Source organism: Natator depressus, chromosome 5, assembly GCF_965152275.1.
Source record: "Natator depressus isolate rNatDep1 chromosome 5, rNatDep2.hap1, whole genome shotgun sequence".
NCBI lineage: Eukaryota > Metazoa > Chordata > Testudines > Cheloniidae > Natator > Natator depressus.
The window spans coordinates 130,866,045-131,010,223 of NC_134238.1; the positions used below are offsets into that span (position 1 = coordinate 130,866,045).

Consider the following 144,179-nt stretch of genomic DNA (forward strand, 5'->3'; position numbering starts at 1 on the left):
TTTGATGGTAGTCACAGCAGAAGAGGTCTTAAAACAAAGGCCCATGTACGTTTTTACCAAGAGAAAGTCACAGTAACAGGTTTCAGTGTAAATGAGAGTTGTATTGCCTTCCATCAGAGATGACTTGAAAATAAAGTGCTTTGATGGTAATACTGCAGATGTCTGCAGGAAACCCAGCATAGCCTTGAACGCTGTAGTTAGATAGCTGTGCAAAAAAGTACCTGAAGAGAAGAGCTAATGTGCAATACTTCTATTTAAGATAGAGGGAGGAAATAGAAATTGTGATAGCCTGCTATTTCAAGTAATAATAGAAAGTACTTGATGTTTACATGGTGAATGGATCAATACTAATTCTGTAGTCAGAGCACATACAGTAGTTTGGATTATACAAGTGATAGATGCACTCGGTATAGCTGAAATTTCTACCCTGCAACATTTATTTCTCACTGCGTGTTAGATGGAATTTTCCACCCAACTATCTGGAAGGATTTGCATAAGAATGGTGATAGAGCAGTATTCTTTAATGATGTGATTTTCTTTGTTAAACTTCAAAAATGTCTACAGTGCATGATGAGGTTTGGATGAATTGCCAAGCTAATGCTTTTATATTTTCTTTAAAGAGCTTATCTTTGCTGTGTTGTGGGAGTTACTTTATATTGTTGTCATAAAGGCAGTGGCAGTAAAGCCGACTTTATAGCAACCCTAAGAGGTGCCCCTTCCCCCAGCCTTGGGTCTTCACTACCACTGACGGCAACAGATTGAGACACCCCTTAGCTGGCACCTGTTTTGTGCTGCTATTTGGTCATTTGTACTCCTCTTTTATGGGACTATACATGGCATTACTCACTGCTGTGCTGTGCCATTTTACGTTCAAAACAATGACCTCTTGTGTTTAACCTAAATCAGCACAGGTTGCTGTAATGTTTGCTGAAACTGGGTCAAAACTGGGTTCTTTGCAGAATAACATTCTTGAATTAATAGAAGCGAAATATTAAACCACATTTGGAAAGCCTCTGCTGGTTACAGCTATTGCAGAGATTGTTATAAAATGGTACAGCAGACTGTTTCCTGCCCCCCTTCTTACAAAAGGCTAATTTCTAAAACAGGAGGGGGGAAGTGCTTGAAATGTGGTGAATCTTAGGAATGTGACTGTAACCTGATGTGAAGCAATATTTCCTTCCTGGGGTGCTGGCCCTATGAGTCACCTGCCAGCCTATGCTGAGGTTATCTGGAAATCTCAGGACAGCATGAAAAATTACCAGGACCAGTATCTGCAACATTTGTCATCAAATCTGGTTGCATATATGGGACAATGATTTCCCTTATACTTCTGCATTAGATAGAGAAGGCCTAATTCTGCCCACAGTCACACTAGTGGGATTCCATGGATCCCAGCAGTACAGCATGAGTGTAAATGAGAAAAGAATTTGGCCCAGGTTTTTTCTTTTTGTTGCCAGTTAGCAGCAGTAAGTGTATAAATGTATTTTTAATGGGCATAATTCTTCTCTAATAACCATATGCCAGGGCCCAGCTCCAATATTCTGCTTCGCTAGCACGGGCAGAACCAGTGCACTCCATGTATTTATTTATTTGGATTTAGGGAATAATAATAGTAGGTGGGCATCCCATACTCTGGGCACCCTTACAGTGCATTACAACATACAGGATCACATACCATCTCTTGATACATTCAGAGAGATAATCAGTCGTACTCACAGGACTTCCATTGTCCTCTTGTTCCCCCAATTTTCCCAACCAGTCCAGGTCAGCCTCCAAAGCCCTGGAAAACAGATGTTCTTTGGAGCAAGAGGAGAGCATTAATATCTGAGTTGATATGTACCATCCTCTCTCAGATCCCTTTTCAAGGCCAACTTTTGCTGCTCTGCCTACAAAATAAATAAATCAACACACATACCATGACTAGGATTAGGGGCAGTTAGGGAAGTCTGTACTTATGTAATTACAAAACAAATTTGGATGTATATAAAATGGATTGTGCCTCTCTCTCCAACCCTTACTATATAATTGTCTTAAGCCCTCTTTCAGAAAAACACTTAAGTGTGTGCTTAATTTTAAGTCAATGGAATTTAAGTGCATGCTTAAAGTTAAGCAGAGGCTTAAGTGCTTTGCTAACTTGTGTGGGTGGGGGCATAGATTGTAAATGCACTGGATTAGGGACTATGCCTACTTCCAGTCTGTACAGTCCCAAGGACAACGGGGCCCTGATCCTGGCTCAGTAAACATTAAATAATGATGTAGATAGAATACACACTAGACCTCAGAATTACAAATACCTTAGGAATGGAGGTTGTTCATAACTCTGAAATGTTCATAATTCTGAACAAAACGTTCTCGTTGTTCTTGCAAAAGTTTACAACTGAACATGGACTTAATACAGCTTTGAAACTTTACTGTGCAGAAGAAAAATGCTGGTTTTAACCATGTTAATTTAAATGAAGCAAGCACAGAAACAGGATCCTGACCTTATCAAACCTTTTTTAAACTTTCCCTTTTTGTTAGTAGTTTATGTTTAACACAGCACTGCACTGTATTTTCTTTTTTTTTTTTTGGCTCTGCTGCGGCCTGAACTTCTGGTTCCAAATGAGGTGTGTGGTTGACTGGTCAGTTCGTAACTCTGAGGTTCTACTGTAATATTAGAGTTAATATTCACTGTGTGGATTTGAGAGGGGAAGGTATCCCTTATGTATGGACCTTCTCAGTCACCAAACTTGAATTAAGAGAAAAAATATTAGGGAAATATTAGAATCCCTGGAATAATGGAATTAGAGAAACACTTAAGTTCTCACGGACCATTTTAGAACATAGACAAAAAGTGTCTCTTGCTAATTTATTTGATTTAAACATCCTATGTGAACCCTCCCACCATTCACATGACAAAAGAATTCCTCTACAGGGTGCTTATTCCATAATTGTCCATTATAGGAATTTTTTTCACCTTCCTTGGAAGCATCTGGTCAGACACAGGGATAATGGACTAGATGCACAGTTGATCTGTTCTGGTATGGAACTTCCTATGGCCTTATGACTAAGAAGACCCCACAGCTAATTGAGGTTGCCAATTCTATAGTTATAATGGTGGTGAATTCTTTTACAAATTATTAACCTGGCTTCAAATAGCAGCTAACGCGATGATGGAAGATAGAATGGTGTCTGTGCATTTCCTGCTATGTTTTACACCCCCCTTGCTAGTTGCTTTTCTTGCTACACCCGTCTGACCTCTCAGCATTCCATTCTACTTATTTTACACACCCACTGAATCCCCAAGTAGTACAAAGAACATCACTTTACCATTTACACCTGTTTTTGACCAATTTCTGCCCAGTGTGGAACTAGGCATCCCCACTTACGCTACCAGTGAATTTGGCCCAATATAATCTGTGGTGCTACAAGATCCAGCCACTTAGATTTTACACCAGTCCTAATGCTGTTAACTTCAGTGGAGTTAATACTGATTTACAGTAATGTACGTGAGTGGAAAATCAGGCCTGGAATAAAGGGTGTTACTCCAAATCTAACTGATATAAGTGAGGGCAGTGTTTGGCTGTGTGAGTACAGACTGTGATGGGCACGGCAACCTACATTCAGCATTTCCTTGCTCTTTGGAGTTGGTGTCTCTACTACAATGTTATGTTAACACATATTTGGTGTTTAATTAACTTGAGTGGTGGAACTGAGAAATAAATGCTGTCTCTACATAGGTAGGAGATGTGGTATTTGTCAAGCTGTTGATCCCACTTTATAACAATGCAGGCAATAGAGCCCACAAAATGATCTGAGAAGCCCCACCGTCCAGGATATATGTTACAGGAAGCATTAACCATCCATAAAAATTCCTTTGCTACTCAGGAATTTAAACCACAGCTACTGATATTAAACCACAATTGCATTCTGTAACGCTTTCTTTAAGAATTAGACATTCGGAAACCCTTGGCTGACTGTGGTTTCTGATATTTGTGTTATGACATTTATGTTACTTATTTTTTTCCTTTGCATAATAATTATTTACTTACATATTTAAATACAAATAATGTAAAATTAAAATGTGATACTTATAAAATCTGATTTGGTATGTCTTTGTGAATGTGTAAATATATCAAAATCGCCTGTGTATTTTTTCACTTAATAAGCACTTGGAAAAGGATAAATTGAACAAGCCTGCTTGTAGCGACAGTAATTTGGAACCACAATTTAGCCTGACAGCATTGGAGACTGAAGTTCTCTGTTTATCTGCAGAACACGCACAAGTAATGATAACTTCCTCCCTGCACCCACAATATGCTGCTACCATAACTGGAGGTGAAGAAAGCTAAGCCAATCAGTGCCCAAACCTGCAAGGTACTGTGAGGCCTGAACTCCTATTGGTTTCTGTTGGAGTGGATGGTGCTCTTTACAGTACCTGGCAGGATCATGGAAGATCAGGGTTGGAAGGGACCTCAGGAGGTCATCTAGTGCAACCCCTGCTCAAAGCAGGACCAACCCCAAAGGTCATCCAGTGCAACCCCTGCTGAGGCTGCGGGGGAGGGGGAACAGTAGGCGAGGGGCTGGGGACTAGATTCCCGGGCCAGGAGCTCAGGGGCCGGGTGGGAGGGTCCCGTGGGCCAGATGTGGCCCGCGGGCCATAGTTTGCCCACCTCTGCTCTTGACCCTATCCCTGCTCTCCAGCGTATCTACCTCTCCCCCCAACTTAGTGTCATCTGCGAACTTGCTGAGGGTGCAATCCATCCCATCATCCAGATAATTAATAAAGGTGTTGAACAAAACCGGACCCAGGACTGACCCTTGGGGCACTCCACTTGATCCCAGCTGTCAAGTAGACATCGAGCCATTCAGCCCGACAATCTACCCAGTTTTCTATCTACCTTATAGTCCATTCATCTAATCCATACTTTTTTAACTTGCTGGCAAGAATACTGTGGGAGACCATATCAAAAGCTCTGCTAAAGTCAAGCTATATCATGTCCACTGTTTTCCCCATATCCACGGAGCCAGTTATCTCATCATAGAAGGCAATCAGTTGGTCAGGCATGACTTGCCCTTGGTGAATCCATGTTGACTATTCCTGATCACTTTCCTCTCCTCCAAGTGCTTCAAAATGGTTTCCTTGAGAACCTGCTCCATGATTTTTCCAGGGAAGTGGTGAGGCTAGAGTTCCCTGGGTTCTCCTTCTTCCCTTTTTTAAAGATGAGAACTATATTTGCCTTTTTCCAATCTTCCGGGACCTCCCACGATCCCCACGAGTTTTCAAAGATAATGGCCAATGGCTTTGGAATCACATTGGCCAACTCCCTCAGCACCCTTGGATGCATTAGATCTGGACCTGTGGACTTGTGCATGTCCAGCTTTTCTAAATAGTCCTTAACCTGTTCTTTCACCACTGAGGGCTGGTCACCTCCTCCCCATGCTGTGCTGCCCAGTGCAGCAGTCTGGGAGCTGACCTGGTCTGTGAAGACCAAGGCAAAAAAAGCTGTGAGTACTTCAGCTTTTTCCACATCCTCTGTCACTAGGTTGCCTCCTCCATTCAGTAAGGGGCCCACACTTTCCCTGACTTTCTTCTTGTTGCTAACATACCTGTAGAAACCCTTCTTGTTACCCTTCACATCCCTTGCCAGCTGCAACTCCAGTTCTGTTTTGGCTTTCCTGATTGCATCCCCACATGCTCAAGTAATATTTTTATACTCCTCCCTAGTCATCTGTCCAAGTTTTCACTTCTAGTAAGCTTCCTTTTTGTGTTTAAGCTCACTGGAGATTTCACTGTTAAGCCAAGCTGGTCGCTTGCCATATTTTCTCTTCTTTCTGAACATCAGGATGGTTTGTTCCTGCACCCTCAATAGGGCTTCTTTAAAATACAGCCAGCTCTCCTGGACTCCTTTCCCCCTCACATTAGCCTCCCAGGGGATCCTGCCCATCAGTTCCCTGAGGGAGTCAAAGTCTGCTTTTCTGAAATCCAGGGTCCATATTTTGCTACTCTCCTTTCTTCCTTTTGTGAGGACCCTGAACTCAACCATCTCATGGTCACTGCTGCCCAAGTTGCCACCCACTTCTACTTCCCCTACCAAATGGCCCCTGGTTGGTTCCTCCAGTAATTGCACCAGGAAGTTGTCCCCAACACTCTCCAAAAACTGGATTGTCTGTGCACTGCTGTATTGCTCTCCCAGCACATGTCGGGGTGATTGAAGTCCCCCATGAGAACCAGGGCCTGTTTTCTGGAAACTTCAGTTAATTGTCCAAAGAGAGCCTCGTCTACCTCATCCTCCTGGTTCAGTAGTCCACCACGACAGCACCCTTGCTGCTCTCGCTTCTAAACTTAACCCAAAGACTCTCAGCCTCTCCTCGTAAGTCATGTGCCCCAGGCCCCTGATCATTTTCCTTGCCCTCCGCTGGCCTCTTTCCAATTTGTCCACATCCCTTCTGTAGTGGGGGGCCCAAAACTGGATGCAATACTCCAGATGTGGCCTCAGCAGTGCCGAATAGAGGGGAATAATCACTTTCCTCGATCTGCTGGCAATGCTCCTACTAATGCAGCCCAATATGCTGTAAGCCTTCTTGGCAACAAGGGCACACTGCTGACTCAGATCCAGCTTCTCATCCACTGCAATCCCCAGGTCATTTCCTGCAGAACTGCTGCTTAGCCAGTCGGTCCCCAGCCTGTAGCGGTGCCTGGGATTCTTCTCTCCTAAGTGCAGGACTCTGCACTTGTCCTTGTTGAACCTCATCAGATTTCTTTTGACCCAACCCTCCAATTTGCCTAGATCACTCTGGACGCTATCCCTACCCACCAGCGTCTCTACTTCTCCCCCTAGCTTAGTGTCATCTGCAAACTTGCTGAGGGTGCAATCCACATCATCCTCCAGGCAGGGCAGTGTCTGTGGCAGGGGAGTGAGGAGGCGAGCGGTGGGTGGGGAAGTGAGGAGGAACACAGGAGGCAAGCGGCTGGCGCATGGGCAGTGGGTGGAGCCCCCCTTTAGGGAGGCTAGCTCCCGACTGCATCCCTTCTGCCTACGCTCCCGGACCCCAGCAGCTGGAGCCCCGAGACCCTCCCGGCCCCTGGAGCCACAAGCCTCCCACCTGGAGAAGCCCCGAGCATCCCCTCCATGGCCGGAGGAGCCCTGGGCTGGCCAAAGCCCTGAGACCCACCCCCCACATCTGCCTGAAGCCCGGAGTGGCCCCCACCCCTTGTCCAGAGGAGCTCCGAGCTGGCCGAAGCCCCGAGCCCACACAGCTGCCCGGAGGAGCCCCGCGTCAGCTGCAGGCGTGCCTCCCTTCCCCAGACCCAAGCCACCCAGATATGTTTTTCATTATTATTGGGACTTCTATTATGTAAAAGCATTTTTAAATGTACTTCAGAATTGTTATACAGACAACCACTTTTACCAAAAAAGCAAAAGAAACCATCAGAAAACAAGAATGTGCAAAGCACCTTATTTGTGTTTCTATTCTGCTAGGTCCATTAAAGAATAGAGATAACTGTGCATGACTTTTATTATTGAGTCTGCAAAAAAAAAAACACCCCCCCAAACCTTACATAAATAAATTACAATGATTTGGATGTATATATGTCCATATTACTTTATTAACTTTAGGAAAAATAAATAATTTTAGGAAAAAGTGTGAGTTCAGCCACCATCAAGAGTTACCTGACCAGAGAGCTGTCACCAAGGAAGAAGACTACCCAGAGTCCTGGAGGGTGCGATTGAGATGACAGGCTGAGTGACCGCAGGAAGGGGTGTCTGACCAGTGGTGAGTTAATCCACAGATGAGGCACAAGCAGTGAGTAGTGAAACCCGTTACGCTCCCCATTTATTCTGGATCACCTTTTACTCCTATGATTCATACTTTGCAAGTATTTAATAGATGTTCCAGGCCAGAAGGGACCATTTTGCTCCTGTAGTCTGGCCTCCTGCATGACACAGGCCACAGTGTTTCACTTGGTGATTCATGCATCTAGCCCAACTGTTAGTGGTTGAACTAGAGTATCTGTTAGAAAGACACCCAATTTTAATGGGAAAGCTCCGGGTGATGGAGAATTTAGCATGTTCCTTTGCTCCTAGTCCACTTCTCCCATATCAGAGTTGCTCATATGCTGTCTCCAAATCCCATATCTACCCTGTTGTTTAGAGGGCAAATAAAGCGAAGAATGTCCCCTCTATTTCACCACGTGGCTGAAGATTGAGCCATCAGCCAATCCATCTGGCCGGTTTTAAAACTGGATGGCTCTTCACGGCAAGGGATTTTTCTGGACAAAATGACTGACTACAAGGAAATACCAATTTTTGAGTAGTCTAACCCCCAGAGAACTGTATATTTAAAAAAAGCAATTATCCCTCTCTAAAGTTTCATGAAGCCTTCCAGAATAATAGTTTGTTTTAAAAATAAACATCTGTAGTTATTTACTTGTGTGTAAATGGGTTTAAACCTTTGTCTACTCTTCCAATTTTATTGGTTAAAAGAACAGAAAACAGTGCCCAAGACTTTCAAATGTCGGTGATTTTGGGGACCTCAGTTTGGAATGTCCAATGTCAGACAGCCCAAAGGGGCCTGATTTTCTAAAACTGCTGAGCACCTGACCTCTGAAAATCAGACCCTTTTAAGGTCTATCAAGTAGGGCTGGTTGGGAAACAAGAACTTCATTTTGTGAATAATACTGAGGTTTTGGAATTTGGTTTTGTTCCCCATCAAAGTGAAAACAAGACCATTAGAAATTTTTAGTGAGGAAAAGGAGTCCCCAGAATAGTCTGGTTGTTTAGGCACTCCCCGAGGCTGTGGGAGGCAGATGTTGAAGTCCCTGCTCCACGTGAGTCAGGCTATTGGCTGTGTTGAGTCTGTGTGCACACCCCCACATCTTTTTGACCAGAAATCCATCCTGGACTGAAAAACCCTTTTTGATGAAAATTTCATCATCACGGATAAACTTCTGCGGAAAGATTCCGTTTAGTCTAATCAGCATTTTCTGATGAAAAAGCATTTTGTCAGGAATTTTCCTGACCGGTTCTACTTTCAATTTGGGAACCCCAAATCAGTAGTCACTTTTGAAAATCTTTGCAGTCCTCTTAGCACTACATGATTGTTCATTACCTCACAGTTGCTGCACCAAAGCATGGTGCAAACGGTTGGTTTGTTCCATTTCACTTTAATTGTTTTAAAAGGAATGCCAATATAATTTTGCGGTGAGGAAGGCTCAACACATATTGGCATTTCAAAATAAAAATAAAACGGACTGAGATTGTCTGTGAAGAAGAATGATGAAGAAAATTATCCCAGTATGCTGTTTCACATATCTAGCTCCTGGTATAAATTGTTGTTAATGGTATTGTGGTAGTGCCAGGTGGCTCTGACTGAGATATGGGTTCTACTGCGCTGGGTGCTGTACAACATGCAGACAGAGGTGTTTCCTGTCCCTGAGATCTTACAGTCTAAATAGACACAGCAGGCAAAGGGTGGGAGTGGAAACAAACACAGAGGTTGTTCATTCTGTTCAGTTTTTTATGCTGCCCTCATGCATTGTGGTATCCTCCAGAAATCCATTGGGACATGACTCATTTTTTGTGCGCGATTCTCTTTCTTTCTCTTTCTCTCTGCCTTCGTTTTCTTTCCAAAGAGAAAATTATGTGATGTTTGGTTTAACTTTTAAATTTATTTATGTATTTGGTTATTGCTGTGGAGGGTGTGTGTGTGTGTGTGTGTGTGTGTGTTGAAGTCAAGGCCAGAAAAGTGTGCCCTGCAATTGGCATGGAGAGTGATGAGGTTGGAGGCAGTCTTTACTCCCTGTAGGAGTTTGTTCTACCACCTTTGGCTGGCCCAGAGAGCTCTGTCTCCTGCAAAGAGGAGGAGTGAAGCTGGCCACGGTCCTCAGCCTGGAGCGTCAGGCAATCTGTTAGGGACCCTGGCCCCAGACCACTGGGTGCCTTGAAGATAAGGACAGAGACCTTGAATCTGACTCAGTAGTCTATGAGAAGACAAGCCACTGTAGAGAGCAGAGGACAAGTCTGAGATATTCATGGTAGCTTGTGTTGCTGAGGAGATGTGCGCCTGTGTTCTGCATTAGATGGTGTATCCTATATGCTGATGGCTTTGTCCCGGGTATGCTCCATTGCTGAGAGGTGAGGAAGGTCTGCATTACTAACGCCAGGTCATTGCCTGCCAGGATGTCTTGTGACAGAGACTTGCTCCACATCACAAAGCAGGGCAGTGGCAGAGCAAAGATTAGTACCCAGGTCTGCTGAGTCCCTGTCCAGTGCCCTGTTCACTACGCAACACTCCCTCTCATTCGCGAAGTAGAAGGAATCCATGCTGTTGGTCAGTGTACTGACAGCAAACTTCCGTCTCCTGGGAGGTTCTAAATTGGGCAGTTTATATTCTTATATAAGATGACAATAAAGCCTTATAGAGACCATAATTGGGCTTAAACTTTTTAAGAAACAAAATTGAAACAGCAAGGTATCCAAATATGCATGTAACCATCACTGTGTTCATCTGGCTAGGAGCTGCTCCTTCAGATCACCTTCTAGTGCTTTTGATATGGAATCTAGTGAATCATTTTCCTTCCCAATAATTTCTCAGATTGGTACTCCTCCTGAGGGATCTTCACTGTATTACTTCAAGTTTGCTGTGTCTTTATCTATTTATAGCGCTTGCAAATTCATTTAGGCAAAGCTGGAGTTTCAATCTATTTTTCAGAGGCTCTTCAAAGGTGCTGAAATAGTATCTGAAGGAGGTGTCACCCGACTAGAAGAGACACCACCAGACAATATTATAAATGAGAGACAGATGGGTTGCTGCTCACAGACAAGATTATGGCGAGAAACCTGTTTACCTTTTGCAATACACCCGTCAAGCTGAACAAGTATTTGGAACAGAATTGAGCTGAATAATGCATATCTCTACTAGTCTCTAATTCTCATAGCTCCTTACCCTGAATCCTATAATTCCCCCTCTCCATGTTTGCAGAATCATCTAGCTCATTTGTTTCAGGTTTTGTTTTGACCTTTTGTAAATGCAACACATTGGTTGCTAAGAAATGTATTTATTTCACTTTAACAATGTACCCATCTTGTTACCCACACCTGTATTTTTCTAATTATTTATGTAGAGTGGATGGACGCCCCCTTTGCTGTCAAAATGGTTCCTTCCAACAGTCACTGTGTGTCATAGATAGGCACAATGAGGCCCTACAAACCACAAAGAGGAAGCTAACTAGCCCGAAGTTTGATATCCGGATGTGATACAGCCATTTGGTTGCATCAGGCTACCAAAACTAGATAACAACGCTAGCAACCCCCAATAGTGCTGAACTGCCGTGCTATCTTTCTCAGGAGTTAATGCGGGGGCTTTAGAATACTTGCTCTGGACAGATAAGGTGTTTAGGTGAAAGAGAAACCTCACTGGTTCCTTGTACTATCTGAGGGGCTAGATTCTGCCATCCTTACAGTGAGTGAACCTTACTCCATGAACAGTCTTAGTGGGCTAGACTGTGCCCTTGTCTTACTCATCTGAGCAGAAGAGTAAAGTGGGGCAAGCTTCCCCCCCCATCCCTCACCCTACTATGGCCTTCCCAGAGGTTGCAGGTCTGGTGCAATGTGCAGCTCCTGCTCTCTGATTGCTCCTCTCTCTGAGCAACTGGGTGGAGGAAGGCAAGGGGTAGCTGGAGCGCCCTCTCTACCTCCCTGCTTGCTAGCCAGGTGCAACGAGGAAAGTGAGCTACGCCCTTTAAAAAGGCTGCAGGGAGTTATTAGCTCCCTGGAGCAAGAGGGAAGCAGGGGAAATGTCATGACGCTCTGAATTTCAGTTGTTTCCCAGGGCTGTTCTTTTGGGGGTGCGGGTAGGGGGTGGGGGGGGTGGGGGGGAGGAAGGGAACAATTATGTGCCACTGCCTACATGCAGTAGGGCCTGAAGTCTTCATCTAGTCAGTTAGTCTCAGTGGGCCTAGTCATGGAATAAAGTACTACTCAGCATGAGCAAGGATGAGGGGAGCTAGCACTTAGGGAGCTAAACTAAACTGCCAGATACCTGTCTGTGTGCAAAGTGAATGTTGAAAACAGTTTGTAGAAAACCTGCCACTGTCTCAACTTTTCCCGTCAGTGTTAATGATGGTAGGAGTGTGTGCATGACAGTCTTAGTAGGAGCTGGCGTTCTGTACTTCCCAGCAGGAAGTCCAATCTGATTATGTAGAGTAGGTGTTGGAGAATCAGCACATTAATTGAGAATGGCAAATCAGTAAGAGACTCAAAGCTCTCCTAAGGTAAATTCTGCTCTTTATTTTCTGTGGTTAAATGACAGATTAGGGTCTTACAACAGTTTTACGGGTGGGATTTTCAGATGTTGGACTTCAGCTGGTGAAAGGTTAGGTCAATGCTGAGGGCTGACAATTGCACCAGGAGAGTCTGAGTTCTCCTGGGTTCACAGAGCAAGCCAGTTCCCTGAGTCTGGCTCTACGTAGTCAACCTGTTAAAATGGCTGTTTGCTAATGGAATGCTAATTACCCTTCCCCAATCCTGTTTAAAACACTTACAAAACACTTCTGAGATCTGCTCTTTGTTGTCGCTAAGGGCTCAGTTGTGCCTGGCTCTGTGTGCATGGCCCAAGCGAGGAGAAGCAGGAAGTGCCTCCTTTCCCCTTGTGTCTTGGCACAGGGGTTGGACACAATAACTCTTAGAGCTCATATCTACAATACAACCGCATTTGCTCCAACCCCTCAGACAGAGACAAACCACCTACAAGATCTCTATCAAGCGTTCTTACAACTACAATACCCACCTGCTGAAGTGAAGAAACAGATTGACAGAGCCAGAAGAGTACCCAGAAGTCACCTACTACAGGACAGGCCCAACAAAGAAAGTAACAGAACGCCACTAGCCGTCACCTTCAGCCCCCAACTAAAATCTCTCCAGCGCATCATGAAGGATCTACAACCTATCCTGAAGGACGACCCATCACTCTCACAGATCTTGGGAGACAGGCCAGTCCTTGCCTACAGACAGCCCCCCAACCTGAAGCAAATACTCACCAGCAACCACACACCACACAACAAAAACACTAATCCAGGAACCTATCCTTGCAACAAAGCCCGTTGCCAACTGTGTCCACATATCTATTCAGGGGACACCATCATAGGGCCTAATCACATCAGCCACACTATCAGAGGCTCGTTCACCTGCACATCTACCAATGTGATATATGCCGTCATGTGCCAGCAATGCCCCTCTGCCATGTACATTGGTCAAACTGGACAGTCTCTACGTAAAAGAATAAATGGACACAAATCAGACGTCAAGAATTATAACATTCAAAAACCAGTCGGAGAACACTTCAGTCTCCCTGGTCACTCGATTACAGACCTAAAAGTCGCAATACTACAACAAAAAACCTTCAAAAACAGACTCCAGTGAGAAACTGCTGAATTGGAATTAGTTTGCAAACTGGACACCATTAACTTAGGCTTGAATAAAGACTGGGAGTGGATGGGTCATTACACAAAGTAAAACTATTTCTCCATGTTTATTTTTCCCCGCTACTGTTACTCACACCTTCTTGTCAACTGCTGGAAATGGCCCACCCTGATTATCACTACAAAAGGTTTTTTTTCTCCTGCTGATAATAGCTCACCTTAACTGATCACTCTCGTTATAGCGGGTATGGCAACACCCATTGTTTCATGTTCTCTGTGTATATATGTATCTTCCTACTGTATTTTCCACTGCATGCATCCGATGAAGTGGGTTTTAGCCCATGAAAGCTTATGCTCAAATAAATTTGTTAGTCTCTAAGGTGCCACAGGTAGTCCTCGTTCTTTTTCCTGCTTCTGAGGTACTTAATTTTTTTGCTGTTAGTTTCTTTTGCTATTTGCCCTTCAAATTCTTTTGGGGCTGCCTAATTATATTTTACACTTGACTTGCCAGAGTTTATGCTCCCTTCTATTTTCCTCAGTCGGATTTGACTTCCAATTTTTAACGGATGCCTTTTACCTCTAATGGCCTCTTTTACTCTGGCTTTGTAGTAGCATTTTTTGTCCTTTTACTGTTTTTTTCTTTCTTTAGGGGTATACATTTAGCTTGAACCTCTATTATGGGTTTTTTTTAAATAGTTTCCAAGCATTTCACTGTTGTGACTGTTCTTTTTAATTTTTGTTTACCTGGCTTCCTTATTTTTGTGTAGTTCACCTTTTTGAAGTTAAATGCTACTGGGATGAGTATTTTGGTATTTCCCCCGGGATGTTATCTGATTAGAGTATTACCATGAAAATCATTGTCGCTACCACCTGGGATTGGTACAACTTTCTTATATGATGAATAAGATTTTCAGTAATCCTCATCATATTTGACTTGGGTGTCTGGGTGGAGGCCTAAGGCTGGGTTGCTTTAAGGGAGCTGTGTTGTTGGCTTCTGGGTAATCAGTAAGGTATAGCTGTTTTGTGCTGGTTTGGTAAATTTAAGTATTGCAATATCCACCAGCTTTGGGGGTTTGTCTGCCCCATTCTTTGCAGTTCACCCTAATTGAGTAACTCCAGTGTGGCCCCCTAAAACTCTGGTCACACCCCCCATAAAAGGATGTTACATTAATTACATTATGGTCATTATTATGGAGTGGTTCAGTTATATTCACCTTCTGTGCTCCACTTAGGACTAAATCAGGAATTGCCTCTCCCCTTGTGGGTTCCAGAACTAGCTGCTCCAAGAAGCAGTGATTAATGGTATATAGAAATTTTATCTTTGCATCCCATCTTGAGGTGACATATATCCAGTCAATATTGGGTAGTTGAAATCCTCAGTTATTACTGGGTTTTCTGTTTTTTGTAGCCTCTCTAATCTCCCTGAGTATATCAGTCACCATCACAAACCTGACCACATGGTTAGTAATTAGGGCTGTCAAGTGATTAAAAAAATTAATTGCTCGATGAATTGCACAATTAAACAATAATAGAATACCATTTATTTAAATATTTTTGGATGTTTTCTACATTTTCAAATATATTGATTTCAGTTACAACACAGAATACAAAGTGTACAGTGCTCACTTTATATTTTTTATTACAAGTATTTTCATGGTAAAAAACAAAAGAAATAGTATTTTTCAATTTTCACCTAATACAAGTACTGTAGTGCAATCCCTTTATCATGAAAGCTGAACTTACAAATGTAGAATTATGTACAATAATAACTGCACTCAAAAATAAAACAATGTGTACAATTTTAGAATCTGCAAGTCCACTCAGTCCTACTTCTTGTTCAGCCAATCGCTCAGACAAACACGTTTGTTTACATTTGCAGGCGATAATGCTGCCTGCTTCTTGTTTACAGTGTCACCTGAAAGTGAGAACAGGTGTTCGCATGGCACTGTTGTAGCTGGTGTCGCAAGATATTTATGTGCCAGATGTGCTAAAGATTCATGTGTCCCTTTCTGCTTCAGCCACCGTTCCAGGGGACATGCGTCCATGCTGATGACGGGTTCTGCTTGATAACAATCCAAAGCTGTGTGGGCCGAGGCATGTTCATTTTTATTATCTGAGGCAGATGCCACCAGCAGGAGCTTGATTTTCTTTTTTGGTGGTTCAGGTTCTGTAGTTTCTGCATCGGAGTGTTGCTCTTTGAAGACTTCTGAAAGTATGCTCCACACCTCGTCCCTCTCAGATTTTGGAAGGCACTTCAGATTCTTAAACCTTGGGTTGAATGCTGTAGCTGTCTATAGAAATCTCACATTGATACCTTCTTTGTGTTTTGTCAAATCTGCAGTGAAAGTATTCTTAAAATGAACAACACGTGCTGTACTGTAGATGCAAACATCCAAAATATTTAATAAATTTCAATTGGTATTTTATTGTTTAACAGTGCGACTAAAACTGTGATTAATTGTGATTCATTTTTTAAAATTGCAATTAACTAAAAAATATTAATCGTGTGAGTTAACTGCGATTAATTGACAGCCCTATTAGTAATATATTCTGACTGCTATACTCTTATTGTTTCTATCCATAGAGATTCCATGGTAAAGTTTTGATTCATTTAAGATTTCTAGTTATGTTATTTTTCTCAAAGGTCCAGATTCTAAGCTCATTACAGTAATGCAAACCTATAGTAACTCTGTTGACTTCAGTAGAGTTGTACTGATGTAAGTGAGAGGAGAACTTGGCCCCTAGATTTCACCATGGAAGCATTTGTGGAAAACAATGGGATTTAAAAACTCATGGAAGAAGTTGGCCTGCTGACTTAGGGCTAATACAAATTACTTTCATATGTAAGTACTCCAGGTGAATGAGTGGAAGAATCAGGTTGTAAATGGGGTAGTTTGAGCATCATCTCTGTGAGGTTGCTATTACTCCTAATCATCACATCGTTAGTTAAGGACACCTATTTTACTTCTGACATGAGGAAGCATGACTTAACGGAGGGGAGGATGACAACCAAAAGGCACTGAGAGTGACATATATGCATCCTTGTGCCATTGGAAGTGATGAATCAAGGTGCTGTTGGATATTATCCTGGTCCCTCTCATCTTCCCTTTTTTCTACAGTGAGTGCTGTAGGTGAAAATCGATCACCTGGCATCTGTTTGAACAGGAATGGAATCCAACTGTAGGTGTAATACTGTAATGTGCAGAATAAGGCTTCCCAGCACATTGCTAAAGGAATTACTGAGGAAAAACTCTGGAAACCTTTAGAAATGTGACACATTATCTCTTTCTGGATGCCTTTGGACCTGGAATACTGATCTTACCATTCACTGGCTATCCAGTACAAATACCAAATAATTCTGTGTGCAGGAGGTGTATATAATGAATGGAAATGCAACACAACATTTGTCATAGGGCGGCAGGATTCTTTACTGAGATCCAGCGATCTAACAATAGAGGTAACTACTGGGCCTTCTGAATAAAACTCCTTCAGTTGGAACCTGTGCTGGAGCATGGGATCCCATCTGCTTCTTTCCGACAGACAAGGGGAAGTGTGGATTTGGATTCAAATCCAGATTCTAACTCCATGGTTTGGGTATATTTGTATTTATTACATTTAGTGCTTGCTTGATGTTGTTCCTGGCCAGCTTTTGTTGTGGAGCAAACTTGCCACTTGACAGATATCAACTTGGTATTTGTCTCAAAGTAGATGTTAGACAGCTATCAAAGAGCTAGATACATGGACCAAGTGACTAATTAGTTCATGAATCAGTAAAGCTAGAAGTAATTCAGCAGAATTCATACAGTCAGCAAGGATGAGGGCAGTCCTTTCTGTGACAGCTTTCCCTGCATTTTGATCATTAAGCAATTCACAGTTTAGCCCATCCATCTTGTTTATGTACCCTCGGGGGAAAGTAGTCCCTGCATCCCAGCATCTCGACAAGTTTGAAATTCAAACATATTTTTGGGACTGTCAATAAAATATCAAATAGGCACATTTTGATGTGAGCACTGACATATATAACACTACTGGCGACTTTTGTAATGAATGATATAAGGAAAACAAATCTTTATTCCCTCTGCCTGCTAGACCGATCGTAACATCTTAACATCAGCTTGATTGCCCTGCCCCCTCCTTGGAGGAAAGCTAAGGGGCTGCAATGAATATAGAGGTCATTTTTTTAAAAAATGGTTAGAATAAAACATACTAATCATTCCCAGCAGCAGTCCCAAGGCAAGCCAAAGCCATCTCCAGTGCAACTCCACCTTTCTGTGTCTTGGCAGATTTATTTACGCTCACTTGGGTAAGAGATACAGCTTAAAATAATCAAGTCACTATTTATTTTGGCTTTCCTTGGATCTCTTTCCCACAAAAGAAATCCGTCCAGTATGTATGCAGGGAAAGATAGCTTTACCAGATGGCTGCTCCAGTGTCCGTGTAAAGGGGTAGGTAGCTTGGTCACTTCAGAAAGCATATTCTACTAGTGTAATGCCAGGGCAGATGGTTTCAGAGCTTGGTGGGCAGCCTTTCTTACAGTATTAATTACTCGACATGTTGATCCTAGCATCCCACTTCTCAGCCTGCCAAGGCCCAAACGTGGGATACAGTGTGCGACTCAGAACATATTTACACTGCAGTCAAAAGTGTGACTGCAGCAGGTTTCCTGACTAGCTTTTCATCTCGGTAGTTTGAGTAACAAGAGCAGCGAAGCTGCGGCAACATGGGCTGTACAAACCCACCCTGGTATGTACTCAAGAGGTTAGCCCATGCTGCTAACTGCGCTGCTGGAGTTTCATGGCTATTGTTACTCAAGCTACCTAGATTCATGCTAGCTTGGCTGTGTCTGCATGTGATGCAGTCACACCTCTGACTGCAGCGTAGAGCTACCCTAAGATCAAAAAATTATATATGCAGAAAAATTTAAAATATACTGTTGGATTCCTTCCTGTAGGGTAAATGGTTCCCTGAATAACCTCAGTTTCAGAATTCTTTATTTCTGATGTAAATAACATTCAACAACAAGAGGAAGCATTCACCACATGTGTGGAACCTAAGTAACTTTAGGGCCTAAATGAATGATGTCCTTCAAAGTAAGGTACACACGAGAGGTATAGGGTTAGCACCTGACCCACCAGACATTGACGTCAGTGGGAAGAATCCCAGTGACTTCCATGGGATGTGTACATGTTTGCATATAAGTATATGCCCTTAGTGTTTTTGTTTACTCTGTGTAAAGAAATTTTTCAAATAGTTATAAATACTATTACTAATGAAAAAGGAATCTGTATAATTGCCATTGTAGCCCATCTGCCACTACATTTGTGGGGTAGATGTCTTTCTCAGTGTCATATTTGCTCATGTTGGTGCTCTTCAGGTGGCCTGTTTTTTCTTGCCTGTCACAAGTCACTCATTCTTATTTTTGTGTCGGTGTTTTAGAAGATGGCCCTCTCCAGTCTGAGTCAGTGGTGAATTCTGGCCCCGCTATAGTGCTAAGAGGGCATAGTGTTGCCAATGTGCCACCTGTTTGTAACAGATCAGTGGCCATCTAGGACTTGAGGGTTGTCATTATGCTTCCCCCATGCCTTCATGGTACAGCTGGGATAGAACTCAGAATCTTCCAACCTCCCTTCCTAGGCTTCAGAGCCCAAGGTCAGCCTGATCCACAACATCAAAGCACTGTCTACATAGCAATTTTTAGCCCCAGTCTACCAGCCCTGGTTGGGAGGCTCATTCCCGCTCACTCCAAAATTCTGTGTAGACATACTCTGATCATTCAAAGCAACATTCTGATTGACTGGTTGGGCCTTTTGGATGATGCCATAAGTATGGATCTGTTCCCAGTGGTGCACAGCTGGGCCCTCTCCACTGAAAGAGACACAAATCCCCAAACCTCTTATGTGAAATAAATGGGAGGAGGGAAAAGGGCGAGGTGGAGGACAAAACAAAGGCACCCTATGAAGATATGGATGAAGACAAACTGTTGGGATTGGGAGAGAGTGAGAAACTGAAGGAGAAACAGGGACATTTGTAAGCTGTCCTCTTCCTCCAAAGTGTAGGGCTGGTATTGCAGCAGAGGCTTCTGGCTCTCTTCATTAACTTTCTGAATAGTCCAGGAAACTTTAAGGAAAAAAAGGATTAAGGGGGAAAATATTCTGCGAGGAAAAGAAATGGTATTCATTACCTCTTCTCTTCTATTGTCTCTTGCCTTTCTACCAGGAACTGTTTTTCCACAGTGTGGCATAAATCACTGCAGGACTGATTATTAAAGATTTGTTTATAAAATGAAATAAAATAAATGAGACCTATTCTGATAACAGTAAGCCACTTCAGCTGTGTGCATTAGCAGGTTATTACTGCACATTTTGGGTGGTTGAAGACGGGTGGCTTTCAGCCTTGTCCTTCTCAGTGCACAAGAGGCTTGCACCAATGACTGACTAATACCCATTCTGTTGGGGCTTACCGCACCGTTCTCTAATCTTTCTTTCTTTCTGGCTAATGGGCGAAATTCACGCATGTGCATTCACATTGGATGTGGAAGCAACTTCACCGAAGCCAATGGAAACAGAAGACTGGGACATGGGTAATCTGCGTTCAATACCCACCTCTGCCACTGACTTCCTGTGTGGCCACGGGCAAGTCACTGTCTTTCAGTGCCTCAGGGATGACAATAATTATTTTCTATCTTGTCTACTTACACTGTAAGCTATTCAGTTCAGGGACTATGTATCGGTGCAGTACCTTGCACAATGGGGTCCTGAACTTCATTGGGATTCTAAAAGCTATTGTAGTGCAAAGAAAGAATAATAAACTATGACCTTCATCTTACCCGCACAAACTTTCAGGGCAGTTCTGGTGCTTTTCATGTTACAAAACATGCTACATGTGATACTGTCTTACAGAAATCAGAAGGATTTAGTGGGACGCTGCAAGTAACAGCTCCAGAACTACAGGCAGGATGTAACTTCCTACCCAGCCCTCCCACCCCCATTGGATACAACCACATCTGATCAAAATAAGACAACAATTTAACCCAGTGGTGCAGCACCACCTGTTGGAGGAGATGCTTTGAGCACTGATCAGTGTTTAAAATAGTTAAGGAAGGCATGCAGTACAGCGGGAGCATCTTGCTCTCATATCATCTGGCATATTGTTTTTTGCCATTTAAGATTAAAATACACATGGAACTTGCTTTAATATGTCACTTTTATTTTCTGCGTTGCTGAGTCCCAGCCTCAGCTGGGGTGTCACATTAATTCTGTGTAACACTTGGGAAGCAGGCAGATTGGTTTGAATTAACTATGTACTGTAACTATGTTCTGAGCTTAAGCAATATTATCTCCAGCAAATGTCTTTGCTACACTAGTCATCTGTGTGGAGCCCTGGAGCAATTCTTGGCTTTTTTACTTGTATCATTTCACTATCAAAGCTGAAATGATTAATATTCACAGAAAAAAAAATAGATTCTCCCACAGCAATTCGTCCTTTCTGTTTCTATTTCTGCATACGTTATATGGTCCTGCTAGAACTAGTTCTGGAAAGTGAGGAAGTGTATCTGTGACAGTGCTACAAATACATCGGTGCTTAGGCATGGACACTGGAATGGAACTGTAAACATGTCTAGATTCCTGCCTCATACCTTTTCTGGTACAAAAATACTGACCTACCCCTCTTGGTCCTGAATCTCCTCTTACTTATACCCTTGATGGAGTGACATCATGAGAGAGCAGAGTCAGGCCCTTTGTAGGTGTGCAAACTGATGGCTGTGATGCTTTGTGTTACTAACTGGCTACGATGAGCACAAAACAGACCAGCTGACTGGTGAGAAGAGGGTCAACCATGTGATCACCCTGATCTTCACCCAGTTACACTGGGAACGAATCAAGGTTTAAGGTATTTGCAAAGACTGAGATTTTAGGTCCATATTTAGGCACCTAAATAAATTGCCTGACTCTCAAAAGTACAGAGGACCCAGCAGTTCGCATTGACCTGAAAGTGCTCACCACTTTTACAATGAGAACACTTAATTTGGCGCCTGAATATGGATTTAGGAGCCCAATTTAACATACCCATTTTTATTACCTTAGCCAAGGTATTTATGCTGAGTTTACAGCCCTTTATAAGAAGGGACCACAAGTTTGAGTCCGAGTCCACTGAAATAAATGGGAGTTTTTCCATTGCCTTCAATGGGCTTTGGATCAAGCCCTAAGAGACCTCAGATAAGGTTCAGGTATAGACCGCCTTGATTCTTCACTCCTGAAATATGTGGGTGGTCATTCCTTTAACCATTAATCATTTGCTTGCAGAAACCAATGCTCCTTGATGGCTATGGCTTCTCCATTTTCCACCAGTTTCAATCTAAACTTAAATATATTTACTTTCACTGACTTATAACAGATTTCAATTAACTCATTCATATGGAAATAATGGAATAAAATCAAGCCCACGATGAATAAGGGCCTAGTCCTGAGGCTGAGCTGACCAAGAGAAAGGAGAATACAAGTGCCTTATTGTTGCCTATGAGAGGTCTGTGCAAGTCTGAACAATCATGAGCACAGACAGGCTGAGCATGGGGTCAATCCTATGTGTAGGTGCAGCATGTGGCCAGCCAGTCAGATCCTGGAGAGTTGCAGGAGGAGGGGATGAGGAGCTTCTGCTACCCTGAACTGGCCCTTTATGGATGCTGGCTTTTGGTGTCCCACAGAGTAGTTAACTGCAGGAGAGAGGGACAAACGGACATAGGTGAGCACATTCAAAGCCTCCCAGCACAGGTCATTGCTTGTGTGTGGGCACAGGTGGGGCAGTATCATTCCCCCATCCTATGCCCGTCCCAGGGAAGGAGTAATCCACCACTCCAGCAGGCCATTCGTGTACAAGTGCCCATTCCGTTTTAGAGCTGTCACTTGGCTCTGCAGGCTGGGGGTGCTCTTCTCTGCCCTTTACCGCCTCTTCAGCGGATGGAAACGCTCCCTCACCAAATGCTAGAGCGCTGGAGGAGGTCTCCTCTCACCCTGAAATCACTCCTCACTATGCGTCTGGGGCTGGGCTAGGGATTCACATTTGTGTTTTGGATTCAGTCACAGCTCTGTTGGGACAGAGTCAGCCAGGGCTGCAGACATCTGGCTGGCTCTACACCCACTCTGTAAGCAGGTCTGGATTTGACCTTAATTGATTTCATTAAGTCTAGTAATAAGGTACCAACGTTTATTGATGCTACTAACATTGTACAGCAGCAACCTAAGGTGGTACAGGAAGATTTTGACCCTTGTCACTTAGCCAGCCAATAACCCAGGCAGATAATACAGGGAAATGTAAAACCACAAACCTGGGATCAATACCTGGCTAAGGAAAGCACACTGTGTGGGATGGAACATGCCGGAAGGGATCAAGAAAGGACTTGAAAGACTTGCTTGGAAGTACATCATCAAGTCCAGCAGAAAAGTCAAACTGGATTTTGGGATGTATCGCAGCAGGGACATAATTCAGTCAGAAAGAAGGGTTGTTGATCTAGTATAAGGCAATGCAGAACTTAATATTAAGAGTTTAGGTCATTTATTTAGCAGCAAGAATATTATTGCCTTGGAGAGAGTGCAATAAGACGGATGATTTCAGATATCAAGAATGTTCTAGAAGAGAAGGCTAATGTGGCTGAGATGCTCTTGCAGATGAGAAGCAATAGAAGTGAGCTGGTATCGGAAAAGGTTTAATAAATGTGAGCAAGGTGAACTGGAAAGGAGTTCTTAAACAGTCTAAAAATTAGGACTAAATAGGGAATTCAGACAAAAGACTTTAATTTCCTAGGGCTGGATTGGGGTACTTCTTCTCCCAATGAATAGCATCCTACATCCTGTGTAGTCCCACTGAAGTCAATAGAATCATAGAAGATTAGGATTGGGAGAGACCTAAGGAGGTCATCTAGTCCAACCTCTTGCTCAAAGCAGGACCAACCCCAACTAAATAGGTCTGTATGTGGGGTAAGGATATTTAGAGTTTGGCCTCTAATTATATGAAATGCTGATGTCTTCTCCATTGACTGCAGTGGAGTTACACCAAGGATCTGTTTGCCTCAAAAGCTCTATAGTAAGTTGCAATGTAAAGTATTCAGAACTAGTTTGGGAAACCATCAGACACTTTGTGGAAAGAGTTTCTAGAATGGTTACAGTGACAAAGGGGAGAGGCAGTTGTGATGAACTGATGGGAAATAGACCTATAAGGTTATGTGGCCTTTTCCTGTCTAGCAAATCCTTCTGGTATGGTGGTAGGAGAATGCTGAGCTGGAAACACTAAGGACCTGATCCTCATTTACACTGAGGCCCCTTTACATCACTTTGGCAATGTAAATGTGATTTATGATCACTTAAAGGCCCACTTTACACTGTCAGAACAGGGTAAAGATACCTGTAAGTAAATGAAAATGAGACCCTATAACCTACCTTGGATGTTTGTTCCATGGCATGTAAACACTGGACCTCTGATGGATTTTCCATGGAAATAATTACCTGCCATACCTACTTTAAAGTTGCTTTCATTGATATTTGGAGACACCTCTAAAGAAAATATAGTGACATATAAACATTAATCTGTTACTCTTTTGCATAAGTAGAAAGGAGCAGTCTCTCAGGGCATGTCTACACTTACCGCAGATCCACTGGGGGTCTATTTAGCGGGTCTAGCGAAGACCCGCTAAATCGATTGCCGATCGCTCTCCCATCGATTCCGGTACTCCATCAGAATGAGAAGCATAAGGTAAGTCGATGGGAGAGTTTCTACCGTCAGCCCAGCACGGGTAGGCACCGCAATAAATCAACCTAAGCTACATCGACTCGAGCTACGTTATTCATATAGCTGGAGTTGCGTAACTTAGGTTGACTTAACCCTGTAGTGTAAGACCTGCCCTCAGAAAGAGCGCATAACCATTACTAGTCAATGTAAATAGAGATAAATTTAGAGAGGGCATCTGACCCAATACAACCAAGGCTGTTGTCTTACCCATCTACCCCCTATATTTCCATTCATTGTAAGACTCACTCACTCCCACCACTTTTAATTTAACAGTTTGAGTTTTTAAGTACAGGAAATAATAACAAGCTATGTTCAGACAGTATAGCACTTGCATAATGAGTATACAGAAATAACAGCTAGAAGGCTGATGCTATTATAAAATAGCGTGTGCTTGGAGCTCTATGCAGAGTACTATGATAAACCTGTCATTACTACAGGACTGATTCTGATGCAATTCCATGTGTGGAATTCTCTTGGAAGGCAATGGATTTTAGCACTTGTTGCAGCTGCAGCCTCAGGCCAGACAAAGAATACAGTTAAGGAGCATTTGTAGGCAGATGCAGTCAACATGTTTCAGATTATGAAACCAAAACCAAAATTAAAGTCCTTCGTTGTTCCTCTGTCTGAACCTAAATGGTTCATATAGGTGTGTGCAGTACATAAGCAGTGAGTGGTTCACCCTTAATGCATTTCCTCTTGTTAAAGTAGATCCAGGAGTAACTTCCATAAACGACCATTTAATTATTACAGGTGAAGGGAAATCACTCAAGTGTAGTTGTATCAAGAGGGTCAGATCGATGAATCTGTGTCTGACATCCATCTGCTTATCCAGTTCACCTGCCCAATGTGTTTGGCTGCCAGTACAGTCCATAGGACCCATCGCTCTTCAATTTATAAAAGTTATAGGAAGTGAGTTGTTGTTGTTTGTTCCCAGACACCCAAACTGATGGGCTCTTAGCAAGGTGGTTTGGGGGGGAGGGAGGTTAACAGGCACTCCCAAAGCATATGCTAAGCATGGCTTTCTCCATATCATATCTCCATCACTTGGAGACCACAGGACGGTAACTCCTGCCTGCTATGGGGATCCTTGGGTGTCACAGAGCTGCCATAGCTAAGGACCAGATTAATTATCTGCAGGCAGTAGTGGACTCTTAAAACTCATGTAATCTAGCCATTAGAGGACAATGAAGATACTTGTCTAAGTGTTACACGAATATTACAGACCAAACGGTGCCTGTTCAGTGCTGGCCTATGATTTGGTACAGGGTTTTGTAGCTGGAGAACTGACTGGGTGCTGGCGACGGCTGTTCCCTTCCCAGTGCTCACCTCAAGGCCTTCCTGACTCTGCCTGGCCCCAGATGACTCTGACACTCTGCTGTTTCCTCCACACTCAGTTCTTGGACTCGTCCCAGGCCACAGTATAGACTGAAAGCTGGAGCGATTCTACCTAATGCAGAAAGAGAACAAACCTGCCCTGGGAACGGCTTCCTAAGGGCTGTCAAGACTTACCAGTGTCCCAAATTACTGACATCTCCTCCCATGGCATACCTCCCTTCAGGCAACATGGGGAGGGAACCTGATAGTACAGATTTCAGAGTAGTGGGGAGCAGGATCAGAGGAGTGGGAAGAAGGGCAGTTTGGATGAAGAGATGGAGGTATGGGGGGGACCACCTGCTGGCTGTATTAAGCAGTAGAGAGCTGGACAGAGAGCTGCCTGAGGAGCCCAGAGGGCTGGTGGGAGACGTGGGTGCATCAGGCAAAGTTACTGTGTGAATCAACCATGCTGGCATAAGTAGAGAGTCCTCCTCCCCTCTGGGCTCTCTGCAGTGTCACCGGGGCCCGTGAAGAAGGGTGCTGACCAAAGGACTGTGGAGAGGGAGAAGTAGCATTTATAAGAGGGAGCCAGGGCTGGGAAGAAACAGCCTTGACATGGTGGGGGGGGGGGGAGAGCAGTTCAAGGGGTCCCGAGGGAGCAACTGCAGCATAGCAACTGCACACGGCATCCGAGCAGGGGGAGAGACTGCAGCGGGCTGAGGAGCTGGGTGAGTGACTGTGGGCCTGAGAGAGGAGCCAGGCATTGGAAAAGTAAGCTACGGGGCCTGGTGCTAAAAAAGCAGTATCCAAAGTAAGCCTCAGATGACTAGTCCCCCCCAGGGTTCTCTCTTGAAGGGGCAGCAACACCCCACAGTGTACCCTGGATGAGGGAGGAAGAAGATGCTTGTTTTCCATTGGTTACCACCTGGCTAAGGTAATGAGGCCAGACTACCCCATCAGGGGGCACTGGTTTAATAGGGCCACTGGGCAGAATGGTCAGGTAATACATGGCCTTTTCTGAAGACCCGCTCTCACACACAGCAAGTCTTGTTAGCCTGAGTCTGACTGGGGGAAGGTCTCAGCGTAAGCCTAAGTAGGAAGAATTCCTTCCTCCTGGCTTGCCCAGCTTGGCTCTGGTCCAGGAGGGGGAGACTCCTGGATGCTTTATATTTAATTGCATTTTTGGACCTGTGTGACAATCCTCTTGCAGTCATAGGAATCCAATAATGGTATTACACTTGCCTTACCCAACCTGGGTAGCCTCATGGTCTCTTTCCACATTAGCTAGACTCCTCTTAACATCAAGTGGGTTGACAGTTTCCATAAAAGATGCCATATCTGTATTCTCCTTAGCTTTAGATCATGTTCCCAACACTCCTGCATTGCACTGGGGTTATTTGCTGTATTCATTAGGTTCTCAAGCCTAAAATCACCCAGTGCACTCCCTTTTTTACTCTTATGCATACAGACACCTGAGACTGCTTCCCGCCTCCCGCCCCGATCATAAATCCTGGCCTCAACTTCATCCTCCTTTTATCATCGCTCACCTCTCTGTTCGATAGCACCCCGTTTGGGACTTCTCCAGCCTTTGTCTATGAGGAGGTCCATGTTGTTTTTGAGTACATTGGGAACCTAGGAATTTCCAGAATAGATCAGAGCTGTGGTCCAAATAGTCCAGAATTCTACTACTGACAGTGGCCAGTTCCAGATGTGTCAGAGGCAGCTGGAAGACACCCTGCAGTAGAAGCTATGGGGTGGTATGTTCACTTGGAAAGTTTTCTCCTAAACTTCAACAGATAGAGGTTTGCTTATCTCCTAAATCATGAGGGTTTATATCCCTTCCCAAACCTTGTTTGTTTTTAATATACAGTTATACCTGTGGATATTCAAGGGTATCCTTGTTTTGAACCCTGAAAAGTACTTGGCTTCAATAACCTCTTGTGGCAATGAGTTCCACAGACTAATTATGTTGTGTAAAAAGCATTATCTTCTCTCAGGCTTGAATTTGCCATCTATTTCAATGATGGTCCTTCTGTTCATGTATTATGAAACAGGGTGACTAGAAGCTCCTGACCTATCTTCTCTGTGCCATTCATTATTTTGTAACCTTTTATAAACCTCTGTTAGTTGCCACCTCCTCTAAGGTAAACAGGCCCATTCTTTTCAGTCTCTCCATCTGAAGGCTTTTCTGCACCCCTAATTGTGCTCATCTGTAATTAGGATGCCGAGAGGTGCCTTGTGGGATTTTCAGAAGTGCCTAAGCACCTAACTCCTGGCCAGAGAAGTGAAGAATGAAATTTTCCAAAGCTCTCAGCAGTGATCCTACTCTGCTTCCAGTACTTCAGTGGGAAAAGAGTTAGGCCAGCACTGAGCCGTTTTGAAAATTCTGTCTTAAGTGACTTGCCCAAGGCCATAGATGAAGCCAGTGGCACAGCTAGGAATCGAACCTAAACTCATTGTTGCAAGCCCAGCACCTTAGCCACAGGCCTATCTTTTCTCTCAATCTTTTTAAAAAAATCATTTTTTTCATATTTAGTGTTTCTTCTTTCTACGGTAGGCAATCAGAGCTATTTGAAGATCAACAGCAATGGTAAGAAATCTGCAACTGAATGAAAATATGCCTAAATATGCTATACTTACCACAGCAATTCAGGAGCTACTGGAGGGCATGATGGCTATCCTGAGCTGTGACTTGTCTCCATCGCCAGTGACTTATCTCCATTTGAGTGCTTTTGAAAGAAACTCAGTCTGCCTGAAGCCTGAAGAGGGGCATCTTATGGCATTATCACATCTTGGGAACATGGCCTTGCTTTGCATCATTTATAGAGTATGCATTATTCTGGGCTAATGCGAAACTAAGCCTTTGACTTTACTCCACTGAGCCAAACGAAAGAGCTGTAACTGTTAAACTCCGTCCTCTTTTATCATGCCACAGTCAATAATATTGCAGCCTTCTGTTCCTCCAAACCCCTCCTCATCTGTAGTTTCTGGGACAGCTTCGCCGTCCTTCCGGTATTCAATTCTGCTGCATTCCACAAGCTTTCAAGAAAGGCTTTCGACACAAAAAGGAGAAAATACATTTCATAATGCAAACATGCACCGCTCAGCACTTTGTTATCTTATTTATACACTGCAGCACAGCTTTCTATGACCCAATGATTATCATTTCCCAGAGCTATCATCATTTTAAAGCTACCTCTGAATTGTGCTCCAGCAGATGGTACAACTCTAGGAGTACCATGTGAGAGCTGTAAAGGGGGAGAGGGGAAGAGAACCGATACACACCGTGCTGTTGCCCCAACAAGAGACAGAGCTCCGACTTGCATTGTTCCATTTACTGTTCAGTTTCAGCATGCGTTGTTGAGTATTGTCAGACTGTTAACCACAAGGGAAATCAAGGTGATTGTTTTTTCTTCTTTTCTCTCCTGTCTGCCCACCTGAGTTTTGCTGCATAACCACCGGGCTGATTAATTCTAAGATAGAATACCAAATACGTAAGTAAAGACATTCACTATTTGCAGTGTTCTAATAGATTTCAGGATGATCTAAACTTGGACTGAATACTAACCCATTGATTTGCTGCTATTCAGTTGTCTAAGCAGCTGGGCTACTAAGCTGAGTGATTGACTATGCTTTCTTTCTTCCTTCAATGCTCCCTTTCTCCCACCCCTGAAATTGCTAGCCCCTCATTTTACATATCCTTCAGTGGACTATGGCCTTTTGGACACTTGCTAGTCAGTCACCAGCCAGAGAGTTAAAGCAGTGGAAGAGATCAGTATCCTCATGTGATTGGGTGGTGTTCCTGGGGCACTGCACTGTGTAGGGAAGGATGTTATCATTCTGGTTGAGATAATAATGAAGGGCATTATTTGCTGCTTACATTGTTTTAGAGCAGCAGTTCTCAAATTTCATTGCTCCACGACCCCCTTCTGACAAAAAAAATTATTACACCCTCCCCAGCGAGGGGGGAACGAAGCTTGAGCCCAAGTCCCGCTACCCTGGGCAAGGGAGCCAAAGTTGGAGCCCACTTGCCCCAGGCTGGTGTGTGTGTGTGTGTGTGTGTGTGTGTGGGGGGGGGGGTTCTAACCTGAGCTGCGCAGAGCTGAAGCCCTCTGGCTTTGGCTTCCACCCCAGGTGGTGGGGCTCAGGATTCGGCTACAGTCCTGGGCCCCAGCAAGTCTAACACTATGCCTGGGGACCCCATTAAAATGGGGTCGTGACCCACTTTGGAGTCCCGACCCATGTTTGAGAACCGCTGTTTTAGAAGCATTATTTGAACCTGGTGGTATGTTGTTGTTGTTTTTTCTCTCCTTAATGGGAAAATAGGTGTAGGTACTGAAAGGAGTTACACAAAGAACTTTGTTAAAGAAGTGTGGGACATTTAAATAGACTTTCTAGACAAAAACTAAAAAACCCCAGCAACCCATGTGCCTAAAGTGAGTTCCCATAGACGCAAAATGAAGTTGTTGGTGTTTAGCCCCTGTGAAAATCAGGCTGCCTTTAGGCCTTGGTTCAGCAACGCACTTAAGCATGGGCCTAACTTCAAGCCCTTTAACTTCAGTGGGACTACTCATATGCTTAAAGTTAAGCACATTGCTCAAGTGCCTTGCTGAGTCTGGGACTTTTATTTAGGATCTAACTTCACAAATGCCTGGCTTTGTCGACAGCGGTCGTTCTTCCTGAGTTTGAGGGGTCAGGACCTAATATTTTTGCGTGTTTTTGTACTATGAAACCAGTGAGCTAAAACACTGCAACATTCACATGTTGCTACTTACGCTGCAGCCTTTTAATAATTCCAGAGGCCACCTACTCATATTTTACATCATTGAAAGGGTTATTAGCACAGATGGTCTCCTACGGTTGGGACCATGATGTGTCAAAATAATATAAGGGAGGAATCCTTGTTTAAAAAACACCAACAAAAGAATCTTTATAGTGGGATTCTATTACACTTTTTGTAACTTAGCTCTGGTTGAATTCCTTATGAATTCTGCTGACACTCCTCCAAGGAGTCAAAGTAGAACTGTACTGTGATAGAAAAAATTCAGATCTTTCATGTTCACCTAGTTGGGTGCCAAAAATGGTTAGTGCCAATGGCCATTCTTGCTATAACATGTAATGGAGAGGAAATAGCTGCAAGGAGAATCAGGGGATGGGGGCCGGGGGGACAAGACAGCTGGCTTATGGGTTAACTGTGAGATTCCTGCTAGCAAAGAATTTCTTTCTTCTTTCTGTAACGAAGCCCATGGATGATAAAGCTGAAGTTCTACATCATAAATTCCCATTTGGACATCCAGTTTTGAGAACCTACATCCAGCATCCTTATCACTTTGAAGCGAAGTCACAATCAGTAATGAAATCTGCTTGCTTTTCACACACTGAAATTAGCTTTGATTCTTCGCCTGAAACGTATGTTTAAAAGGCAACTTGCACATACTGTACACTGACAAAGCAATAAATACCCTTGAAGCCACTTTCTGGAGATGCCTGGAACATTAGTTTATTTTTAATAAGGTCCCTCTGAAGGAGGAGCAGAGGAGTACTTAGGGGAGCTATTTCACTCACTTGACTGGGGTGAAGTCCCCACTTTGCCCTCTTCAGGAAGAAGGTGAGAGCAGACACTAATTTCTGATGCCTACTGTGAAAGATAATGTTTGGTTTCCTTCTTTACTAAAAAAACAATATCCTGTTTGGATGAGAAAAATATTTCTTTGATGCTTAACATGACTAAGCCCTGTAGTCAGGGATAAGGGTGCAGCAGTGTAGCTGAGAGCAGAATACAGCCCATTATATTGTGATTCTTTGCTGTAACTGATCAATAACTTTTATTTTTCAATATTTGTATTATAAGCTCACCTTGAGGCCTCCCTCAGGACTGGAGCCCTATTGTGCTAAGCAACACTGCCAGCACCACATGGGGAGACAGTCCTTGTCCCAAATCTAGCTAAACAAAGAAAGCCCTCCCCATTTTGCAGAGGGGGAACTGAGGTACAGAGATATTAAGTGGCTTGCCCCAGGTCACACATGCAGTCAGTAGCAGAGCTGGGAATTGAATCAGTCCTAATTCAGTGTCTTCTCCCCAAGACCAGCCTTTCTCTCTTTCCAACCCCTAACTGTTATGGCATGCTGGAACTACTCTCCTCCCCATATAGTGCACGTGTGTAAGGACACGTTTTTCTCTCTTTACATTGGAATTTCAAGTGACAGGAACACAGTTTAGATATTTCAAATCTGAAAGATCAGTTTGCCGGAAAGGGGAACACATTTTTCGTCACTCATGGTGACAATTAGAATGACAACAAGGCTAGACTCTTCCATCACTGTTCTTTAACGCTGTCAGCACCAGCTTTGCCAGAATTATCCTGTCTGATGCATGAATGGACATACTCATTTCTCACATTGTTTGAGCCAGGAACCCAAGATCTTTCAGATGGCAAATAGGTTGCTCTGTCCTGTGAGGGAGTGATGTTAAACTAAATTCAAATGTGTTCGCCTACCCGTGAAAGGTTAATTTTATATGTGTTGGAGATATTTGTAGAGTAGCTCTGCTGTGTTTTTTGCTTCTAAATATCTCTTCATGTCATATAATATGGCTTAAAATCTGTCATCTGCTAGGTTTTGTGTTTGCAGAGGAGAGAGAAGGCCATGCAGGAAAGAGAATATAGTTTTAGGAAAACACTTTGATTAAATTTTTTGCATTTTATCATTGGCAAGACTTGTATACTCAAGTCTTATGCTGAAGACACATTTTTCAGAAGACCGTGGTTTTATCATAAATGGGTCGCTGGAGAAAATGGTCGCAGGCAGGGAAATGCGTGAGATGCTTCCAAAGAGATATGAATAATCATTGTTTCTGCAGCACATTTCTATCGTGTGCTAATTATTTTATGGACTGCAAAATGTAGCTCATGTTCATACACTGCCAGGTAGAAGTACAGCCACATCTGGGGTGAAACACATCATCAGCCATTTGATACTTGAGTTTGATTATATCTTATCTCTAAAACTCTAGTGTCTTTTCTTGACTGCCTCCCAAATTATCTCATGTGTATTCACAGCCTTGTAAGGCTGAAGCAAATCTTACATTGCTGGTAGTTTTCGGGAGAGTGGAAGGGAGGAATAAAATCCATCCTCAAGGAGAGATGCTGAGACCACAAAAACTCATTGCATGGGTCAGTGTCAAACCCAGATTCCAAAACTGAAAGGCAGGCTTTTTAACAGATACATCTTAGGTGTATAATCCCGAAGTGCCTCAGTATAAATAGATTATGATACCCTTACTCACACTGAGAAGTATTTAACTCTGCAAATAGCCCTCGTGAAACCAGTGGGCCCACATGTGTAGTAAGGTGGTATTCACTATGAGTAATGGCATCACAGTCCAGCTCTTGAATAATTTTGATTCAATGCTAAGGGTTAGATCATGAACCCCTTTCTTAAATCGAATAGTATATTACACCATGAGTTCTCATCAACACTGATGGGACTATCTGCGCAGTAAGGTACTACCCAGTAGAAATGAAGTTATCACGTCTGGCCCTCAGTCATGGCCCATATGTAATTGCTCTCTTCAATGAATGACTTTGCAGAGCTGCTCTAGGTGTTATCTTACTATGAAATACAACTACAACATGTATTTAGCGATGATATTTTCTGAGCCAACGGTACTTTCTCCCTGAGATATTCCAATGCTGAGGTTCAGGTGAGTGTTTGTGGAAATTTCAGAAATTGCGGGATGAGCTGTACTCATAAATCATTCAGGTAGAGTCAAGGGAAGTTTTAGGCATCACTAGGCAACCATCAATCACAACATTACGCAAGTCAGTGATAGTTTCACATTTCATTGTATAGCTTGTTGAATGATTATGTGGTTTTTGAGGATTTTAGGGAATTGCATAGTGACAAACTCTTCACACCCAGCTATTTGATTTCCATGAGCGGCTGCCATATTGTTCATGTGTGATGTTAGGAGGGGTTGAACACCTTGGTAGATCATGAACAGCCTGGACGTAGCTGTAATGCTGCCAAAGAAACGAGTTGTTGCTCTGGCATGAGAAATACTTTTGTGTGGTGTAGAAAAGTGAGTTCCCTGTGTAAGGAGTAGAAATATTTTTTTTGAATAAATATTATTTTTTAAAAAGAATTAACATTGAACTTTTCCATGATATTTTTTACTAACATTTTTACTGAAATCATAGAAAATTTTTATTTACTGAAAACTGTTTTCCTACTGAAAACTGGGGTTTTGGTAAGTTGGAGATTTTGAAATGATTTCAATAAAAATGTTGATAAACATTTTGATTACAAATATTGTGGATAATGCAGCAAAAACATCAAAATGGGTTCATTTCAAACCTGGTGAAATGGAAACAACTTCAAAACTTTGAAATTTTTCATGAAATCTTGGCCCCATTTTTCAACCAGTTCTAGATCCCTCTGTGATTGGCTTACAAAATATGGGAGATCTTTCTTGATGGACTTGCTTGTGGAGAAGCTCTTTAGCAATAAGGTTTCCTGTTATGTATGGTGGTGATTAACCTTATGATATGTCAAAAAGATTAGCATTACATTGCGTAGTTTCTCAGCTGTGACGTTGTTTGATACGTTACTAGGTAACGCAGGAGTTAATGCATGGTATTATCAATTTTTTGTCCCTTCCTACAGGGTATACTTCTGGTTACTCTACATTCTGACACTTTGATTTGTGATGAGTATCACTCTACTCCACGAGTGGGCCCACAGTAGGATAAGGTGCCACTTAATGTATGTAAGGGTATGAGAATCTGGCTCTCAAGGGCAAGGATGTCAGAACTAACTCATGTGAAGTTTATTTAAACCCAACAAGACTTCCAGCCGTTTCCAAATATAAGGAATTGCTGTCCCCACACTGAAATCCCTGGAGTCCCCCCATGACCATATCTAGGTGTCAGCTACATATATAGTCTGTCAAAGCTCAGGAAGCAGTTGCCATTTGTGCACTGGCTCCTGCTGAAATTCATGGCAAAGATGCCATTGACTTCTCAGGATACTGGAGTTAGACTCTGGCTCCTCACATTCATACAAAGCTCAGGCTCTGTAGGGTTACTGCAGTCCAAAGGCAAAGTTCTTGAACATAGAATTGTAGCTGTGTTAATCACAACACTGACTGAATATCAGAAATTTTATAACCAAAGAATAACACTCCCGTCTTCCCCATTAAAATAAAGGATTTGGAGCCTATCAATGAAAGAGGAAAGGAAGAAAATCCAAATGAATCATGCCTAAACTGCCTAGTTTCTCCTTTATCAGGATGAAAAGAATGCTATCTCTACGAACACACTCACGGGTAATGAAGATTCGTCACTTAGCAGCCAAAATAAAATCAGATTTCCATTTTGACAGATGCATTCTTGTCGAGTGGCTGAGGCTTGGAAAAGGAACATTGCAGATATTTTGCTCCCCACTCATATCAAGCATCTAAATGTTGATCTTAAAAGCAAAACAAAAAAGAATCTGTTGTCACTTTGAACCACCACATTATTTTTTGCATTATTGATATATCTATAATTTTCTTCTGCCCTTCCTTCAGCATGTATATTTATGTGTATTTTTTTGCGAACCTGCAATGCAGTGCAAAGCTAGATTTAAATATTTTCAGACTGACGGTACCCATCATTTGCATTCCACTGACTCATTCAGAGCAAAGACATCTGAGCAGAAATACAGCAGATAAAAGAGAAACTATTAATCCAAGGAAGATTACTGGCACAGAATCTTTATCCTGTATCCTCCCTGAAATGAGACAAAGATCTTACTATGTACATCCCTCTGGCTTAGCTTCAGAAAGTAAGCAATGCAGTAGTGTAGACATGGTACTTTTTAAAGGCACATTACATTGGACTGGAACTTTAACCTTCTGACAGACCTTATTTCAGCTATGTTGTTTGTCCCAATAGTTGCTTTCTCAGTAGAGTTTTTTCCCCTCTCCACCAAAAAACTGCTTTCCAATACTGACTCTGAATTTAGTGGAAAAGACAACACATCTCTTAATCTGATGTAAATCGTATGCTGCTCCTGAAGATTGGAGATTGTTCTTTAGCGCTTTAGTCATATGTATATTTTGCAGGGTTCTCTCGTTTGCTGGCCATCCATCCCTGCATTAGCTGTGCATGTCAGTTAGATCTTAATGAGTCTAATAACCCTAAGGCTTTCCAGGTATTGAAGCAGGGGTTTTGGAAAGGAGTGGGCTGAGGGTGTTGAACAGGGTTACTCTTTTAAGGAGGCATTCATTCTAGGTGACTTGCCATATTAGGTTTCAAACTGCAGCATGCTTTCATCTCCCTTTGCTGTGAATGTGGCAAGCTGCCGGAGCTTTTTCCTCTCTGTCTCTGTCTTATTGATCCTCAGTAAAAACAGCTAAAATGGTTCGAGTTTGTGAAACATTCCTTTCTTCTGTGGTAATAGGTGGAAAACCTACTTGGTATATGATCACTGTACTGGCTCAGCTGGTATTGGTCATTGTCCATCTCCTGCGGTACTTATTTCCATGTCATAACAATAACAAAACGGACTGCATTCAATTAGGTTTCAGCTTAAAGCAGCCCAGAGAGTTTGATAGCATTCTGAAGATAGCTCCATGTGTTTTTGACCTTATCTCACTATAGTTTGCATTGAGCTATGAAATTAAATTGCAGGAAATGATTCAGTTTTGAATCATTCTATTTAAGCTGGCAGAGGCCAAAAGCCCTCCTGTGAGCTACAACAATGTGGACTGCTATTTAGATGGGAAAGGTAAATACTTAAGCATGGCTGATAAATTGGACCAGAACAATTCTGGGCTTTGGATTTTTGAGCTTTGCTCCAGACACTTTTGTTTGCTTCAAAGCCTCTTGATCAGGTGAAAATTATTTTTCCCTTTGTTGTCTAGATCTAGGATGCATGAATAGTTAACCACCCCAACAAAACAACACACAACAGCAACCAAGAAGTGGAGGAAGCTTCTTTCTAAACAATCCAGCATCCCCTTCCAGTTCACAGCAGAAGAACACTTAGGTACATGGGGAAAAAACGTAATGGAAAGTTATGCTTACCCAGAACTAAAACATGATCACTTTGTTTTAAACTGACAAAAGGTGAGGTCAGAAGTAAAGCTTGTTGTTCCATAATCCAGAGGCCGAGAACTGTGACTTCCCCACCAGTAATGGTCATATTATCCATTCAGAGTGATTTGATTTCAGTTTTAAAGCCCAGAGGTCTCAGTAATAATCTTTCTCAGTATGAAGCACTTATTTATGGAGCGGTTTTTGCCATGTTTAATTGCACTCTTCCCCTCCTCCACTTAATAACTACCACTCCACCTCCTTTTAGACCCTGTCACCCTGCCAGATATCGAAATAGGAAGGTTTATTTATCACAAAGGATATGCAAAAAAAAAAAAAAAAAAAGATGTCTTTCAACATGCTATCTTGCTCTTTATTGTTCCACAGATTTGAAAGGCAAAACGGCAACTCCGGTAAATGTGGGAGCTCTTTGGATTTCCTGTTGGAAGTGGTTCTTTGTGCCCGGCCACATTGTCTTGTGGTTGTCTTTGTGAGTAAGTGTGCGCTTCTCAGAGTCCCTCTGAGCCAAAGCTGGCTGTTTTAATTGTGCCACAGTTGTTCAGACTTCGAAGGACATTGCAGATGAGCAATGGGATAAACAAGATACAAAGAAACTTCAAATCTTAGCTCAGTCAATCATCAGCCACAGCATGTTACAATGCAGTGTCTGTTCCTGGTCTGGACGTCAGTACATGAGCCTTTGAACTTTGTTTTTATATATTCTACAGTGTTACCTAGAGGCCCTAACCGAGTTCAGGGCCGCATTGTGCTGGATGTTGCACATACACCTATGAAGAGAAAGTTCTTGTCCCAAAAAGCTTAGATTCTAAATGTTTGATTAGACAAAATATTGGAGGGGAAACCGACCTCCAAGGTCAGAAAGCCACAAATAGAACCCGTGTCCCCCGACTCCCAGATGCCAGTCCACCGCCACCTCCTTAAGGCAGCCTTGGGACTGTAATGATAGAGTGAAATTCTGTGAGCCCCCAGAAACAACTCCTACCTATTTGCCAGACTCGCAGGGAGCGTGGTGTCAATTAAGAAAGCGGATGTGAGGTTTTGCCGAGAGCGTGAGAGCGTCACAGGCTGGCCGGCTGTTTAAGAGGTGTCAGGCTTGGCCTTGCCTGTGAGGCAGCCGCTCTCCCTCAGCTGACCCCGATCCGGTGGCTTAATTACCATTAGTGATCCCTGCTGTGAAAGGGGCAGGGAGCAATTAAAGAGGAGACCTCAATCCGAAAGGAGAGACCTAGCAGGGAGGAGCAAGGGAAATGTCCTCTCTCTGAGGAGAGGCTGGTGGGGGCAGGCTGGAGAACCCCAGGGAGTGAGCCAGGCTGCTGTGAGAGGTCTGGCGATAACAATAACATCAGTACACTTGCATGGTGGAGGTCCATAGCACTGAGTGTCCATGCCCACATGACACAGCTTCATTCAGGTGTCGAAGGGTATGTCTACACCGCAATTAAACACCTGCAGCTGGCCCAATGCCAGCTGACTTGGGCTCCTGGGGTCCAGGCTAAGGAGCTATTTCACTGCAGCATAAACATTCAGGCTTGGGCTGGGGCATGGGCTTTAGAACCTGCACAGTGGGAGGGTACCAGAGCTCGGACTGCAGCCCAAGCCTGAATGTCTACACTGCAATTAAACAGCCCCTTAGCCCTGAGCGAGCTGTCCTGGGTCAGCTCTGGGTATCTAATTTCAGTGTAGACATACTCTAAGAGCTCTAGAGCAGTGGTTCTCAAAGTTTTGTCCTTGTGACCCCTTTCCCATAGCAACCCTCTGAGTGCGACCCCCCCTTATACATTAAAAACATTTTAAAATATATTTAACACCATTATAAATGCTGGAGGTGAAGCAGGGTTGGGGTGGAGGCTGACAGCTCGCGACCCCCCATGTAATAACCTCCCAACCCCCGGTTTGAGAACCCCTGCTCTACAGGGTGGTTGTTATTGATCTGGTGCAGCTAGATTGTGGGTGATCTGGACAGTGACTGGGCAGAGGCCCAGGACAAAGCCTATGCACCTGTTGTCCCATGTAAGCCCATAGAGTTTAAATGGGACTTGCATGGTAGATAGATCTTGTACTAACTCATTACACAAGGGTGAGTTTCACCCAAATAAAGAGGCATCTTCTAAAATAACCCATGCCCAAGCCAAAAAGGACTTTATATCTGTAACCAATGTTGAAAAAGTATGGGGCTTTGTCACTCTCTGGTGACTGGACCATATGAGAAATTTGAGTCTGTAACGCCCTTCAGGTAGTGGAGCTTGTCCTTTTTAACCAAGCACTAGAGACTCATGCGTTTATGCCAAGGGGTTCTGGGTTCAATACCCAGCGATGACCCAATCTGTGGGGGTGTTGCATGTAGAACAAAAGCAATGCCACGAATTGCACCCAGGAATAAAATGAAAGATAGCGCTGTCAATGAAGCATTGACATTAACTTAACATTTCTGAACCTTCTTAATATGCTCCCAGGTGTTATGCAGTTTCTCAGTACACTGCTAGTATGTACCATAAGGTATAATTAAGGCTACTTTTTAGTGACGGGTATTTTTAGTAAAAGACATGGACGGGTCACTGGCAGTAAACAAGAAGTCACGGCCCGTGACCTGTCCATGACTTGTACTATATACTCCTGACAGGTTTCAGAGTAGCAGCCGTGTTAGTCTGTATTTGCAAAAAGAAAAGGAGGACTTGTGGCACCTTAGCGACTAACACATTTATTTGAGCATAAGCTTTCGTGAGCTACAGAAAGTGAGCTGTAGCTCACGAAAGCTTATGCTCAAATAAATTTGTTAGTCTCTAAGATGCCACAAGTCCTCCTTTTCTTTTTGTATATACTCCTGACTAACTCTTGCAGGAGGGGCGGCCCGGGGGGCAGCCAGGTGCTCGTAGGGGTGCCGCGGGTGCTCGGGGGGGGCGGCGTGGGTGGCAGCGGCCCCGGGGGCGCCGCGGGTTCAGCAGGCAGTGGCGCACGGCCCAGGACCCTCACTGGTGCTGGGTGGGGGAGGTTGGTGGTGCTGGCAGGCTCCCTATCCGGCTCCTTGCAGCTCCCCGGAAGTGGTGACATGTCCCTACCTCACCTCCTAGCTCTGGGTGCTACCCCTGCCCCAAGTGCCAGCTCCGCAGCTCCCATTGGCTGGGAACTGGGGCCAATGGGAGCTGCGGGGGTGGTGCCTGCCTCCGGGGCAGACTCTGAAGATAAGCACCATCCAGAGCCCTCACCCCCTCCCGCACTCCAACCCCCATCCCCTGCCACACACTCCCAAACTCCTGCTGCTGCTGTGGGGCGGAAGGGGGGATGGATGGCCTGAAACTGCCCCAGCAGTGGCCAGTGTGGCTGGGTCAGGGGCTGCCCGAGCTCCTCAGGCATCCCCCAGGCCAGTCGCAGTGGCCACTGCAGATGTCCCGGAGCTCCCAGAAAGTCACAGAATCCGTGACCTCCATGACAAAATTGCAGCCTTAGGTATAATCATTTTTGTTTTAAAATGCTTGCTCTGGTTTTAGGTAATCACAGTAAGAACATAAGAACATAAAAACGGCCATACTAGGTCAGACCTAAGGTCCATCTAGCCCAGTATCCTGTCTTCCAACAGTGGCCAGTGCCAGGAGCCCCAGAGGGAATAAGCAGAACAGGTAATCAGCAAGTGATCCATCCCCTGTAGCCCATTCCCACCTTCTGACAGACAGAGGCTAGGGACATTATCCCTACCCATCCTGGCTAATAGCCATTGATGGACCTATCCTCCATGAATTTATCTAGTTCTTTTTTGAACTCTGTTATAGTCTTGGCCTTCGCAACATCCCCTGGCACAGAGTTCCATAGGTTGACTGTGTGTTGTGGGAAAAAATACTTCCTTTTGTTTGTTTTAAACCTGATGCCTATTAATTTCATTTGGTGGCCCCTAGTTCTTGTGTTATGAGAAGGAGTAAATAACATTTCCTTATGTACTTTTTCCATACCAGTCATGATTTTATAGACCTCTATCATATCCCGCCTTTGTCGTCTCTTTTCCAACCTGAAAAGTCCCAGTCTTATTAATCTCTCCTCATATGGAAGCCGTTCCATCCTCCTAATCATTTTTGTTACCCTTTTCTGAACCTTTTCCAATTCCAATATATCTTTTTTGAGATGAGTATTTAGTATTCAAGATGTGGGCGTACATGAATGTATATAGAGGCAATATAATATTTTCTGTCTTATTATCTATCCCTTTCTTAATGATTCCCAAAATCCTGTTCACCTTTCTGACTGCTGCTACACATTGAGTGGATGTTTTCAGAGAACTATCCACAATGATTCCAAGATCTCTTTCTTGAGTGGTAACAGCTAATTTATACCCCATCATTTTATATGTATAGTTGGATTATGTTTTCCAATGTGCATTACTTTGCATTTATCAACATTGAATTTCATCTGCCATTTTGTTGCCCAGTCACCCAGTTTTGAGAGATTCTTTTGTAGCTCTTCGCAGTCTGCCTGGAACTTAACTATCTTGAATAGTTTGCTATCATCTGCAAAATTTGCCACCTCACTGTTTACCCCTTTTTCAAGACCATTAATTAATATGTTAAATAGGACTGGGCCCAGACCCCTTGGGGACACCACTATTTACCTCTCTCCATTCTGAAAACTGACCATTGATTCCTACCCTTTGTTTCCTATCTTTTAACTGGTTACCAGTCCATGAGAGAACCTTCCCTCCTATCCCATGACTGCATACTTTGCTTAAGAGCCTTTGGTGAGGCTCAAAGGCTTTCTGAAAATCTAAATACACTATATCCACTCGATCCCCTTTGTACACATGCTTGTTGACCCCCTCAAAGAATTCTAATAGATTGGTGAGGCATGATTTCCCTTTACAAAAACCATGTTGACTCTTCCCCAACAAATTATGTTCATCTATGTGTCTGACAATTTTGTTCTTTACTATAGTTTCAACCAGTTTGCCCAGTACTGAAGTCAGGCTTACAGGCCTGTAATTGCCGGGGTCTCCTCTAGAGCCCTTTTAAAAAAATGGCGTCACATTAGCTATCCTCCAGTCATTTGGTACAGAAGCTGATTTAAATGATAGGTTACAGACGACAGTTAGTAGTTCTGCAATTTCACGTGAGTTCCTTCAGAACTCTTGGGTGAATGCCATCTGGTCCTGGTGACTTCTTACTGTTTAGTTTATCAATTTGTTCCAAAGCCTCCTCTAATGACACCTCAATCTGGGACAGTTCCTCAGATTTGTCACCTAAAAAGAATGGCTCCAGTGTGGGAATCTCCCTCACGCCCTCAACTGTGAAGACTGATACAAAGAATTCATGTAGTTTCTCTGGAATGGCCTTATCGTCCTCGAGTGCTTCTTTATCATCTCGATTGTCCAGGGGCCCCACTGGTTGTTTAGCAGGCTTCCTGCTTCTGATGTACTTAAAATTTTTTTTGCTATTACTTTTTGAGTCCACTTCATCCATAGATGTCACAATGCTTTACCAAAGTCAGTGAGCAATATTATCCCTCTTCTACCGCTGAGGAAACTAAGACACAGAAGGGTGATTTGGCTTCTCACAGGAAGCCATTGGTAGAGCTGGGACATGAACTCATGTCATGTGGGTCCTATGCCAGTGCACAGCCCACTGGACTATAAATTGGGAGCCATCTGTGGGCTGAAAACTCAAGCTATGGAAATAGTTTTCTTCCTCAGATATGCCTCCAATTTTTGATTTCTGTTTATTTGCCAATTAAGTTGGTATCTGTAACTTGACATTTCTGAACCTTCTTATTAAATCAACTGCTTCCTGAACATTAGCTGGTCAAGTTGAGGGAGAACCAAACATATTTTCAAGGGACGCTAATACTGTTAAGGTGTTGGCTGCTGGCTGCCCAGTTATTGACAAAATTCACCCTATGTCCCTTGAGTATAAATCACCTTTTGATGGAAAGCATCTTATACTGAATACTGCCAACCATTTAGAACTGCATGTCACTTAATTGCCGAAACATTGATTGCACCACGCATACAGCCAGTCTGTGAAAATGCAATATATTTGTAGGAGCATACTTTCAATAGGACACCACTGTCTATGCAGTATTTATGAAGGACAAGGCAGTACTACCTGTGAATGGGTGGTCTAGTTCTTCTGATGTCCCACCCTGTTAGCAGGTGTTGGAAACTTACAGGGAGATGCTGAATGATTCAAGCAGATTCACGGTGGCATGTGAAGCGTGTGAACTCCATCCTGGATACGCAGGGCATGGGGAAGCACCTTTGGTTGCAAGCTTAGGCTGCGGCTGCATGTTTGTTTATTTGTTAGAGTTATTAGCAAAGCCAGGCCCCAGCAAGGGGATAAGAATGTCTTAAAGGCAGTGAGTGAGATCTCCAATGCATGAACGCTGGCACAGCTCTGACTGCAAATTGCGGATTTACACCAGGTGGGAATCCAGCCCCCTGGGTGAGGGAAGGTTTCTGTTGGAGCAGCGTGGTAACTGCCGGGCTGCTTGGGCACTAGACATGGGATTCCTCAGCACCTTGCGCGTAAAGTGAGGAAACGGAAGACAGAGCCGCAGAGGCAGCAGAGGCAAATCTTGCTGCAGTTTTTGCCCTATCTGATCACTGCTGAGCTGGCTGGGGCTGAGTGTCAAAGGGAGGGCTGTCTGGAGCTCAGCCTCCAAGAGGAACCATCACAGCCACACCTTAGAATGGAATGGCAGTCAGTTGGGCAGATGCCAGGTCTGCCCTAGAGATGAATCAGTCCTCTGGGGGAGTGCGACTAGGGCGGGTGTGTGAGGTTTTATAGAGTGTACAGCCATTTTAGGGTAAGGTGGTTCAGTCAAGACTGAGCTACTGCAGGCAACAGAATTTGTATGAGTAGCTGTGTCCCTGGGGCCTCTGGGACATCCCCCTAGGAGGTGAGGGTCAGAAGCATCTCCTGTGTGTGTGCGTGCACGCACATGGGGAGTAATCCTCTTGGCCTATTGTCTTGGAAAGAGACTATGAACGCTTTCTTGCTCTCCAAGAGTCCTAGAGGTAACAGACACCACTCAGACCTTGGGAACTGCTACAAGGAACAAGGAGACCAGATCTTCTGACAACAACATAGGACTCTGGGAGTAAAGATGCACGGGGCTAAGCAAAAGTAGCCACACCCAGGGCATTGCTGTGTGAGGGAAGGGGTGTATCGATTAGGCCCCTGCCATCAGTGGTTCTCCTGTTGAGCAGCCCTATAGGGAGACCCTAACTGATTCCTTCTCTCTCGCTGTGGCAAATGTGGCTCATTAATCTCATCCTGGATATTAGGGAGATTGGCTCTGAGCAGAAGGAAGTGGAGTCTAGGGAAGAGAGGTCTCTGCAGGTAACCTTAGACTGAGCTTCATGGTCATGTTTGAGTAACTAATAAATCCTAGGAAGGTGTACGTTTGAACAAAATACAGTGTGTGTTGCTTTGTTCAGAACAGGGTCGGCGCTCCACCTGCTTACACCATCTCGGGCAGCAGTCCTCCCAGCTGTTACACACTAAAATTGTTTGGGTTAGGTCAGTACTTGGATGGGAGACTGCAGCTGATTGCTGGAGGAAGCTGTTCGGTAGCACTCTTCACAATCAGTCTTGGCCTTGGCAAGGTATTCAGTGACACTTTCTGGAGGCATTGCTTTTTTTCAGATGAGATGAACAAACTGGTTTCTGATCCCTCATGTCATTAAAGAACCGGGGGTGCTTTCTGTTTGAGTTGGGTTGTTAGCCATGGGGTCCTGGACACCTTCCAATCTGGGTAGCTAATTGCATTCTACCAACTTTATTTTTGTTCTGAGTTGCTGAGTGCTCTGTGTGTGCTTGGCGCTGCATGAAGGAGGCTCTCTGTCCTGCTGGTATTAACAATCTAAATTAGACCAACAGGACAATATAGATAGAGAATACACCGGATGGACACATTTCAATGCAGTGTGGAGATTCGTTGCTTTGCTGTATTAAAGGATGGATTGTACACTACTTTCCTTGGCAGGTTACCATTGATAGGCTTCCTAGAAGAAGTTGCATTTTAAGGATTTGAATTCTCTTGCTGTTTCCATTGACTAGGGTGTTCTTCTTTGCTTCTTTCTCTAAACGGTTGTGTAACATAGCTGAGACTTGTCAAACAGCAACCTTGTTTCTCTCCAGAAGTGGCTGTATTTCGTCAGGCGAAGGAGTCAGTGGCCAGATTCTGCCATCTTCACTTGTGTTGATTAGTAACTTACTCCAGGAGAAGATCTGCTGAGATCAGGGTAACTACCTGTGGTGTAAGGTGCTATTCAACAGGCATAAGGATGGCAGACCCTAGATCTGGATATAGTTAACCGGATTCTGCCAGTCTTCCTCATGAGTAGCCCCACTGAATTGAAATGAACTGCTTGAGGAGTAAGGCACTACTCAGTGTGAGTAAGCATGGCAGAATCTGTCACTTAATTTGCAGAGTGTTTGGGGATCTTTTGGGTTGAACAGTTCAATGTAAATTTCAAAGTGTTACTGTTATGGCTAGTGCATGCATCTTTGCTTTGCATCCGTAGAACTTTCTAACTAGTCAGTGTGTGCAGAGGTCTCTGAAAGTGCCACGCATCCTCACTTATTGCTGTAGTAAACACACTTCATACATTTATTTGAAACTAACCAACCTAATTTAAGAATTACATTTGCTGTCCAGAAGGCATTGCTATCATTTTTCCAAGGAATAAGAATTGCAGTACAAGCTTTAGAAAAATATCATATATGTTCCTCAGTGCTGCATAATGAGTAGACAATACCTTCTTACAGAACCTGTTCTTGAGGGTACTTCAGAGGCTTACATTGCCCCGCTTCTACATCATGAAAAAGGAGATCCAATCCCTGAAAAGCATTCTCCGCATCGCTTTATCTATCATGTGTATTTAGCAGTAGTCCCCGCAAGGACAATAGTGGTGGATCAGCATGCTAGGGGGCTACAGTCTATAGCCTGTAGTTTTTCATTTCACGTTGCTAAGAATGGTCCTCTTTGTTTCCATTTTGAGCCATGGCTGAATTCTTATGTTCTCTGATCTTCAGGCTGAAATACCCAAGAGAATAGGCAGCTGTGAATCAACCCTCTGTGTGCTTTCTTGCAGGTACTATAAGAAGGAAGGCAGTCTACTTCTCCTTATTTCTTTACGTTGATAGGGATTTGAAGGAAAATACTTTAATAAAACAGACTCATGAATATTTTTCCCTGCCATAAAATAAGACAGTTATGAATAGCATGTAGAAATAGAAGCTCCCATTAACAGAGTCCTATGGGTTTAAACCCAGTCCTTAGATGTATAATTAAAGCACAGTGTCTATATGCTTATATGCTCTACACCTTATGAGAAAGATCACATTGCTGATACACAGTGTAAGGAAGTCTGTTACGTGCTTTCACTTAGTATTAATTTATATGGTTGCTTATCTGTTTTATTTTGGTTTCCCCCCCATAGATTCTATATTATGTTTTGGAAATTTGACATGATCTATATATATTTTTCAGACCAGATGTTTCATCCTGCTATGTTAAGTAATCTTCACATGCTGCCATGAAATGGAAACAACTGCTAGTTTTAATATTGCTCTGTTATCTTTATTAAAAGCTATATCCCATGCATCTTAATTCCTCATATACATGTGCTCTCTTTCACCCTTGAAGAAGGCATATTATCATTTTCTTGCTGTTCTCATTAGCTGTTCCGGCAGGTTCTAGATAGCATAATGAATATGCAGTGCTATTGATTCTGTATGTGTGTGCGCACGTGTGTGTCTTTAATCACAGCTGGAATGCAAAATCAGGCTCCACCTTTCAACTCTATCTCCATCATGCTGAGAGAGCGAGAGAGAGTGAGACTGAGACTGCTAGACAGCTCGAAAGAGATTGCAGTTCAGATGTCCTGGAAAACAGCAAATCCCACAGACCTGGCAGATTCCGTTACCATGAGAACTGCAGATATTTCCATTGTGATGGCTTGCTCTAGCAGCCATCTGTTACACCCATTTGATTAGGAAGTACAGTTCAGCTTGTATGGGATTTTCACTGCACCTTATCCCATGGCTGTATACAGAAACGCTTGCTTTTTATATGCTAAACTCAGTGGTTTTAAAGAGCTGTAATTTACGGAGTCTGAAGGCATTTAATGAAATGCTCTGAGGAGGTCACTGAGGGACAGTATCTCTGAGAAGAAAGAAGCACATGAGATATATGAAGGGATTAGTGTCCAGTGTATAAATAAGATCATTCCAAAATTAACTGTATTTAGCAATTCCTCATACTTGCCATGGAGAGGATCTTGATATATAAACCTCATGAAGCCATAGTAAAATTAATAATAGCCTTCTGGTAGTTAATCCTGACTTCCATATGTATTTATCATGTGCATGCAATAAATGCATGCAGCAAATATATTTCAGGGCCTGTTGGAAATGGGAAAGGTGAAACATTTAATGTGATGTAATGAATGTGTTGTATAACAATTAGATTAGCTCTAAATTTTTAATGGTCCTATCTGACTCTTTCCTAGAAACATGGAACAACCTTAAAAGTTCCTTGAAGCCTTGTTGTAATTTACTGATTAAACCAGTTGTTTGGCCTAGTTGCATCTTTTGGTGTATATTTGTGGTGCAGGAAATGGTTGGCACAACAAACAGATATTAAAACAGAGGAATCCCCTTCAATTACTCACCAAACATTCCTCCTAAGTGGTAGGCATTCCAGACTCGGAATAATCTAATGCGTGGGGGAGTTGCCTGGAGTGTCTTAAAATGACTGAAGTTCTTGTAAATGCAGTGAAGCTAATTAAATGCCTCACACTGAAATGAATTTTTGATTGCCACTAAGGAGGTATTAAGGTCAACTCCTCTTTCATTGCCCACACTTTATGGGCAATGCCAAATAATAAATAAATCAGATTCCCAGGATTGGGGGCTGTGTGTTTTTTGTTCCCCTTATATATTCTGCCACCTGGCCGAACATAATTCCTTATCCGTCTTCATCTCAGCATAAAAAGTTTTTCCTTCCATTGTTTTTCTTCACATAGCACGAGATTGCCATGGAGAAGACTATGATATCATAAGAAATGAATGAGCATGTTCCTCACTAGGAGTGGAAAGACACATTCCAGGAAGCAGAGGACCTGCAAGCTTGCTTAGTAATTGTAAATATAGTTACTCTTTAAGGCCCTGATTCAACAAAGCAACTAAGCATGAGCTTAAAGTTAAGCAAGTGCTTAAATGCTCTGCTGATTAGGGATGGATTTAAACATGTGTTTAAGTGCTTTGCTGATTCGGTGCCTAAAAAAAATTCCATTCTTTCTTAACTAAAAAAAAACCCTGTATGATATCTTCTGTATAGTTAATAAGAACATTTACTTCCTGTAACTTAACATCATACATAATACTGGAGGCTGAATCACAGAGGAGAGACTTCTTTTCAGACAGGGGACTTGTTTTATGAATGTGGTATCTGCCTTCGACAGGCAGCAGATGTATGGAAGCCCTGAAATCTGAAACAATAAATACCATTCAGACTCTCACCGCTGAACCTTATAGTAGTGCCTTTGTTAAATGAAACATTTACAAGAATACTGGTTCTCTCTCCCCGCCCCCCCAGTGCCCAGGCTAGGATCTGAACTGTGTTTTTAAAGTAAAGGTTAAGTACCTGAGGCATGAACAGTTGACATACAAAAGAAGCTAAAGTAAATTTATCATTCATTTGCCAGCAATGAGGTGTGGGCAAGGGTTTTTCTCTCTGCAATGCATGAAAAAACAAACCTGGAAAGTGTATACAAAGAATATTTTTCTTCTAAGCTTGAATGTTAGCATTTGCACCTTCTGACTTAATACTGTATATTTCTTTAGAGTTATCAGTCTTATGAGAGTTGTCTTGCCATCTGTACCAGCACTGCTCCAGGCTACCATATGAAAGTCCAATCTGGCAGCTGAAATATTGGCTAATGAAGAATAGGTGTTAGTTTCTGACTAGTTGAGAGATGAGTCCGTGTATATGAAAGAGCTAAATTCATGTGTTAAACAAAATCTACATTAACATGGAACCAGAAGCAACATGCATGTTCTTCCTCACTCACTCTCAATTTCTCCCTTTCTCTCTCTGTATTTAATGGAGTTCATTCAAGATTTAAGAGGAAAACTTGTCCTTGACTAGCGAGTTATATTTTGGAGATTACAACTAGGGCCAACATGTTGACTTGCTATAATTTAGGTTCCTCCCCTTCCTTTTTGCTCTAGGAAAGCTTATAACTACATAGATTAACAAAACTTTCGCAAGAATGGATGTAAAACAGATTTATTTCAGTGTCAGCTTTATCTGATCCATTCGGTCTTGCAGAGTTTGGATGGCTTCCTTTGTTACAATAACCAGCTTTCAAATATCTATATCCTTAGAGTATTAAATGTCAGCCTCTAGTGTACCATTCATGGGTAAAGGATTGACAATTCTGAGGTACTCTCTCTGTTTTTTTTCCCCCTTGTGCACTGAGAGTGTCTTTATTGTGCACCATTACTGACCCCAGAGATGACCTACAGCAGCTACTTGTGAAAAGAGTGAAAAGGTATTTCAGCTTACAGGCGTTAGAAACTCTCTTCATTAGTAGTCTTTTTGCAGACTTCTCAGATTTCCTGTCATTGCTATGAGGATATATTTGTAACTAGGTCCCCTAAGTAAATGGCCAGTGGATAATTAATAGAGCTAACTAGGACTTCCCGTATTGTATTTCCTTTTTTATTCTCCCTGATGGTCCCATGTCCTCTGACACTTCTATAAAATACTGTGCAATGCTCACACATGCTGTTGGCCAAACACTGCAGTCCTTACTCTGACAAAATCCCCATTTATTTCACTGGGATTTTTTTTTTGAATGAAGAAAGAATGTGCTCAAAGAAACACACTCAAAAGGCAGGAGGCGGAGGGATGGAATCCTTAGCCCCACACTACAGCAGCTGGTGTGCAGCAGCAGCCACTCAGACAAGCTATGGGGAAGTAGTGGGTGTGTCTTGCTTCGCCCCCTCTTACAAACCCATTGGACAGGACCGTGCTACTCCTCCAGCTGGCCCTTCCCTCCCCCCGTCCACTTCTATGCAGACAGCTGCCCCTGAGCGTGGCTCCACAGAGCTCAGGAGGATGTGGGCAGTTGTTGGCTCTTCTTCCGACACATCAGAAGAGCTACATTTCTGATGCATTGTTGACTCCTGCTGGTGGACTCGGAAAAGGGGGCAAAGGGACCGGATTTGTTCCTGAGTAAGGACTGCACCATTGGCAATGAAAAAGCGCCAGATAAAGATGTTGCTTATAATGTGCTGGTATATAAATGATCCATATCTATAGATAAATGTGAACAATGTAACGTCTGTAATACAGTTTGCACAAGGGGAATAAATATTTGGACTAGATTTACCACTGACTATTTGAGCTTTACACATTTTGCTATATTGAAATCAATGGAGCCACACCCATGGAAAACTAGTAATGTTGAAGCAAACCCATTCTATTTTTCAGTCCTAGATGATCATTTTAGCCCTATAAACGAGGTTAGGTCAGGGGACTCTCAGACCCTCTTAATTAAAAGCTTGCAACCACACACACCTATAAATACTGGTTGACCTTCACAGCTGGTTTTGAATCAGCTACACAAAGAAAGATGGAAGTAGAGCTGTTTGAACTTGTTTGAACAAAGATTTTGGGGGTTTTAATTGAAAAATGGCCATTTTTTCTTTTTTTGTGCAAAAGTGTCATTTTTCCATGAATTTTTTGACATTTTTTACTGAAATATTTTTAAAAAGTTTTATCAAAAATGTTCTCAATTTTTCATTTATGGAAAGCTAAAACATTTTCATTGACCAAAAACACTGTTTTCAATAAACAAAACAAACACAAACAAAAGCATTTTGATGATTTTAATGAAAACGTTGACAAAAGCAATTTCCCCCCAAAATCTTGGAAAAATGAACAACGGTTCCATTTTGAACCCTGTAAAATGGAAAAACTTCATTTTTTTTCACACACTGTAAACAGGCGGTACACCCAGTTGCCTTAGGTAGCAAACTATTGTGGACTACAGAACATTCCCGAACTCCTTATGTGGTGCCTTTTGGGATGCTACAAGGAGGCTTCTACAGTCACAGGTCTTGGCAGGTACTGTTAAAGTCCCTTGGGTACTGTGATGGGGTGTACAAATCCCACACTAGGCAGCAAGGGGTGGAGGGATTATTTTGGGCGCAGCCAGCCGCACCCTGCCACGCTTGCAGCAAATGCTCCATCTGCTGGAGCAATTAAAAGGCCGGGAATTAGCTCATTTGGGTGGCAGAGTTAGAGGTGAGCAGACTTGCAGCCAACAGCTCCAGTAGAGCAGGGGGAAGCCTAAGACTCTGATACAGCTGCCCAAAGGGGCCCTCCCTGAGGGAAGGGGGGACTCACCCTCGAGACAACCAGAGAGGGAAGTACCCTGTGGACATTGCTAACCCCCTCTTACCTATTGTGGTTTAGGGTTCCCCGCCAGGGGAAAACCTTGGACTAAGCTGATCCAGGGGAGTGGACAGCCTTAAGCAGGCTCCTTGGTTGCCAGACGACTGGTAGCCCAAATGGCCCTGGGTCGGAGCCCAGTGGAGTCAGAGGGCCTGGGCTCCCCTCCCCACAACCCCCTTGGCAGTTAGGAGTTATAGCCATGACCATTAGGCCATGCTCCCCAAGTGGGAACTGTTACTGGTACCCAAGTACCTGATTATGTGCTCACATCAGGCATTCTGATGGCTAAATGTCCTTAACTGCACCCTGTTTGCCACCACAAACTATAGGTGCAAAAACAAAGGTCTAATTGTCGGCAGTGTGAAAGCCTGGCCTGCTATAGGTCATTGTGTGTCTGCCTGTCTCTCTTGATGTTTGCAGTGGTGGTGTAGCCATGTCGGTCCCAGGATATTAGAGAGACTAGGTGGGTGAGGTCATATCTTTTATTGGACCAACTTCTGTTGGTGAGAGAGACATGCTTTTGAGCTACACAGAGCTCTTGATGACAGATATAAAACACATGTGGCATGATTTTTGTATCACATACACCACTGTAAATCAGGATTAACACTGTTGATGTCCGTGGAGTTACACCAGTGTTTGATGCTAGTGTGAGAAGAATCAGCCTTATTAGTCCTGAATCAGGCTTACAGGTTTTGTGTGGGCAAATGAGTAGGGAGGGCAAAAAGTAACTTAGATGCCTAAATACTTGGGGCCTGATTCTCAGTTACACAAAGCTCTTTACACTCCTGAAGTTACGGTCCCAATCAAGTACTTGAACATCCAAATGACTTTACCTGCACCCTCTAATAATTGTGGGTGCAAAATAGCATATGTCTCTCCTTACCAGCCCCCTTCACTCACACAAGTAGTTATTAAACACGTTGGTGCCCCTAATATTTTCCAGTCCATTCCGCTTGTCGATAGCTGGTGCATTCCATACCTGCATACCAATCCCTGGTTACTTCTCAGCCACAGTTACTAATATTTTAGAGCATTTTCTTTAAGGTAAACTGTTAATGCAAGAGAGATTTTGGATTGTTATATGTGATTAAGCATTTCTCTCTGTATGGCTTGAAATCAGTTATTTTTTGGAATCAGACATCTAGGCAATCTCACTCTTTTCTTCCACGCATAAGTAGTGAAAGTTGCAATATTAATTGCTGCATCAGCCACTTTAAGATTTAATATTTTTTTGCCCATTCTATAGGCAATGTACCTCTTGCATGATTCCCCATCCAGCCTTCACTTTCACAGGTGTCTGAATGATAAGCACCAATAATGCCTTTGGAAGTGATCCATAAATCATATTCAGATCCACACATCCTATTTTTAATCTCTAAGCTACTGCACTCTGTGCTTGCTGGTGAAGTTTAATTGGAAACATGTTTCCCACCTACATGTTTGTGGAGCACCCAAAAAAAACCCCTTGTGTAGTACACCCAAACAACCCACAATCAAGGAACTCCTCAAATGAAATAAGAAACGAAGCTATACCGCAGATAATACAAATGTTTTTTCAGAGTACTTAGAAGTAGGATAGTCTTGTGGTTGAGACGCTAGATTGGAACTGAGGAGCTCTGGATTTTCCTCCTGGTTTTGCCACAGACTTTCTGAATAACCTTGGGCAAGCTGTTCATGTGTTAGGCTTCTCCAGGCAAACCTCTTGTTAATGGTTTCTATCTAGATGGTCCCTCTGTAGGTTTGTCTTCGCTTCATAAGGTACGTCTACACAAAAGTACTGGCAGCTAGTCTGAGCCTGAGTCTACAGACTCAGGCTTGTGGGACTCATGCTATGGCACTCAAAGTAGCTGTATAGATGTTCACACTTGAAGCCGGGACTCTGAGAGTCACTGCTGCAGGTTTCAGCTTTCTGTGTAGACTTACCCATGGTGGCTCCATTGCTGGAACTGTTCTTTATTCCAGGTGAGAAATATGAGAGTCTTCCTTGGTCCCATCTATGGGTTTCACAGAGCTGATTCTTCCAGAGAGTCACATGGAAGTGCTGTCAAGGTATCATCCGCTTAGAGATGATGTTATCAAAGGGGACTGGTCCTGTCTCACGGACCAGAACAACTTTCACAAAAACTGATGGATATTTTAGAATGACCTCCATTTTATAACACTTTAAGAATCAGGTTATGTCTGGCATTTTCCCAGCAGCTGTGTAGTGAGGGAGGAGAGAACAAGGAGCTGCCTTCTACCCACTTGTAAGGCCTATGTCCTGGTCTACACTAGGAGTTGAGGTCGAATTTAGCAGCGTTAAATCGATTTAACCCTGCACCCATCCACACGAGGAAGCCCTTTTTTTCAACTTAAAGAGCTCTTAACATCGATTTCCTTACTCCACCCCCGACAAGGGGATTAGTGCTGAAATCGGCCTTGCCGGGTCAAATTTGGGGTACTGTGGATGCAATTAGATGGTATTGGCCTCCAGGAGCTATTCCAGAGTACTCCATTGTGACTGCTCTGGACAGCATTCTCAACTCAGATGCACTGGCCAGGTAGACAGGAAAAGGCCCGCGAACTTTTGAATTTCATTTCCTGTTTGGCCAGCGTGGCAAGCTGCAGGTGAGTGCAGAGCTCATCAGCAGAGGTGACCATGCAGAGCTCATCAGCAGAGGTGACCATGATGGAGTCCCAGAATCGCAAAAGAGCTCCAGCATGGACCGAACAGGAGGTAAGGGATCTGATCGCTGTGTGGGGAGAGGAATCCGTGCTATCAGAACTCTGTTCCAGTTTTCGAAATGCCAAAACATTTGTCAAAATCTCCCAGGGCATGAAGGACAGAGGCCATAACAGAGACCCGAAGCAGTGCAGCATGAAACTTAAGGAGCTGAGGCAAGCCTACCAAAAAACCAGAGAGGCAAACGGCTGCTCTGGGTCAGAGCCCAAAACATACCACTTCTATGATGAGCTACATGCCGTTTTAGGGGGTTCAGCAACCACTACCCCAACTGTGTTGTTTGACTCCTTCAATGGAGATGGAGGCAACATGGAAGCAGGTTTTGGGGATGAGGAAGATGTTGATGATGAGGTTGTAGATAACTCACAGCAAGCAAGCGGAGAAACCGGTTTTCCCAACAGCCAGGAACTGTTTCTCATCCTGGACCTGGAGCCAGTACCCCCCGAACCCACCCAAGGCTGCCTCCCGGACCCGCCAGGCGGAGAAGGGACCTCTGGTGAGTGTACATTTTTAAATAGTATACATGGTTTAAAAGCAGGCGTGTTTAATGATTAATTTGCCCTGTCATTCGCGGCCAGTACAGCTACTGGAAAAGTCTGTTAACGTGTCTGGGGATGGACCGGAAATCTTCCAGGGACATCTCCATAAAGCTCTCCTGGATGTACTCCCAAAGCCTTTGCAAAAGGTTTCTGGGGAGGACAGCCTTATTCCACCCACCATGATAGGACACTTTACCACGCCAGGCCAGTAGCATGTAGTCGGGAATCATTGCAGAACAAAGCATTGCAGTGTATGTTTGCTGGCGTTCAAACAACATCCGTTCTTTATCTCTCTGTGTTATCCTCAGGAGAGTGATATCATTCATGGTCACCTGGTTGAAATAGGGTGCTTTTCTTAAGGGGACATTCAGAGGTGGCCATTCCTGCTGGGCTGTTTGCCTGTGGCTGAACAGAAATGTTTCCCGCTGTTAGCCACGGGGAGCGGGGAGGGGTGAGGGGCTAGCCACGTGGTGGGGGGAGGCAAAATGCGACCTTGGAACGAAAGCACATGTGCTATGTATGTAATGTTAACAGCAAGGTTTACCGTGAAAGAGTGTAGCCACTGTTCTATAAAATGTGTCTTTTTAAATACCACTGTCCCTTTTTTTTTCTCCACCAGCTGCATGTGTTTCAAAAATCACAGGATCTTCTCCTTCCCAGAGGCTAGCGAAGATTAGAAGGCGAAAAAAATGTACTCGCAATGAAATGTTCTCTGAGCTTATGCTGTGCTCCCACACTGACAGAGCACAGACGAATGCGTGGAGGCAGACAATGTCAGAGTGCAGGAAAGCACAAAATGACCAGGAGGAGAGTTGGCGGGCTGAAGAGAGTAAGTGGCGGGCTGAAGAGAGTAAGTGGCAGGCTGAAGAGAGGGCTGAAGCTGAAAGGTGGCGGCAGCGTGTTGAGAGGAGGCAGGATTCAATGCTGAGGCTGCTGGAGGATCAAAGTAATATGCTCCAGCGTATGGTTGAGCTGCAGGAAAGGCAGCAGGAGCACAGACCGCCGCTACAGCCCTTGTGTAACCAACCACCCTCCTCCCCAAGTTCCATAGCCTCCTCACCCAGACGCCCAAGAATGCGGTGGGGGGCCTCCGGCCACCCAGCACTCCACCCCAGAGGATTTCCCAAGTAACAGAAGGCTGGCATTCAATAAGTTTTAAAGTTTTAAACTTTTAAAGTGCTGTGTGGCCTTGTCCTTCCCTCCTCCACCACCCTTCCCGGGCTACCTTGGCAGTCATCCCCCTATTTGTGTGATGAATTAATAAAGAATGCATGAATGTGAAGCAACAATGACTTTATTGCCTCTGCAAGCGGTGATCGAAGGGAGGAGGGGAGGGTGGTTAGTTTATAGGGAAGTAGAGTGAACCAAGGGGCGGGGGGTTTCATCAAGGAGAAACAAACAGAACTTTCACACCGTAGCCTGGCCAGTCATGAAACTGGTTTTCAAAGCTTCTGTGATGCGCACCGCGCCCTCCTGTGCTCTTCTAACAGCCCTGGTGTCTGGCTGCGCGTAACCAGTGGTCTAGCGATTTGCCTCAACCTCCCACCCCGCCATAATCGTCTCCCCCTTACTCTCACAGATATTGTGGAGCGCACAGCAAGCAGTAATAACAGTGGGAATATTGGTTTCGCTGAGGTTTAACCGAGTCAGTAAACTGCACCAGCGCGCTTTTAAATGTCCAAATGCACATTCTACCACCATTCTGCACTTGCTCAGCCTGTAGTTGAACAGCTCCTGACTACTGTCCAGGCTGCCTGTGTACGGCTTCATGAGCCATGGCATTAAGGGGTAGTCTGGGTCCCCAAGGATAACTATAGGCATTTCAACATCCCCAATGGTTATTTTCTGTTCTGGAAAGTAAATCCCTTGCTGCAGCCATTCCCACAGACCAGAGGTCCTGAAGATGCGAGCGTCATGAACCTTTCCCGGCCATCCCACGTTGATGTTGGTGAAACATCCCTTGTGATCCATCAGTGCTTGCAGAACTATTGAAAAGTACCCCTTGCAGTTTATGTACTCGCCGGCTTGGTGCCCCGGTGCCAAGATAGGGATATGGGTTCCGTCTATGACCCCACAACAGTTAGGGAATCCCATTGCAGCAAAGCCATCCACTATGACCTGCACATTTCCCAGGGTCACTACCCTTGATATCAGCAGATCTTTGATTGCGTTGGCTACTTGGATCACAGCAGCCCTCACAGTAGATTTGCCCACTCCAAATTGATTCCCAACTGACTGGTAGCTGTCTGGCGTTGCAAGCTTCCACAGGGCTATTGCCACTCGCTTCTCAGCTGTGAGGGCTGCTCTCATCTTGGTATTCTTGCACTTCAGGGCAGGGGAAAGCAAGTCACGAAGTTCCATGAAAGTGCCCTTACGCATGCGAAAGTTTCGCAGCCACTGGGAATCGTCCCAGACCTGCAACACTATGCGGTCCCACCAGTCTGTGCTTGTTTCCCGGGCTCAGAATCGGCATTCCACCGCATGAACCTGCCCCATTAGCACTATGATGCCCACATTGCCAGGGCCTGTGCTTTGAGAGAAGTCTGTGTCCATGTCCTCATCACTCTCATCACCGTGCTGACGTCGCCTACTCGCCCGGTTTCGCTTTGCCAGGTTCTGGTGCTGCATATACTACTGAATAATGTGCATGGTGTTTAATGTGCTCCTAATTGCCAAAGTGATCTGAGCGGGCTCCATGCTTGCCATGGTATGGCATCTGCACAAAAAAAAGGCGTGGAACGATTGTCTGCCGTTGCTCTGATGGAGGGAGGGGTGACTGACGACGTGCTTACAGGGCTGGCTTACAGGGAATTAAAATCAACAAAGGGGGTGGCTTTACATCAAGGAGAAACAAAAACAACTGTCACACAGAATGATCCCCTCAAGGAATGAACTCAAAACCCTGGGTTTAGCAGGTCAATGCTCAACCCACTGAGCTATCCCTTCCCCCAGTATTTCAGGCAGGACTGACTCTCCATTAAACTTTTCAAGGTGCCCCGACAGACCTCACAGAAATGATTGTCGGCCGTTGATTTCATGGAGGGAGGGAGCGGGGGAGCAAATGAATACAAAACAAATCTGGTGTATTTCTCGTTTTGATCCACTCCATCTATCTTTTACATCTTTGGCTGGCAGCAGACAGTGCAGTAGGACTGCTAGCCATCCTCATCTCCTGCCTGCTCGGCAAAAGATGGTACAATAGGACTGCTGGCAGGACTAAAGAGAATGACCTGGTCGAGTCACTCCTATTTTAGTCCCTGCGCCCATGTCTGCCCAGGTGCTCCTGACCGACCTTACCGAGGCGGCCAGGAGTACCTCGGACATGATGATGATGGTTATCAGGCCTATTGCACCATCTGCTGCCACAAGGCAATGAGCAGCTGCTGTGTAGCAATGCAGTACCCTGTCTGCCAGCACCCAGGAGACGTACGGTGACAGTGAGCTGAGCGGGCTCCATGCTTGCCGTGGTATGGCGTCTGCACAGGTAACTCAGGAAAAAAGGCACGAAACGATTGTCTGCTGTTGCTTTCACAGAGGGAGGGAGGGCCTGACAACATGTACCCAGAACCACCCGCAACAATGTTTTTGCCCCATTAGGCATTGGGATCTCAACCCAGAATTCCAATGGGCGGCGGAGACTGCGGGAACTGTGGGATAGCTACCCACAGTGCAACGCTCCGGAAGTCGACGCTAGCCTTGGTACTGTGGAAGCACTCCACCGAGTTAATGCACTTAATGCACTTAGAGCATTTTGTGTGGGGACACACACAATCGACTACATAAAAACGATTTCTAAAAAAACGACTTCTATAAATTCGACCTAATTTTGTAGAGTAGTCTTACCCTATGTAAGGACTACACAGAATCCCAGCCCTTGTCCTGGGAAAGAAGCACTGCCGGATGCCACAAAAGGGGTGGGGGAGGTGGAGTTAAGGCCCTGCTTCCTCTGCACAGGACCTTGGAGGAGGCCGCAGAGGTGACAGTAGTAGATACACTTTCCCTGCAACACAGGGCGCTCCTGGGGCATTCTGCAAATATGCCTTAGGGGAAATGCAACTGCACCCTACCCCTTACGCTGGTACGATAGGCACAATCCTTTCCTGAATGCTGATATTGTGAGTTAAAAAAAACAATTCTGTGCTAACTGCATGTGCTCCTCTGAAGAATATCACTGTACTTACTGGTTGAAGACTTCCCTTCATGGCTTGAAGTAGTTGGGGGAGCCTATAAATGGGTATCCCCAGCAATTTTTCCAAACATAGAACAGTAACTCTTGTTTCAGATGCTGTCAATTAAGAAGGAGTTGATGCTTTTGTATGGCAAGGAAACCTATAGGGCCCAAACTTTTCAAAGCGTTTTGGCATTCCTTTGCATGGTTAGTGTGTGGATGCAGTTATGACACTTGCACATGCTCAAGACCAGACTGAGCTTTCCGAGCATACGTATAATGACCAGATTTTGTGTATGCAAACTTGCTAAGGGCACAAAGTAGATCTGTAAATTAGGGTTGAGATTTTCAATGTTTCCTAGGGATTTCCCATAGAGCTGTGTGGGGAAATGGTTTCCCTATCTCATGAAACTGTGATTTCAAAACCGTTCCCATTCCGCATTGGGACAAAGCAGGGACCTCTTGAAGATTTTCATTGAAACATCCGAAAGAGACTCATCCTCCACAGAACAGTGAAAATGTTAATTTTTAACGAAGCGCCATTTTCTGATGAAAAATCATTTCTTTGAAAAATCCTCCCTCCTCCCAGTTCTCATTTCCAGGGCCAAATCACCTCAGAAGGGCCCTACTGGGTCAGACCAATGGTCCATCCAGCCCAGTGTCCTGTCTTCCGACAGTGGCCAGTGCCAGGGGCCCCAGAGGGAATGAACAGAACGGGGAATCATCAGGTGATCCGTCCCCTGTCGCCCATTCCCAGCTTCTGGCAAACAGAGGCTAGGGACGCTTCAAAGCATGGTTTTGCATCCCTGACTATCCTGGCTAGTAGCCATGGATGGACCTATCCCTCCATGAATTTATCTAGTTCTTTTTTGAACCCTGTTATAGTCTTGGCCTTCACAACATCCTCTGGCAAAGGGTTCCACAGGTTGACTGTGCGCTGTGTGAAGAAATACTTCCTTTTGCTTTTTTTAAACTTGCTGCCTATTAACTTCATTGGGTGACTCCTAGTTCTTGTGTTCTGAGAAGGAGTAAATAACACTTCCTTATTTACTTTCTCTACACCAGTCATGATTTTATAGACCTCTATCATATCTCCCCCTCCCCTAAGCTGAAAAGTCCTGGCCTTATTAATCTCTCCTCATATGGAAGCTGTTCAATACCCCTAATCATTTTGGTTGCCCTTTTGTATATCTTTTCCAATTCCAATATATTTTTTTGAGATGGGGTGACCAGATCTGAACACAGTATTAAAGATGTGGGTGCATCATGGATTTATATAGAGGCAATATGATCTCTTCTGTCTTATCTGTCCCTTTCCTAATGATTCCCAACATTCTGTTCACTTTTTTGACTGCCACTGCACATCAAGTGGATGTCTTCAGCTAACTATCCAAAATGACTTCAAGATCACTTTCTTGAGTGGTAACAGCTAATTTAGACCCTCTCATTTTATATGTGTAGTGAGGATACCCCTAGGTGTCTTTGAAATAGTATGGCTCCTAGGCTGAGCTATGTGGATTATCTTCTTCAGGCAGGTTATGATTTCTACAGTGTCTGGCTCAATATTGAATGCATTGCAGTGTTTAATTGTTTGTCCCATTGAAAGCAAATCAATACAAATATTTTTAACGTGAGAAATTCTCTAGGTAACATAAACAGTTGTTACCATTAGGAGTTGAAGGGGAAAAGGCCCTAGATCAGGTAGAGTATATATTTTTGGATAATATCTAAATCATTTTTTGCCACATTTGATGTGGACCGCACATCCAGGGTTTAGCTGAGGTGGATATTCACATCAGGTTGCAACTTCCTTCAGATTTTTTTACTGAATTCCCAGCTTTGTGGAATATCAGTGAGTGAGTATGTAGAATTTTAATTCAAATACGACTTTGCTTAGCATGAAGCTTAGGCCCAAACCTGATACAGTTTTGAATCTGGGTCTGAACTTCTTTAGGGCATGATGCATTTGGATTCATGCCCATTATAGAAGAAATAAGGACTAAGTTTGAGGTCCAGATTGCAAGTCAAACCTCTCTAGTTTGGAGTTCTTGTACAGGCCTATCTTTGCTCAACACTAGTGAGGACTCTTACATGACATCTATCTGTTGAGAAAAATGTTTTAATACTAGTTTTTTATTTTCATATAAATATATTCAAAAGTATCTTTTACAAAATGTTCTGTTCTCATTCAGTGTCAGTTGATTTATCTTCTATTACAATAGATTGGAAATGTAACAAAGAATGTTATTTCCAGAGAAATCATCAGTGTCCTACACACAAATCTAATCTTAGAGGTGAATCTATTGTAGGTTTCTTTCCAAATATTTATGGGTGGCAATATATCTTTCAGCCACAGTTCTTTAGAGGAAATAAAAGCATCTGTAACTATTGCAGAAAAACACATTCACCTCCAAATTATATATATTTTTTCCAGTTAAAAGTATATAATTTCACAAGGAACACATTGGGACCCATCCTGCTGTGAAACTATTGCTCAATTATTCTCAGCAGTGGTAAGGTGCCTACAGTTCTTTAACTGCGGTATAACCCCTATGTAAGCCAAGACTCAGGTACTGTGGATGACAGCTGATGCTGCGAGAGTGGGGCATGGCTCAGAATGTTGTAACAGCATGGGATTCTGTTCCAACATTCCCACTGCCTGCACGCTTCATATATGTCAGGAACCGGGTTAATCAGAGTTCACTTGCACTATATCAGGAGCACATACTATTATTGACTTGTCTCATAGGAATCAATTAATTTAAAAGGGGAAAACCAACACTGTGCTCTCTACCTTCCCCATCCCAAAATATCCTTGCAAATTCTGATGGCCTGGACCCAACTTGTATTATAACTGTAAGGCAGAAAGCAGAAAAGAGACCAAATTAGAAGATGGCTTACAGGCCAAGGCTAGTGCAATTTAGGAGAATATGCAGTGAAAATAAATAGTCTAATAAATTCAAAGGCTGACTCGTGTTTGGAGTTTAAGGTTTGGAAGAACGCTGATTCTTGTTAAAGATGTATAAACAGGGCATGTTTCCAGTCAAATGTGCTATAGTGGGAAAGGGAAAAGCTAGAGTCTTTGACTCAAAGTGAGAGGCTGTAGCTCTGCTAGCTATCCTGAATCTGTTAAACAGCACCTTTGGACTTCGGGGTTTGGGTTTTTTCAGGAAAGTTCTGAGAAGGTTGAAGGAAAGTCACAAATTGCCAAATCAAATGAGGAAACAAAGAATGGTGAAAGGTTTGTGCAAACATCATAAAACTGGGTGGCTCCAGAATACAATTCATGGATTAATTACAAGTGTGCAGCTGAACGAATGTTAAGCTCTGAGCAGGAAACAACACTGCAGTATATTTTCCCCTTAAATTAAACTTTGCCTGCATTATTCAGGGCTGAATGTTGTTGTCTTCCTGTACCCTGACCTCACTTGCACTCTCAGCCTCCATTCTTGTTCAACCACCTTGTTATTAACCGTGCTTGGAGAGACCCAAGCAATTCTGGGGTTTGGCAGTTTGAAACCTCTCAGAATACCTCTTGTGTGGGACCCTGACAGCTCCTCTTCCCTGACCACCAGTTCAGAAGGAAATTATCCATTCTTACTGGTCCAGAGTGAAATCTTTGGAGGCATGACGCTGCCATATTCTAACAATGGGTCAAAACACGTTGGATAAAAGTTATGCCATATTTTCCTATTTTTCTTTCTATAAGAATATCTCTGGGAACCAGAAGGGAAGAGGGAGATGCATATGTCTCTGTGTAGTAGCCTTATAACACCCTGGTCATTCATTGTGTGTCCAAAGCCCTTGACTTTAGTAGGAGGATTGAGGGGAATAGGCAATACATGATTAAAACCCATAGAGCCAGTACTGCACCATTGAAGTCAAGGAGGGTTTTGCTGTTGACTTCAATGGGAAGAGGATTGGAATGCAGCAAAATGCTTAAGTGTTTGTCTACCTCTCCCAGTGTCTCTCACTTCAAGGGAGATCACACAATTTGTTCCCAAAATTACCTATGTTTCATACAGACTTGGAGTCCTCCCTCCACTGTTGAAAATTGCTTACATCAAAAATAGTGAATCACGAAACCGAGGCTATAGAGAGGTACTTACACTGAAGGAACAGATCCCACGTTACGCTTCCTGTCTGAATAATGCCGGAATGTCCCTCATTTTGTGTCTTTGTCACATGGTATGTCCTACTTCTGGTCATTGGTGAGTTGGGATGGAAGAGCGTGTGCATGGCTGGACTGTGGTCACAGTGCCTTTTTATCTTCAAAGGCAACCATTTTATTTGCTTTTGTATTCAGCAGAGCATGTGCCATTCTAAATAGATACATGAGATTTCCTCCATTTTTCTTGGATATAACTCCTTCCCTTCTTCCCTGTAAGGAAATTTTGAAACTTGGACCCAGATCTGCAATTAATGCTGGTTGACATTTTTTGTTAGAAAATAACTTCAATGAAAAAATTTCTTTTTTACCTAAATGAAAATAGTCATTTATTTTGAAAAATTTCCAGTTTTTCAATGGAAAAAACAAATGTTTTGGTTTTGGAAAACCAAATATTTTTTGGGGAAAAAAAATATGTTTGATTTGAAATTTTCCCTGGCAAATACTTGCCATTTCCCAACCAGCTATCTCTGTAATGTATATTTGGGGATGCCTTCCACCAATTACACTGCATTATTTCCTCTCAAATATGGTAGCTCTCCAGCACTCATGTTCTCCTTTGTTTCTGTAAGCTATATACAGTGTGTCATGTTCCCTGACCCTTTACTCATACATCATATCTTCCAATCCTCTTATCTTCATCGTTCTTTGTATGCACTGTTTTATTGCAATCCTCTTTATATTGAGTTGCCCAAAACTGATCAGTTTTCCAAGTGAGGCCTCACCAGTGCTGTGTAAAGAGGAATTATTACCTTTGTAGTCTTACAAGTAATTCCTCTCCACATCCCAGTATGGTATTTGCCTTTTTCTGTTACAGCCTCTCACTGTGAGCTCATATTTAATCTGTCATCCACTATCACTCCCTAAATAAGTCCTGCAGCACTTCCCCTTTAGTAATAAAAACACAGAAAAATGTTTGAAGAAAAAGTAAGTTATCCCCTTGGGTGGCTCTTTGAGAAAAAACAGGTTTTTTTCATACAGCTGCATAGACACTGAAACACAGCTACACATATCTGGATTTTCCAGCTTTAACGCCAGCAGTAAAACAGATATGGCATTCCCCGTTTATGTGGATTTTCCGACCATTCACTTGTTGCAGTCCCGGCCTATCCACAACTTTAGCATTGTGAGGGAATGCCATATCTACTCTGACTACTGGGTTTCAGACTCAGAATTCCTGGTATATTGAAGTAGTTCAGAGGTGTGTGTGTTCTGAATGTCTTTCCAGCTGCATGACATCTTATGAAAATTGGGTGAATGCTACTGTAAATGGGCAAAACCAGAACATGGCTAAACACATCAAGATATACCACCTTTAGGACTGAAGTGTGTTTCCCTCCTTTCCATCTAAGATTCCATTCTCATGTTTCTTTTATGAGCATTTTCTGAATTGCTCGTCTGTCTTTTCTGCTGATGACTTTATTTAGAAGAACTTTGTTAATACTTGAGTTTGAAAAGCTTGCATAGTGTTTAGTATCTGCCTTTTTTTTGGCCAGTGAATTGTCCTTCTGAACTAAAAATCTTCTTATTATTAGTTGATTACTTAATCTAATTAATTACTGTGGGGGGGAAAAACTAGCAATCACATGTAAATATTATTGTGAAGGAAATATGATCGCCACATGTTTCTCTCTGATAACTACAGGAATTATGGTATGTCAAATCAAAGAATACTGTATATGCAAGTAGCAAATTAGCTTTAATACTTATCCATTAATTTTTCTTTATGTGAATCAGTTTAAGACCATTAAGACCTGGAAATCTGGGTCAGTCTTTTTCCATATTTATAAGGACTTCCTGCTGGTTTCTCTCTGCTCTCATGTCCTGTTGGGGTGAAAACAAGTGTCACAAACTTACGGTAAACAGTTTTTGGAACTGCCCAAACAACACGTTAAAGAAACAAATGACACAGACAGCAGGAATCATAGAATCATAGACTATCAGCGTTGGAAGGGACCTCAGGAGGTCATCTAGCCCAACCCCCTGCTCAAAGCAGGACCAATCCCCGACTAAATCATCCCAGCCAGGGCTTTGTCAAGCCTGACCTTAAAAACTTCTAAGGAAGAAGATTCCACCACCTCCCTAGGTAACGCATTCCAGTGTTTCACCACCCTCCTAGTGAAAAAGTTTTTCCTAATATCCAACCTAAACCTCCCCCACTGCAACTTGAGACCATTACTCCTTGTTCTGTCATCGGCTACCACTGAGAACAGTCTAGATCCATCCTCTTTGGAACCCCCTTTCAGGTAGTTGAAAGCAGCTCTCAAATCCCCCCTCATTCTTCTCTTCTGAAGACTAAACAATCCCAGTTCCCTCAGCCTCTCCTCATAACTCATGTGTTCCAGTCCCCTAATCATTTTTGTTGCCCTCCGCTGGACTCTTTCCAATTTTTCCACATCCTTCTTGTAGTGTGGGGCCCAAAACTGGACACAGTACTCCAGATGAGGCCTCACCAATGTCGAATAGAGGGGAACAATCACATCCCGCGATCTGCTGGCAATGCCCCTACATATACATCCCAAAATGCCATTGGCCTTCTTGGCAACAAGGGCACACTGTTGACTCATATCCAGCTTCATAAATCCAGGAGCTTTATAAATATTACAAAGTGTGTGTGTGTGTGTAATATATACATAGTCCTTCACCATTCCTGATTATTTAGGAGACCTAATGTGCCTGAGGCCTGGCCAGTGCCAACTGAAGTCAATGGGAATCTTTCTGTTGACTTCCATGGGTGTTGTACTAAGCCCTTGGGGTGTTAGATGGAGAGACGTGAGCCCCTCAGCTGATCCAGAGGGACCCTTATTGCATTTTAATTAAAATATAAATCTTTTCTCTCCAGCTGGAATAGGGGAATCTCAAAGCACCAGAGCAGTCTGTATAATGGATTAATTAACCAACAGGTTTATACTCCCTAGCCCAGCCCAGTACTAGCCTCCGAAGCTGTGTAAACCCACAGGACTTGCACCGAGGCTCTATTGTATCATCCAGCATGAAGAGCCCCTCACGTGTTCCATTTAAAACCCCCAGGATTGTTCCATTTTAAAATGTGGGAGCTCATTGCCTGAGTGCCCCCATCTTGTTGCAACTGCTGTGGAATAATACTCCTGCTGACAGAGTTCAAAAGGGAGATGAGAAATTTCAGTTCATGTTTCTCTCTTCCCCTCCCTGGCAACTCTTTTTACAGACCTACATTCATCTCCAGTGTCTGTCCCTCTTACACCCAGCTACAGAATGATACCTCTTGTACCTCCCTATCCAATAGCCGTAAAGGCTGCATTAATCCGAGATGACTTTCTGTTTCCCATGCCTTTCGTCTCTCACCCAAAGGCTGGCCTCTTCAGCACAGAAATCCCTTCTGGAAAGTTCTGTCCCTAAAATAATGCTGGCTTTCTGAGCTACCTACTCCGGTGGTTCCTGGTAAAAGGTAGGAGATAGGACCCGGAAAGAGAGGGAGGTGGAAGAAGTCTTATGTGGAGGCCAAGGAAGACAGGTCAAGAAGGTATTGGAGTTGAAGAATTCTAAAAAGTTGCTAATGTCTGCCTCGGTGTTGGCACAGAAATTCATAGAGACCTACTCCAGTCCCAAGAAACTGTTACAGGATAACTGTGGCCTGGCCAGAGTACTAAGGATTAACACATAATACTTTTTACGAAGAGTAAGAGTTCACGAGTGTCCCAGATGTGAGCACCCTGCTTTCAAGCTCTGTTTTTCTATTTCCTGGACTTAGATATGGATACAATAAATGTACTTCATTGTGCGTGGATAAGTCAAGAACATTAAGGAGCTGGCGATGCATTCACCATGAATGGTGACTAAGACTGGTTAAAGCAGCATGCAACTCACAGGGCAGGTCTTTAATAGGAAACGCAGTGTCCATAAAAAAGGCTATGGGATTATAGACACAGACTGAGTCATGGCTGCATTTACTTAAACAAGATTCTTGTTTGGTTTCTAGTTCATTTTAGACAGGAGACTTGGGAAATCCACAACATGGACAAGCTGCTTCCTCACTACTGTGCCATAGGCCTCCTTTAATGCTCTCGGCTGCAAGCTAACAATACTCCTTTAGGAACCTGCGAATGAATCATGGCCGTTAGCTCCCTGTTACACACTGAGGTTCTATTAACACATGTTTTACACTTCAAGTTGCGAATTTGCCCTGCAACAAAGCTGGAAAAAAATTGTTTTTGTGCATTTTCCCCAGATCGAGTAAATTTGCATTCATCAAAAAAAAAAAATCAGATAAAGCTTTATTAAGGAAGACGTGGGCAAAGGTGTTGAATGGTGGGATAGATTGTGACATGACTGTTACTCAGGGTTCTTATTTATTTCCTTTTCATAAGGTTCAGTTCATTCTATGTTTGAATGTCTTTCTGTCTGTCTACATCTTCTTACTGAAAAGGACTATTCCTGCAGGAATTAGCTGATCACCAAAAGTGTTTGAATGGAAAATTCCTCCGTGCCTTATACCGCATTACACAATTGATTAGGCGCATCACGGTTACTTTGGCTTCCTTTGAAGCATCGGTAATGGCTAATGAGAGAGACTGGACATAGAGCCCAGTGGACCATGTGAAAAGTTCTGTTTTCTTTTACTTTTTCCACCATCACCTCTCTTCCATTTTCAGTTCTGCTAGTTTGGATGTAGAGCAGATTTGTTCCTTCCTTCCTTTGTTTACTTCACGTGGGACCAAAAGGCTCATCCCCCGCCCCCCACTCACTCCCACTGGTGTGAAAAATTTTCTAGTTGTTCCAGAATATATTATGCAATACCATCTAGAGACTTTTTTCCTCCCTGCCTTTACCATGGATTTTAATCTGTCTGCTCTGATTAGATTCACCCTATAGAATCACTGCCAAATTCTGGTTGAGGCAGAAATGTTTAGTTTTCAACCTGGGAGCTATGTACAGTTCTTTTAAGATATTCATACATCAATATCAGACCTGACTAATCCCAAGCAGTTTTGCATGGCAGGAAGAAGAGAGACTTCAGGTTAATTGTGCAAGTTATGGGCCAAACACTGTACTCTTTACTCAGGCCAAACTCACATTGAAGTCAGTGCAGGTTTCACCTTAGAATAGGAGCTCAGGATCGGATTCCATATGAAGCTGTATTCTGCTTACCTTTATATCACTAAGGGCCAAATTCTACTCTCATTGAGAGTTCTGTCATTGATTTCCATGGGATCCATATAGGGCCCTATTTTTGTATGTGTTAAGGAATTAACCTCAAGGGAAATTCACTGATATCATGTTTCAGTTGAAGAAATAAAATCCTTTTCTCACATTTTTCCTTAAATGTAATTGACCCTAAAGTAAATATAATAACTAATCTTAGAATCTATAATTTGTTGTTGTTTTGTTTAATGTTTACATTGCAATAGCCCCAGTCTGGTTGGAATCTAGGCACTTCTTTGTGTTAGGCATTGTGTGTGTATAAATGGATAGTAAATGAAGTTCCTGAACACTATATGAGTACTTTGATAAACAGCTTGGTGGACTTAGAAAATTGTATTTAAATATTGATAAAATTCCATAATTTTTTTTAGGAGTGGAACAACTACACCAATTTGGCAATTAGTCATAATACTGGTGGCTTTGCTTCCCATAACATGTTATGATAAGGACGGATGGACTGGCTGAGTTGGATAATCCTGCTGTCACAGGCAAAGAATTAAGAAGGCAACTTGACGTGGGAGTTGTGTTGGTTGAGGAGGCCACTCAGTGCATTCTTTACCCAAGCATTCAAGAACGCTCTCTCGCAACTTGATCCTCGTTTTCCCAAACACACGAAGGAGAAGAATGTTTCACTGTCCAGAGAGTGCCTGGGCCTCGAGATAAATTAGAATTGAAACAAACGTTCCCATTCATTTTAGGGGCCCCTCCTCACTAGTGTTCTCACTGTTCTGTAAAAACCTTCTTTGTAAGTAGTTTCTAAAGCATAATCTGTGCTTTTAAGATGTTTGATTGGACAATTCCAATGCATGGTTGTTGTTTTTTAAAGTTTGCTACGTGGAATACTTTTTTTTAGTTTTGAATTGAAATCTGAAGCCAAGGGTTGAGGAAAATGTCTTTCCTCCCATCCTTGTGGTTCAGAAAACATGAGAAAAATCAAGTCTGAAGGAAGGAAGGCCATATGAACAGCTATGAGATGGGGTTATGGAACTTAATTTCAGTAATTGCAGTGAAATTAATCTCAGTAGAGAACAAAAGGCAGAGGAGAAATTTTCACTCTAAAAGTTCCAGTAGACTATAGATGAGCCCCACCTGCTTTTATAAACAGGCTTGACAGATCTGGGCATAGAATTAAGTTACAAAAGCAAAACATTTTTCTTTCTTTGAGATCTATTCTTTCTCTGCTTCTCCCACCTCATCCCACCAGTCCACACCAGACATTGAGTTAGCTATACAGGGGAACAGGCTCTGTCTTGATTTAAAATAGAAGACAAAGCGGGGTACAAATGTGCAATCTTTTTTTTTACAGGCGAAAGTGTGATCAGTTCAGCAAAAGGTCATTCACTTCTTGGTAAAGTTGCAGATTAGAGGTTATGGTACAGCTACAGAGAATTTGGAAAGCAACATGTAGGCTTGAAAAATGAACCGTCCCGTTGCGTATATACCTTATTATATCCCCTTCAATCATAATTATAGACAGATTTGGATTGAAGCAATCATTAAATGCATTGTCCTTAAAGCTAGTCAGGGACATGACCACTAGTGACACTGTGGTGGAAAGAACTAAACAGTGCAGTTCATCATCTTAGCCCTTGAAATGGCTAAGATATGCAAAAGTGCATGTTTTATCCAAGAAATATAAATAGCACAAAAGGAGGAAGGCGGGGGGCGGGGGAGAGGGGGAAAGAGAAGGAGAGTCAGGTGCCTTTGTAGACTGCTGTGTTTGAGGAACAATTTGACAGAGACAGAGCAAGATGATGATAACTTGAAAAAAGTATAATTTGTCATGATTACCTCTTCCCCCCCCAAAGTAGTACAGTTTGCAGTTTGCACCCATTGCAATTTATACCTGGGTAAAAAGATGGCTTGGGTAAAAGGTAGTTTACTTGGGAACATACTTGGGTAAAAGATAGCTTAGCAAAGAAAAGTATAATTTTATCCCTTCAGTTAGCAGGACCTGCACTAAGAATATTAGGTGTCTATAAAACCCCATTTAACAAAGCCCCTTATAAAATTCCATTTAACACATGCTGGGTGGGATTCTTTCCTTTGAGGACATTAAATATCATAGAGGAGAGATTCAGAGTGCAGGATGACTCAGATAATGCTATACTTCCTCATCCTGTACATACGTTTCTTTTGCACTTTCATTAGTCAGTCCTGTCCACCTCTATAATTTTTCTCCAGACAAAAATCATACATTCTATTAAGTAAAGTGAGCAGTCGATAATGTTGCTGTTAGCTAGTGACACTTTCATTTTATAGACCAGCACATCTGAAGGTAACAACGTGGGTTCGGATTGTCTTGGAATATAAGGTGCATCTGTGAAAGAGTTAAAAAAAAATTGGGAGCATCCAAACCTGGGGGATCAGCTTCGTTTTATGTTGCCAACTCTCATGCTTTTGTCTTGAGTCTCATGATAATTATAGTTTTCCTTAAAGCCCCAGCTCCTGGAATCACGTGGATATGTGATGATTTCAGCCTTCATTCTTAAAGAAAAAGTAAGTTGCTAGCCCTTGTGGCTGTGGAGAAAGCTTCAAAATGTGACCCCAATGCACCCTAAAGGTTCAAAAAGCAGAAGGCAAATAAAAAAAACATCAAATCTATTACTTTTCCATTATCTCATGATTTTTGGTGACCCTGACTCAGGATTTTTGAACATTTGGGGTTGGCCATACCAAGCCCACCACTCTACGATGTGGGAAAAAGTTGGGAACAAACAAGCTGAAAAACTCTTCCAATAATGGGTGCTTTGTTTGGTGATTGAAACCAACATTTGTTTTCTTTAAATGAAAATGTTATATAAGTGTCACTGTCATGGGGGATCTTTGTTTTGCTGGAACATCTGAGAAGTCATTCGTTGTCCAAACCAGTACTGGACACGTAACCTAATACTTCAGGCTTTGTAGTTTAGCAACAAAGCTGAGCTGTGCATTTAGACCCCTCATTCTGCAAACACTTAACACATGTATCTTTACTCACCTAAAATATCTCACTGGCTTAAGAGGTCGCAGGTTTAGGGCCATGCTCAGTTTTGCTTGCAAGTGAAACCAGAAGAACAGCTGCACAAATTTTAATTGCGAGGTCATTCTTCTTTGCGCACAGATTGTCCACTCTCTTTGTCCCCAAAAGCTGCTTCCATATTTCTGCATGCCGCGCAAAAGTCAGTCTTCAGACGAGCAGGGCAGCGACAGGCCCTGCGATAGCGTGCGCACCCACCCCACCCTCCTTAGTTTAATCCTTTAAATCAGGCTCTGGCATTTTAAGGTGTGCAGCACATGCGCCATAGAGGAAACCTTTTCTACCCTTCCCTGTAGCTCATTATTTCAGGCCCACTTCACTGCTCCCTACCTTGCTCCTCTGCATCTCCCTTATTGCCGGGTGCACTGCTTCTTCACAGGGCACTGGCACTGTGCACTTGCAGCTCTTCCCAGAGTCTAGCAGGCACTGCTGCAGCTGCTATTCAAGTGCAAGCCAGGCAGCTGCTCCTCAGCCTCCTGTTGCCCTCCTGGTTCCCCTTGCGGTTGCATGGCTTTCTCTCACGCCCCACAGGCATCTTTTAGCCCCCTTCCGCATGCTGCCCCACATTTGCCAGTAATACCCACCCTGATTTTCTTCCAGCCTGTAAGCACCCCCACACCACACATACAAATACACCCTTCATCTTGAAATGGGGAGGGTATCGCAGTAGGTGTTGGCACAGGGCTGAGCACAATGGCATTGTGGCCTCTGGGTGCTACCATAATACAAATAATAATTGTAAATAGACATGGCCCCCAACTTTGTATATTCAGGCATCACCCAGAGTCCTGGCTGGATGATGCAGCTGGTGCTCTTGGTTCCCCTTTCTCCAGATGGGTACTTGATGCATCATGAGCTGAGGGGAGGGTGGGGGGTTATAGTTATGAGGTGTCCTGTCCCCAAGGCAGAGTTGTGTGCATGTGTTTACTCTGCGTGGATCCTGAAATGGGGTTAAAGTGAGAATGCAGGTTTGGACAGGCTGCTTCTCTGCCCTTCAGAACTCCCATCCCAGCTCACCACGATTTTGTCACAGCTAGAGGGTGGCATCGGTGCTCACGCAAACAAGAGCTTTCCTGGATTGGCTAGGGACTGCACAGCAAGCACCGCTTCCGTCTCTAAACAAGAGGCTGTTAGGCCTGTACTCCTGAAACCATTTCTGGACACTAGCAGTCTTGGCAATTATCACCCGGTCTCTTTTCGGGAAGATTATTTAGGGGGGTTGGGGTAAAGCCTAGGAAATCCTAGGTTTAACCATGGAAAAAACCCTCAAGGGGCCAAATCTTCAATCGGGGGAAATCAGTGTAGTTCTGTTGACTTTTGGAACTAACCCATTTACACCACTTGAGAATCTGGCCCCTTGGCTTTTCTTCATGATTAAACCTAGGACCCACTTTCCTGCTTAGAGATTCTGTATGGAGTCAGCAATAAGGGGGAGGTTTTCTAAAGCACAGAGGGCAGTGAAGCATCCAGCTCCTATTGACAGTCAATGGCAGTTGGGCACCTAATTCTCCTTTGCGCCTTAAAAATCTCCCCCCAAATATCTACCATTAAGAAAAGCTTCTGGGGCTTTTGCTATAAGTCTAACGACTTACAGGTATAAAACGTGAATGAAATTATACCACATCCAAATATGGTGATGAGCAGGAGGAGATAAAGGGCCCGATTCTCCATGGCATAGCACTTCATGTAGTCATTTACATCAGTGCATAGTGAGTGTGAAACCCTCTCCTCCTGCTTTGGTGGTATTTCATACTCGCATGGCATGAGCATAAGCGATTACCTAAGGTGTACAGCTTTGGTGAAGCAGGTGTTTCGTAGTACAAGCTAATACGAGGTTAATACGAGGTTTCACTCTTGACAGAGAGAAAATCACAGTTCAAGGCCAAAAGCTTCCCTCTGTTGTTCTGGAACTTATTTCCTATAAGAATCCGAGGCATAACATGGAGAGGTTACCTGTAGTAACCTCTTCCTGCCTGTAACTTCCTTCGCCTAATGGTTTTTTCTGATGCTACAAGAGATTATAAATAAATAAATCAAAAGAAAAATCACCACTTTCCTCCTTGTCAGTAAGTCAGGCCCAATGAGTAAGGCCAGGCGAGACACTGAATGGAGTCCAAAGGGAAAGTGAGAAAGGGATGGACAACCAGCAGTACCCGGCAGTGGAAACACACCGAGGGTGTTCAGGAGATACCTCCCAGGATGTGGTTTTCTCCAGGCACTGGCCTACATAAGCAAGGCCTTTTTGAAACTGTGTTCAGTCAGCTCCAGAACCTCTTTAGTACTGCACTATTTAGAGAGTGCAGCTTGGAACTGCAAACACAGGAAGGGTCACGGAGCCAGATCTCCAACAATCTGGCCACAGAGCTGCCAGTTCTCACCAGGAGGAGATTCCTTTGCTTTGGAAGTATCTGCAGTTGGAGTAGAGCCCGCATAGCAGACTCCTCTTCCATCCGTCCCTTAAGGCCCCCAGTGTAAAAGGTGTGTTCAGAGCACTACTATACTCTGGCACTCCCAGAGCATTTGTATTACCTTAGCACCTAAAGGCCCGTACTGAGATCAGGCCCCATATAGGCACTGTACAAACACCCAGAGAGTTTACAAACTAAAAAAGACAGACTGGGTGGCAGGGGAAATGCAGACAGCAAGAGATAAAGTAACTAGCTCAAGGGCAATAGCATGTCAGTGGCAAAGCCAGGAATAGAATCCAGTTGTCCTGAGTCCCAGCGCAGTGCCCTATCTGCTCGACCATACTGCCTTTCACAATCCAGGATGAACCCATAATCCAATAAACAGCAAGAACTGAAGGGTAGGAGCCACATCAGCTGGTGCTCTGTGCTCGCAAGATTAAATCTCAGATGAAAAGGAGCAGGTAGATAACAGCTGTCAAACAGTTGAGGAAATTTCTGCCTTCTCTTGCTGTGTCTGCTAACAAAGTCCAAGCCTCCAGAGCTGATCCTGCACATCAATCTTCCATAGCCCAACCTTATAGTAGCAGCTCTTAATCCTTCGGGCAGCTGCTGGAGGAGGGCAATGGTCACAGCTAGATGTTCAAATAAGCACCTCCAGGGTAGGGTAAATACCATCTCCTGTCAGAAGACTCTGTCCCTCTCCTCCCCCAACCCTGCACACACACATGACAAACCAGAAAGCCCCCAAATGAGATTGGGGGAAATATATTTTGTGCATAACACAGTATTTCACCAAGGATAACATTACTGAACAAACAGAAAAGGTTTGGAAGAAAACCCAACTGCAGCTCATGTTTCATATTTGTGTCAGTGCTTTATTTTTCATGTTAAATTTGCTAGTTAGACAGGAATCTGTGTTGCTTGCTCATCTGTGTACAGGGGAAGAAAGAACATGTGTGATAGAGGAAAAGTACTCACAAACAACAGTAGGAATTAAAATTAGGGATTTAAGAATTACCCCCCCCCCCCAGATTAGTTTGGGGAGAAGATAAATGACTTCAACTCCAGGCTCCAGGCTTGCTCAAGGTCTGAAATACATTTAAACCAGCTCCCAAAAGCCTGTGCACATTTTTAATCAAAACCTGCTCTTTTGGTTCCTTTTGTTAAAGAAATGCCCCGACTTGATAGAACACCAAAACCTCATTAAACTGCAATCACTAGACTACAAAAGATGGAAAATGAGCAGTGCCATCTAAGCTACTGCAACTGTATACATACTGTGTTAGAAAGACAATGCATTCTCGGGTTCAAGGTTACACATGGCATCATAAGCAGTTTTCCCTGCCTCGTCTAACTCTAAACAGGGTTGGAATGTGGCCAGCACAAAGGAATCTGCAGTCAGCTCCTTCAAGAATGAAAAATAAACTTTTTTTTTCCCCTGCAGGGGGAAAAAAAAAAAACCCTGAAGAAAAGCAGACAGCTGCTAACTAGTTGTCTAGCTGTCTATTTGTGGACATTTTCTTTCATCTTGTCATACCTTTTGTGCTGTTTGAAATGTTTGGAGCTTAGACTTGAAGAACACTCAGTGGATTCCAGACGTGTATTAAAAGACAGAAAAAGGAAAGGCAGAAAAGTTCTGATAACAAACGTCTTTGTGTGTTGGGGCCACAGTCACTCTAAGTATCAACTAGAGCATTGATTTTATTTTCAGCAGAGGGAAGGAAATTTTTTGAACTGGGAAAAATACTGGAATAATGCAATTTGGAAGGAAAGCACATATGTCTTGATTATGAGTAATAGTGATATACAGTGAGGCTTCTTCAGAACAAGAAGAGGCCATTCGATCCATCTCACCTGCTCCTTTTGCGGTTCTGGTTATTTATTCTTTCTCCGAATGGACAAAGTCAGTCTCTCTCTAGGGGATGGTTTTCACCTACTTCATATGTGAACTGGTATAAGCCAGCAAAGTAAGGGCCTGATCTGAAGCCCATTAAAGTCAATGGGCATCTTTCCATTGACTTCAGTGGGCTTTGGATCCGGCCCTAAGTACAGAATTTCTGAATGCCAATTCAGTTTGCCTTGAGTCAACAGTGTGCCCTTGTTGAGTCAACAGTGTGCCCTTGTTGCCAAGAAGGCCAATGGCATTTTGGGATGTATAAGTAGGGGCATTGCCAGCAGATCGAGGGACGTGATCGTTCCCCTCTGTTCGACACTGGTGAGGCCTCATCTGGAGTACTGTGTCCAGTTTTGGGCCCCACACTACAAGAAGGATGTGGAAAAATTGGAAAGAGTCCAGCGGAGGGCAACAAAAATGATTAGGGGACTGGAACACATGAGTTATGAGGAGAGGCTGAGGGAACTGGGGATGTTTAGTCTACGGAAGAGAAGAATGAGGGGGGATTTGATAGGTGCTTTCAACTACCCGAAAGGGGGTTCCAAAGAGGATGGCTCTAGACTATTCTCAGTGGTAGCAGATGACAGAACAAGGAGTAATGGTCTCAATTTGCAGTGGGGGAGATTTAGGTTGGATATTAGGAAAAACTTTTTCACTAGGAGGGTGGTGAAACACTGGAATGCGTTACCTAGGGAGGTGGTGGAATCTCCTTCCTTAGAAGTTTTTAAGGTCAGGCTTGACAAAGCCCTGGCTGGGATGATTTAATTGGGGATCGGTCCTGCTTTGAGCAGGGGGTTGGACTAGATGACCTCCTGAAGTCCCTTCCAACCCTGATATTCTATGATTCTATGATTCTATGACTCTCCTGCTGGCTTACACAGGTATGTTCTGCCTCACAAACTGCAGCTAGCACAAGGCATTGGCTTTCACGCTTGCTTCCACTATTCTCCTGAGCAGCTCTTCTCCCTCAGTTTAGTTAGCTCTCCCACATGTCTAAGTAGTTCAAATGACAGTTAAATGATTTGTGTTTGGGGAGAACTCCATCTGCTTGGGTCTCTCTGTCCCAACTGCTGTAAATCAGCTCCTCAGATTTTCTACAGCCCAACAGTAACAAGAGAAAGCAGCCTTCAGCAGCTCTGGGTTCTCAGAACCATGTAGGCTACAGTTGTAACAGAAGAGAACTTGACCTCAGGGACATAACAATCCCTTCCCCCATTCCCACCAGACTCTTCTCCTCTTCTGGGCAAGGCCTTAGTCGTGGGCAGGGCACAGCTGAACGATAACTCCTTCACTCCTCTTAAGGCTAAGAAGCTGCTTGTACTTAAGAGTAAAATGCCTATTCTATTAGTCGAAGTTACAAGGGTTCCTACTCCCATAGTTCTGTTCAGCTGTGGGTCTCCTCACCAGTGAGCTATTGTATCACAGATACCAGCCTTGACCTGTCTGCTATTCCTGTAATCCCAATTGTGCCATAGAACAGGGCCTTGAGTTCTCAGACAGAGATTGCCTCCAGAGGTGGGTCTTGTCTCGTTTGTATTTTGCCAAATAGATCAACCAGTCTTCTGCCTGAAATTGCTAAGACTGACCCTTCCCCCCTCTGACTGAAGAGCCAAGGACAATTGAGGAGAACAAACCTGATGATGCTCTTCTCCTTCATCCTGGCATGCAGCTGCTGATTAACAGTACTTGGGTTCCTGCTTCAGCATCCTAGCGAACTCATCCAAGCTCTACAGTACAAACTGTCAATGAAGGAAAGCAAAGATGAAGGATAAAGACAAATGCTTATTTAACATGGCCTCTGCAATAGATAATTACTGTCTTTCTTGACAGAAGGCAATGCCAACTCCATGGATCTCCTAGGACAGTGCAAAGATAGCACTTTGAAGGGATATTATGAGTTATGCAATGCTGGGATGCATAAACAGGGGAATCTCAAGTCAGAGTAGAGAGATTATTTTATCTCTGTATATGGCATTATGCAACTGCCGCTGGAATACTGTGTCCTGTTCTGGAGCCCACAGTTCAAGAAGATTGTTGATAAATTGGAGAGAATTCGGAGAAGTGCCACAAGAATGACTGAAGGATTAGAAAACATACCTTATAGTGATAGACTCAAGGAGCTCAGTCTCGTTAGCTTAACAGAAGGTTAAGGGATGACTTGATCACAGTCTATAAGTACCCAGGTGCAGAACACATATTTAATAGTGGGCTCTCCAATGTAGCAGAGAAAGATCTAACATGATCCAATGATGGAAGCTGAAGCTAGACAAATTCAGGCTGCAAATAAGGCATACATTTTTAACAATGAGAGCAATTAACCACTGACACAACTTACCAAGGGCCAGCGTCGATTCTCCATCACTGACAGTTTTTAAATCAAGATGGCTCTGCTCTAGGAATGATTTTGGGGCACGTCTCTGGCCTGTGCTGTACAGGAGGTCAGATTAAATGATCACAATGGTCCCTCCTAGCCTTGGAATCTATGAGTTGGTGTTGGTCCTGCTTTGAGCAGGGGATTGGACTAGATGACCTCCTGAGGTCTCTTCCAACCCTGATAGTCTCTGATTCTCTGATTCCTATGCCCAGTCAGCATTGCCTGCCTCCCAGCTAGACTCTGCCAGAGCCCTTATAAACTGATTGGCAGAGTTCCACTTGCTGCCATGGAAGACCTCTCTCAAGCCGCTCTAGACGATGTCGACTTCATTAGATGTGGTATCAATGAAGTTCTTAGGCAGAAACTCTGAAGACTGACATCACAGGGAGGGAGGGGACGGGGGTTGGCTTAAATCTTGTTCTGTAGAAGAGCTTTCTCTTAAATACAAGGCAATGGGTTTTCCTGCTGCCAGCGGATGCCTCTTTGGGGAACCCCTTGATGAAGCCCTGAAGGCTCTAGGGGGAGATTTACATATACAACCTACTGGAATTTCACTTCCCTTCCCTCTCCTATGGTCTGGAAGAAATGCTACTGTACCTAAGAAGAGATGTCACTTAAGCCCATAGAATGTTTTCTCCTAAAAATTGAGGAATCATCAACTCTTTACAATGTCAGACCTCCACTTTTGGGGCCAATTAAACTCTTCAGGGGTTCATTGTATGCCAGCACCCCCTTTTCCCAGTGGCTTTATAGAGCCCTTCTTATGTTTAAGCCCCCATCAAGCAGATTATCTTTACACAGAGGCTGGATCTGCTGTTGGCAGCTGTTACTGACTCTTTGTTATCCCCTTGGTGAGCCTGTGTGAGTTTTTCTTTTGCAGTTCGTCACCCCTAAGGCACTTTATCTTGTAGCTATTGTTTCTTCTCAACAGGTGTCTGAGATGGCAGCGCTGGTTTACACAATCCAACACATTTCTCTATTTCTTCTTGTAAACTTGTCTTTTTGTACACAAGGGACTCCCTGAGTTACATCAAAATCAGCCCGTCTGTTCCCTGAGCTCTTTTCCTTCTGATAAGCAGGAGCGGTTACTCCCTGACGCAGCTGAGCCATGAAGTTCAAAGATATTCTAGTTGAAGAGAGTTTGGTTCATTATTTTTAAGGGGCTGAAGAAAAGGCATTAGGTCTGCATGGATAGCTAGTCAGCAGATTGGGGCTGTTCACCTTAGAAAGGAGAAGAATAAGAGGACACATGATAGAGGTTTACAAAATAACGAATGGTTTAGAGTAGGTAGACTGAGCACTGGTATTTCCAACCAAACACAAATATAAGCGGATATTCAATAAAATTGAAAGGCAGCAGGTTATAGATTCTAAGACCAGAAGGGGCCCACGGAGATCATCTCATCTGACCTCCTGTATGACATAGGCCGTAGAACTTCTCCAGAATAATTCCCGAATGAACGAGAGCATTATTATAAGGTTTCTTGCACCTTGCTCTGAAGCAGCTGGTGCTGGCCACTGTCAGAGACAGGATACTGGGCTAGATAGATGCTGGTCTGATTCCTGTGTTCCAGTGCTCAGGGCAAGCTTTGTGGAGGAGGGGCACAGGTGAGCTGGAGGACGCTTGTGCAAACTTCTTGTTAAAACTTTCCCTGCCAGACAGAGATCTGACAGCTGCCTCTGAGAGCAGAACAGCTGCTGCAGGTCAGTCAGAGCTACGCCGTGGCTGCTGTGGCTACAGCTTCTGGTTTCTCCCTGCTAACATGCCCAGCACAGCCGGCCATCTGCTAGGAGCTGTATCCATGCAGGTAAGTAGCGTGAAAGAGGCACTGCCCTGCTCCCCCTTCCCCTCCACCCACCAGGAGGATCTGTGCTGCTGCAACTTCAGGAGGAGACATCTCTCGTCCTCCCCTCCACCACTAGGTCTGCACTGGACTCTCTTCAAACAGGTCCCCCCATTGCCTGGGGAGGCTCAGCACAGCTCATGCCGAGCACTCACTGTGCACCCAGGTAAGACAAACAAATCTGTGATCCATACTTACCACTTAGTGACCAGCTCTGCATGAGACCAGGCCATGGACTTGTAAAGAGAAATGTGAATATGCTGCGACCTTCATTCGCTAGATGTTAAATAATTCAAATACCGTTCTCCTTGGAGAGCCTGTTGCCCTGCCCAAGGCCCAGCTCCTCAGCTTCGTTGATTTCAGTACAGCTGTGCCACGTTACAGGATGAGCTGGCTCCTCAGCTGGTGTAAACTGATGCATGGGTATTGCTGTCAATAGAGCCAGGCCGCCTTATGATAGCAGGGGATCTGGCTCATCCTCTCTCCACCTGAGAAGGGACAGTTTTATACTATCAGCTCCCTCCACATCTGCAGAGGGGGGTTGCCCTTATGCAAATGAGACACTTGCTCCTTCACCTGCGAAGCTTCTCCTTCACCTCCTCTGCAACACTCTCAGCCACTGTTTGAGCACCAGCAGCCTCGGCCGACTCCCTCGTAAAAGAACTGAGCAAACCAGAACTTTGAAGGATAAAGAGGGACAAAAATCTCTGGATGTGCATCAAAGGGCATTAAGAGATTCTAAAGCAGATTTCTTTTGCTTTCTGTGTTTAATATGGAGGAGACTTTCTAGCTGGAAAATCAAGCTTTTCGCAATGATTGTGTGATTTCCTTTCTGCAGCACATGGGAAGTCTTGGATTATACTCAGGCAACGAAAGGCCATAATGGGGTCAAGTGAGAGAGCGAGAGAGAGAGACAGTGTACGACACCCAAGCCCACTGCTGTTGATAATATGCGATTCACTGCTATGGCCTGCTGTACCTGAGTGGTACTGTTCTCCAAGAATTCCAAGAATTGAAACTTGATCTCCCTTTCTAGATATTTCTGCTGTCTGTTCTTAATCAAATCATGCTTTTCTAAATATTTTTCATCTTGATGTCTTAACATAGTTTCCCAGGATGTCTCTGTTGCTGACATTAACCTGATTCTCTCTGTATTTCTTCTACATTGTCTCTTGGCCATGTTTTTAAAAAAAGAATAATCACCTTGTAGTACTCCGTTTGCAGTCCATAAGAAATCTCTTCTAAACAGAGCAGACATGTTTACATGCCTATTGAAGCTTCTTTGACTTTTGATCTCCATTGACTTTTGAAATCTTTAAAGTATTTCATCACCAATTCTCATGCCCCTAACAATATAGGGCACCATCTGTATGCGTCCTAGTTCCTCATCTTCTCGTCCAAACCAGACATTTGATTTGAGCAAAAACGCATCCTACTAATGTAGAAATAAACCAGAAGCAATAGACCATGACTGCTGTAAAAATAATCATTTGCCAACAGTTACCACACAATAGTGTCTGTGGGTATCCATTTTTTCACAGTGATAACTCTGTAACATCTGTTGATAGGTAAATGCTCATTTTCTGACTGGTGACCACTGCAATCATTTAAGATATTTGTTATTTTCTTGTCCTCCATCATTATTTCACAGCACATCCAATTCTTCATTTACCATTTGTCTGCTATGCATATACTTAAAATAAAACCTCAGGCAGATAGCTGAGATATTATATGGTATTTGATTCTTACAGCTTTCTAGTTAGTTTAATGTTTTTTTCTCTCACACTTTTCAGTTAGTTTTTATTCTGTTAAATCTAGCTATTCCATTTCCAAATCCATTTACACCTCTAAACTGCTTTTAGTTTATCTTTTGATATTGTCCCCTCTTCCTTTTCCATGGCTTCCTTTTATCTCATGTTTTAAATTGGTTAATATGAGCGCTTGTGAAAAATGAGGTACATAACACTCTTTTCTGTAGTAGTGCAATCAAATATATGTGTGGCTGCCTTTAAATAGAACGCGCCAATTCTCTGATCTCTAAGATTTCCTTTAATAGGGCTGTTGTAACTTGTCTCCTGCTACACTGAAATACACGTTAGGCACATTCTCAGTAATAAGCCCATCATACATAAATATATACAAGTAGTTCCATAGAATAAGTGGGGAATGACAGCATTAGAGATCAGTAGGCAGGATTAAATCTCTTTATAGGTTTTTTACCCATGTAAATTTTTTTACGCACATGAGAAAGCATCAACTGATCTGGAATAAGAACCTCTGCAAGTAATTTAGATTAGTGTCCACACATACCAGTGCCGTGACAAAATATTAGGCCTATCAGGTATGCTGTATTTGACTGGAATAAGTGACCCATTAGTAGGAATAAACCAGATTGTGTATTTAAGCAAACCTATCTGAGTGCCACGGCATTCCTTTTCTTTCCTTCTTACTTCTCCCCTAAATGCCCTCCAGTATTCTCAACTGTGTATTGTATTTTCAACACTCCGACTCTATTCATCTGGCATTAGATAGAACAATAAAACATACATATAATCATGTTGCTCTACAGTGTCTGCAGGCCTTTATTTAGTTCCCCTTTACTCAGGTGCGTCTCCTTTAGCTTTGTTGGTGGAGGCCTGTGTTCCTGGACATGACAGTAATGGATTCTGTCCCCAGTGTTGCATACTTGTGGTTTCACTGTGGCAGTGATATCACTAAGCATGCATGTAGCTGCAGATTTATTATGTGATGTTTTTCTGTGGGTCAAGAATTGCATATTGCTTATTTCATGTGAGTTCATGAGCACTGAGGCTGGAGTGAAGATATCAGCTCATCATTATTTTTGTCTGTTCCTTTTTTCTGTTCCAACATGCACATACAAACATCAGCTAATGAGATTAAAAATAATGTCGATCTCTTGCACATTTCCGTTCTGATTTAATTCCATTGAAGTCAATGGGCAGACTGCTGTTCACTTCAACATGGGGTTAGCTCTGGCCCGAGCGTACTTAAAAACAGTAACCCTTTGAAAACATCTTCAAAGTGTTTCCTAAAGTACTAAAATGGTATCATTTTGTGAAGAGTTTTCATCTCTTTTCCATTTTGCCTCATAATCTTTTCTTTCGGACCAGCTGGTAGAAAAACCAGCAACATGCAGTCACAGCAGGTCTTTCCAGATTTTATATCTGTGGTAATTTGTATCAGTCTTTTGCTGACACAGTCTGCACATTCCCTGACTCACCTCTGGTATATTCCACCACGTTACTCTAAGATGAGGTTCCTAGGTCAATAAAACAGATTTGAAACAATATCTCTTGCAAAAACCAAATTGTGCCTGGTCCTACTGAAGCCCTGCAAGGAGGTAAGGAGTAAAGACACCTCCACACACACACTCACGCCTCTGTGCAGCTACGCTAGATCTCATTTGATCTTAGGGAGTGTGTAGGCAACTTTGCTGCTGACAATTCCTATCTCACCAGGTGGGTGATGAAGGGGTGGAGAGTGGGTGGAGTCTTGGCTCCACCTCACAATGTGTGGGCCAGCAGAGGCCATCCAGCATCCGGTGGGGAATACGCTACGCATAGTTAAAGGGCACCCACCAGCAGGGGCAAAAAGTAAAAAGCAGCCTAGGGCAGCATCATGCCATGGCTCAATCTAGTCCTTAAAATCAAAATACCAAGGGAGTTCTCTTCTTTTTCCTTTTGGGAGGGTAGGGGGTGAAATTCATCCAGGATGACTCTGTTGGGGTTTTACTGGTGCTTGTGGGAGAAATTGCTAGTGGCAAGCAATGGGTGAGCTTCCCTCATTCATGGCTCTTTGGTCTATTGAGCTCTGCAGTGATGCCCTCTAGAGTTGGGAGAAACAACTAAACTAAACAACAAAACTAAACTAAACAACAAAAATTAAAATGAGGATTGACTGTTTTATTTAATTTATTTCATGAAATTAATTCTACAATATTTTTTGGACAAATATATTTGGACATTATTCACCCACCTCTATAAAAGTTATTAAGCCATCTGTATTCCTCCTATAAACTTGCCACTCCTCACGTTGGAATCATGGTCAGTCACGAAGACATCGCGGCTGCTGCTGCATTGCTTGTGGAGAAGTCAGAGAATTTCAGCCCTGCCCTCCAAGGTCTCCAAGACATCACCCACACTATGGAGTTGAATGTCTCATGGCAGAAGATCAAGGTCCAGAACCTCAGAGCTGGGCCACCAGAACCCCTTGTGTAGGTGGGGTTGAGTATCATGGCCAGCATTGACGAACTCATCTACTGTAAGCAGAATTCAAGCAGTTGCTGCAAACTGAACATTTTTCGACAAATAGATCTCGCTGCCTCCTACATGAAGTCCATGTCTCAAGTAGGGACGCAAAAACGTCTTTGCGCTGAGACAAAACTCAGAATCTATCAAACCTGTGCAATAACTGTATTGCTATATGGGTCAGAAACTAGACCCTCTTACAGGCAGACTTGGAGAGGATTGAGGCATTCCATATGCTCTTTCAGCACAAAATCTTGAGCATAAAGTGGTTTGACTTTGTTTGAAAAGTCCTGATCTTGCAGAGACCTGGCCTTCTTTCTATTGATCATTACATCCAAAAGCAGTGTTGCATGCTTTTAAAGCCATGTAGACAGGATGGAAAAATACACCCCAGTACCCTATGCTATCACATGCTCCATCAGTGCACAAAGTTCCTTGACCCTACTTGGTGCTACCTGTGGGGCTGCCCCAGAGATTCACGGATTTGCAGGATTGAGCTGGATCTATGAACTTCACTGCATGATACCCGGTGTGACGCCATCAACCATAGTCACTCTGGCTGGTTTAGTGGTCCTCAGTATATTATGTGTGTTTGATGATGATTCATCTATAATGGAATGGAAAAAAAATTCCTCTGCTGAATTTATTCGGACCCCCCCCCCCACACCCCATTATAACATTTGTGGAATTAGGGTCTGATTCAAAGCCCACTAAAGTCAGTGGAATAGCTCCCATTGAATTCAGTGTGCTTGGGATGAAAGCTGTAAATGACTTGAGGCTACTGTAATGGAATTACATGAGAATAATGGTTAAAAATTATTTAGCCATCTCTAATCCCTACTCATCAAGTAAGGAAAAACATTATCGTGGTAGGAAAAGGGTGAGGAATGCTAGGTGACCTGGAGTGCGGGTACCCTGGCTCTGAAGTTGCTGTCTTTGCATGCCCATTTAACCTTTAACACGAGTGCAGAGTCAGTATACTGAACATGTCCATCAGATTGCATTCTTCATTTGGGATATATTAAAGAATATTGTTCCAAAGTTTCCTCCTATCCAGAACCCCACAATTCCATTCAAGTCTGTGAGTGCTGCCTGGCTGGGTTGCACAGGTGTAAGTGAGGGCAGAATTTGGCCCCATTTTTCCCCCTGCATACTATATTACATACGGTTCAAACCACACTTAGGGCCTCATTCCCCTTGCCTTGCACCAAATTTATCATTTATGCGTGGGCAAAGATGTAAAGCCAATGCTATTCTGACCTGGCAGCCTTTTACAGCTGCTGTGCGCTGGTGTAAATGACTAAACAAGGCATGGGGCAGTGGAGAATCAGGCCCCATATCTACTTCTCATTACATTTGGTACCTTTTGGAAAGTATTTTACAGGATTTGCAGCTGGTGAAAACCACATGCCATATGTTGTACTATATTTAATTTGGTAAAATGTTTTTCATGGTCATATAGCTCCCAGTGCGTGCTATGCCGGGTAATCTAATGTTAGAGGATGAAAGGCCTTTGGGTTGGTCTGCATTTCATAAAAGGCTTCCTTTTATTAAGAACTTTTAATTCCTAATATCATGTTTTTCCTTATTGATTAGGCACTGCCTCCCACTGAGAGATCAGTGATTCTGAACTGGAAAGTGCTTAGGTACAGCGATAACTAAAGGATCCTGCAAACTCTTTCCTTACCTTAAGCAGATCTATACTTGACCCTCACTACAGGATGCTTGGAGCTAAGCATATTGAATATGATAACAAGAAGGATTATAAAATAGTTGGGATCCAAGGAACTGTGTGCTTGTGAAAAGGTTGCAACTGATTCTCATAGGGCTCAGATCAATTCCCACTAAAGTCAATGGGAGACTGTTTATTGACTTTAATGACAGTTGGATCAGGTCTGTCATGAGGATGAGGTCACCGTTATACAGTTGCACTTTTTGCTGTATCTTCAGGTGACATAAGTGCAACTCCTTAGTGTCGTGTGATGAAGTTTTGTCTTTATTAATCTGAGTGCCTTTAAGGACACCTGTAATAGACCTCTATCACTGGGGGCACCAAACTGGCAAATTGCCTTTATAGCATAAATATAGATAACAGTATCTATTCTGCAGACAGACAATATGCTGCAGAGTCATTCTGGTGAAATCCTAAAATCATCAATTATCCTAATGCAGAAATAGGACTGGTGCTGAGTATTTTGGAGAACAAACTGAACAGCAATGGGGATCCTCTGTAGAAGATCCAATAAATTATTGGTAAGTGAGCAGAACGCTGCTTTATATTTCAGTATGGCAGTCAGATAGCTGTAAATCTAAAGGAGACAAATTCTTTGCTTAATCCTTACTGACTACAGAGTCCTTCAATATACAGCAATCTTCGTGAGAAAAATTCAAAGAGGAAGTGACAGAAAAAATATCATTTTTTTTTCTCCTCAGAGGAAGTATATTTCATGAATGACTCACAACACTAATTGTCTGCCAAATTGTCTTTATGCGTAGGAAGAATCTTCATTTCCTTTCCTCAATCTGAATGTATTGTGGCTAGTTACCACCCTAGTCATGATTTTAGAAGGATTTCTTTTTCACTTGATAGGTTCTGCACCCTTAAGAAAAGAGAAGTGAAGCTCTTAAAACCCCAACACCCAGCAAGGCTGAGAAAGAGTGTTAGCTTTATTTTTATATTATGAAAAGTTAAGGACATAGATTGCCATACCAGATCAGAGCACTAATTCATCTCATCCCGCTTCACACAGAGGTCAATAGCTAATGAAGAACTTCCATAATGCAGCTAGCCAATTGTACAGAGGAAGTTACCATTTTCTTCCTAACCCGCAAGAGCAGATTTCACAGTGAAGTCTGATGTCTGATTATCAGCTTTGTAATATTGTCTTTAGAGCTGGTTGGGAAAAAATAGGGAAAAAAGCCTTGTGCCTTTCCCCCCTCATTGAAATTTGAAATTGACAAAAGGTTTCATTGAAACTTTTAATTTAATAATTTCTACCTGTTCATCTTAGCTGGCGTAGCTGCAAATGTGATTAATGGTTGTAACAACATCCCGTGGTTTTTAGAAGTCCTATCCCATTATGTATCCCAATGACCTCCTGTGGGAGCAAGTTTCACAAGCAGCGTCTGTGGCACTGGGGACTCTGACTTTTAAGGGCTGAGTTTCCCAGACAGAGAGTCAGGGCAGGGCACTGTGAAGCTCTTGTTGTCAGGCACAGCTAGTTGGAACCGGACGCAGAGTAAAGCTATTGCAAGCTCTGAGTGATCACTGAACACGATAGACTCTACCATATGTTCTTTTGGTTTCATCTTGTGTCTCCCCTCACCAGGTGGGACAGAGCACCTGATCAATTTTTACAACACCTTTATTGTTAAACCTCTTTTGCATATTTCGTCTTTAAATAACCCCTGTCTGTGTTGTCTCAATATATGTCACTCAGCACCCACTTGCCAGGCATCCAGCCAACTTCCTGAAACTCAGCTCTTCTTTTTTCCAGAAAAGCTTTCATAGGAGAATGAGGGGGAAACTTTACATGGAATAAATTAATTGAGTTTAAGGCCAGAATGGACCAGTATGATAAGATAGTCTAACCTCCTGTATAACACAAACCATTGGATTTCCCTCTGAAATTCCTGCATTGTGAATCCAGTTTTATCTCCATTCAGTTGACAACCTTGTGCAAGGGAACTACGGGAGTAGATTACATTGATCGAAGGCCAAAATGAGCCATCTTTTCCATTACTCTGTGGGGTGGAATTTTTTGGTCTGCTGTTTCAAGATGTTTTACCATTTGTGACACAGGCACTGTGTGCAGTTGAATAAATGGAAGGTTTTTGACCTCCTAAAGGTCATGTGAAGTCATTCAAAACTTGGGATCAGAGTGCGACATTGCACGGAAGAGATGACATACACCGTACACTAAGCCAAGGAGGGGAAACGTGGCTGCTGGATGATCTCTGAGCTGACCTTAGAATGTTAGGAACCCTGAAGCCATGGAAATGACTATTGGAAACCAAACACTTGCTCTTTATTTAGCCTTCTTAAAATATTGGTTGTGCGTATTCTGTTCAGCAAACTCCATTATACAGGCGGTGATTATACAGGACAATGACAGTCAGCTGTGGTGAGTATGGGTAGCAGAGACTGAAGAAACCAGATGAGATTATTTTGAAGCATTAATACAGCCATGCTTTGCAGTTACAAAGCACCTTACTTTTGATGAGCTGATGGTGCTTTACAAGCATTAATGAATGTGATCTTCATAACAAAGTTGTGTGGCAAGCAGCTGTTATTGTTCCTGTCTACAGATGAAGAAGTTATATTTTACAATAAAACCTGGGTGAAATTATTTTGGCAAATAGTAAATTTGTCAAAAAATTCATTTTTTCTGGGGTACCAAAACTATGCACAAATTTGGGTTGAATTTGGGAAATAGTTTCTGCCAGAAAAAACTGAATTTTTAAAAATAAATTTGAAATTTTGTTTCTAAATGATATTCAACGTGTTTCATTCAGCACTAAAGATTTTTTAAAATTCTTTGTTTCAATAAGGAACCATGAAAAAACTCAGATTCAGTCTGAAATGAACCTAACTTTGTTCTCCAATTGTTCGGTTTGGTCACCAAACCAAAAAAAATCAATAATTCACTCACCGTTATTTGTAATAGTAAAATTTTTGGATACAAACCTTGGGAAATTTTAGGCTAAGAGCCAGGTTTAAACTTGAAGGCTCAGACCCATCTCTACAAAGTCAGAAATGTTCTGTGTCTTCCTAAACTCCCTCCCTGGTCCAGTGGCACTGGAAGGCCTTTAAAAAATGAAGCTGTGTTGGTAATATTATGTAGGAAATGGTCAGATACTTTGGTGAAGGGCACTAGTATAATTCCATAAAATAAGCAGATACTTCAGGGCAGAAAGTTATGAAAGACCACTATAACCCAATGAAACTGTGCGGAGAATATTAGCTGGACTTTGACCAGGACACTGGAGTTAGTACTGCTACTCATGGGATCAGAGACCTGATTTAAAAAATAAATAAAACAAAGGAGAACCACTTATTTCTCACTTACATACCTACGCTTGCCCGTGCCGTTATCATGACAGCGTGGACAAGGTAGTTGGTTGAAAAACAAGGGGGGAAATAAAAAATTAATTATCTGATTTCTTGGGTTTTTTTGTTTGTTTGTTTGTTGTAACTATCTGGAGTTCACAAGTAGAGCAGTTGCATGCACAGATGGCAAATTAGATGTCGAAATGGTTGTTTCCATGTGAAAATACCTTATGTGTGCATGCACTGCCTAACCTAGGGCACAAATGCAGGCCTACAATTGCAAGGGCATATTTGCATTCACAAATAGAGCTCCTTTGTTTGAACATTTGTCCCTTTGTGGTCAACAAATCACTTTTGAAAGACAGGCCCTGCAGCATTTTTGTCCCCTGCTACTGTACTGGGAAATGGGTTCAGTACTGACACTACCAATGAAAAGAGAGAACTATTACTTAGCGTTCTGGTACCATTTTATAGACCAGATCTGCAACTGGTGTAAATCAGTACAGTTCCCCTGGCCTCGGTGGGGTTATGCTGATTTACACCAGCTGTGGATCTAGCTCAAGTTGGCATAGGTGCATTGAAGCCAATAAAGCGATGCTGATTTACACCACTTGAGGATCTGCCCCTTACATCTTCAGAGCACTTTATGTACATATTAAATAATTAACCTAAACAGACCAAGTCGACGCTGTTTGAGCTCTGGCACGTTTCTGGAGAGAATGCATGAGTTTATTTCATTGCACAAGGTGCAAAAGAAAGACTATCCTGACAGGGTCCTTGGCATGCATATCACTCCCATCACATAAAAATGGAAATCAGCCATTCTCACTAAATCTTTAGTTTTGATGAGGGGAGTACTGGCATGCTACCATCTGGCTAAGGAAGACCATGCATGCCTCAGAACAAAAAAAAGGAGCTTTCTACTTGCCAGTGTCAGAGGAATCTGGGAGAAGACTGACACCAGTGCTGTATCTAACCACAAAATTCTAAGGTCCCAATTCTGCTCTCTGCTTCACTGGTGTAAATCCAGGCAATTCCCTTGACTGCTGTAGAGGTGCTCTGGATTTACACTAGTGTAACAGACAGCAGAATTTGGCCCATATGTAAGTTATAAGTTCTGGATGTTCATTTCTCTGCGTCTGCCTTTGTAAGTTCATAGGAAGCTAACAGAGAAGAATTAATGTATGAATTCCAAATTGTTACCAAACAATAACTTGAAAAATATGTTGAAAGCAAGTGAAAGAATATATCCCTCCAATCTGCTCCTGGTGCATGGAAATAACCCAATAAGGCTGCGTCTTGTTCTAATTGAGCAAAATGAGGGAATTAATAAAAATAAAATACAACAACAAAGTCTGCTTCTCGGATATAATCCAGCAGGTGGAACAGAGGTGATGCAAACTGAGGGAAATGAAGCTGATACAATGCATCCGATATCACTAGCAGGAAGATCTGTATAGGCCTAACCTCAGGCAAGGGTTTAAGATAAGTGTCCTCCTGCACAGAATTAATGTCATGAGATCCATTCCTGGCTTCTTGATTGGTTTGCATCTTGATTTGGGATTTGCTAAAATAAGGAACAGTCTAAGCAATCTCAGCGCATGCTTAGAGCTAAACCTTTGACTGTCCCAGCTGAAGATCATCACCTCAGCTGATGGAGGAGCCCTTCATCTGTCTAATGCTGCTACAGAAGTATGTAGCTAACAGGGGTAGCCAAAGGCTTCTCTGTCAGCATTAGATAAGGATTACTGAGGTCATTCATTCAACAAACTTTGCATCTCTTCTTTCACTCAGAACGCCCCAGCAATAGCAAAACCTCAGAATGGCTCAAACCACTGTACAAGAGGAGACCTGTTTTAAGACCTGCCTCAGGCAATCGTTCTGAAGAGCCAGGCAAAATAACTTCCCCACCCCCAAGTTATCTGAGAAGAGGGTGTAGTTCAACTCTTACTGAAACCAGCATCTGCAGTGGTGTTATTATTCATGGAGATAGTGAAACAATTTCACCTTTTAGATCCAAATTGAAATTTGATAACAAAACCACCTTGGCAGTAGCTGTTCTGGAAACAGCATATGACATGTCAGGACACTGATACTGGGCCAGATCTTGGAGACCTTTCCAGTCGGACATTGAGATCTATGCTAGTGGGGCCCCAATGCAGGATACCTCCTTGGAGCAGGGGTCATGTCTTCTTTCTGTTTGGGGAGACATTTAGGGCAACTTTGAGCCCCATAAATGAAAGAACCTGACTGCATCTTTTTACATGCCACTTATTTCTCATGAAAAGAATATCTTTGGTGCACACCGTTGGTTTATCCCTGCAATTTTTGGCATCAGATGACATTTTTCTAGGCCCCTCTGGGAAAATAAGTGTTATCTGTAGCAATTCATTGTCAAAACTCTATGACCCAGTAAATGCACAAAAGTTTATTTGCATCCAAAAATAGTGAGAAAATAGAATTTTTCAGGGAAGCCCTTCCTACACAGGGTGATACATTTAAATATTTTAAAAATACAGATGCTAAAAATCACTCAGAAAGTTCTGTTCTTTGCTGCAGCAATGTCCCAATCATCCAATCATCGTGTGGCTTCCCCCAGTATGGGAACTCACCTATGCAGAGTTCATTGCGGGTTTGGGGACGATGTAATTTTGTAGCATATGGATCATTTGAAAGATGGGTTCTTGTTTATGTGAAAGGCCACTCTGGTGTATGAGGAACATTCTTTGAATTAATCGACAATTTGGGAGATCGATGGGTTTCTTCACACCATCATGGCTGCAGGTTTCTTTCAACTAAGCCATTTTATTGTTGTTTCTCAGGGAGAGGGAGAAGATGCTGCATCTTTTGTTCCAGGGCCTCAGGGTTAGAACTTCATCTCCAGCTGTCTTGAGATTACTACATCAAAGTAGACAGTAAGAAATTAAAACTGCCGGTATAACATAATAAAAACGAACAAGCCATTAAAAAAAGGGGAAAAAAGGAATAAAAAAATCAATATTTTGTCTTTAAGATTCCCAATGAGAAATACTCATGCAGAAAAGACAGAGGGAAAAATGTGAACAGTGAATGGGCTTCTTCCACACTAATTGCAAATAGAGGAAGCACATCAATGTGTACCTGTGAGAGATGAGGGGCCGGAATTGCTTTGTAAACACATGCAGAGCTTGTGAAACAGGACAATGGCTAAGAGTCAATTTCTAGCAACAGGTGACCGAAAGACAAACAGGTAGAGGTAGCCCAGCAGCTAGGGCCCTGGACTAGGACTCAGCAAGACCTGCCTTCTAGTCCTGGCTCTACCTTGGGGTGATCTTGGGCAAATTGCTTCTCCTCTTGATGTCTCTCTTTCCCCTTCCACTCTTTGGCTTGTTTTGAGATTGTAAGTGCTTCAGGGAAGCTGTTGTCTCTTATTATGTCTGTACAGCACCTAGCACAACGGGGCTCTGATCTTGAGCAAACATGCAGCCTGTGGAACAGATCTGGCTTCCAGGACACTTGCTTCCAGCCCACAATTTTCTCTTTGCTCCTCAGAGCCATCTGGCCTCACTCTCCTGCCCTTGAACTCCACAAGGGCAGGAGATCTAAGTAGAAAGAGCTGAGGAGAGAGCTTGTGTCTGGTTACAGGCAGCTAAGCCTCTCCCCCTGCTAACTCTACAACTCTCACCTTGCTACGTGAGCAGCCTTTGTTGCCAGGACCCGACAGACTCAGGATAAAGAGGAGACTTTTCCCCCAACCTCTCTACCCCACCATCTGCAAGATAGAAGCCAAGTCCCACAGCAATGTGCTTAGGAGAGCAGCTCTTTCTCCTCTCTGCTTTTCACCCTTTCCTGCTACTCTGAGCATCCCCAGCCTCAGGGAAGGGATGACGGCATTACAAATGCACAGTTAGTATGGCAGATGCCATTCTGTTTCAGAGGGCGGTTACCATATCACTAGACTTGAACAGCAGATGTACTGTAGAATCCCGGAAATTAGAAGTCTAGTCCATGTTCCTGTCAGTGCAGTCAGTCCTTAAAGTATATCTTCCAGCGCAGTTTTAAGGGCCTGATCCTCCAAACACTTATACACAGAAGTAGCTTTACTCATGCGGGTCATCAGTGAGGTCATTTGTGAGGTCACTTGTGAGAATAAAGTTATTCATGTGTAAATATGTGCAGGATTGGGGCTCAGTTTATGGAGCTGATGGGGTTTCCATCACATGTTCCCACCAACAGTGTAGCTCAGGAGACACTGAAAGTGATATATAACTCAGTGCTGCTAAAGGTGGATATTATATACAAAAAATGCAGCCAAGCGAACTACCTCAGATACGGGTGGTTCCTTTTTGTTGGTCATAAAACAGCTTCCAGGACCCTTTTGAGTGTTAACTATTCCAGCTGTGAAATCTTTAACACTAGAGCTGGCTGACAAGTTTTGTACAGACCATTTTTCTGACAAAAATGTTTTTTAATTTGAAAACATCTTAAAAGAGCTTTTGTTTTTTTCCTTCAACTCTTTCATTTTGTCATCAGAGTTCTCCCCCGAAAGCAACAGAAAGTATGAGGTCAAGGGACCCCACCCTCATCTTTCCCTCTATTTTCATTCTAACTTTTGAAAATTACAGAGTGGCAGAGTAGTTTCATTTTTCCTTTTGCTATTCTAGAACTCTTCAGAGAGTTCGAGTGGGGAAAAAAAAACACTCTGGATATTATTATTGTGTTGTACTCTGAGGCCAAAAGGAAACAGGAGAGAGAAAAACAGCCTCAGAGATTTGGAGATTTGCAGAAGAGTATGCCACAAGCCATCTTGAAAAGCTGTGTACATTCAAATGCTGTAAACACAAAATTGGGATGTTTTTCCTAAGTCCCCTGTGCCCCGATTTTGGTCAGCTCTACTTCATACTTTGAAAGTTCTGCTTTATTGAAGCTGGAGAGTCCAAAATAGCTATTTTACAAATCATAGAGGATTAGGGTTGGAAGAGACCTCAGGAGGTCATCTAGTCCAACCCCCTGCTCAAAGCAGGACCAACCCCAACTAAATCAGCCCAGCCAGGGCTTTGTCAAGCCAGGCCTTAAAAACCTCTAAGGATGGAGATTCCACCACCTCCCTAGGTAGGAATCATAGAATATCAGGGTTGGAATGGACCTCAGGAGGTCATCTAGTCCAACCCCCTGCTTAAAGCAGGACCAATCCCCAATTTTTGCCCCCAAATCCCTAAATGGTCCCCTCAAGGATTGAACTCACAACCCTGTGTTTAGCAGGCCAATGCGCAAACCACTGAGCTATCCCTCCCCCGGAAAAATGAAATCATAGAATATCAAGGTTGGAAGGGACCTCAGGAGATTGAAGTCCAGGACCTCCATGGTAGCATTCTCTGAAATGCTTCCAGTTCCACGTGCAGGGCTAGTTAGTCAGGCAGAACTGCAGGGTCTCAATGTGTGGATGAGATAATGGTGTAGGGCAGAGGGGTTTCAATTTTTTAGAATCTGGGGAAACATTTGGGATAGGGGGAGCCTATACAGGAAGGATGGGCTCCACCTAAACCAAAATGGAACCAGATTGCTGGCACTTAACATGAAAAAGTTCATTGAGCAGTTTTTAAACTATGGGCTGGGGGAAAGCCGACAAGTACAGAGGAGCACATGGTTCGGACAGAGACATCCCTCAGGGGAGGATCTATTAATGGAGATTCTCTATGTCCTAGTAAGGAGGAGAGGATGGAAGATGATAAAATACAGGTACGATCTGATCAGACTGAAATGAAATGAAAAAAAGTCCCATTCAATTACATCATGTAATGGCAGATAGCTAAAAAGTGACACGTTTTTAAAGTGCTTATATATCAGTGCTAGGAGTCTAAATAATAAGCTGGGTGAACTAGAGTGCCTCGTATTAAATGAGGATATAGATGTAACAGGCATCATAGAAACTTGGTGGAATGAGGATAATCAATGGGACACAGTAATACCAGGGTACAAAATATACTGGAAGGACAGAACAGTTCGTGCTGGTGGGGGAGTGGCACTGTATGTGAAAGAAAGCGTAGAATCAAATGAAGTAAAATTTTTAAATGAACCAAACTGTATCATAGAATCTCTATGGATAGTAATTCCATGCTCTAACAATAAGAATATATCAGCAGGGACATATTACCGATTACCTGACCAGGATGGTGATAGTGACTGGGAAATGCTCAGGGAGTTTAGAGAGGCTATTAAAATAAAAAACTCAATAATAATGGGGGGATTTCAACTATCCCCATAGTGACTGGGTACATGTCACCTCAGGACGGGATGCAGAGATAAAGTTTCTTGACACCTTAAATGACTGCTTCTTGGAGCAGCTGGTCCTGGAACCCACAAGAGGAGAGGCAATTCTTGATTTAGTCCTAAGCGGAGCACAGGATCTGGTCCAAGAGGTGAATATAGCTGGACTGCTTGGTAATAGTGACCATAATATAATTAAATGTAACATCCCTGTGGCGGGGAAAACACCACAGCAGCCCAACACTGTGGCATTTCAGAAAGTGGAACTACACAAAAATGAGGAGGTTAATTAAACAGAAATTAAAAGGTTCAGTGCCAAAAGTGAAATCCCTGCAAGCTGCATGGAAACTTTTTAAAGACACCATAATAGAGGCTCAACTGAAATGTATACTCCAAATTAGAAAACACAGTAAGAGAACCAAAAAAGTGCCACCGTGGCTAAACAACAAAGTAAAAGAAGCAGTGAGAGGCAAAAAGGCATCCTTTAAAAAGTGGAAGTTAAATCCTAGTGAGGAAAATAGAAAGGAGCATAAACACTGGCAAACAAAGTGTAAAAATATAATTAGGAAGGCAAAAATAAATAAATAAATAAATAAAATAAAAATTGAAGAACAGCTAGCCAAAATCTCAAAAAGTAATAGTAAATTTTTTTTTTAAGTACATCAGAAGCAGGAAGCCTGCTAAACAACCAGTGGGCCACTGGACAATCGAGATGCTAAAGGAGCACTCAAGGATGATGAGGCCATTGCGGAGAAACTAAATGAATTATTTGCATTGGTCTTCATGGCTGAGGATATGAGGGAGATTCCCAAAGCTGAGCCATTCTTTTTAGATGACAAATCTGAGGAACTGTCCCAGATTGAGGTGTCATTAGAGGAGATTTTGGAACAAATTGATAAACTAAACAGTAATAAGTCACCAGAACCAGATGGTATTCACCCAAGAGTTCTGAAGGAACTCAAATGTGAAACTGCAGAACTACTAACTGTCGTCTGTAACCTATCATTGAAATCAGCTTCTGTACCAAACAACTGGAGGATAGCTAATGTGATGCCAATTTTTAAAAAGGGCTCCAGAGGTGATCCCAGCAATTACAGGCCAGTAAGCCTGACTTCAGTATTGGGCAAACTGGTGGAAACTATAGTAAAGAACAAAATTGCCAGACACATAGATGAACATAATTTGTTGGGGAAGAGTCAACATGGTTTTTGTAAAGAGAAATCGGGCCTCACCAATCAACAAAAATTCTTTGAGGGCGCCAGCAAGCATGTGATCAAGGGGGATCCAGTGGATATAGTTTACTTAGATTTTCAGAAAGCCTTTGACAAGGTCCCTTACCAAAGGCTCTTATGCAAAGTAAGCTGTCATGGGATAACAGGGAAAGTCCTCTTATGGATTGGTAACTGGTTAAAAGATAGGAAACAAAGGGTAGGAATAACTCAATTTTCAAAATGGAGAGAGGTAAATAGTGGTGTCTCCCAGGGGTCTGTACTGGGCCCAGTCCTATTCAACATATTCATAAATGGTCTGGAAAAAAGGGTAAACAGGACGGTGGCAAAATTTGCAGATGATACAAAATTACTCAAGATAGTTAAGTCCCAGGCAGATTGTGAAGAACTACAAAGGATCTCTCAAAACTTGGTGACTAGGCAACAAAATGGCAGATAAAATTCAATGTTGATAAATGCAAAGTAATGCACACTCGAAAACATAATTCCAACTATACATATAAAATAATGGGGTCTAAATTAGCTGTTACTACTCAAGAAAGAGATCTTGGAGTCATTGTGGATAGTTCTCTGAAAACATTCACTTAACGTGCAGCGGCAGTCAAAAAAGTGAACAGAATGTTGGGAATCTATATAAATCCATGGTACGCCCACATCTTAAATACTGCATGCAGATGTGGTTGCCCCATCTCAAAAAAGATATATTGGAATTGGAAAAGGTTCAGAAAAGGCAACAAAAATTATTAGGGGTATGGAACAGCTTCCGTATGAGGAAAGATGAATAAGACTGGACTTTTCAGCTTGCAAAAGAGACGACTAACGGGGGGATATGATCGAGGTCTATAAAATCATGTGTGTGTGTAGAAAGTGAATACTGAAGTGTTATTTACTCCTTCTCATAACACAAAAACTAGGGCTCACCAAATGAAATTAATTGACAGCAGGTTTAAAACAAACAAGAGGAAGTATTTCATCACACAACGCACACTCAAACTATGGAACTCTTTGCCAGAGGATGTTGTGAAGGCCAAGACCATAACAGGGTTCAGAAAAGAACTAGATAAGTTCATGGAGGACACGTCCATCAGTGGCTATTAGCCAGGATGGGCAGGGATGCAAAATCATGCTTTGAAGCGTCCGTACCCTCTGTTTGCCAGAAGCTATGAATGGGCAACAGGGGACGGATCACTTGATGATTACCCATTCTGTTCATTCCCTCTGGGGCACCTGGCACTGTATCCTGTCTGAAGACAGGATAGTGGGCTTGATGGACCCTTGCTCTGACCCAGTCTGGCTTGTCTTATATTCTTAACATCTTTTAAGCATGGGAGGAACTTTCCCCCCAGCATGCTGTTCTGCAGGTGGACTTTTCAAATAGGGCAGGAACAAGCAGCTGTGGGCCTTAAAGGAACCATCTTGAAAGGACTTGCTGTTTGCGGCATGTTCCTTTCTTCCAGCAAAGGGAAGCATTTGTCATGTATTTACGTGGGTTTCCCTTTCTTATTCCGAAGGAAAATGGCATGTTCTCAAAAGAAGCAGTTTTTTTAAAGTGTATATGTGCCTGCAAGTGTAGGGAAAATATGATGGTACCTTTATGTTTATCAAGGTTTAATTGGCTTGCAGTTGGATTGATCCATTAGTTACAAAGCTCATCCTAAATGAGTACCAGCAAACTGTGTATTCCACATCAACAGGTTTACTGTATGGACCATGGATATTACCAACAAATATTGTAGAAAGCGTTACAAGTTTATATCCGGGCTATTCTTTTGTATCTCTATCTTTAAAGTCAGGGCAACTTAGTTATCAAGTGTTGGCTTGTACAGGGATCAAAAGAAAAGGAAAAATAACTAGTCCATTTAAATCACCTTCCTAAATGATGTAAAATAGTTATAAACATAAAAATGTCATGATTTTAAGGGCTTGATATCTTGAGACCATAGCTAGAATCAAGTGGTGTGTTTATCAGTGTAAAACTAGGATTCGTGCTGTTTCCTTGGTATAAAGCTCTTTTCTAGTTTGGCAGAGTCCTGTGATATTGTACTTTAAACTGGTCACTGATGATAACACTTCCCACCCTGAACCTTGGGCAAATACAGTCTTTTTGGGGAGTAGGATGGGAGGAGAATTATACCACCTTTGGGAGGAAGACAAAAACATTTCTCTTACAAGCTGATTTTTCTGATAGGCAGCTGTTAATATATGATATAAATTGGTGGGAATCCCGCAGGATTCAAAACTCCACGCTTAGCAGGTGAAATTCACTTCTGCTCAGAGGGCAGCATCAGGCCATATGAACCATTTAAATCCTACTTGAACCCCATTTTGAGATTTCAGGTAATTATTTTGATTAGTGCTATGTAGCAAAGTAATTGTGGATTTAGTAATCCCAGTAAGAAGATCACAATGTATGTTTTTAGACTATAATGAATCCTCACTTACTATAAAGACAAATTTTATGGTGAGAGCTGCAGAAGTGTTTATCATTATCAACAATGGCAAAACTCCCACTGACCTAACACTGCTCCCATTGAAGTCAATGGTAAATCTCCCATTGGCCTAACTCTGTTTCAAAAGAAGTCAATGCTGAATACTCCTGAAAATCCCACCCTCAGCTCTCTGCAGAGTGGTGGATTTTCAGCTTGTTTTGTGTGAAGTATTGGGAGGATCTGCCTTGTTTGTTGCAAAAGGTATTATTTTTAAAAAGGCCAAACACCTGACTTCAGACCAGGCCAAGTTTAGCTGTTGCCAGTTGGCACGTTTCAGGATGCATGTCTGCCTAGTAATCAATCCAGTGCTGAGTGAACTTTTCATAGTAAAAGACAAATTCTCAAATAATAAAAGGAATTTTGTTTGAAATGCAGCCAAGGAGGAAAATATCTTTTTTGTGAGACATGCTTGTCCTTTCCTTCCCTTCCCCGTCACCCAACTAGAGAGCTCTATTTGAAAGATATTTTTCCATATCTGAAACCCATCTACAGTCTTTCCTAGGAGTTATGCCATCAAACCAAGAAAATGACACTTTGCCTCCTCAATGGTTGGCTTTTTTCCTGCATTTTTTAAAAAAATGAGAGTTCTCATCACAGTTCTTATCATCTGGTGGGAGAGCTTCAGTAGAGCTGAAACTTTCCTTATCAGCTCATGTACATTTGAAGGAGATGGCAAAGTCCATTTCTGAAACCCTTTAAATGGATTAATTGTGGATTTGTCTTCATTGCATGGTTAGCTTGAATTATAACTCCAGAGTTGCCCTGAACTCAAGTCTCATCCACACACAAACCCCCCTAACTTTGAGTGTGCTGGTACTTTTTACTTGAGTTGGCTGGCCTGAGGGGGGTATAGACTACACGCTACAGCTTGAGTGAGCAGAACGTGTCAGCTCTTAATACAACCACCGCAGTGTGGACACAGGCTACTTCCACCTGAACGTTGCTGGTCTTCCAGTGCCTTCCCACAATTCCTCCTGGGTGCTCAGAAAGGACAGACAAGTTCTCCCACAATTCAATGAGTGGCTCAGCTTACTGTAGCGCTGAGTACCATGGGATGTGATCCCAGAAGTCTTAGTGAGTATCAGAGCTGGTGCTAGACCATTGGGGGCGCTAAATAGGAATATCCCACCCCCCAATACTAAAAGAGGCAAGGTTTTATAACAAAAAGTGAATAGGAGGCCCTGTGGAACTGCTCAGGGCCCTAAACAATTGGTTAGTGTGCTTATGCCTAGCGCCAGCTCTGGTGAGTTTTATGGCCAATGAGGCGATATTGGTATGTAGACAGCTATTATGGTTTTGTCTCTATTAATTCTGCCATTGGACGCTATTCTGAAGGTTCCTTGTTCCACTGGGCTACTCCTTAGTCCTATGGTGCATCTCCTGATTAGGGGACATGCTGGAGCACGCTAGCGTTATGGTACCCCATGGCACATTGAGGAATCCAGTAAAGAGACAGACAGGCCCATTGAGAGAAATTTGGGACCCAGTACATCATGCTCACTGGGGCCCCATCCCATAGCCAGCCTGTGCTCTTTTGGCTTATATTTAGCTTGTAATTCAGTCTTGCATTCATCATCTCTTTGCTTGTATTCATCAGTCTAATTTATTTATTTATGGAGATACTGGGACCTTATTTTCACAGACCTTACAGATGGTTTGGGGAGGGCCTCAGTACAGTAGTCCCCTCCCTTTTCCCACCTCTTGTCAGCCCTGCATCGCTTTGTTGGCGGCTGGCTGTGGAGCTGGTGGAGATACGCATGATTGCCTGAACGTGTGGCCGAGGATAGAGTCCAACAACTCAGTTGAGGTACTTACTGATGGTGCCCAGCTCCATTCTGGAAAGGCTGCGTGTCTGGTAATGTACGTGAATTTGCTGTGACTTACAGGACCTCTCCCAGCAAGTGTCTCACTTGAGTCAAAGCTCCATTTGAATGGAAGGATTTTACCACGCTTCTCATGATTAATCATTCCCAGTTCATGCATTTCAGGTATGCTAGACCTTCTCCCTTGCTTCTTTCCTGCTTCTGCTTGTCAGCTTCAACTAAGAAGCTAAGATGCATAATGGCGCTGACTCACTAATACTTTCTATTCTGGTTTGTATTGTGTATTATCCACTTCAATTGTATTCTTGCTAGGTTACTGTGATCTCTGCATGCAAATACATGGTTAATGGCATGTATGAGAGAGAGAGAGAGAGTGTGTGGTGTGTTTGTATGTGCATACACGCGTGTGCGCAGGGAGAAGTTTGAATAAGTGTCTCTTCTGAAGTGTAAAATGTATGTTATCTGTGATTGCAGTCCTTTCTTTCAGAATAATCATTCCTGTCTATCTGACCCTCACCATATGAATGTTTCCTTTGCTTTCAAAGTATGATTAATTAAAGGATTTTACAATTTCCCCATGTATCTTTTTCTCAGGCTAATCTTTGATTAATAAGAAATGTGAGCATATGAAATGTCTGTGTTATGTATTTTTCTTGCATTAAATCTGATAATTATTTGTCCCCCTGCTCAATATATTTCCCTTAAGGTATGCTGAATTGGATCTAATCACTATGCCACTGGAATCATGAATGTTGTCCATTGGTGTGTTAATTATTCCTAGTGTGTCCTTTTAAAAACTCCTTCAGTTAGCCTTTATTGAATTGTCTGCATTAGTAGCAGAGAGGAGAATCTGGTAACTGGTGTAATGGTGTTACAGATTGCTAAATATCCTTTGTTTTGAGGCAAAAGTGAATGAAATAATTTATCTTCATTAGTAACTATCAAAATCTGTAGGTTCAAGTGATGGGATGTGCAGAGAAGGTGGGCTAACCAGGCTTTTTGTAGAAGGTATAGCTGTTCACACTTGATTGAAACTGACTCTAAACACCTCTTTCATATCAGTGTTTGAGAAGGGGGCCATGCAGCCAGCTGTCTTGTCACACCGCTTCCAAGTTCCACCCTGAAATGGCTGCCACCTTGGGCCAGATCCTCAGCTGGTAGGTAGCTCTATTGACTTCTTCTCTCATTACACCAGATGAGGGTCCTGGCCCATTGTGATTAGAGTGAATTTAGTGTTGAAAGGTGTTGGCTTTACAGCCCTGGAGACTATATCCTCTCTCTGTAGGTCATGGACAGTGACTATGCAAGCTCTTTACCAATTTTATTCTTGAGGGTCTACTTCTTGGGTTGAGATGATCATTCAGCTTCTGTGCTGAGTCACTCTTTGCCTCCAGCTGGGGTGCAGATGAGTTGTTCATTGTGATAGATTACCTCAAATCCTAAAAATTCACTATGTGCTAGGGTCAGAACTGAGACATTCCCATTGCAGCGTTCCAATGATGCAATGTTTGGTCACTAATGTCATGGGGGACACATTGTCTGATGTCCAAAAAGGCAAAAGGTTGAGTTATCTATTCCCATCCCCACATTGGCAGGGAATTTTACAGGGCAGAATATGGACTCCAAGTCAGTGAACGAGATCTGTACAGCTCAACCTTTCCGTTTACATTCTGTGCAAATCCAAGACCGGCAGCATGCCATTAAAAAGAGTATGCTGCCAATTATGTGCGTTCCAAAGAATACAAAAAAATTGGTTTAAACCACATTTTCACTGAATGCAGAGAACGTTTGCCACCAGATACTAATCAGTAATTCGTGCTTTGTACCCACAGAAAGAGGGCATGAAGCTGTATTTAACCTAGCATGGGCACAATAAGGGTTACACTTCATCTGCTGATGTCAATGGAGATTTTCCTTGAATGATTTGACCTCATTTATTGTTGGATACTTAATAGAAACTGGACATTCGACTCACATACTTGAGAGTCTTATCTAGTTATATCATAGGTTTCAGAGTAACAGCCGTGTTAGTCTGTATTCGTAAAAAGAAAAGGAGTACTTGTGGCACCTTAGAGACTAACCAGTTTATTTGAGCATGAGCTTTCGTGAGCTACAGCTCACTTCATCGGATGCATGCATGCATGCATGCATCCGATGAAGTGAGCTGTAGCTCACGAAAGCTCATGCTCAAATAAACTGGTTAGTCTCTAAGGTGCCACAAGTACTCCTTTTCTTTTTACTAGTTATATCATAGTAATTCGTTTCACTATTATTTGCAATATTACACATTTAGGGAGAGTGGGGAAGTGTCACTGAAAGAAGACACAGTTCTCATCCTGATCAGAAAAAAGGGCACATTGATACATACATGCTACATACAGCGATCATTAATGGGTGTAATTTAGTTAGTTCCACAGTAAGAATTCCTCCGGTAATTCTTTCTGTCTGAGAAAAGGTGGAAAAGCTGATGTAAAAAGGTTGCCACCTTTTAAAAAGGGTATTCAAGTTCTGAGAGCTGAGAAATTCAAATAAATGGGAGTGATATTACTACTGATGGCTTTTCTTTTCTTTCCTTTTTTCTTCTTCCCTCCTTTCCTTATTCAGACCAGGAATGTCAGATAAGATATGTCCTAGGACTGGAGAGCGAGAGAGAGCGAGAGAGAGAGAGAGGCTACATGGAAAAAAAATATACTCAAATGATGAGCCTCAACTTGTGAACAGGTTTGCCAATTTCCAATGGCATTAATAGGGGAAAAAGAGGCCGGGGTGTGAAGTTTGGACTGTCTGTTGGATGAGACATCAAGGGCACCTATGAAAACGAAAGAAAGGAAAATGGCTGTTTAATCAATAAAGTTGCTCTGTTTAAATTTTTTTTTTGAAAACCAAGTTTTTGCCGAGCTCATAAATGAGGCTAATATTTAACCTATAAAAGAAGCAGCTGTGTCTCTTGAACACGCCACGGAATGAGGAATGAGACGGCAATGTGGCAGGGGTAGAAGGAAGGGGCTATACAGTAGGCTACTTTCACCAGTTATGATGCTTAAACGCTGGACACAATTAGGGGCTGGGAATGGAGAACACTTAAAGAATTAAAGCAAGAGGCAGCTGTTGGTCTGTGGGGGTGACAGCCATGCAGTAATTTCAGAGCATTTATTTTACCATTCTCAGTCCTAGAGGTGAGATGAGGATAATTACAGTGCAGGGGGAAAGGAAATAAGTGGAACAAACGGTCTGAAGTGACCAAAGGGGCAGTAGGTTTGAGGTGCTGTGTTTTTGTGCAGACTCTGTCACAGTGGAATGTTCAGTCAGTTTTTTCTTTTTCCCAGCAGCAAGAGGTGAATGTCCTCGTCCCTGTTCCAGTCCAGAGAATAGGAATGGAAAAGGAAGATTCCTCCCCTGCGTGCATCCGTTAGAAAAGCGTGAAGGGATTGAAAGCAAGCCTGATGTCAAGAGGAAGGTTTGGAAAGGCTCATTGAAGCTTGTGGAAAGTAGGCACTTGAAAATGTTCAGGCACTGTTGAGAAGAGTGACCCTAGAGCAGTCTGTAGCCTTATACTGCGCTCAAGAAACAGAGTGTTGGCATCATGACATGCACGGGACCTTGTAAAAGACAGAGGGTGGTAGCCGAAGGCTTAACCCAAGGGGCGCTGGAACAGTTTGTTTAGTGGGGGCGCTGAGAGCCATTAAACCAAACTGTAAACCCCAGGTATGATGGAAACTACTGCAATCCCGGGGGTGCACCCCACAGCCCCTCTAGTTCCAGCACCTATGCCGCTGCTAAGGCTCCGTGTTTGCCACGGAGGTCGTGCAAGTCACGGCCAGCTGCTTGGGGGACACAGCGACCACCTGAACAGAAGTCTCAGGGGTGGCGGGAGCAGCTACAGTGCAGGGGCTCCCGGCAGCGATCCTGGAGCAGCCAGAACAGCAACTGGCCCTGAGGGTCCACCCCCCGGCAGTGGCCAGAGCCACCGCTGCCCGCCTGGGGCTTCCCTTCCACCCCCGCACCCCTGGCAGCAGCCAGAGCAGCCGCTGGTCACCTGGGGCTCCCCTCACCCCCCTACCAGTGGTGGCTGGATCGGCAGCAGGCCCCCCCCGGGGCTCTTCCCCACCCCTGCAGTGGCCGCAGTGGCAGCAGGCCCCCTGGGACTCCACCCCACCCCCCACAGCTAGTGCCATGGGCCCTCTGGGGCTCCCCCTACAGCTGGTGCCATGGTCTCCCTTCCTCCCACAGCACCCCCCTCACAGAACCACCCCCAAGATTCAATGAGGGGTATTTATGGTATAAGTCATGGACAGGTCACGGGCTGTGATTGTTTGTTATTTGCCCATGACCTGTCCATGACATTTACTAAAAATACCCGTGATTAAATTGTAGCCTTAACCATTGCATGTCATTCTGCTGCAGTTGTGTGAATCTATTTTCCGTGTACGCTATGCACTTGTAAAGACATCCATGGCGGGGTCAGTTGTGGTGACTGAACCCTGGACCACAGGATCTAAACAAATGAGCCGCTGCTGCTTTGAACTCTAGGATCAAGTCTCTTAGCTTGGACTCAGCACTAGACTCATAGACCTCCTTACATGGTCCAGCTACAAGAGGGGGATAAAACCCCCACACGGGGTTAGCTAACATGGATTCCACACTTCAAGACAACCTCTATCACTCTCAATTGCAACACATACAGGGCCAAATGCTGCTCTCAGTTGCACCAGTGCAACCCCAGTTACATCAATAGCAGCACTGTTTAAACGCCAACCCTGTTGAAGATGATGTTACTGAAATTAAAGGGTCTGAACTGAGTTCTGAGTTTGGCATATATTGTTGTCTGTCCCTACATCCAGCCTTGGCATTTATACTGCACTCATATAATAGCTAGGTATATGTTCCAAGGCACTGTACTTCACTGGGGTCTGTCTCCATTATTCATGTGGATTAAGTCAGTTAATTTATCTTGTCAATGAAATCAGCCCTCTTTATCATTGTCTTTACTCCAGTGGTCTAGTCAATGATTGCATAGGGTGTCATCCTGGCTCTCTCAGATATGTTTGGCTCACTCTTTATATACTCCTCATTTACCACTTGTTTCCTATTACTGCCTTTGGCAACTGGTTCTGTGATTCAGATTTGTGTTTTAAAGAAATTCTGTCAGAATTGGTGAAAGACTTTTCCGTTTCATAACTTCAGCTACCACCTTGCTTTTTTGGAGTTGTTAATGACCAGCTAGCTAATTGGGGTCCTTTGCTCCTCTCCTTAATAGTCACCAAAGTTTAGTAGCTTAGAGAGATTCTTCCAGTTTCAGCGTTCTTTTCTTAAAATGTGCAAACCAAATTGTTCAAGATAATTTATAATTCACATACTCTAGGTCTTCGGTTAGCATGGGTGCATGGCAATTTTGTTTTTCAATTTATTCCATTTCTCTGCTGTCTTTCTCACACTGTCTCAACCCCATCTAATTTTACCCCGAAGAGCATTCATCCTATCAGAGTTGTTCGAGGGGAGTTAATGTTTTATTTTTAGGACATAAGGACCTGCTGGAGAGGGAAAGGACACTTGACCTTACAACCTTGTGCCTTGTAATTTAATCTCATTCATACTTTCCTGCTTTCACTCTCAGTGTCTCTTCCCATAAAAACATCTTTGCTGTCTTTTATAGTCATTTATACTGCTTGCTATGATTTTACTTAATAATTTTATCTGCAGTAGGCCAGATTTTGCCCTCAGAGATACATATTGAGCTCCCTTTGACTTGTTTCCTGCTCTAGACAAAATGTATAGTGGCTACAGATAAAAAGCACTGAATGGCAGAGTGGCATGGATAGGGGCATGACACTAGGTCTAAAAAGACTTGGATCTACTCCCAGCTCTGCCATTAACCTCTCTGTGACCTTGGGCAAGACACTTCACCTTTCTGTGCCTCTTTCCCTACTATACAAATAAAAATTTGCTAACAAATGATCAGCAGTAACATCTGAGGCCTGGTCTACATTGGGGGGAGGGGAGGAAAGATCTAAGTTATGCAACTTCAGCTACGTGAATAACGTAGCTGAAGTTGATGTACTTAGATCTACTCGTCACGGTGTCTTCACTGCGGTGAGTCGACTGCTGCCACTCCCCCATCGACTCTGCCTGCGCCTCTCACGGCAGTGGAGTGCAGGAGTCGATGGGAGAGCTCTTGGGGGTCGATTTATCATGTCTACACTAGACCCAATAAGTTGACCCCCTCTGGATCAATAGCTGCCTGCCGATCCGGCAGGTAGTGTAGACATACCCTGAGATACAGCAATTATTTTTTATTCTACATGGACTTTCTCAATGTGGTAACCATTGTTAAATGTTGATGTTTTTGATGACTACTGTGATATATGCTGCTTGTATTTCCTATTTACTATTAACATTGAGCCGGATTCTTATAATCTCAGACAAGATGAATAGCTCCTTATTCCACAAGTGGTCCTGTTGGTTCAATGGAGCCGTAAATGGAAGAAGGTACCGTGCAACGTGACTAAGGGTATGTCTACACTACGGAATAAGGTCGAATTCATAGAAGTCGGTTTTTTAGAAATTGGTTTTATATATTCGAGTGTGTGTGTCCCCACAGAAAATGCTCTAAGTGCATTAACTCGGCGGAGTCCTTCCACAGTTCCGAGGCTAGAGTCGACTTCCGGAGCGTTGCACTGTGGGTAGCTATCCCACAGTTCCCGCAGTCTCCGCTGCTCATTGGAATTCTGGGTTGAGATCCCAATGCCTGATGGGGCTAAAACATTGTCGCGGGTGGTTCTGGGTACATATCGTCAGGCCCCCGTTCCCTCCCTCCCTCCGTGAAAGCAAGGGCAGACAATCGTTTCTCGCCTTTTTTCCTGAGTTACCTGTGCAGACGCCATACCTCGGCAAGCATGGAGCCCGCTCAGGTAACCATCACCGTATGTCTCCTGGGTCCTGGCAGACGCGGTACTGCATTGCTACACAGTAGCAGCAACCCATTGCCTTCTGGCAGCAGATGGTGCAATATGACTGGTAGCCATCATCGTCATGTCCGAGGTGCTCCTGGCCACGTTGGCCAGGAGCACCTGGGCAGACATGGGTGCAGGGACTACATTAGAAGTGACTTGACCAGGTCATTCTCTTTACTCCTGCAGTCAGTCCTGTTGAACCATCTTATGGTGAGCAGGCAGGCAATACGGATTGCTAGCAGTCGTACTGTACCATCTTCTGCCGGGAAGGCAAGAGATGAGGATGGATAGCAGTCATATTGCACCATCTTCTGCCGGGAAGGCAAGAGATGAGGATGGATAGCAGTCATATTGCACCATCTTCTGCCGGGAAGGCAAGAGATGAGGATGGATAGCAGTCATATTGCACCATCTTCTGCCGGGCAGGCAAGAGATGAGGATGGCTAGCAGTCGTATTGCACCATCTTCTGCCGAGCAGCCATGAGATGTGGATGGCATGCAGTCCTTCTGCACCGTCTGCTGCCAGCCAAAGATGTAAAAGATAGATGGAGTGGATCAAAACAAGAAATAGACCAGATTTGTTTTGTACTCATTTGCTTCCCCCCCTCCCCTGTCTAGGGGACTCATTCCTCTAGGTCACACTGCAGTCACTCACAGAGAAGGTGCAGCGAGGTAAATCTAGCCATGTATCAATCAGAGGCCAGACTAACCTCCTTGTTCCAATAAGAACAATAACTTAGGTGCACCATTTCTTATTGGAACCCTCCGTGAAGTCCTGCCTGAAATACTCCTTGATGTAAAGCCACCCCCTTTGTTGATTTTAGCTCCCTGAAGCCAACCCTGTAAGCCGTGTCGTCAGTCGCCCCTCCCTCCATCAGAGCAACGGCAAACAATCGTTCCGTGCCTTTTTTCTGTGTGGACGCCATACCAAGGCAAGCATGGAGGCCGCTCAGCTCACTTTGGCAATTAGGAGCACATTAAACACCACACGCATTATTCAGCAGTATATGCAGCACCAGAACCTGGCAGAGCGATACCGGGCGAGGAGGCGACGTCAGCGTGGTCACGTGAGTGATCAGGACATGGATACAGATTTCTCTGAAAGCATGGGCCCTGCCAATGCATGCATCATGGTGCTAATGGGGCAGGTTCATGCTGTGGAACGCCGATTCTGGGCTCGGGAAACAAGCACAGACTGGTGGGACCGCATAGTATTGCAGGTCTGGGACGATTCCCAGTGGCTGCGAAACTTTCGCATGCGTAAGGGCACTTTCATGGAACTTTGTGACTTGCTTTCCCCTGCCCTGAAGCGCATGAATACCAAGATGAGAGCAGCCCTCACAGTTGAGAAGCGAGTGGTGATAGCCCTGTGGAAGCTTGCAACGCCAGACAGATACCGGTCAGTTGGGAATCAATTTGGAGTGGGCAAATCTACTGTTGGGGCTGCTGTGATGCAAGTAGCCCACGCAATCAAAGATCTGCTGATATCAAGGGTAGTGACCCTGGGAAATGTGCAGGTCATAGTGGATGGCTTTGCTGCAATGGGATTCCCTAACTGTGGTGGGGCCATAGACGGAACCCATATCCCTATCTTGGCACCGGAGCACCAAGCCGGCGAGTACATAAACCGCAAGGGGTACTTTTCAATAGTGCTGCAAGCTCTGGTGGATCACAAGGGACGTTTCACCAACATCAACGTGGGATGGCTGGGAAAGGTACATGACGCTCACATCTTCAGGAACTCTGGTCTGTTTCAAAAGCTGCAGGAAGGGACTTTATTCCCAGACCAGAAAATAACTGTTGGGGACGTTGAAATGCCTATATATATCCTTGGGGACCCAGACTACCCCTTAATGCCATGGCTCATGAAGCCGTACACAGGCAGCCTGGACAGTAGTCAGGAGCTGTTCAACTACAGGCTGAGCAAGTGCAGAATGGTGGTAGAATGTGCATTTGGATGTTTGAAGGCGCGCTGGCGCAGTTTACTGACTCGCTTAGACCTCAGCGAAACCAATATTCCCACTGTTATTACTGCTTGCTGTGTGCTCCACAATATCTGTGAGAGTAAGGGGGAGACATTTAAGGTGGGGTGGGAGGTTGAGGCAAATCGTCTGGCTGCTGGTTACGCGCAGCCAGACACCCAGGCAGTTAGAAGAGCACAGGAGGGCGCGGTACGCATCAGAGAAGCTTTGAAAACCAGTTTCATGACTGGCCAGGCTACGGTGTGAAAGTTCTGTTTGTTTCTCCTTGATGAAACCCCCCGCCCCTTGGTTCACTCTACTTCCCTGCAAGCTAACCACCCTCCCCTCCTCCCTTTAATCATTGCTTGCAGAGGCAATAAAGTCATTGTTGCTTCACATTCATGCATTCTTTATTCATTCATCACACAAATAGGGGGATGACTACCAAGGTAGCCCAGGAGGGGTGGTGGAGGAGGGAAGGAAAATGCCACACAGCACTTTAAAAGTTTACAACTTTAAAATTTATTGAATGCCAGCCTTCTTTTTTTTGGGCAATCCTCTGTGGTGGAGTGGCTGGTTGGCCGGTGGCCCCCCCACCGCTTTCTTGGGCGTCTGGGTGTGGAAGCTATGGAACTTGGGGAGGAGGGCGGTTGGTTACACAGGGGCTGTAGTGGCAGTCTGTGCTCCAGATGCCTTTGCTGCAGCTCAACCATACACTGGAGCATACTGGTTTGGTCCTCCAGCAGCCTCAGCATTGAATCCTGCCTCCTCTCATCACGCTGCCGCCACATTTGAGCTTCAGCCCTGTCTTCAGCCCACCACTTACTCTCTTCAGCCTGCCACTTACTCTCTTCAGCCTGCCACCTCTCCTCCCGGTCATTTTGTGCTTTCCTGCACTCTGACATTATTTGCTTCCACGCATTTGTCTGTGCTCTGTCAGTGTGGGAGGACAGCATGAGCTCAGAGAACATTTCATCATGAGTGCATTTTTTTTCTTTCTAATCTTCACTAGCCTCTGGGAAGGAGAAGATCCTATGATCATTGAAACACATGCAGCTGGTGGAGAAAAAAGAAGGGACAGCGGTATTTAAAAAGACACATTTTATAAAACAGTGGCTACAGTCTTTCAGGGTAAACCTTGCTGTTAACATTACATACATAGCACATGTGCTTTCGTTACAAGGTCGCATTTTGCCTCCCCCCACCGCGTGGCTACCCCCTCAACCCTCCCCGCTCCCCGTGGCTAACAGCGGGGAACTTTTCTGTTCAGCCACAGGCAAACAGCTCAGCAGGAACGGGCTCCTCTGAATGTCCCCTGAAGAAAAGCACCCTATTTCAACCAGGTGACCATGAATGATATCACTCTCCTGAGGATAACACAGAGAGATAAAGAACGGATGTTGTTTGAACGCCAGCAAACATACACTGCAATGCTTTGTTGTACAATGATTCCCGAGTACGTGTTACTGGCCTGGAGTGGTAAAGTGTCCTACCATGAAGGATGCAATAAGGCTGCCCTCCCCAGAAACCTTTTGCAAAGGCTTTGGGAGTACATCCAGGAGAGCCGCGAATGCCAGGGCAAATTAATCCTTTCACATGCTTGCTTTTAAACCATGTATAGTATTTTAAAAGGTACACTCACCGGAGGTCCCTTCTCCGCCTGCTGGGTCCAGGAGGCAGCCTTGGGTGGGTTTGGGGGGTACTGGCTCCAGGTCCAGGGTGAGAAACAGTTCCTGGCTGTCGGGAAAACCAGTTTCTCCGCTTGCTTGCTGTGAGTTATCTACAACCTCATCATCATCATCATCTTCTTCTTCGTCCCCAAAACCTGCTTCCGTGTTGCCTCCATCTCCATTGAAGGAGTCAAACAACACGGCTGGGGTAATGGTGGCTGAATCCCCTAAAATGGCATGCAGCTCATCATAGAAGCAGCATGTTTGGGGCTCTGACCCGGAGCGGCCGTTCGCCCCTCTGGTTTTCTGGTAGGCTTGCCTCAGCTCCTTAAGTTTCACGTGGCACTGCTTCGGGTCCCTGTTATGGCCTCTGTCCTTCATGCCCTGGGAGATTTTCACAAAGGTTTTGGCATTTCGAAAACTGGAACGGAGTTCTGATAGCACGGATTCCTCTCCCCATACAGTGATCAGATCCCGTACCTCCCGTTCAGTCCATGCTGGAGCTCTTTTGCGATTCTGGGACTCCATCATGGTCACCTCTGCTGATGAGCTCTGCGTGGTCACCTGCAGCTTGCCACGCTGGCCAAACAGGAAATGAGATTCAAAAGTTCGCAGTTCTTTTCCTGTCTACCTGGCCAGTGCATCTGAGTTGAGAGTGCTGTCCAGAGCGGTCACAATGGAGCACTCTGGGATAGCTCCCGGAGGCCAATACCGTCGAATTGTGTCCACAGTACCCCAAATTTGACCCGGCAAGGCCGATTTAAGCGCTAATCCACTTGTCAGGGGTGGAGTACGGAAATCGATTTTAAGAGCCCTTTAAGTCGAAATAAAGGGCTTCATCGTGTGGACGGGTGCAGGTTTACATCGATTTAACGCTGCTAAATTCGACCTAAAGTCCTAGTGTAGACCAGGGCTAAAGGTCTTGGAATTTGGCCCTTACATTGTGTTCTCTGGTTTACCCTGTTAGACTTCACTGAAACCTTAGATTATTATGCCTATTATTAGGTCCCTAAGCCTAGTAGTGTTCTTCAGTGTTGGTTGATACATACATACATATCATTAGAAATAAATTCTCTTCCAGATTCACTAACATTTGCTTCTGAGCTTACATTCTCCACTTAATGTATCCTATGGGATGTGTGTCTGATCAAATATGATAGATTGGGGTGATTCTGTCCATAATTCATAGTTGATATACAGTAGTGTAAAGTTAAGAGGGAATTATAAAGTAATATAATTGCTTTTCCTTTTAAACCAGACTGAGCTGGATTCAGATTGACACCTTCAACCAGAACATTTAACATGCAAATACTAGACCAATGAGCATAGGGAATGAGGAATGCTAATTTGGAATTAAGAGCTGAAGGCAGGTAGCTATTGACATCTTCAAAAGGAGTCCACAGGGCCTGACATTCAGAGGTGCTGAGCATCCGTAGTGCTCAATAAATTCAGCTGGAATTGTGGGTGCTTGGCACAATCAGGCTATTCAGCAGGATGTGCAAACCGGGATCAGGTCACCTTAGAACTGTTGAAGCTGCCTCAGCTGAAAGAAAAGCCAAAGGAACAGTTGAAATGCTAGGTTCTGAGAGAGGAAACGGCGAAATAAAACCACAGCTCGGTGAGGTGGTTGTCAGAGGCTATGTAGGCAGCAGGAAGATTATGGCCTTCCCTTCCCAGCTTCGCTAACTCCTCTGGCAAAATTTAAAAAAGGCTGTGTTAAATCAAAGACCAAATTGCTTTGATTAGTATAGAGAAATAGGTATCAAGAGGGCTTTTGGGAACAGTCCTGGGTATTGGAGACAGAAGGCCTAGGAAACTTTCCAGAAGTGATTAGCGGATAACCTTGGGAGGGGGGACATGGTCTATGCCACCTGGGCGTGTGAAAAAAGCCAGGAGTGTTAGAAAGAAGAGACCAAAGATTAAATTAAAATAACCAGTTCTGCACTATAGCTGAGGTTTTCAAAGCTGCCTTGGGGATTTGGATGCCCTGTTTCTAACAACTGGGCCTCCATATCCCCTCAGCAGCCATGAATATCACATCCTACCAATCTGGACTTCCTCTATACCATTTTTAAACAGAGAAGAAGGGACTGATATCAGGGAAGGGGGAGAGTCTGGAAGCCAAGTGGAGAAAAGAGAAAAGAGTCTAAAGGTGGGAGGTGGAGCTCTGGATGTAGAAGCATCTGAAAAATGCAGGGATCAGGAATCAGACTGAAAAAGAGAGAAGAGATGTCTAAAATGGGGGGAAGGGGAAGACAGAGATGTAAACTGAAGAAAACGGAGCTGCTCCCTAAGTAGGTTTGAAAAGATAAACAGGACCAAGGAATATCAGTAAGGGATGCCACTGTGAGAGATCATTTATTCTGTTGGTGACTGATTGAAGGAATAGGGAAGTGAGGCTGAGATATTAAGTATAACATCCACCTCGTGGCTTGTTTTACATAGGCCAGAAAGGTGATAAGCAGCCATTAAAGAGGAGTGGGAGCTGTTGTGGGAGCACTGTTTGCTCTAATTCAGGGTCTCATCCTTGATTCACCCTCTAGGTGCTATTAAAGTACAAATAATTATGATAAATAACTTATATAGAACACCTTTCCTCTTAGAGGATTCCAAAGTACTTTGGAAACGATGGATCAAATTAAAAATTCAATGGAGTCGAATCCTTAAAATGCCAGGTCTAAATTTGGCCATGTCTGTATTGGCTTTGTGATGGAACATGGCAATTATTTAAAAAGCAGATGGTAATGCTATGGACCTGATTCTTCTTTCACTTGCACTGGTGTAAATCAGGAGTTACTTGGCTAAACTGAATAGAGTTTTCCTAGGGTAAAACTGTTACAAGCGTGAGGAGAATCAGGCCCTGGTGTTTGGATGAGGAAAAGAGTAAGAATAACAGGTCCATAGAATCATAGAATCTCAGGGTTGGAAGGGACCTCAGGAGGTTATCTAGTCCAACCCCCTGCTCAAAGCAGGACCAACCCCAACTAAATCAGCCCAGCCAGGGCTTTGTCAAGCCGGGCCTTAAAAACCTCTAAGGATGGAGATTCCACCACCTCCCTAGGTAACCCATTCCAGTGCTTCACCAGTTAAAACAAGGACCAGGTTCTGATCTCAGTTACACCGTTGTATATGACAGCATAATTCAGCCACAACTGTTACTTTTCTAGTGGTGAGATGTGGCCTGTAGAGCTGTTTGGAACATTTTCACTGAAATATGCTGCTTCATAAAGTCAAAATGTTTCAGGAAGGTTTTCGAGAGCAAGGGAGAAAATGTCTATAGCCTGGTGGTTAGGGTACCTGCATGGGTTGTCGAGTATCAGAGGGGTAGCTGTGTTAGTCTGGATCTGTAAAAGTGGCAAAGAGTCCCGTGGCACCTTATAGAATAACAGACGTATTGGAGCATAAGCTTTCATGGGTGAATACCCACTTCGTCGGATGCATGTAGTGGAAATTTCCAGAGGCAGGTATAAATATGCAAGCAAGAATCAGGCTAGGGATAACGAGGTTAGTGCAATCAGGGAGGATGAGGCCCTCTTCTAGCAGTTGAGGTGTGAACACCAAAGGAGGAGAAACGGCTTTTGTCATTGGCGAGCCATTCGCAGTCTTTATTTAGTCTGAGCTGATGGTGTCAAATTTGCAAATGAACTGAAGCTCAGCAGTTTCTCTTTGAAGTCTGCTCCTGAAGTTTTTTGCTGCAGGATGGCTGCCTTTAAATCTGCTATTGTGTGTCCAGGGAGGTTGAAGTGTTCTCCTACAGGTTTTTGTATATTGCCATTCCTAATATCTGATTTGTGTCCATTTGTCCTATTACATAGGGACTGTCCAGTTTGGCCGACGTACATAGCAGAGGGGCATTGCTGGCACATGGTGGCGTATATTACATTGGTGGACGTGCAGGTGAATGAGCTGGTGATGGTGTGGCTGATCTGCTTAGGTCCTGTGATGGTGTCGCTGGTGTAGATATGTGGGCAGAGTTGGCATCGACGTCTGTTGCATGGATTGGTTCCTGAGTTAGAGTTACTCTGTTGCGGTGTGTAGTTGCTGGTGAGAATATGCTTCAGGTTGGCGGGTTGTCTGTGGGCGAGGACTGGCCTGCCTCCCAAGGCCTGTGAAAGTGGAGGATCGCTGTCCAGGATGGGTTGTAGATCACTGATGATGCGTTGGAGAGGTTTTAGCTGAGGACTGTATGTGATGGCCAGTGGAGTTCTGTTGGTTTCTTTCTTGGGCTTGTCTTGCAGCAGGAGGCTTCTGGGTACACATGTGGCTCTGTTGATCTGTTTCCTTATTTCCTCGTGTGGGTATTGTAGTTTTGAGAATGCTTGGTGAAGATCTTGTAGGTGTTGGTCTCTGTCTGCAGGGTTGGAGCAAATGCGGTTGTACCTCAGTGCTTGGCTGTAGACAATGGATCGTGTGGTGTGTCCGGGGTGGAAGCTGGAGGCATGAAGGGAGGCATAGCGGTCAGTGGGTTTTCGGTATAGGGTGGTGTTAACGTGACTGTCACTTATTTGCACTATGGTGTCTAGGAAGTGGACCTCCCATGTAGATTGGTCCAGGCTGAGGTTGATGGTGGGGTGGAAGCTATTGAAATTGTGGTGGAATTCTTCCAGGGTTTTCTTCCTGTGCGTCCAGATGATGATGTCATCAATGTAGCGTAGGTAGAGAAGGGGAATGAGTGGACAAGCGCTGAGGAAATGTTGTTCCAGGTCAGCCATAAAAATATTGGCATATTGTGGGGCCATGAGGGTGCCCATAGCGTTGCCACTGGTCTGGAGGTATATATTGTCACCAAATTTGAAATAATTGTTCTTGAGGATAAAGTCACAGAGCTCAGCAACCAGTTGTGCTGTGGCGTCATCAGGGATACTGTTCCTGACAGCTTATATTGCATCTGGGGGGAGGGCTAGCTCCGTGGTTTGAGCATTGGCCTGCTAAACCCAGGGTTGTGAGTTCAATCCTTCAGGGGGCTATTTAGGGATCTGGGGCAAAAATTTGGGATTGGCCCTGCTTTGAGCAGGGGGTTGGGCTAGATGACCTCCTGAGGTCCCTTCCAATCCTGATATTCTATGATGTTTGTGTAGAGAGCCTCTGCATCCATGGTGACTAGGATGGTATTTTCTGGAAGATCACCAATGCATTGTAGTTTTCTCAGGAAATCAGTGGTGTCATGGAGATACTGGGAGTGCTGGTGGCATAGGGTCTGAGTAGAGAGTCCACATATCCAGACAGTCCTTCAGTGAGAGTGCCAATGCCCGAGATGATGGGGCGTCCAGGATTTCCGGGTTTGTGGATCTTGGGTAGTAGATAGAATAACCCCGGTCGGGGCTCTAAGGGTATATTGATTTGTTCCTGGGTTAGTGTAGGGAGTGTCCTGAGTAGATGGTGCAGTTTCTTACTGTATTCCTCAGTGGGATCTGAGGAAAGTGGCCTGTGGAATTTGGTATTGGAGAGTTGTCTGGCAGCCTCCTTTTGGTAGTCAGACCTGTTCATGATGACAACAGCACCTGCTTTATCAGCCTCTTTGATTATAATGTCAGGGTTGTTTCTGAGGCTGTGGTTGGCGTTGCATTCTGCACGACTTAGGTTATGAGGCAAATGATGTTGTTTTTCCACAATTTCTGCCTGAGCACGTCGGCGGAAGCATCCTGTGTATCGGTCCAGACTGTCATTTCGACCCTCGGGAGGAGTCCATGTGGAGTTCTTCTTGTGCGGTTGGTGGGAGGGTATCTGTGTATCAGTGTGCTGTTCAGTGTTATCTTGAAAGTATTCTTTGTGTTGGAGATGGCAAAAGTAGGCTTCCAGATCACCACAGAACTGCATCATGTTTTTGCGGCTGGTGGGGCAGAAAGAGAGTCCCCGAGATAGGACAAACTCTTCTGCCGGGCTGAGTGTGTAGCTGGATAGATTGACGATATTGCTGGGTGAGTTAGGGGTACCACTGTTGTGGCCCCATGTGGCAGGTAGGATTTTAGACAGCTTACAGTCCTTTTTCCTTTGTAGAGAGGTGAAGTGTGTAATGTAGATCTCCTGTCTTATTTTAGTAAAGTCCGTTTGTAGGGAAGATTGGTTATTTATGAGAGTCTCCAGGTTGGAGAGCTCTTTTTTGATGTTTTCCTGTTTGCTGTATAGGATGTTTCTTTGATAGTGTGTGGCATAATCTCTCACTGTGGTCTGTGCAGTATGTAGATAGCAATGGATTTTTCACCTTCAGTCCATTTGGTATGATGTCCATCCATTTGCATTTGGAAAGGAAGATGATGTCTGTCTGTACTTGTGCAAGTTTCTTCATGAGGTTGATGGATTTCCACTCCATACGGCTAAATGCAGTGCCTTGCATGGTGTCAAGTATCAGAGGGGTAGCCGTGTTAGTCTGGATCTGTAAAAGCGGCAAAGAGTCCTGTGGCACCTTATAGACTAACAGACATATTGGAGCATAAGCTTTTGTGGGTGAATACCCACTTCGTCGGATGCATGTAGTGGAAATTTCCAGAGGCAGGTATAAATATGCAAGCAAGAATCAGGCTAGGGATAACGAGGTTAGTTCAATCAGGGAGGATGAGGCCCTCTTCTAGCAGTTGAGGTGTGAATACCAAGGGAGGAGAAACGGCTTTTGTCGTTGGCGAGCCATTCACAGTCTGTGTTTAATCCTGAGCGGATGGTGTCAAATTTGCATGGGTTGTGGGAGACTCAGATTCCAGCATGGAGTGAAAAACTCGACTGTGAATCAGGCAGAATAACAACTAGAACCTGGGTCTTCCATGTCCCTGGCAGTACGCCAACCATCAGGCTATCGAGTGACCCGCATTTTCCTGTTTCTGTTTTGGGAAAAACGTTCAAGAGGTTTTGTTCCACTGCTGAATAAAAACAAGTTTCAAAACCTCAACAGTTGATGTGCAGTGGAATTGTCTTCCAGCTAGCTGCCATGGCCTGTGATCTTGCACACTTTGCTGTGCCAGCCTAATAGAAATAGTGGCAAATGGAAGAGTTAATGTCTGCAGTGTCACAAGGGCAGAGTTGCATTATCTTGTGACTTCCTGGAAGATACCGTAATGAGTGTCTCTCCTGAATCACATGTCATCTTTTCCTGTCTGATTGGTTTCTCCCAAGAAAAGAGGCGAGCTTTGCAGAAAAAAAGAAGGAAAACATGCGAAGAAGATTTTTTTTTTCCAGGCTAGAATATTTTTTTAGATAACAATATATAGAATATTTTTCTATGTAGAGGAAAAAAATATTTCTGTGTTGGGAGGAAATAAATATGCTCTGAGATCAAATGGAAACAAAGACCAAAGAAGTGAGTTTTGAATATATCCTTAATGCAGGCTGAAAAATATGAAGACAGACCATAAATGATATACCAGACATGGCACTGTGCTTACAAATTGCAATTCTAAATGTCATATGCTGTAAGTCTTTCTTGCTCACCCCACATAATTCACAAGAGAGAACTTTTCTTTTTTTTCTCGGAAATGAATATTATTCTCTAGCTGATATCCACAATAACCAGCTTTGGTTGCTATTTTACCTTCTTCGGTGTCTCAGACCAACTACACAAACAGCATCTCTCTCTCTGCAATCTAGAAATCCAAAAATCTTAATCTTTTGCTTCTGATAACCTCCAACTTTGGATTAGGATGTTTTATTTCTTACTGCTATTAGAGACTAGATCAATGCTGCTTTGTTTATACTGTAGGTTTTACCACTCCATGGATATGTCAGGAATATTTTTATCTTCCTTTTTTGAATCGCCTCTTAATCATATCACGAGGCGCCTTTTCCAGATCTGTAGTTTTATTGAGTGGGGTTTTATAATCTTTGCAGAACTCCTAGCCAGTCATATCCATAAAGAATGAAAAAACCTGGTATTCACATCACTTGATGTGGTTGGTTTTTTGGGTTCCGCAAAGATTAAAAACACAGTAAGACTTGAGAGCATCCTAGAGGGAATATAGAGGCTGCTATTAATATGTTCTTCCTTTGAACAGAACTGATCTAAGGGTTTGGAAATGGAGGAAAAGTGGCTGTTTAAAGCAATAGACAAGGCTGAGATTTTTGGAGACATAGCACAGAATATTAGAGTCAAAAGGAACTGTCAGTGATATGAGACCATGCAGAAGTCACCACTAAGGCTCACCACCATTTATATACATGCAGATGGGTAAAGAAATCACAGAGAAAAGACTATATGTGAAGGGGTAGGACTCTGGCTATGTTCAAGGGATGTGTTTTGCACAACTGGATGGAGAGTGAAGGTGGCTTTGCATTATGGCAGCCGGTGTGTCACAGATCACCCATCTGAAGTGGCAGTCTCTGCTGTCATTCTCACACATCACTCGTAAGGAGAGCTGCAGGCTATGAGGACAGTCTCCCCTTCACCTCTTTGGCCCAGCTACGAAAGCTACTCTCTCTACTTCTGAGACAGGCCTAGGGTTCCTCTTCTCACTGCCCCCTCCCCTTCCCTGTGGCTTCCTTGTGGACTCTGGGGCTGACACCACCACTTCCTGGTCTTGAGCAGCAGCCTAATCCATTCCCAGAAGGCAGTCATGTTGCCAGGGAGGCAGTACCAGAAGGGGTATAGAGAAACAGAAGGGGGCAAATGGGGAGGGGAGACTGGACGACTGGGGAAAAGGATGAGGTGGTGAGCACAGAGAAAGACAATGGTGAAGGGAAAAAGATGGGAGAGAAGTTGGGACTGGAAAAGGGAAAGGGAGGAAAGAAAAATATTGTAATGGCAAATTGCGGGAGAATGGTCTTGTCAGGAAACCTAGGTTCCAATCCCAGCTCTGCACTCTGGTTTGCTGTATGACCTTGGGAAAGTCACCTCAGGTCCCCATCTGTAAAATGGGTCAGTATTATTGACCCAACTCAGAGGGAGGTGCAAGCACCCAAAGAACCTAGAATGGAAATTATTAGATTACTTTTAAATTCATAGTTCACAAGGCTAAAAGGGACCATTGTGATCTTCACAGTCTGACCTCGTGCATCACACAAATCATAGGACTTGCCTGAGTTAATTCCTGTTTGAACTACAGCATCTCTTTTACAATAACATCCAAACTTGATTTAAAGATTTCTGGTGATGGAGAATCCACCACAACCCATTGAGTTGTGCCAAGGATCATTTACTCTCATTGTTAAAAAAAAAAGTTCCATATGTCTAGTCTGAATTTGTCTAGTTTAACTTCCAGCCCTTGGATCTTGTTTGCTAGACAACTGTTATCAACTGTTTGTCCCCCTGTAGGTACTTATAGACCAGGATCAAGTCACCCCTTAACCTTCTGTTTGTTGAGCTAAACAGGATGAGCCCTTTGAGTCAATCACTATAAGGCATGTTTTCCAACCCTTTTATCATTCTAGTGGCTTGTCTCTGAACCATCTCTGATTTATCGTCGTCCCTCTTGAATTCTCGACAGCAGAAATGGACCCAGTATTCCAGTATCTGTTGCAGTGATGCCAGAGGCAGAGGGGAGAGAGCTTAAGTTCAAAACCAGCTCTCTTCCTTCATGCGTTCATGTCCACAAAACTGTAGCTCAAATAGCTACTTAACAGCAAGCTTGCGAGCGGCCCCTATATAGTTCCAAGGAGCTTTTGTCCCCCTTGTGCCACAGTTGCAGCCATTGCATTCAGGGGAGCACAGGTTCTGCTCCTTTTTGTGCCTGTTTGGGGGCACGGTGCCTCAAGAGAGCAGAAAGAGCTTGGGAGGAGGTGAGCCATGGCTCCCGTATTGCCTCCTCGCTGACCAGCTAAATTGGGGGAAAAGGTTTGCACAGTCCTGCTAAATCCCTGCGTATGCCAGGCTGCTCACAGAGGGCTTGTGCTTTCTTGGGCCCAGGGCTGGCTCCAGGCACGAGCTTCCCAAGCAGGTGCCTGGGGCGGCAGTGAGAACGGGGCGGCAGGCTGTGTCCCGCGACGGCAATTCAGCAGCAGCTCTGCCGCTCTTGCGGCGGTGGCAATTCGGCGGTGACTGCTTGGGGGCAGCAAAATTGGTAGAGCTGCCCCTGCCTGGGCCAGAATCCCATCCTGGAGTCCCTTGCTCATGTCAGTGTCTAAATATTGTGATTTGGCCCTTGGCATGTAACTAGAATTTAAAATGACTCTGTAGCTACTTCTGACCCCTTCCTACCGGTCATGTTCCTGTGGGTGCTAGCTGATTTTGAAAAAAATGTAAAATGTTTTGTTGGAATCTTACTCTTTATTCCAGGTACATTTTTAAAGTTTAAAAGAGGCAGACACAAAACCCTCCAGCAAAATTAAAATAACAAAACTACAGATGGTCTGGAACTAAAACCCTGGATCAAAACAATTCCAGACTTCAGGGGAGTTCAGGCTATTCTATTCTTTATGGTTTCTTAAACTGTACTCATCTTAATATCTGAGTGCCTTCCTGTAGTGCATTAAGCAAGGTGGCTAACATCTGTCACATTTGTTCTACCATCCTCTTGCCAGGGGGAGAAGTGTGTCTTGTTTTTGTAGGGTGTTTTGTTTAAATTTACATGTTGTTATGTATTTACGCTGGCGAAGGCAAAGTCAAAGAAATACATTTTGGACTTGGAGCAGAAGGTGGTGTGGTTTGTGTTGGTCCTTCGTTCCTGGGGAAGTTCATTCCAGAGTCTCTGACTGGCCCCTGAGAAAGTTCTGTATTCTGCACAGACAAGCCTTGCCCATATTGCAGAGAGCTCCTTTGTGCCAGAGGAACATAATTGTCAATCATGGTCTTCATCCCAGAGCTTTAGATCTTTTTTAGAACTCCTGGTCTTAGGCCAGAGAGCACCTTGAAGATAAAGACTGAGATTTTTAACTTGATGTGATGTTCTGTGGGAAGCCAGTACAGAGAGCGGAGGACTGGCAGTGGCCTGTGTTGCACAGGGGATGTGCTGCAGTATTCCTTATTAGTTGGAGCTTCCCAAGTGCTGAAGGCTTCATGCCCAGATCTGTTGCATTGCTGTAAGTCCATGTGAGAAATGACAAAAGCATGAATAACTGGGGCCAGGTCATCATCGGCCAAGATGGGGCAGAGTCTCCTAACCAACCAAAGATGATAGCAGCATCCACGAGTAAGACTGTCTGTGTGAGAGCTTAACATCGCTGAGGAATGGTGGAGCTGTGTGTCATGTGCATACTGCTGGCCCTTGAGTTCATCTTGTCTGAGCAGTTCACCCAGTGGTTGCATGTGAATATTGGAAATGACCAGAGAAATAACTGATCTTTGTGGGACTCCACAAGTGTTAAAGAAGCCGTTTTCCATCACTATTCGTTGGGTGTATCCTTCCAGGGAGGAACTCACACTCTTAAGAGCACTGTTTTGGACCTCTGCCACCTCTCTCAGGCTGTGAACCCAGCACCAGATCTGAACATTGTAGCTGTCTCTTCTTTCTATAAGGGCAAAGCGAACCTCTGGATCAGGCCATGCTCAGACTGGAACTGGATTTATGTCTGAATCTGAATTTTGCAGGCCCATTGCCAACAGGCAGTGACAAAATACATTAAAATAAACTAATAAAAGGCTGTCAGGAAAAATATGTAAATCAAACCTAACCTATATAGGACCTAGTCTGGCACCGCTTACTGACAGGCGTAACTTTACTCGCATTAGTAGTCCTATTGACACTCATATGTCTCATTTATTTTAAACATACTAGACCTGATTCATTTCTCACTCTTTACACCACTGTGACTGCATTGGAGTTGTTCTTATTTTACACCAGTGTTAATGACCAGAGAAACAGGCCCACTGACAATATCCATGTTTGATCTGGTAATAAATAAAAAGGCTTACCAAAATAACAAATGTTTTATATTCTTATTCTGATGGAGGCCTACATAAAAATTGTATCTCACAGTCCAACTAAATGTGAAAGGGCTGCCAAAATGGCATATATAAATCCCAGTGATCTCACATATTTTCAACAAGTAATTAAAAAATGGAGGAGAGAAGTGTTCACACTCCATATTAGGATCAGTGGCAAGAGGTTAGTTTATTTTAGCATATTCAGAACAACAAATGATGCAGAGGTATCTGTTTGGTAAACAAAATACTGATATTTGTGATGCATTCAGAGAAATTGTTAATATTTTAAGTTAATCATGATTCGATTTCAGTATCAGTGAAATAAATTTGTTCAATTTAATACCTAGTATTTTCTGGAGGCATTTGCTTCTGAAGGCATTTAGATGTCTGTCTGTACCTTGGATGGATTCCAGTGTTCATCCATATGTTCAGATGGAAATAACATTTGAGTTGAAGATTTGTAGTTTAGTCTTTCAGGTGTAGATTTTCAGTGACCGTATCTTGTTTAAGCTGGTGAATGGAGCTTCCACCTTGCCAGTTTCTGACACAATTTCCAACTTGATATCCTTGTTGGGTTGCAAATTACTGTCAAGCTATGTGAATTGAGTTGCCTCCTTTGCCTTGTGATGTAATGTTTGAGTTGGGAGTTGCTGGGGTTCTCATTAGATTTGTTTTTTCATAGCTGATCATTAACCCCATCTTTCTGGCTATGCTGGCAGCCTTTCAGTCTTTACTCATGCGTTGGTTTGAGCTGTCACTTAGAAGAACTATGGTATCAGCAATATCTAGATTTTCTAGTGTATTGTTAAGCGATATGATTCCTGTGTTGTATCAGTCTGCACTTTTCTTTTGCATAATGAAGTCCCTGATTGGCTGTCTGAAATATGTTAAACAGGAGAATGACAACTAACAAGTAACAAATGGCAAAGAGGGCCCGATCCAATGCCCATGGAAGTCAGTGGAGAGACTCCCATTGGGTCAAAGGGCTTTAGTTCAGACCGATGGTGAAAAGGGGTTACAGAAGAGAGTATGGCATTAGTTGTACATGAAATGGTGTGACGATCACGTTCTAGACACCTCAGCGGGTCTGAACCCAAAAGAATAAGCAATTAAATCAAGCAATAGCATGCAATATTATTGAACTAGAAAAGTATATCAAGTAAGATCTTATGTGTAAACTGGTGACACTCTGGTCAGGACTATCATTGCATGATGTATGCATTGGTTATGTATAAAGAGTTATATATGTGTGCTGGAAATGTGTTCTTCAAATGTGTTTTGGAGGCAGTGACTAGCTAGAGCCTGCCTTAGACAAAGGAATGTGGATTTACCTGTCTTATTGGCTTGATTGCAGGCAGAAGACAAGAAATGTATATTTGCTCACTAAGCTGCTGCTTATACAGACACTGGGAACAGAGTCTTCACCCAAGGAAGTCTTCCTGGCTCTTGAGGCAAAGGCAATAGACTATGGGAATCATAAAGGGAGCCAAAAGACATTCTAGTTATCCATCACTTAGGTAACAAAGGGGACAGCATCCTCTGATTCTGTGAATGTTTCATCCTCTTGCCTTGAACACTAGGAATGCTGGTAACTTGATGGAAATGAGAAAACTGCCTAGAAAAGATTGCAAGTGCTAAGATTAAGTTTGAGTCACGAGAAAGCATGTTTTGTTTTGTTTGTATCCATATCTGCCTCTTTTTCTCTTGCTTAATATCACTTAAATCTCCATTCTTTGTTAATAAACTTACCCGTAGTTTTACTATAAACCATCTCAGTGCTGTTATATTGAAGTAAAGGGTGAGTCCTCAGCTAACCTAAGAGGCTGGTGTGTGTACTGTCTCTTTGGAGGTAGCAAACTTAATTTTTGTGAGAGTCCAGAGAGTGGGACCGGATGCTTCAGGGAGCTGTCTCTGGGGAACTTGGGAACAGCGGGTCACTGATTGTCACCTGCAAGGCAAGGTTAAGACTGGAAGATTCTCTAGGAGTTTGCTGGTGAGGTGGGCAGACTGGTGCGGCAGGGAGTTGACACAGTATAAACTCCAGCAAAGCTCTCCTTTGCTGAGGCTGAGGGGGAACACAGAGGTTTATGGTTCTGGGCATCTCCAATGGATATTCCTATTGGGGGAAACCCACTCCATCCACGTACATCGGGAGTATTTGGGCTCTGTGAACGGAGTGTGGAGAAGCAGTGCCGAGGGTGGCTGGTGACTGTGCATTCTGCTTTGCCCCGCCCCCAACCCCCAGAGTGGCTTTCCCCCTGGATTACATAATGCTGGAACACCCTGCATAGTAGCTGCACAGATATCCCTGTGCAGCTATTCCCCCAGTGGACCCCCGCCCCCACCCTCCAACGCAAACTCTGTACATCCCCTACAAGTCCCCTAACATTAGTGCAAACAAAAAAACATTCACACAAATAGCAAATAATAAAGAGTTGCAAACATAGTCCAATTGAATAGCCTTTCAGAATGTGAGTGAATGTTTGCAAACACTGTTCTGGCAGTCTTTGACCAGCTGTAAGCAGCATGCAATTGAGAGCACAAAAACATTTCTATGGAAAATCATTCTGTTGTGCAAGTGCAGTTGCACCCCGTGGGCCAGATCCTCAGCTGGTGTAAATCACTGTCGATCTGTTAAATCAACAGGGCCTTGTAGTTCCATCAAAGTCAATGGAGCTATGCTGAATTACACCAGCCAAAGATCTGGCCCTATGTTAGGTGCACAGGTTAACTTCTCTAGCTTCTATTGCATTAATCACTTGGAGTCTTAACACCTGCGTTTCCCATTGGAATCGATGGATAGTTTCAGGCGTTCTACACCTTATGGGATCAAGCCTTGGGAGATGAGGGTGCTCAGCACCATGACAGAGGCACTTGACACCTTGCAGGATTGGGCCCTTAAACTGCCAACAGGAAAATATTGTCATGTATTCGAGCCTGCAAGGCCACATACTATTACCCCCCCCGCATATTTAAAATGCCATCTCTTGGAAACTTACTCATGATGTTGGTAGCAGTTACTTTAAGCCATTCTGTGGCCACGTGTAACATTATACTTATGATGTGACTTGGTTGACTTTTGTCATCTGGGAGATAATGGTATCTGATTATGTGATGTTCTTGTCTAAGTCAGAATTACAGCTTCTCCACATTGGATCAGCTCTTCTGGGTTTTTCAAGTGGCAAAGGGAATGAGGACGGGGGCGAGGGCGGTGTGCGTGTACGTTCAATGCCTTCAACGTGATGAAGAGGGGCTCTAGGTTGCGATTTAAAGGAAAATCACAAGGTGGGACATTCCCTGGTGAATAGGCTACATTTGTGGAAATTGCGAGTAAAACGTCACGTAATTGGTTTGTATCCCAAGCTATTTTTTATCTTTCAAATACATCCTGACGTCTTTACCCAGGCAAAACTGCAATCGACTTAAATTGGGAGTTTTGTCTGAGCATGGCGTGCACACGTGTAGGTGCACATAGAAATACATACACGTCTCCGTGAACGGAGAGAGCCCCGACCCGTCTCCGTGACAGCTGATCAAGAGATGCACTCACATTGAAGATTACAATCTCATCTGGTTTAAAGACCTCAAGATTTGCTCCAACAAGAAAAATAGAAATGCTGGGATGAAAGGGAACGGTTCTGAAGACAGGATTTTCAGGTTTCAGGTGCTGTATAGACAGAACCTGAGAATTCACTTGTCTAAGCCTTTGTATGAGCATAGAGATTGCGCTGCCTGTCAGCTTGCCATGCAGCTCAGCCACGAGCTCTGCAGCTCTGGACATCCTAAGGGAGATAGTTGTTGTTTCAGCCGTTTATCCCATCTCCTGTGCCACCCCATTCCAAGATACCCAAAAGTAAGATTCACGAGTCTGAGTTTGGATCCTCATCTCAACTTCCCTAAATCTATGGGAATCCGGTGTTCAGGTTTGGGCCTGTTGCTAATCAAATGCAATGGACGTTTGACTTAATTTTTTTTTACAGATAGGAATCTACAACTTTTGTGACAGCTCTGGCAAAATTCCACTCTGATCGAAGAATTTTAAGCTTATAGTTGACTATAATCCTAAAGCTATATCAAGTGTTTAGACAATCAGCTACACGTCTGATATTTAATTACACGCGATAAATAATTAATAGCATTGCAGTCGGGGACATAAAGAACGGTTAGACAATCTGTACTTCTGAATAGCACAAGAATAGGTACTAGTCAGTAGCCTCACCAGCTCTATTCCTGTCTCTTCTGATAGCAAAGCTGTAAATACCTGGTTGCCTTGTTTTTGTGTTTATAACTGGATTGGCCTCATGAGATTTAACCTTATGTGACTGGATCTATTCATGGAAGATTAGATGACAAATCCTGTTGGGTGAGTCTAAACTAGATCTGATGTAATCATCATTGTGAGTGCATCTCTTGATTGACTGTAATGGAGATGGTCAGGGCGCTGTTCCCTCAGAAGAGTGTGTGTGTGTGTGTGTGGGTCTGTGTGTGTGTGTGCGCGTGCATGCGGATAGATATCTATCTGCACATGTCCAGAAAGGCCCAATTAGCATTCATTGTACTTTGTCACTAGAGACCAATCTGACTTAGCAACTGCACCCTTCTTTTGCACAGCTGATGCCTCCATGCCTGTTTTGAAAACAGTCACTTGTATTTTTCCAGGCAACATGGAGGAGTTTAGTAGTTATTAAGCCTTTCAGATGCAAAAAGGACAGTAAACAAGAACTCAAATGTGCTAAAGTCCTCAGCTTAGTAAAGTGTAACTATTTGGTGAGTAGATTATAAAACAAAAACAAAACCCGAAAGTTAATTTTTCTTTCATTTTTCATGAAAAGTACCAGATTGACCAAGGTGACCAAAGGCAAGGTTTTCAAAAACAATGATTCTGGATGCCTACATTTTTTTGGTTGCTCAGCTTAAGGTGACTTGAAGGGGTCTGATTTTCACAAAGTACTGAGCACCTACATTCTGAAAAAAGAAAAGGAGGACTTGTGGCACCTTAGAGACTAACAAATTTATCTGAGCATAAGCTTTCGTGAGCTATAGCTCACTTCATCGGATGCATTCAGTGGAAAATACAGTGGGGAGATTTATATACCAATTGGTCACTCGATTACAGACCTAAAAGTCGCAATATTACAACAAAAAGACTTCAAAAACAGACTCCAACGAGAGACTGCTGAATTGGAATTAATTTGCAAACTGGATACAATTAACTTAGGCTTGAATAGAGACTGGGAGTGGATGGGTCATTACACAAAGTAAAACTATTTCCCCATGTTTATCCCCCCCCCCCGCTGTTCCTCAGACGTTCTTGTCAACTGCTGGAAATGGCCCACCTTGATTATCACTACAAAAGGTTTTTTTTTTCTCTCCTGCTGGTAATAGCTCACCTTAAGTGATCAATCTCCTTACAGTGTGTATGGTAACACCCATTGTTTCATATTCTCTATGTATATAAATCTCTCCACTGTATTTTCCACTGAGTGCATCTGATGAAGTGAGCTGTAGCTCACGAAAGCTTATGCTCAAATAAATTGGTTAGTCTCTAAGGTGCCACAAGTACTCCTTTTCTTTTTGCAAATACAGACTAACACGGCTGCTACTCTGAAACCTACCTTCTGAAAATCATTCTCTGTTAAGCTGGGCACTAAAATCTCAGCCCCAAGTCTCTTATCTACTGATTGCATACAGCACGAGCAATTGCAGTACAAGTTTCCCCACAATGCCCTTGCCAGTACACCACAAACTCCTTCTGAAGGGCCCACTCACAGAGGTCAGTCTGTGCACACTGAGAACGTGATCCAATGCATGTTGAGGTCATTGAAAAGACAGCAGTTGATTTTAATTGGCATTGGCTTAAATCTTTCTCCTGACTCTATCAACATAGATGTCAATTGTAATGGTAACTTTTCTAGTGTGGACCTGTCCATTAGGAGCTGGGCTGAGACCACAGACTCATATCAGAGGGTCTATAATAGAGATGACAGAGTAATAACTTTCCGTTTCCACTAATCATGACAAGATTTAAACCAATGACCTAAAAGTCTCTATATAACATTATCACCTCTCTGAACCTCTCTCTGGGCCAGGGTGATGACCTTCAGTCACTTCTGAGATGGCCTGCAGTTGCTGTCTGAGCAATTGAAACAAAAGAAGGAAAAAAGCAACAGTTTTGCTAACATCTCCTTTTTAGCTCAGATAAAATATAGTTTACATGTTTTATGAGATTAATGTCCCTCGCTCCTGATTACAAGAATCTGATCAGCATATTAATTAGGGTTTTTTTTAAAAGAAAAACCCTCCCAAACCATGCAACAGCTGCTATTTTGCTGCTGAATCCATTCAGGGTGTGTAATTTTTGATGAGATTTATTGTAAAATAGTTTTTCTATTGGTTTTTGAGCTAGCATTAATGCAGCATCTGTTCTATTTCTTGCACATAATGCACTGAGAGAGGTGGAGGTGGGGAGCTTCATTGTGTTGACTGATGGAAAGTATGTAGCTCAAACTGCCGTTCTTTGGGTGGGATGACCCAGGGGTGGAAGCAGGTGTGGCATGAATTGTATGCCCTGACATGCAGTTTAAATTACCTGGTAGAGGATAGGATTCCATGTCCTTTATAAGATCAACATACCGTTAGATCTTTATTTGACTGCACTTTGGGTCTGATCCTGAAAGAGCTGAGCAACATCTATTCGATTGGCTTTGAGGGCACTCAGCACTTGGCTGCAGAGAGCCTACCGCCTTGCAGAAACATTCCTGTACTGTGTTAGTCCCCAACTCAGGAAGATACTTAAGCACAGGGGTAGTCCCGTGGGTTTCAGTGAGACAGCTTGCATGCTTAAAATTGGGTAAGAGCTCAGGTGCCTACCTGAATTGGGCATTAATGATCACATAGGGCCTGATGCCTGGGATAGGGCTGAGTTCTTGAGACTCCCGTTGAAGTCACCAGGAATAACGAGTGCTCAGCACCTCCCAGGATCAGTGTGCAATGGCTGATCCACCTTGGAACATTCTGGATATGTTACAGAGGGAATGGAATGGATTAGCGAGTGCGCAGAGGTCATGTTGCTAGCCAAACTCCCGGGCTGAACTGTTGCTACTTGTACCTCTTCCACTATGACCCAGCGTGTTTGCCGAAAGAAGACTGGTCTTGAATACAAGTCAAAATGCCCCAGCCTCTGAATACCCAGGGAGTACGGAGAGCCAGGAAGTTGGAACAGAAATAAATGTTATTCTATCACAGAGTTAAAATTGAAGAATATTTTGTATGACCATAGGTGAATTCAGTTTGTTGCTCTAGAAACCTGACAAATGCATTAACCTCAATATCTTATTCTTTTAGCCGATTTATTTTTAATAGCTATTTATTTAACAGTACTGGTAGATTGTGTTACCATACATGTTTCCTACCTCTGCACACAAAAATGTATTATTTTTTTATAGGTAGGCTCTGTGAATAGCTTGGGTTATTATTGAGTTACTTTTTTTCTGGTTCCCAGGTGATATATTCTTTGAATAGGTCTATTGGCTTAACTCTGAGGTAACTATATATTCCTGTCTGACTAGGACAACACTATAATATTGTCGAGATTTGTGAATGCCCGTTTTCATGGTATCATTTTTGGTTGTATTTCGGGACTCATAGAAGACCAAGGGATCTGCAGCCAGGAAAGTTCCCAGAAGTAGAACACTCTGTCACTTTGTTTTGGTGAGACAGTCTTACCTCCTTGTCTGTCTTCTCACCAGCCACCCCAGCCAAGACTGCTGTGATGCTGGTTTGGTGCCCAGAATACATGATCACTCTACTGAATGTTAAAAAAAAAATCTGGAAGAAGGGTTTATATCAGCTGTTGCTTGGAGGGATGAAAAATAAACTTGGATCTTGAATATTATGTTGTTCCTCACACAGAGAGTGAATGGATTTTGACCTGGATATATAGGAGGGCATAAACCAGAGCTGGACAAAGTATTCATAGTAAATAACTTCTCAACTAAATTTTGCCTCTCATCTGTTTTCAAATTGTTCATAAATATACATTTTTATAGCCTATTTCAGAAATATTCAGGTGACGTTTCATGCAAATTAGTGTCACCCAAGGGATCGATTGCATGTCATTTGTGTTTGATGCATGTATTTTCTATTTATCGTAGGCCCAATCCAAGGGAACACCTTGTGAAAATGCTGAATGACCTCATCTCTCATTTGTACTAATGGGAGTTCGGGACGTTAAGCACTTTGTCAGATCGAGCCCTATTGCTAATATTTGATTTGTCACTATACTTAATTTCTGTTCTCTGATTGGATGAGTGTAATTGTGATTAAGCCTGGAAGGAGGTGATCAAGTCATTTGACCTTGGGTTCTCTGGATGGGAACAGTTTGTGGAATTAGAAGACGGGCAGGCCAAATTAGGGAATTACTGAGTTATTTTAAACCTTTTCTTTTCAGGTCTTGCCTGAAACAGAACCACTAAAAAAAATTTAGAGTATTATAATATTGTGTGGAATCGTATTAAAGATATTTTCCTATCATTGCATTTACTCCAGGGAATTGTGTGGTGTGTCTGTGACCCAAGATGTGGCCAGATCGTTGTCTTCCTTTTTTAATTACCTCTGTGTCAGAGCTCTGGCCAGGGGTTTTGCAAAGTTCTAGCTTTCACTAGTGCAATCATATATCCTTGTCACTCATGTTTAAACTGCATTAGTGTAAAGGATTTGGCATGGGGTTAGAGGAATACACTCCTCATGGTGCTGTGTTAATTATTGTGTCTCTGCCAATGGCATTTACTAGTCCCCAATTTGTCACCTTTCACCACAGTCATAGTGAAAAACGAACTAGTAATTGTGACCTGATTGAACAACCTTTGTGCTAGTTGTAGCTAGATTTCTGTACTAACCACTGTGTCAGTCAAGCATTGTTCTACTTGTAATTGCATTCACGAGACAGCGGCACAATACAGAGGAAAAGGTTTCAGTGTCGGAGGAAGGCTCTGCGTAAAAAGATGTGTTCGGATCTTGAGCACGTCTCATCGGACAATCCTCACTTGGGTACTACCAGCATTAATGAGAAAAGTGTTCTCCTGTGCTGTGAAAATATTTGAGACTTAAAAATGTTTTTGAAAAACAGTTTCAAGGTGGCTGAAAAAAAAATTCAAAATGACTTTTCATTTTGAAATTTAAGCTAATTCCAGTAAAAAAATTTTTAAAACAAAAACAGCCAAAATTGAACTGAAGTGTTTTGATTGACCCAAACTGAAATTTTGTTTGGATTTTCAGTTTGTGAAAATTTTGAAAATATCAACTTTTTATCCCGATCTGAGCGAGACTTTTTTTGAGTCAAGAAATTTTTCAAAACCAACCCTTTCTTGAGAAAAAAATTGATTTTGACAAATTGGCATTTTTCTATTAAAAAAAAGTTTAATTGAAAAATTCTTGACTAGCTCTGGTATTCCTATAAGTTGCAAGACCATTGTGATCTGCAGCAAGGAAGCATCTGTCCTCTCTGGCTAATCTAAATGGATAAAGCAGGAAATCGACTGCTACCACTTCTCCAGAAATGAATTTACTTACATTAGAAAATACATTTTAGCCTCAGGATTGAAATTATTTTTCCACAAACATTTATGGGTATGTCTACGCTGCAGTCAGAGAGCCGTGGCTGGCCCCGGTAGCTGACTTAGTTCGCAGGGCTTGGCCTGCGGGGTTATGAAATTGCAGTGTAGATGTTTGGGCTCCAGCTGTAGCCCAGGCTCTGAGATCTGAGAGGCAGGAAGGTCCCAGAGCCTGGGCTCTGGCTCAACCCTAAACGTCTACATTGCAATTTTACAGTGAACCTGAGTCAGCTGACCTGGGCCAGCCGTGGGTCTATTATGGCAGTGCAGACATACTCTAGTCAAACAAAACTTTGCTTTCCCTGCTTATGTGGATGCTGACAAGCAGAAAGATACCTGGGTAGCATGTGATTATGGTGACTTTAGACAGTTCGCTCTTTATTGTGCTTCTGTCTTCTGCATAAACGTCTGAGTAGATACTTCATACTGTGTGATCTAGCAGCGTTGCTGTTCTCTGAGACATTTATAACAAACTGCTTTAAAAAAAAGTAACATAGATGGAAAGGAAGTTCAGAAGCCTTCCACACTGTTATCCTTAGAGACTAACAAATTTATTTGAGCATAAGCTTTTGTGAGCTACAGCTCACTTCATCGGATGCATTCAGTGGAAAATACAGTGGGGAGAATTATATACACAGAGAGCATGAAACAATGGGTGTTACCATACAGACTGTAACGAAAGTGATCACTTAAGATGAGCTATTACCAGCAGGAGAGCGGGCGGGAGAGGGGGGGAGAAAACCTTTTGTAGTGATAATCAAGGTGGGCCATTTCCAGCAGTTGACAAGAACATCTGAGGAACAGTGGCGGGGGCGGGGGGGAGAAATAAACATGGGGAAATAGTTTTACTTTGTGTAATGACCCATCCACTCCCAGTCTCTATTCAAGCCTAAGTTAATTGTATCCAGTTTGCAAATTAATTCCAATTCAGCAGTCTCTCATTGGAGTCTGTTTTTGAAGTTTTTTTGTTGAAGAATTGCCACTTTTAGGTCTGTAATCGAGCGACCAGAGAGATTGAAGTGTTCTCGGACTGGTTTTTGAATGTTATAATTCTTGACGTCTGATTTGTGTCCATTTATTCTTTTACGTAGAGACTGTCCAGTTTGACCAATGTACGTGGCAGAGGGGCATTGCTGGCACATGATGGCATAGATCACATTGGTAGATGTGCAGGTGAATGAGCCTCTGATAGTGTGGCTGATGTGATTAGGCCCTATGATTTGTAGTTTCCTCAGAAAGTCAGTGGTGTCTCGAAGATAGCTGGGAGTGCTGGCAGTGTAGGGCCTGAGGAGGGAGTCCACATAGCCAGACAATCCTGCTGTCAGGATGCCAATGCCTGAGATGATGGGGCGTCCAGGATTTCCAGGTTTATGGATCTTGGGTAGCAGATAGAATACCCCAGGTCGGGGTTTCAGGGGTGTGTCTGTGCGGATTTGTTCTTGTGCTTTTTCAGGGAGTTTCTTGAGCAAATGCTGTAGTTTCTTTTGGTAACCCTCAGTGGGATCAGAGGGTAATGGCTTGTAGAAAGTGATGTTGGAGAGCTGCCGAGCAGCCTCTTGTTCATATTCCGACCTATTCATGATGACGACAGCACCTCCTTTGTCAGCCTTTTTGATTATGATGTCAGAGTTGTTTCTGAGGCTGTGGATGGCGTTGTGTTCTGCACGGCTGAGGTTATGGGGCAAGTGATGCTGCTTTTCCACAATTTCAGCCCATGCACGTCGGCGGAAGCACTCTATGTAGAAGTCCAGTCTGTTGTTTCGACCTTCAGGAGGAGTCCACCTCGAAGCCTTCTTTTCGTAGTGTTGGTAGGGAGGTCTCTGTGGAGTAGTATGTTGTTCAGAGGTATGTTGGAAATATTCCTTGAGTCGGAGACGTCGAAAATAGGATTCTAGGTCACCACAGAACTGTATCATGTTCGTGCGGGTGGAGGGGCAGAAGGAGAGGCCCTGAGATAGGACAGATTCTTCTGCTGGGCTAAGAGTATAGTTGGATAGATTAACAATATTTTCTGGGTGGGTTAAGGGAACCACTGTTGTAGCCCCTTGTGGCATGTAGGAGTTTAGATAGTTTAGTGTCCTTTTTCTTTTGTAGAGAAGCAAAGTGTGTGTTGCAAATGGCTTGTCTAGGATGACCCATCACTCTCACAAATCTTGGGAGACAGGCCAGTCCTTGCCTACAGACAGCCCCCCAACCTGAAGCAAATACTCACCAGCAACCACACACCACACAACAGAACCACTAACCCAGGAACCTATCCTTGCAAATGGCTTGTCTAGTTTTTGTAAAGTCCAGCCACGAGGAAGTTTGTGTGGAAGGCTGATTTTTTATGAGAGTATTCAGTTTTGAGAGCTCATTCTTAATCTTTCCCTGTTTGCTGTAGAGGATGTTGATCAGGTGGTTCCGCGGTTTCTTTGAGAGTGTGTGGCACAAGCTGTCAGCCTAGTCTGTGTGGTACACTCTCCTTACAGTCTGTACGGTAACACCCATTGTTTCATGTTCTCTATGTATATAAATCTCCCCACTGTATTTTCCACTGAATGCATCCGATGAAGTGAGCTGTAGCTCACGAAAGCTTATGCTCAAATAAATTGGTTAGTCTCTAAGGTGCCACAAGTCCTCCTTTTCTTTTTGCGAATACAGACTAACACGGCTGCTACTCTGAAACTGTTATCCTTGTTACTCATCTGCACCCTTCGGACCTAATCAAATGTCCATAAAAGTCAACTGGAATATTTCCATTGGATTCAAGGGTGAGGTCTGTAGTATCTGCGCTTTCACCATCCACTCATGTTCCCAACAGTTTGCTGTGGGATGCAACTTTGAAATGTCACCAAGCGGTAGTTCCCTCACTATTGGCTTGGGCAAAATGCTGGTTTGCATACACATAAACACAGCATGTAGTGGACTGTCTATCAAGAAAACTGTGCTCTCTGATTGCCATTTGGGAACAGTCCACTCCAGGTCCCAGCTGAGGCACATATACGGTATTCCATCTGAGGTACCCATGCATCTCCCATCTGGCAATATAGGCGTAGAAAATTATACAGATGTTAACTGGGGTAGAAGCCCAACTGCCTGCCTCAAAGGATCTGTCTCTTTGTGTGTACTTTCCCTATTTGAAAAAGGGAGGCCATTTATCATTTCCTACAAATAAATGCTAATTATCTGGCAAATAAATAAGTACAACCTCAGTCAAATTACACCAGGGATGATTTTGGCTCATAGTCAAAAATATACATATTGTGCCATTCATAGATACAAATGAAAAACTATGAGCCTAGCAAAAGAAGGGAACTGCCAGATCACAGTATGCATTGACATCTTTCAGCTGAAGAGTAATGCACTACTCTTCCATTATAATAAAAGAAATCACTTTAATTGTCAGTTTTGGAGTCAACATTGCCGGTGTATAAGTAACAATGGAACTCCAATAAAGGAACACATATGGTCTTATGGTTAAGGCACTAGACTGGGGAATTGAGAAATCTGCTTTCAATTCCTGGCATTGCCACAGACTTCCCTTGTGGTCTTTAGCAACTTGTTTAATTTCTCTGAGCCTCAGTTCCTCATCTGTAAAATGGGAATATTTCCTTTCCCACTCTTTGTCTTGTGCATTTTGGTTGTAAGTTTTTAAGGGCAGGGGCTAATGTGAACTCTTAATATGTGTATATACAATGCCAACACAACGAGTTCCTGGTTTCAGTTGGGGCCTGTAGGTGCCACTGTAATACAAATATATAAATAATGCTATATTAACACATGGCAGTAAGAGGGCTGTCCTTCAAAGTAAAAATAAATAATTCCTCAATATAGTGTATCTGAGACGTATTCTGATATTTGCAAACCAATTAGTAAATGTAGAATGGTGTGGTGCTATTTATTAATACCCCAATCCAAAGAAATACAAGAAAAATTGCTGTCCATATTCAGGTTTCAGAGTAGCAGCCGGGTTAGTCTGTATTCGCAAAAAGAAAAGGAGGACTTGTGGCACCTTAGAGATTAACAAATTTATTTGAGCATCCGATGAAGTGAGCTGTAGCTCACGAAAGCTTATGCTCAAATAAATTTGTTAGTCTCTAAGGTGCCACAAGTCCTCCTGTTCTTTTTTGTCCATATTCAGAAGCCATGAAGATGCAAAGGACATTCTATTGATTCTTTCTGTCTTAGGGGCTTATGTCGCCCCCATCACCTCGCGATCTTTCATGCATGCCACGTTGTTGTAGCCGTGTCGGTCCCAGGCTATTAGAGAGACAGGGTGGGTGGGGTAATATCAAGGTGATGTAGCCTGTTAACACCTCTCCAGTCATGGTGGTGGTGGTGGTGGGACGGTCGGGTGGGGCGTTAGTGGGTTATAGATTGTTGTAATCAGCCATAAACCTGGTGTCTCTATTCAGTCTGTGATTTTGAGTGTCTAGCAAAGATATGAAATGAAGCTCCCAGACTCAGCCTTTGAAGGTGCTGTGCAGTTTTCCTTTGAGGATAGGGTCTGAGAGGTCAGATGTAGAGTGATCACTTAATAAATGGGCAACGGAGGAACAGAGAGACAGTGATTGCCCAAGGACATACAAAACTGGGCACTGAAGCCACATTTGCTGTGTCCTAGTCCAGTATCTTCCCTGCAAGACCACCTTTCCTTTGTCCAGGCCTCTCTTTTAAAATATTTGCTCTTTTACCATATTACGTTTGTCCATTTAGGGAAGAATGCCTGTTAGTCAATCTTGTCCAGCTATGTATGTTGACTCAAATTTCAGTGTCCACTGAATAACAAGATGAAGAAATTAAAACAATGGAAGTAAAGATAATCACAGTGTTAAGCAAAACTCTCCAATACTATAATGCTGCCTTGCGTTTACCTAGCATTTCTAGTCCTAGGGAGTCACAAACTGATTTTTTCAGCTCTTTCTTTCTTCAACACCCATCAGAATTCCCCATCACAACTTGCGGGATCCTTGATTTGATGATAACTCAGCCAGTAAATGTGACTCACTGAATCAGCAACTCTGCTTCCCCTAGCTTGTGGATTTTAGTTGGAGATCTCCTATCCAAACACTCACCAGGTCCTACACGTTGCTGCTGCTGCTGTCATTGTTACTTAACATTTGTGTTGTGATGTACTTCCGAGAGGCCGGGCACACCAGGGCCTCCCTTGTGCTAGGGGCTGTACAAACATATTATAATCAACAGTCGCGTCCCAAAGAGCGTACTTAGCCAGGGAAATTTGGTGTGGATCTGACTGCAGGATTTTCAACATCTGTTAGCACCTTAGCTATAGAGTATCTTCATTTAAGTGACCTATAATTGCCTGTCCAGATCTCTCGGTGTTGTTCAATCATTATAAAATGAATAGATTTTTATAGGGTAGAGTGTAAAGGTTAAATCTCAGGCCTCTTTCCTGTTACCAAAAACGTCAAACCATCTGTGAGCCAAAAGAAACATCTCTGCTACCCTATCTGACCCACAAAAATGCTATGTGGTGGATTTCATGACAGTGATTCTCTTCTTTCCTACCTACTGTTTACTGCTTTCCCTCCCCTGAAGCCTAGTGAATGTTGAATAATAATAATCAGCAATTTTTTTGAGTTGTGCATAAGATAAAAACCATAGCTCAGTAACAGAAAAGCCTTTAGCTAAGGGTGTTGTTTTTGGGACTGTCTTCATTTTCCTTCAGTGCACTAGCTGCATGTTAGAAACTATTCCCTCTGGCAACCCATAAAACAGAAACTTCTTCATTTTCCCTCGCCCCAGGAAACACTTTGGCAGCAAATTGCTTCTAATGTTCATCTCTGCATATTGAAATGATTTTTGTCTAGCTATAAATGTATTCACACAAGGCCTAGTGAGTGTCTACACTCTACTACACTGGATAATTACAGTGTAAATGTGGGTAAATCCAATTAAGACAACATATATGGTTGAAGTCAGATTTTCATGCATTACAGTGACATTCTGAAAATACATTACTATTAATGCCGGCACTATCAGTGTTATGGCCATGAAGTTGCACACTTTAATAGTCCTGAATATTCTTTAAACAGAAAAGTCATTTTTGTCAATGGGGCTACTCAAGGGCATAACGTTTTTTACATGTGTTATTATTATTGTTATGATTATTACGTATTGTCTTGTGGGTGCATCTAGCAGGCATTGATCAAGCATTGGTTGCTGTAGGCATGGTGCAAGTGTAACCCACACACCTTCTGGGTGTGGGGTTCTGTCCCATCTTGTGACACCGAGACCGCTTAGAGAGAGAGAGAGAGAGAGAGATAAAATGAGTCTGCTCTACAGCCTTAGCTAAGAGCCAGTTGGTTTTTAGCTCATGTGGTGGGGCTCATGCATTGAGGGCCCAGGTTTGATCCCGCCCTCCGATGACCGGGGTCTGTCAGTGTTACACAAGCGCACAGCAAAAAGATGGGTCGTGCCCTGAAGAGTTTACAATCTAAGACAAGAGAGAATGGGTAGATAGAACAAGCAGACGGAGGAGCCCAAGGTAGTGACGAGACTATTAAAATAAGCAGCAGCATTCACAGAGCACCAGCTGCCTTGCAATTGTTTTGTATTTTGCTGGGGTGAGTTTTAAGGAGGTATCTGAAGGAGGAATAATGTAGTGCCTTTGTGGACATTTATGTGGAGTTCCTTCCATGCATAAGGGGGAGGCAGTGCAGACAGCACAAAGCTACTTGTTGGGGAAATGTGACAGACAAGCAAAGAAGGCTATTGTTGTTGAAGCAGACACAGGGACCCATGGCTTGAGAGCACAGAAAGGCGGTGGCTATTTCCAGGACTGGGCTCTAACTTTCTCGCAGAGTAACATGGTATTGTCAACCCCAAACATTAAAAAATGAGCCCAGTCGCCAAACTCATGAGATTGGCTTAAAAAGCGTGAGAGATTTTTTAAAAAGAGAGACATTTGTGGTTCTTTTTGTTTGCCTTCTGGTTATTTGAGTCTTTATGAGTGCAGCGTGTTCACACTTTCAAGCTTTTCTCCACCACCTTGAGGGCCTGAAACGTTTTTTAAAATGAAAGCTGAGATTCTCACCTAATCATGTGCAACCAGGACCTGGGGCTTTAAGCAAAACATCAAATGTCCTGAGACTTGCGATAAAACCTCAAGATTTGGCAACACCCACAAACCTTGCATTTTATTATTGGGCCAAATTAATTGCTCCTTTCTCTGGCTTTCTTGACTGTGGGATATGACACACAATTATTTAGTTTCTCTTTATTTATTTAGTTTGAGCACTGATGGTGTTCCTGGCACTCCACTTGGTCGATGGTGTGACCTTTCCCCTCAGGAGGCTACCGTTTAAATCAAGTTCATACCTGGGCACGTTTTGCAAGTGGCAGGTTTGGCGATACCTTTCCTTGGCCATATGAGCTGTATGGCAAAAATGAGTGTGCTCTTTTTGACAATGCTGACACTTCATCCTTGATTGTAAAGGCGGCAATAAAGTGAGTTTGGAAAGCTGTTGACACTGCAAGCTGGTGGGAGAATGGACTTTTGCATCCGTAGCTGGCAGCAAAGTGGCCTTTTTGGATGGTAGTGGAATTTTCAGAGACGAGAAAGGGGGAAAATCAATGAGTACAAATGACTAAACCCACTTGTGGGTTGGTACGGAAAGGTCATTTTTATCAGTCGACATCCTGAACCATCATCTGTTAGCATTAGCTGGTACCTGTGATCATAACACTTTTCACATGACCTTTTCTACAGCAGTCAAGCACGGGAAACGCAGATATACCGTTGAATAGTTCCACAATCATCCAGCACAGCCCATAAGACGATACACCAAAGAGGTTCAAAGAGGTAGAATAACCCAGTGGTCATGCTTACTAACACGCTCCTGGTGAAGATGAACCCAGGCAGAATACCCAGGCAAGTATCTCTTGGCCGTCAGCACACTTTTGACACCGTCGGTCACACTGGGCTGGACCATATTTTGAGGGGTTGAGGGGACAAACATCCCCTTAATGGAAATATTGGGGTGTGCTATGTTTCTGCCCCCTGATGTTCTCCACAATACCTTGTGGAGGTGAGAGTGGGCCAGCTCTGTTTCTGCCCCTGTGCACACACAAGAGTGGGACCCAGAGGAGGGGCAGGAGAGGCTGCCGTGGCACACAAGATCAGACCAGCCACTGGGGAGCAGGTAGGAACATCTCTCCTCTCCCTTCCTCCCAGCCACTATGGATCATGACAGAGACAACCTGCCCCAGGGAGGGGCAGGAGCACATGCTCCAGCTGCTGGGGTGGGGATCGGGCATCAACACGTGGGTGGGCAGGGGAGCATTGGTGCACAGAACACCAGTCATTGAGGAGTGGGGGTGGGCACCAGCCATCAGCTGCCAAGGAACTGCTGGGTGCCCATTCCCCCCCTGGAGCCAGCCTGCCCCGGCCGATTCTCAGTAGCTCCCCTCACTCCCCTTCCTGTTCCTCCCTCCCACTCACCCCCTTTCATAGTTAGCTTCCTGCCCCCTGCATATTTTCAGGCTGGTTCAAATGTGCACAACTCTACTGAATGGACTTGTCTCTGCTCCCTCTTAAGGGGCCAGTCACCCTTTGACGTCCACCTTCAAATCCTGCCTCAGTGGAGTGATCTAGCAGACTTTACTAGGGTTTATAGAGTTGCAATAAGCTGGCTGTGCTCATTCCTTTCTTACAGCTCCTCAGGGGTCATGTTGTATGTAGCTTCTCCCTTTCTCCAAGACAATTCACTTATGTTGTCCTACAGGGTCTGTTGTCCTCTCTTATTCAATGTCTATGGAAAACCACAGGAGGAGGTTAAAATTTCCTGGATTACAATGCCGCCAGCGTGCTGATTAACCCTGTTTGCCTCCGTTTCTTTAAGGGTAAAGAATGCTCTCTCCCAGTGGCTCAGGGCCTGTAGGAAACTAGAGCCTGGGTGAAAAGCAACTTGTGCAAGTTTATTCTGGCCAAGGTGGCAGTGGTGTTATTTCCTGGTGTGACTGTAGTACCTGGGAGCCCTCGTTAGGGACCAAGACTCCACAGTGCTGGGCACTACAGAAACACAACAAAAAAAACGGTCCCTACCGCACGGGGCTTACTATCTAGAGTATAAGACAAGACACCAGAGGGATGATGGGGGAGTACAAGGAAACAATGAGACAATATGGGGCAGCCTGGGAGGCAGTGGTATCTGTGCGCCAGCAGCCTGACTGTGGCCCAGTCTTTTGTAGGCATCTCAGCAAACGAGAGTTTTGAAGGTGGATGTCACAGGGTATCTGGCCACTTTGAGAGGCAGCAGGGGCCAGTGCACCTGAGACTCATAAGCTGCTTCTGAGTTGGGGTTAAAAGAAGGGGAGAGACATGGAGAAAGGCAGGTGGGAGTTGCCTGAGGAGGCAAGCAGAAACAGGAGCAGTAGGGGAGATCTGGTACACAGAGCTGTTGGGAAGAACATTGTTGGTTGGTGTAAGGACTGGCCAGAGTGGGGAATCCCTGCTGAGTTAGAGGAGAGTTTGTGCAGAGGCCCCAGGGAAGAACCAGCCTCATTAAGAGCTGCGGAGCTGCAAACAAGAGGGTTGATGATAGGGGCGGATCTCAGGAGCGGTGGCAGGGCTCACAGGCAGGGAGGGCTGAGTGAATGGATAACTGCAAGGAGTTCTCTCATGGAAGACCTGACTTGGGGCTATGGGAGAAGAATCATGGGAGAGAAGCAAATCTGGGAGCTCTCAGGTGAATGGACTGGAGGGTTTTATTAATCCATTCCTTTTAGTAAGGATTGCTGATGATATAGGTTGATGTTCTGCTTTAGTGGGCTTTAAAAAAAGAATCTGAGACACTGTAACAGTTTATATCCTGACATCATGTTTCCCTATGTTATTATTATTATTATTTTATTAGTATTAATGATGTATTTATTAATTATTGTATTACAGTAGCACTTGGTGGCCTCAGTCGGGGTCAAGGTCCCATTGTCCCTAGGTGCTGTGTACACACACACACACGTAATACATAAACACAAAGGCAGTCCTTGCCCCAAGGGCTGTTCATGTCCTTCACTTTTATAATTTTCATACTTTTGCTCTGATTGATTGTGCTGGGCTCATCTGTGTGGACTTGGCCATATAGATGTGCCCATCCTGCATTCAGCCCAATGCAGAGAGACCCTGTGTCTGTATGAGCGCTACCGAGGTCAGTGAGGCTCTCTGCAGGCCCAGAGGACACTGACCTGGGGTGTGGGAGACCCAAATTCAAATCCCTGCACTGCCTCATTTGGAGCAGGGCCTTAAACCTTGGTCTTCCCCATCCCAGGTGGATGCCCTAAATATGGTGCAATTGTCTATGCTGGGGTGGGTCTTCTGTTTGTGAAAAATTATGAAAGGTCTTTTCTTCATCCCAACACAGAATGAAAACAAATGCCAAACCCTCATTTTCTTGTGAAACAGAATTCTCATTGTCCATCCAACCCTCCTCTGAGCCTCTCTATTTCGTTCTTTGTTTTTAACTACCGGCGAGTTCATTACTGATTAAGTTCACTCCTAAGCTCCGTTCATTTTGCATTCATCTTTTAGTAAAAGGAGAGAAGCCGGAAGTTCTAGCTCTGCATGGACCAAATTCAACAGGTCAAAAGGTCTAAGAACCCACAGCCGTATTTTTGTAGGTTGAAATTTTTAACTGTCTGGTCATGATGGCATGAAGTTCACTCCCTGAGCAGCAAAGATTGATTTCTCCTTCGAGTAGCCATGCTCTCCACAGAAGTATCCTTTCCAGTTATGTTTTGAAAGTCATCAGACACGCTGTTATAATTGATCACTGAAGATTACTGGAGATGCTGTAAAATAATAGTGAACCAAGTAGCATCTGTAATTTCCACGGCTGGTTTGCAATCATTACTCAAAATGAATCCTATCTGAGTTGTAGGCCTAAACTTTTTTTTCTTTACCTTTACTGCTCTATAGTTGAAATAGATATCATGCCTCATGAATTTTTATGCAAAACATTCGGATGCAATACTCTGAACTATAAGCAAACTCTTTGTGAAGATCAAGACTGTTCTCAGGAAATTGTGGAATGAAGTCTGCATTTCCAGTTACACATAAATCTGAACTGATTTATAGTCCACACCTTCTGCTTTTCCTTGCCAATTTGCGCAATGTGGGGATGAACCTGATATCACCTGAGCAGAATTTTTCTCACCATCCCAGTTTAATAAGGGACTGTCTGGCTGATTAGCATAATCATTAACTCAGTATAATCTGTTTTCTTATGAACTATTGACATAAGTGGTAAAACATGAATAAACTGATTTTAATGGAAAATGAGCTACGATATTTGTGTATTTCAGTTTGCTAACTGCCTTACCATAATGCCCTAAGCTGGGCTAAGGTGACCAGAAAGCAAATGTGAAAAATCGGTACAGAGAGTGGGGGGTGATAGGAGCCTATATAAGAAAAAGACCTAAAAATCAGGACTGTCCCTATAAAATCAGAACATCTGGTCACCCTACTAAGCTCTAATCTGGCAAAGCACTTAAGCATGTGCTTAACTTTAAGCATATGAGTGGTCCTACTTGCTGGTAAATTACTCACCCACTGACTACTAAATGTACTCACTAGCTTAAGTGTTTCATTACAGCAGGTCCTAAATAATGTTACTTCTGGATCTACTATCCTAATATTCCTGGTAAGCATGGAGAAATGAGGTAATGCTGCAAATTCTCATCTATTTATCTATGCCACTAGTTCTCCTTTTCCATATTGCAAATCTGTTACTACAAAA

At 43.5% G+C, this 144,179-nt stretch overlaps 1 long non-coding RNA gene across 1 annotated transcript; it reads left to right on the forward strand.

Moving 5' to 3' along the window:
- Positions 1–7,652: 7,652 nt before the first annotated feature.
- LOC141987116 (uncharacterized) lies at positions 7,653–106,949 on the forward strand. The gene is made up of 5 exons (XR_012639445.1): positions 7,653–7,758; positions 101,530–101,624; positions 103,072–103,188; positions 103,794–103,955; positions 106,887–106,949. It is a non-coding gene; the product is annotated as an uncharacterized LOC141987116 (long non-coding RNA).
- The last annotated feature ends 37,230 nt before the right edge of the window (positions 106,950–144,179 follow it).